At 43.7% G+C, this 144179-nt stretch overlaps 2 protein-coding genes across 2 annotated transcripts in view; both read left to right on the plus strand.

The window, feature by feature from the left end:
* Window positions 1–29243: 29243 nt before the first annotated feature.
* On the plus strand, window positions 29244–116898 carry LOC145343553 (ufm1-specific protease 2-like). The gene is made up of 12 exons (XM_080189800.1): window positions 29244–29330; window positions 48395–48473; window positions 53894–54077; window positions 63141–63204; window positions 71370–71527; window positions 81211–81403; window positions 87202–87345; window positions 87522–87686; window positions 89514–89635; window positions 99372–99445; window positions 113445–113569; window positions 116815–116898. Exons 1-12 carry the CDS (start codon window positions 29244–29246, stop codon window positions 116896–116898), a joined length of 1479 nt encoding a protein of 492 aa, XP_080045926.1.
* A 15013-nt stretch (window positions 116899–131911) lies between these two features.
* Window positions 131912–144179, plus strand: part of LOC145343554 (ufm1-specific protease 2-like) — a 65796-nt gene continuing 53528 nt past the window's right edge. Inside the window, exons 1-2 of the mRNA XM_080189801.1 lie at window positions 131912–131920; window positions 133826–133904. Coding sequence (XP_080045927.1) covers window positions 131912–131920; window positions 133826–133904 — 88 coding nt within the window. The remainder of the gene's footprint in view (window positions 131921–133825; window positions 133905–144179) is intronic.

A 144179-nucleotide genomic window follows, 5' to 3' on the forward strand; every position in this document is an offset into this window, starting at 1 on the left:
CACCAAAGACTGCTCCATAAGATAAAGGTGCACAGTGTTATGGGTAATGTATTAGCATGGATAGACGATTGGTTAACTAACAGAAAGCAAAGAGTGAGGGTAAATTGGTGTTTTTCTGGTTGGCAATCAGTGACTAGTGGTATGCCTCAGGGATCAGTGTTGGGACCGCAATTGTTTATGATTTACATCGGTGATTTGGAGTTGAGGACCAAGTGTAGTGTGTCAAAATTTGCAGATGACACTAAGATGGATGCAGAACATAGTGTGCAGAGGACACTGAAAGTCTGCAAAGGGATATAGATAGTCTAAGTGAGTGGGCAAGGATCTGGCAGATGGAGTATAATGTTGGTAAATGTGAGGTCATCCATTTTGGTAGGAATAACAGCAAAATGGACTATTATTTCAATGGTAAAAAAATTTGCAGCATGCTGCTATGCAAAGGGACCTGGATGTCCTTGTGCTGGAATCTCAAGGAGTTGGTTTGCAGCTGGTGAGGCCCCACCTGCAGTACTGTGTACAGTTTTGGTCTTCTTACTTGAGAAAGGATATTCTGGCACTGGAGGGGATGCCGGGAAATTCACTAGGTTGATTCTGGAGTTAAGAGGGTTGGCTTATGAGGAAAAACCAAGTAGACTGGGGCTATATTCATTGGAATTCAGAAGTGTGAGGAGAGATCTTATAGAAACATATAAGAACATAAGAACATAAGAAATAGGAGCAGGAGTAGGCCAACTAGCCCTTCGAGCCTGCCCCGCTATTCAATAAGATCATGGCTGATCTATCTTGGCTCAGCTCCACATTCCCGCCCTCTCCCCATAACCCTTAATCCCATCGCTTATCAAAAACCCATCAACCCGCGTCTTAAAAATATTTAGCGTGGTAGCCTCCACCACTTCAACGGGCAGAGAATTCCAGAGATTCACCACCCTTTGAGTGAAGAAGTTCCTCCTCAACTCCGTTCTAAACCGCCCCCCCTTTATCTTGAGGCTGTGCCCCCTAGTCCTACTATCCTTTCTGAGCAGGAAGAGTCTCTCCACCTCTATCCTATCCATCCCATTCATCATCTTATACGTCTCAATGAGATCTCCCCTCATTCTTCTAAACTCTAACGAGTACAAGCCTAATTTATTCAGCCTCTCCTCATAGCTCAACCCCCTCAACTCCGGCATCAGCCTAGTAAACCTCCTCTGCACTCCCTCCAAGGCCAAAATATCCTTGCGTAAGTACGGCGCCCAAAAACTACACACAGTACTCCAGCTGCGGCCTCACCAATGCCCTATACAGCCGCAGCAAGACCTCCCTACTTTTATATTCAATCCCCCTCGCTATGAAGGCCAGCATCCCATTCGCCTTCCTGACCACCTGCTGCACCTGCAAGCTGGGTTTTTGCGACTCATGCACAAGGACCCTGAGGTCCCTCTGCACCGTTGCCTGCTGCAGTTTTTCTCCACGTAAGTAATAATCCTTCCTACCAAAGTGGACCACCTCGCACTTGCCAACATTAAATTCCATTTGCCATTTCCTGGCCCATTCGCCCAGCCTATCTAGATCCTTCTGTAGACTCTCCCCACCCTCCGCACAATTTGCCTTTCCACCAATTTTGGTGTCATCAGCAAATTTCGACACCCTGCACTCGGTTCCCTCCTCCAGATCATCTATATAAATGGTAAATAGCTGAGGCCCCAGCACCGACCCCTGGGGCACTCCACTAGACACCATCCACCAATCCGAATAGCATCCATTGACCCCCACTCTCTGCCTCCTATTTGACAACCAGTCCTCTATCCACGCTAACACCCTACCCCCAACTCCATGCCCCCTTACCTTCTGCAATAACCTCTTGTGAGGTACCTTGTCAAATGTCTTCTGAAAATCCAGAAAGACCACATCCACCGGCTCTCCTCTATCCACCGCCCTAGACACATCCTCATAGAACTCCAGTAAATTTGTCAGACACAACTTCCCTTTAAGTAAACCGTGCTGCGTCTGCTCTATCAAGCAGTTCCCCTCAAGATGCCTCGCTATTTCCTCCTTGATGACAGATTCTAACATTTTACCTACAACAGACGTTAAACTAACAGGCCTATAATTCCCCGCCTTTTGCCTGCCACCCTTCTTAAACAACGGCGTAACATTAGCCGTTTTCCAATCTTCCGGCACTTCCCCGGAATCCAGCAACGTCTGGAAAATAACCACCAAGGCATCCACTATCACCTCCGCCATTTCTTTCAGGACCCCCGGATGCATTCCATCCGGTCCTGGGGACTTGTCCACAATCAGCCCCTCCAGTCTGTCGAGCACCACCTCTCTAGCAACAGTAATGTCATCGAGACCCTCCAGTCCTATCACCTTTCCATCTCTAACATCCGGCAAATTATTCACATCCTCCTCCGTGAAGACCGAAACAAAAAAGTTATTCAAGACCTCAGCCGTTTCCCCATCCCCTACCACTAAGTCCCCCTTCTCATCCTCTAAGGGACCAACGTTCACCCTAGCCAGCCTCTTCCTTTTTATATATTTATAAAAACTCTTGCGATCCTTTTTTATATTAAGCGCTAGCCCAGCTTCATAGTTTCTCCTACCCTTCTTTATCAACTTCTTTGTCAATCTTTGTTGACATTTAAACCTCTCCCAATCCTCTTCTCGCCCACTACTCTTAGCTACTCTAAACGCCTCCGCTTTTAATTTAACACTTTCCTTCACCTCCTTCGTTATCCACGGCTTATTACCTCTCCTCCTACGATCCTTTTTAACCATCGGAATAAATTTCCGCTGAGCACCAAGAAAGATCTCCTTAAAGATCCTCCACTGCTCCTCAGCAGACCTACCTTCCAACGTGCTCCCCCAGTCCACATTCGCCAATTCTTCTCTCATCCTACCGTACTCCCCTCTGTTCAAACAAAGGACGCGTGTCCGGGAACCCACTTTGTCCTCCTGGAAGCAGCGAAGTTGTTTCCACTGGCAGGTGAAAGTAGAACTAAGGGACATAACCTCAACATAAGGGGAAGCAGATTTAGGACTGAATTGAGGAGGAACTTCTTCACACAAAGGGTGGTGAATCTGCGGAATTCCCTGCCTAGTGAAACAGTTGCGGTGACTTCATTGAATGTTTTTAAGGCAAAGATAGATAAATTTTTGAACAGTAAATGAAATAAGGATTATTAAGGGTAAGTGGAGCTGAGTCCACAAAAAGATTAGCCATGATCTTATTGAATGGCAGAGCAGGCTGAAAGGACCAGATGGCCTACTCCTGCTCCTAGTTCTTACGTTCAGCCATAATTTAATCTTGACACCCTTCATCTCTCCAGGGATTCCTTGAAAAACAGCTTTACATTTTTCCAAAATTTCTTGTAAACTAATTTTCAACTCTGCCAACCACGCCCCAGTCCAATTTCAACTTCTGGAACCAGGAGTGCACAAATAACGCAGGGTAGTTGCCTTTACTACATGTAATGACAATTCTAAAAATTGGTCCCGCAATTGTAATTTCACCAATTAGTACATGACCCTTGAGGGGTACCACTTTCTCTGTACATGTTCACAGTTGGCAGACTTTAATGGCAGGGTTTTTAGCTTACCCCTGTACACTGATTTGGATATCAAGGACATCACCGCCCTCCTATCAACTTCCATTTTCATGGTTTTCCTTCCAGTTTTAGAAGAACCCAGAAACGATCGGTTTCACCCTATACTGACAGAATTTTCAACCTGAACTCTTGTTTCCCTGTACTTTCTGCTTATCCTGCAGAATTGGCTGACTCCCTATCTTCTCCTTGGTTGGCAACATAAACCTTTTGGTTTGTTCTTCTCTCTGGGCTTAGTTACACCCGGCAATTCCAGGGAATATGACCAACTCGCTTGCACTTGCGACATTGAAGCTCTCGTGTCCAGCAATTCAACTCCCTGTGGCCTGTCCTGCCACATCAGTGACATTCCGCAAGCAATGCTCAGCTTTGGAGGGCTTTCGTTACCTTGTGCACCCAGGCACTGACACCCATCTGCGCTGTTTCTCTGGCGGCTAACTCCATAGAAGTTGCAATCTCCAAAGAGGATTCGGTAAGACTTATCAACTGGTTCTTCAGGATGTACGAAACTTCTTAAAACATCTAAGGTCTTGCTCCCATGGTACTTAAGAAAACTGGTACAACCAGGTCATCGCTCATCTTGTGGCCATTAGATTGCTCTGTATATTGAAGCGCTCTGTATATAAGGTATCCAGCTCACTTTCTCATCACTGAAGGGCCTGTGAAACTAAATTGACCCACTATTTCATTTTGCTGCTGGCAGGAACATTTTTTGCCACAAGTCTAGGCCCAAAGACTTCTTCTGCTATTGTCTGCAGATTCCCCCCCGCAGCCTGAGTCCCTCAGACTCTGCCCCCCTAACAGCCTCTCTTTCAATGACCATGGTTAGTCCTCATTCCAATATCAAGTGCAGCCCAAGTCCCCTCAGTGACCGCTTCCCACTATGCTTACGGGCCAGCTCCCAGGCAAGTACTACCTTCCCCCTAAACAGACTGTTCACACAAAACAATGGTGGCTGAAACACGCCTATCTGTTCTTCACAGTGTTGCCGCATTTCAGTTCCTTCGAAGTGCTGTCCGATGATGCTCAATTTCCCTCCCTGTTCATCAGAATGAAAACACTAGCAGAATGTGCAGGCTGTCAAGTTGCCTCACTGTCAGTTGTTATAAATGTATTTATTAAAATATGGTGCAAGAAGATCCACAAAGTAGGTTTTGTAACTTAAACACCGGGGAATTATTTATTACAGGTTCTCACTGTCCCACAGTCAGATCCTAGACTATTATATTGGCTTCCACACTGGAAGGAGCTAACATGCCCTCAAGGGTCACATGACCTGCACTTTAAAGGACCAGTATGCACCCTAAACCCTAAATATATGTCACAATAATAGGAAACAATACCAAAGGGCACATCCAGGATTTGAACTCAGGTCCTCACACAAACTCCTTGATTGAAACACCCAAGGTCAGAATCATACTCCAAGATCAACAAACAAAATCAATGATAGTTTCATTGTCATCATTACTATCAGCTTTATATTCCATATTTTTTAATTAATTGAATTGAATTGTCATGATAAGATTTGAATCCATGTCCCTAGGGCATTAATTCAGTCCTCTGGATTACCTCTATATCACCATCTCCCCACAAAATTTTCAGCTCATTATATGTCTACCTCAGGATAATTTATCAGGACTATCTACCATTGTGGGATTCCAGCCAGCAACCCCAGAGCATTGCCCTCAGTTTGTGGATAACCTTATTTTGACATAAATCAAATGAACAAGTAAACTAAATTAAATGTGGACTACCAGTTCAGTAACCAATAGAATTAGGCCAAATTAGCCTACTGCACTTGGTCTTCTCAGTCAATCTCCCATGCAAGTCCTAACCAGGCCTGAGTCCACTTGGCTTCCAACATCAGATGATCAGGTGCTTTCAGGCAAATACACCTATTGGCAAATGAGTGAGAATTAGAAAATAGCAAAAAGAGCCAAATCTTCCAGGTCACCCATGTCTGCCATCTACCATAGTGGGATTTAAGCCTGCATTCCCTAGGTTTGTGGATTACCAGTTCCATGACCTATAACAGGTAGAACCCAAAGAAGATGGGGCTTCCTCTGAGCCAGAATTGAACCAGCAACATAAGGATACCAGTTTTAGTCATCTACAGTCCTCCTCTTTACCAGTATAGATTCAAAGGTAAGACCGATACTCTGCCACCAAACCCCAGACCTTATTATTGCCTGTCATTATTTGCTGCGTAATTGGATTGGGGCAGCTCTCTGATTGGTCAGAACTGACCCCATTATTGTCACCCCTCAAAGATGTCCACCTTAGTAACTCTGAATGGTTACCATAGTAACAAGAGTGCACCTCTTGCAGTTGCCGAGTTGGAACAGTGAGAACTGAAAGGCTCTTTGTGCAGAAGGCAGCCTCTGGACTGTGAATGGTAACAAAAGAACATGGTGAGTCTCAAAGCTCATAGAACAATACAGCAGGGCTAATGTGAAGATTCAGGCACAGAGGTAAAACGCTGATCATAAAAGTGCCTCGTCTATACAATGTGTCCTTATAATTTATCACTTTTAACCCAGGAGTGATTCAAAAATGGGTAATTTAAAGTCATCAAAACTGGAACCACACTTTTACTGAGCAGAAATGTTAAAAGTGCATGTCGATGAATTTTTCTTAGCAATGTAAAGTTACAAGCACCTGCAAGGAAATCAAGTTTTTATTGTTCTGTGAAATTATTTAAGGTTTTTCTGCACCCGGATGACTCAACTGTGGCTTTAAAGAGGCTGGCCAAGCGTGCGACCATGATTGCATGTGTTGTGTCCCAGACTGCCTGACAGAAACACCACAGGAAACTAGATAGTCAAAGACAGGTTGAGGGAAAAACCATTTAACACATTGTTTAATGATGTCTGTCCAGTTCAGGTTATGTAATTAGAGGAAGCATATTTAGAACAAAGGGACAGGAGTAAACCATTCTGCCCTTTAGTCAGCTCTCCAACACAATGAAATCAAATGACTTCAGTCTCTGTAGTCTGATGGGAAAGAGAGTTCCAGATTTCCTTTATGTAAAGAAGTGACAGTAGCTTTGAAGTGAAAATTCTAATTATAGTCTTAAAGGCATTGAGATCTATAGCAGAGAAAAGGCCCTTTGGCCCACCATGCACGATAAAAAACAACCATCTAACCATTCTAATCCCGTTTTCCCTTTGACTGCAATGCATAATGCCACAGCTGAAGCCTTAAGAGAGAAGCAGCAATAACCTTCAAACTCACCTTGCACATGATGCTACATAACCAGACCAGCATGTTACGAGTATTTTCCATGAAATTGGCAAAGTCCAAAGATGGGCAAAGAAATCAGTGTTTGTTAATGACATTTTTTTCAGGTTCTTCCTTGATTTGTAACAGTAATCTTGACAAAGCACCAGCAGTCGCATGTTGCTCCAATTGATGATGTTTAATATCATAGGTGTGCGCCAATAATATCAAAGACCATCTCTGCAATCTAATAGCTGCTAAAGAAGGAATACCATTATATGGCCCAAAGTCTGTTGTCAAGGATCTATGGTCTGTCAAAAGTGTAAAATGATGCCTATGAAGATAGTGATGAAGTCTTCTTACTTTAAATATAATTGACAAAACTTATTTTTCTAGCTGAGCATGATTTGTTTCCATGCTAGTAAATGTTCATGAAGCAAAAGCAATTGGTTGCTCTTTTCTCAGAGTATTATGTGCGAGACAACTGTGCCTATCCCGTAGGATGATGCACTGCAAGCAAGTTGTAACTTCAGTTTAGGGATGAAATGGACCAATAACAGTGACTTCCCTAAGGCTTCCTTTACCTCTTCGTGAGCTCTTTCATATTCTTCTGTCCAGCCATGCTTGTTTGACACATAGCAAAGAATGTAGTGGCTTCAATAGCTTTGTTAAATTTAGAATAAATCTAATAAATCTACTGTATTGGTGATCAATCTTAGAAACAATCCCATTTGCATCACATTTTGAAGATTTGATGCTTCGAAAATTGCTATCGTCTTTTTCTGTTTCTTACGAAAGCCATCTTAATCTATGATGTGACCCAAGTATATAATGGGTGTCTTGAAAAAGTTGTACTTATCCTTAATCATTCGGTGTTTGTTTTTGCAGATGTTCCAATGTAGTTTCCAAGTTCTTCAAGCACACTTGTTCACTTGTTCATTTGGACCTATGATGAGAAGATTATCTAGTTAACACTATACACCATTTAGCCACTCACAATTTGATCCATGGATTACTGGAATAGAGCAGGTGCAGATGTTATCCCAAAAGGCAGTCTTCAGCATTGAAACAAACTTTTGTTTGTCATGATGACTTTAGGGCACAGATCAGAAACTGAAGGTATATTATGAAGTCAGACTAGACCCCAACAATTTTCTGTCTTAGCATTAATGTGAAGATATGATGTTTCACTTTAGGCATGATTCTACTGACATTCTGGGAAGCTTTTATTAAAACAACCTTTATTAAACAATACAGTTTAGATATAACAATAAATGAGATTAACTTTTAACAATACTTAAATAAGACGAGACAAAAATTGTTCACTGCTAACCTATCCCTGTGAGTTCCAATTCAAGCAATATTCCACTTAAAGACTGAAACCCTTCTTAAAAATCATTTATTGCACAGGCTTACTAGTTTGTAGTAGGTGGCCAGCCCTGGAGCACTCAGACAACCTCCAGAGAGAGGGAGAGACAGAAAGACACATCTTGGTGGCGATTTTGCCAAAACTGGTGGACAGGCCCCCTCCCTCCGGCAGATCACCACCTTCCCCCAGTCCACCCCGATTGCTGGCCTCCCTCTAGTCCAGATCGATCGCCATGCAGAGTGGCAGCATGACCCTCCACCCCCACCAATTGCCCACCCACTATACACCCTGCCCCCTTGGCACTGCCCGATGCCCAATGGTCTGGGCATGGGCACATTGGCCCTTGGGCAGTGCCAGAGGGCATAGGCTAATTGCCCCCTTCATTCTGGCAGAGTCTCCCGCTAATTCCCCGAATGTGGGGAGCTATTCTAAACCCTGTCGGAATGAAGTATTCTTGGCGGGATGGGATATTCAATTGGGACTGGCAAGTTCCCGATAATCACATGCAAAACACATTAAAAAAAAATTAAAATCACTTATCTGACTTCCCGCTGGTTTCCAGCATGGTCTGGACTCCGACTGTTCTCTGGCTCCATGAGATGTGCATGTGTTCCCAGCGCATGCGCAAGTAGGCTGGTGATGCAATTCTCCTGACTGGATCCACCAGAAAAGTTGCAGATCGCAATGAGAAAATTGGGCCACTTGTTTCTTTCAGAACCAGGCAGGAAGTGCTTGTATTAAAATGATAGAGAAACTATATATCTTCCCTGCAACCTTAGCTCCTCCCATTAAGCACATGATTCTGTCTCTGTCATCAACCTATTCTAAACTCTACTCTGAAACCCAAGGGGAAAAACCAAGTAAACACAAATGTACTATCTCTGTTTAGACAAACACACCATGTGCTAAAATTAATTTTTGTCCTGCAGTCTCAGCATGGAGCTGAATGTTTTTTGCAGACAAATCGACTTCTTGCACCAAACTCTGCCTCTTACAAGAAACATGATATGAATATATTTCTTAAAGGTACAGAATCATCACACCTTAAATAAATGAACCAACAAAGATGAAAAAATGGCTTCAGTTTTCAAAAACCTATTGTTCATGCTATTAGTACTCTATGCGATATATATATTTATAGGTGACACCACAACACAGCATCAGAGACCCAAGGTTTGACTCCAGCCTTGGGTGAGTGTCTGTGTGGAACTTGTACGTTCTCCCCGTGCCCATGTGGAGTGCTCTGGTTTCCTCCCAAAGTCCAAAGATGTGCAGGTTAGGTGGAATGGCCATGCTAAATTGCCCTTTAGGGCAATAATGTGTGGGTTAGATTGATTGGTCATTTATTATTGCCACATGTATTAATATGCAGTGAAAAGTATTGTTTCTTGCGCACTGTACAGACAAAGCACACCATACAGAGAGAAGAACATAAGAACATAAGAAATAGGAGCAGGAGTAGGCCATCTAGCCCTTTGAGCCTGCCCCACCATTCAATAAGATCATGGCTGATCTGTTGTGGCTCAGTTCCACTTTCCCGCCTTTTCCCCATAACCCTTAATCCCCTTGCCTATCAAAAACCTATCTACCCGCATCTTAAATATATTTAGCGAGGCAGCCTCCACCACTTCAACGGGCAGAGAATTCCAGAGATTCACCACCCTTTGAGTGAAGAAGTTCCTCCCCAACTCCGTTCTAAACCGCCCCCCCTTTATCTTGAGGCTGTGCCCTCTAGTCCTACTGTCCTTTCTGAGTGGGAAGAGCCTCTCCACCTCTATCCTATCCATCCCATTCATCATCTTATATGTCTCAATGACATCTCCCCTCATTCTTCTAAACTCGAACAAGTACAAGCCTAGTTTATTCAGCCTCTCCTCATAGTTCAAACCCCTCAACTCCAGTATCAGCCTAGTAAACCTCCACTGCACTCCCTCCAAGGCCAAAATATCCTTGCGTAAGTGCGGCGACCAAAACTGCATACAGTACTCCAGCTGCGGCCTCACCAGTGCCCTGTACAGTTGCAGCAAGACCTCCCTACTTTTATATTCAATCCCCCTCACTATGAAGGCCAGCATCCCATTCGCTTTCCTGACCACCTGCTGCACCTGCAGGCTGGGTTTTTGCGACTCATGCACAAGGACCCCGAGGTCCCTCTGCACCGTTGCAGGCTGCAGTTTTTCGCCATGTAAGTAATAGTCCTTCCTACCATTATTCCTACCAAAGTGGACAACTTCACGCTTGCCAACATTAAATTCCATTTGCCAGTTCCTGGCCCATTCGCCCAGCCTATCTAGATAACATAAGAACATAAGAACATAAGAACATAAGAAATAGGAGCAGGAGTAGGCCATCTAGCCCTTCGAGCCTGCCCCGCCATTCAATAAGATCATGGCTGATCTGTTGTAGCTCAGTTCCACTTTCCCGCCCTCTCCCCATAACCCTTAATCCCCTCTCTTATCAAGAACCCATCAACCCGCTTCTTAAAAATATTTAGCGAGGCAGCCTCCACCACTTCAACGGGCAGAGAATTCCAGAGATTCACCACCCTTTGAGTGAAGAAGTTCCTCCTCAACTCCGTTCTAAACCGCCTCCCCTTTATCTTGAGGCTGTGCCCCCTAGTCCTACTGTCTTTTTTGAGCGGGAAGAGTCTCTCCACCTCCTTCTGCAGACTTTCCACACCCTCCGCACAATTTGCCGTTCCACCAATCCTGGTGTCATCAGCAAATTTCAACACCATACACTCGGTTCCCTCCTCCAGATCATCTATATAAATGGTAAATAGCTGAGGCCCCAGCACCGACCCCTGGGGCACTCCACTAGTCACCAACCGCCAATCCGAATAGCACCCATTGACACCCACTCTCTGCCTCCTATTTGACAGCCAATCCCCTATCCACGCTAACACCCTACCCCCAACTCCATGCCCCCTAACCTTCTGTAATAACCTCTTGTGCGGCACCTTATCAAACGCCTTCTGAAAATCAAGAAACACCACATCTACCGGCTCTCCTCTATCCACCGCCATAGACACATCCTCATAGAACTCCAACAAATTCATCAGACACGACTTCCCCTTAACGAATCTGTGCTGCGTCTGCTCTATCAAACAATTCTCCTCAAGATGCCTCGCTATTTTCTCCTTGATCACGGATTCTAGCATTTTACCTACAACAGACGTTAAACTAACCGGCCTATAATTCCCTCCCTTTTGCCTGCAACCCTTCTTAAACAATGGCGTAACATTAGTCGCTTTCCAATCTTCCGGCACTTCCCCGGAATCCAGCGAGGTTTGGAAAATAATCATCAAGGCATCCACTATCACCTCCGCCATTTCTTTCAGAGTCCTTGGATGCATTCCATCCGGTCCTGGGGACTTGTCCACATTCAGTCTCTCCAGTCTGTCGAGCACTGCCTCTCTAGAAACAATAATGTCATTCAGGCCCTCCACTCCTACAATCTTTCCATCACTAACACCCGGCAAACTATTCACATCCTCCTCCGTGAAGACCGGAACAAAAAAGTTATTCAAGGCCTCAGCCATTTCCCCATCCCCTACCACTAAGTCCCCCCTCTCATCCTCTAAGGGTCCAACGTTCACCCTAGTCAGCCTCTTCCTTTTTATATATTTATAAAAACTCTTACTATCCTTTTTTATATTTAGCGCTAGCCCAGTTTCATAGTTTATCCTACCCTTCTTTATCAACTTCTTCGTCATTCTTTGTTGATATTTAAACCTCTCTCAATCCTCTTCTCGCCCACTACTCTTAGCTACTCTAAACGCATCCGCTTTTAATTTAATACTCTCCTTTACCTCCTTCGTGATCCACGGCTGATTATCTCTCCTCCTACAATCCTTTTTAACCATCGGAATAAATTTCTGCTGAGCACCAAGAAAGATCTCCTTAAAGATCCTCCACTGTTCCTCAGCAGACCTACCTTCCAATGTGCTCCCCCAATCAACATTCGCCAATTCCTCTCTCATCCTATCGTACTCCCCTCTGTTCAAACAAAGGACACAGGTCCGGGAACCCACTTTCTCCTCCTCCATCTGCATCAGAAATTCCACCATACAATGATCACTCTTCCCAAGAGGATCCTTCACCACAAGGTCCCTAATTCTACCTGCCTCATTACATAACACCAGATCCAAGAAAGCTCGCTCCCTCGTCGGCTCCAACACACACTGTTCAAGGAAATTATCCTGGCAGCATTCCAAGAACTCTTCCTCAAGCCCACCACGTCCAACATGGGTCGACCAATCAATATGTAGATTGAAATCCCCCATAATTATCGCCGTTCCATTCCTGCACGCCGCATTTATTTGCGCGTTAATAGCCTGCCCCACCTCCAGATTATTATTTGGGGGCCTATAGACGACACCCACCAGCGTCTTCCTCCCTTTGCTGTTCCTAATCTCCACCCACAACGATTCCACTTTCTGCTCTTTGGCTCCTATATCATCCCTTACTATCACCCTGATGCTATCCTTCATCAGCAGGGCTACGCCCCTCCCTTTTTCCTCCCGCCTATCCTTCCTAAACACTTGATACCCCTGTACATTCAGCTCCCAGTCCCTGTCACCCTGCAGCCACGTCTCTGTAATGGCCACCAGATCATACCCATTTGTGCTGATCTGCGCCACCAGCTCATTCACTTTATTCCGAATGCTTCGTGCATTCAGATAAAGTGCCTTCATCCCAGCCTTCACCTGTACCCTATTTGCAGGAACGCCACCAACCTTACTCACGCCCCCTACTCCCTTTATTATTGGGACATCCTTGGCCTCTTCCTGTACCTGTACCCTCTCCTTTACTTTAGGCCCTGTAATTTCACCTACCCTCACACCCTCCCCCCCACTAATTAGTTTAAAGCCCTATCTACAGTCCTATCTACACAATTTGCCAGGACTCTGGTCCCAGCACGGTTCAGACCAACCCCATCCCACCTGAACAGGCCCCACCTACCCCAATACTGGTGCCAATGCCCCATAAATTCAAACCCATTCCTCCCACACCAATCCCTGAGCCACCCATTCACTTCCTTAATCTTATCAACCCTATGCCCGTCTGCACACGGTTCAGGCAGTAATCCAGAGATAACCACCTTGTCGGCTCTGCTTTTTAATTCCATTCCCAGCTTTTCATACTCCCTCCCCAGATCCTCAGTTCGCATTTTGCCTACGTCGTTGGCACCCACATGTACTACAACGACCGGATTCTCACCCTCCCACTCCAGGTTCCTCTGCAGCCCAGATGTAACATCCTGGACCCGAGCACCAGGCAGACAACACACCCTTCTGTGCTCTTTGTCATTGTGACAAAGGACAGTGTCAATACCCTTAACCACACTATCCCCAATTACCACTACATTCCTTTTTACCTTCTCTTTGTCTATGTCCTGTGTCTGCATCACTGTACCGTGTGCGGTTTGCTCACCAACCTCACTGCCCTCGTTCTCGTCCACACTGGAAGCAAGAACCTCTAACCTGTTATGCAGATTGCGAGGCTGAGGCATTTGGTCCCCATTCTCCTTCTTCCGGTCCCCACCCTCCTTCCTCCTCTCAGCAGCCCCCTCCTGTTCCTGACCCTGAGAGTTAGCCAGTCTAGGGGGTGTGGATGTCTCTTGCACCCCATTATCAATGGCACCCTCCCTCCCCCTGATGAGCCTCAGTGTCTGTAGCTCGGAGGCCAGCTCATCTACTTTGAGCTGTAGCTCCTCCAGCAACCTGCACTTACTGCAGACATGGTCACTGGGGAAGACCCTGGGGTCCACCAGCTCCCACATCATACAGAAACAGCACATCACATGCCCCTCCATTATTCCCTTTAGTACTACTGAACACCGTTTTCAACTCAAACTTACCTGGCCCTTTTCTGGCAAGCCCTTTGATCCTAAGCCCTAGCAGCTCACTCTGCTTCCCTCTCACTCCACTGCCCGCTGTCTACAGCAGGCCTCCTTTTAAACCTAGCGCGGTTTAAAAGACTGCTTACCCACAAATCCCTGCTATCCACTCCCTTTGAATTCTTAAAGCGGTAAACACAAAAAGCCCGCGAAAATGCTTTTAAATGAGTCTAACAGTTTTACAAGGTAAGTTCTTACTAAACACAAAAAAGCCCGCGAAAATGCTTTTAAATGCAATGTCTTCTATCATCAAGCCAATTTTTATCCAATTGGCTATCTCACCCTGCATCCTGTGAGATTTAACCTTATGCAACAACCCACCATATGATACCTTGTCAAAGACCTTTCTAAAGTCCGTGTAAACGTCAACTGCACTGCTCTTATCTACCTTCTTGGTTACCCCTTCAAAAACACAAATTCGTGAGACATGATTTTCCACTCACAAAGCCATGTTGACTGTCCCTAACCAGTCCCTGCATCACTAAATGCCTGTTGAGCCTGTCTCTCAGAATACGTTCTAACAATTTACCCACTACAGACATTAGGCTCACCGGTGTGTAGTTCCCAGGTTTTTCCCTGCAGCCCTTAAACAAAGGCACAATATTTGCCCCAATCTTCAGCCACATCACCTGTGGCTGTTGATGATTCAAATATCTCTGCTAGTAGACCCACACTTTTCTCCCTATCCTCCCACAACATCCTGGGTACACTTCATCAAGTCCAGGGGATTTATCTAACTTGATGTGCTTTTCGGCTTCCAGCACCTCCTTCTCTGTGATATGTACACTCCTCATGACATCACTATTTATTTCCCCAAGTTTCCTAACATCCATGCCTTTCTTAACAGTAAATACTGATGAAAAATATTAATTTAGGATCTCACCCATCTCTTGTGGCTCCATAAATAGATGACCTTGTTGATCTTTAACATGCCCTATTCTCTCCCTTGTTACTCTTTTGCCTTTTATGTATTTGTAGAAGCTATTTGGATTCTCTTTTGCCTTATCTGCCAAAACAATCTCACGTCCCCTTTTTGCCCTCCTGATTTCTCTATACGCTTCAAGGGATCCACCAGATCCCAGCTGCCTAAGCATCAAATTAACAAGCAGAACTGACAAGGTGGTTATCTCTGGATTACTATCTGAACCACATGCAGATGGGCACAGGGTAAATAGGATTAAGGAGATGAATGTGTGGCTCAGGGATTGGTGTGGGAGGAATGGGTTTGAATTTATGGGGCATTGGCATCAGTATTGGGGCAGATGGGACCTGTTCAGATGGGGTGGTCTTAGTCTGAACCGTGCTGGGACCAGAGTCCTGGCGAATCATATAACTAGGACTGTAGATAGGGCTTTAAACTAGTTGGTGGGGAGGGGTGGGGAGGGGGGGTGGGGGAGGGGGGCACAGGTGCAGGGGTGCAGGGGTGGGAGAAATTACAAAATCTAAAGTAAAGGAGGGGGTATGGGTGTGGGAAAATGTTGAGGATATCCCAGTAATAAAAGGAATAGGGGGCATGAGAGAGGTTAGTAGCATTCCTTCGAATAAGGTCCAGATAAAGGCTGGTATAAAGACACTTTACCTGAATGCACGAAGCATTTGGAACAAAGTGAATGAGCTGATGGCACAGATCAGCACAAATGGATATGATCTAGTGGCCATTATGGAAACGTGGTTGCAAGGTGACGGACTGGGAGCTGAGTGTCCAGGGGATCAAGTGTTTAGGAACGATAGACGAGAGGAAAAAGGGAGTGGGGTAGCTCTGTTAGTTAAGGATAATATCAGGGTGGTAGTGAGGGAAGATATAGACAAAACATGGAATCGTTGTGGGTGGAGATAAGGAATAGTAAGGGGAGGAAGGTGCTGGTGGGTGTGGTCTATAGGCCCCCAAATAATGACTTAGAGGTGGGGCGGGCTATAAACAAGCAAATAAATGATGTGTGCAGAAATGGAACGGTGATAATTATGGGGGATTTTAATCTGCATATTGATTGGATGACCCAAGTCGGATGCGGTGGGCTTGAGGGAGAGTTCTTGGAATGCTGTCGGGATACTTTCCTTGAACAGTATGTGACGGAACCTACGAGGGAACAAGCTATCTTAGATCTGGTGTTGTGTAACAAGGCAGGTTGAATTTCTGATGCAGATGGAGGATGAGAAAGTAGGGTCCCGAACCTGTGTCCTCTGTCTGAACAGAGGGGAGTATAATAGGATGAGAACAGAATTGTTGAATGTAGACTGGGGGCGCAGATTGGTTGGTAGGACGGCTGAGGAACAGTGGAGGATTTTTAAGGAGATCTTTTTCAGTACTCAGCAGAAATATATTCCGATGGTAAAGAAGGAGTGTAGGAGAAGGGATAACCAGCTGTGGTTATCTAAAGAAATAAAGGAGAGTATTAAATTAAAAGCTGATGCATTCAGAGTGGCTAAAAGCAATGGGCGATTAGAAGATTGGGAAAAATTTAAAAATCAACAAAGAATGACTAAGAAGGTGATAAAGAAAGGAAAGATAGGCTATGAAGCTAAACTAGCACTAAATATAAAAAAGGACAGTAAAAGTTTTTACAAATAAATAAAGAAGAGAAGGCTGGCTAGAGTGAATGTTGGGCCCTTAGCGGATGAGAGGGGGGATTTAGCGGTGGGCGATGAGAAAATGGCTGAGGCTTTAAATAAGTTTTTTACCTCGGTCTTCACGGAGGAGGACACAAATATTTTGCCAGATCTTAAAGATAGAAGGATGGTAGGAGTTGAGGGCCTGAATGTGATTACTATCACTAGAGAGGTAGTGCTTGATAGATTAATGGGACTGAAGGTGGACAAGTCCCCAGGACCGGATGGAATGCATCCCAGGCTTCTGAAAGAAATGGCAGAGGTGATAGTGGATGCCTCAGTAATTATTTACCAAAATTCGCTGGATTCCGGAGAAGTGCCAGAAGATTGGAAAATGCTAATGTTACGCCGCTGTTTAAAAAAGGTAGCAGACAAAAGGCAGGGAATTATAGGCCGATTAGTTTAACATCTGTAGTTGGAAAAGTGTGAGAATCTGTCATCAAAGAAGAAATAGCGAGGCACCTAGAAAAGAATAGTTTGATAGAGCAGACGCAGCATGGATTCGTTAAGGGGAAGTCGTGTTTGACGAATTTATTGGATTTCTGTGAGGATGTGACTAGTGCGGTAGACAGAGGGGAACCGGTGGATGTGGTGTTTTTAGATTTCCAAAAGGCGTTTGATAAGGTGCCTCACAAAAGGTTGCTACAGAAGGTTAGGGTGCATGGAGTTGGGGCTAAGGTGTTAGCGTGGATAGAGGATTGGTTGTCTAATAGGAAGCAGAGAGTTGGTATCAATGGGTGCTATTCTGATTGGCGGTTGGTGACTAGTGGAGTGCCGCAGGGATCGGTGTTGGGGCCTCAGCTATTTACCATTTATATAGATGATCTGGAGGAGGGGGCTGAGTGTAGGGTGACGAAATTTGCTGATGACACAAAGATGAGTGGAAAAGCAAATTGCATGGAGGGTGTGGAAAGTCTGCAGAGGGATCTGGATAGGCTAAGCGAGTGGGCGAGGACCTGGCAGATGGAGTACAATGTTAGCAAGTGTGAGGTTATCCACTTTGGCAGAAATAATAGTAGGAGGGATTCTTATTTAAAAGGCAAAAAGCTACAGCATGCTGCGGTGCAGAGGGACCTGGGGGTCCTTGTGCACGAGTCACAAAAACCCAGTCTGCAGGTGCAGCAGGTGATCAAGAAGGCGAATGGAATGTTGGCCTTTATAGCGAGGGGGATAGAATATAAAAGTAGGGAGGTCTTGCTGCAACTGTACAGGATACTGGTGAGGCCGCAGCTGGAGTACTGCGTGCAATTTTGGTCGCCGCACTTGCGCAAGAATATATTGGCCTTGGAGGGAGTGCAGAGGAGGTTCGCTAGGCTCATACCGGAGATGAGAGGGTTGGACTACGAAGAGAGACTAAATAGACTGGGTCTGTACTTGTTGGAGTTCAAAAGGCTGAGGGGGGATCTTATAGAGACGTACAAGATAATGAAGGGGATGTATAGGGTAGAGATAGAGAGATTCTTCCTGCTTAGGAAGGATAGCAGGACTAGAGGGCACAGCCTCAAGGGGGGAGCAGTTTAGATCAGAGTTGAGGAGGAACTTCTTCACTCAAAGGGTGGTGAATCTCTGGAATTCTCTGCCTGTTGAAGTGGTGGAGGCTACCTCGCTAAATATATTTAAGTCACGGGTAGATAGGTTTTTGATAGACAAGGGAATTAAGGGTTATGGGGAGAAAGCAGGAAAGTGGAACTGATCCACTTCAGATCAGCCATGATCTTATTGAATGGCGGAGCAGGCTCAAAGGGCTAGATGGCCTACTCCTGCTCCTATTTCTTATGTTCTTAACATGTCATGTTCTCCTTCTTCTTCTTGACCAAGGCCTCAATATCCCAAGTGATCCAGGTTCCCTACTTCTACCAGCCTTCTCCTTCACACTCAAAGGAATGTGCTTCCCCTGAACCCTACTTAACACACTTTGAAAGCCTCCCACTTACCAGCCATCCCTTTGCCTGCCAACAAACTTCCCCAATCATCTTTTGAAAGTTCCTGTCTAATACCATCAAAATTGGCCTTGCCCCAATTTAGAATTTTAACTTTTGGGCCAGACCAATCATTCTCCACAGCTATCTTAAAATGAATTAAATTATGGTCACTGGTCCCAAAGTGATCCCCCACTAACATGCCCTTCCTTATTTCCCAATAGGAGGTCAAGTTTGGCCCCATCTCTAGTTGGGCCATCCAGACTAAATGAGAAATTTCTCCTGAATACTCAACAAATTTCTCTCCATCCAAGTCCCTAACACAATGCCTGGGGGAAAGGTTTGAGGGTGAGATTCTTGGTCCAGTGTTAAGATCCCCAGCCTGGGTAGAAGATTCGGGGTGGGATCCTCAGTCTGGTGAGTGGTTTGAGGGTGTGATCCCCAGTCTGGGAGTGGAATCCTGGGTCTGGAGGGAGATTTGGTGTCAGGATCCCCAGCCTGGGCACTGGTTTGAGGGTGGGATCCTTGGTTGAGAGGAGATTTGAGGTTGAGATCCCCAGCCTAGGTGGACATTTTGGAATGGGATCCTGGCTCTGGAGAGCAGTTTGGGGTGGGTTCCCCAGTCTGGGGATAGGTTTGGTGGTGGGATCCTCAGTCCTCACCCTGGGGGAGGTCCGGGGGCCTGGGGATGGTAACTGAAGTCACGCGCAGCAATCGGAGGGTCTGGTTTGCCGGGGGTGAGGGAAGTTAGGGACGTGGTAGGATTGGAGACCATAAAACAGGTGGAGGGGTCGATTATTGGGTATTCCTCAGCCAAGGTACCAGCGGGGTGAATTTATGCGTGGGGAGGGGGCTATAATGGCGGCTGCAAAGAGCCGCTGCTTCCTGAGGGCAGCTCCTGCTGACCGTTAGCAGCGCTCAGCTTCCTGAGGGCAGCTGCTGCTACTGACCGTTAGCAGTGCTCAGCCTCGCGCTGCTTCTTGAGGACGGCTGCTGCTCACAGTTAGCAGCACTCAGCCTCGCGCTGCTTCCCGAGGGCAGCTGCTGCTGACAATTAGCAGCGCTCAGCCTCGCCCTGGCGTCTGAAGGCAGCTGCTGCTGACAGTTAGCAGCGCTCAGCCTCGCGCTGCATCCTGAAGGCAGCTCTTGCTGACCATTAACAGCGCTCAGCTTCCTGAGGGCAGCTGCTGCTGACAGTTCGCGGTGGTCAACCTCGCGCTGCTTCCTGAGGACAGCTCCTGCTGACCGTTAGCAGCGCTCAGCCTCGCGCTGCATCCTGAAGGCAGCAGCTGCTGAGAGACGGTGGCTGCTGCGGGAACGATACCGTCCCTGAGCGCCAGGATCCCAGCCACAGGTACAGTCATGGAGGACGGGAGGGGGACAATGTCAAGAGCAGAAGTTGTCTTTCAACTTGCCAACCTTTGCTGATGGCATCCTCCTCCCCCACCCACCCACCCACTAGATGAAAGGCATCTTGTAATGGTTTACTTGCCAGCTTTGGTCCTACAAAGCTCTGACAAAGGGTCATCTGGACTCCAAACGTCAGCTCTTTCCTCTCAAAGTTGCTGCCAGACCTGCAGAGATTATCCAGCATTTTCTCTTTTGGTTTCACTTGGCACTTTCCCGCCTATCATTGAAATTAAAATTTTGGCAGAGGCTGGGCAGCAGTGGATGTACCCGCTTGCTTTCTTCAATGCTCTCTCCGTCTCCAAGTAAGCCACAAGAGAGAGCATAAAATTCTTCCTGTTATGGGCTGGATGCAGCTATAAAGGGCTCCAGCTCCTGGATCTGTCACCTGCCCCCTTGGATGCAGCTCCTGGTTTTCCCGATGCGCAGAAAACAAGGCTGGCTTGAGCTGAAGGAAAAAAACTGAATGACAATAAGTTTTTCAGCTCCATTTTGAATCTGTCTCCTGAGAGCAGGTTGACCAAATGTCCACCTTTCATCTTCATTAAAGCTGAAAGGAGGGCAAAGGGTGGGGGTAGTGATTGAATTAGATATTATTTAAAGTTAAAGTTTATTTATTAGTCACAAGTAGGCTGACACTAATTAACACTGCAACGAAGTTGTTGTGAAAATCCCCTAGTCATCACACTCTGGCGCCTGTTCAGGTACATTGATGGAGAATTTAGCATGGCCAATGCACCTAACCAACTTGTCTTTTGGATTGTGGGAGGAAACTGGATCACCTGTTGGAAACCCCATGCAAACGCAGGAAGAATGTGCATTTGGTTACTGTCAGATATTTACCCCCGGCCAGACCAAACTCATCTATTTTCTTCAGTCAAACCTCTTTCTCTGATAGAAACAGAAATAGTGAAGATAGGAGCAGGAGGACATTTGGCTCTTTGAGCCTACCGTGCCATTCATTAATCATCCAACTCAATAGCCGAATCCTGCTTTTTCTCCATAACCTTTGATTCCATTTGCCCCAACTGCTATAAGCAGCCACCTCTTGAAAACACTTAATGTTTTGGCATCAACTACTTCCTGTGGTAATGAAGTCCACAGGCTCACCACTCTTTGGGTGAAGAAAAGTCTTCGCACCTCCTTCCTAAATCACCTACTCTGAATCCTCTGACTGTGACCCCTTGGTTCTGGATTCCCTTACCATCGGGAACATTTTCCCTGCATCTTTCCTGTCTAGCCCTGGTAGAATTTTATAAGTCTCTACGAGATCCCCTCATTTGTCTGAACTCCAGCGAAAACAATACCAACCTAGTCAATTTCTTCTCATACATCAGTCACGTCATCACCAGAATCAGCCTGGTAAACCTTCGCTGCACTCTCTTGAGAACAAGAACATCCTTTCTCAGAAAAAGAGACCAAAACTGCACACAATACTCTAGGTGTGGCCCCTCCAAGGCCCTGTATAGTTGCATCAACGCATCCCTGCTTCTGTACATAAGAACATAAGAAATAGGAGCAGGAGTAGGCCATCTAGCCCTTCGAGCCTGCCCCGCCATTCAATAAGATCATGGCTGATCTGAAGTGGCTCAGTTCCACTTTCCCGCTTTCTCCCCATAACCCTTAATCCCCTTGCCTACCAAAAACCTATCTACCCGCGTCTTAAATATATTTAGTGAGGTAGCCTCCACCACTTCAACGGGCAGAGAATTCTAGAGATTCACCACCCTTTGAGTGAAGAAGTTCCTCCTCAACTCTGTTCTAAACTGCTCCCCCCTTATCTTGAGGCTGTGCCCTCTAGTCCTGCTGTCCTATCTGAGCAGGAAGAACCTCTCCACCTCTACCCTATCCATCCCTTTCATCATCTTATACGTCTCAATAAGATCCCCCCTCATCCTTCTAAACTCTAACGAATACAAGCCCAGTCTATTCAGCCTCTCCTCATAGCTCAACCCCGTCAACTCTGGTGTCAGCCTAGTGAACCTCCTCTGCACTCCCTCCAAGGCCAAAATATCCTTGTGCAAGTGCGGCGACCAAAACTGCACACAGTACTCCAGCTGCGGCCTCAGCAGTGCCCTGTACAGTTGCAGCAAGACCTCCCTACTTTTATATTCAATCCCCCTCGCTATGAAGGCCAGCATCCCATTTGCCTTCCTGACCACCTGCTGCACCTGTAGGCTGGGTTTTTGCGACATGCACAAGGACCCCCAGGTCCCTCTGCACCGCCTTGTGCAAGTGCGGCGACCAAAACTGCACACAGTACTCCAGCTGCGGCCTCACCAATGCCCTGTGCAGTTGCAGCAAGACCTCCCTACTTTTATATTCAATCCCCCTTGCTATGAAGGCCAGCATCCCATTTGCCTTCCTGACCACCTGCTGCACCTGTAGGCTGGGTTTTTGCGACATGCACAAGGACCCCCAGGTCCCTCTGCACCGTAGCATGCTGCAGCTTTTCGCCCTGTAAGTAGTAGTCCTTCCTACCATTATTCCTACCAAAGTGGATAACCTCACACTTGCCAACATTGTATTCCATCTGCCAAGTCCTCGCCCACTCGCTCAGCCTATCCAGATCCCTCTGCAGACTTTCTACACCCGCCGCACAATTTGCTGTTCCACTCATTATTGTGTCATCAGCAAATTTCGACACCTTACACTTGGCTCCCTCCTCCAGATCATCTATATAAATGGTAAATAGCTGAGGCCCCAGCACCGATCCTTGGGGTACTCCACTAGTCACCAACCGCCAATCCGAATAGCACCCATTGACACCCACTCTCTGCCTCCTATTTGACAGCCAATCTCCTATCCACGCTAACACCTTACCCCCAACTCCATGCCCCCTAACCTTCTGTAACAACCTTTTGCGCGGCACCTTATCAAACGCCTTCTGAAAGTTGAGAAACACCACATCCACCGGTTCCCCTCTATCCATCGCACTAGACACATCCTCATAGAATTCCAATAAATTTGTCAGACACGACTTCCCCTTAATGAATCCGTGCTGCGTCTGCTCTATCAAACAATTCTTCTCAAGATGCCTCGCTATTTCCTCTTTGATTACGGATTCAAGCATTTTTCTTACAACAGACGTTAAACTAACCGGCCTATAATTCCCTGCCTTTTGCCTGCCTCCCTTTTTAAACAGCGGCGTAACATTAGCCATTTTCCAATCTCCCGGCACTTCCCCGGAATCCAGCGAGGTTTGGAAAATAATCACTAAGGCATCCACTATCACCTCCGCCATTTCCTTCAGAACCCTTGGATGCATTCCATCCGGTCCTGGGAACTTGTCCACAATCAGTCCCTCTAGTCTGTCGAGCACTGCCTCTCTAGTAACAATGATCACATTCAGGCCCTCCACTCCTACCATTTTTCCATCGTTAACACCCGGCAAACTATTTGCGTCCTCCTCCATGAAGACCGAAGCAAAAAAGTTATTCAAGGCCTCAGCCATTTCCTCATCCCCCACCACTAAATCCCCCCTCTCATCCTCTAAGGGTCCAACATTCACCCTAGCCAGCCTCCTCCTTTTTATATATTTATAAAAACTCTTACTATCCTTTTTTATATTTAGCGCTAGCCTAGATTCATAGTCTATCCTTCCTTTCTTTATCAACTTCTTTGTCATTCTTTGTTGATATTTAACCCTCTCCCAATCCTCTTCTTGCCCACTACTTTTAGCCACTTTAAACGTATCAGCTTTTAATTTAATACTCTCCTTTATCTCCTTCGTTATCCACGGCTGATTATCTCTTCTCCTACGATCCTTCCTTACCATCGGAATAAATTTCTGCTGAGCACCAAGAAAGATCTCCTTAAAGATCCTCCACTGTTCCTCAACAGACCTACCGACCAATCTGCGCCCCCAATCTACATTCGCCAATTCCTCTCTCATCCTATCATACTCCCCTCTGTTCAAACAAAGGACACAGGTCCGGGATCCTACTTTCTCATCCTCCATCTGCATCAGAAACTCCACCATACAATGATCACTCTTCCCAAGAGGATCCCTCACAACAAGGTCCTTAATTCTACCTGCCTCATTACATAACACCAGATCTAAGATAGCTCGCTCCCTCATCGGCTCCAACACACACTGTTCAAGGAAACTATCCCGGCAGCATTCCAAGAACTCTTCCTCAAGCCCACCGCGTCCAACATGGGTCGACCAATCAATATGTAGATTGAAATCCCCCATAATTATCACCGTTCCATTCCTGCACGCAACATTTATTTGCGCGTTTATAGCCCGCCCCACCTCCAGGTCATTATTTGGGGGCCTATAGACGACACCCACCAGCGTCTTCCTCCCCTTGCTGTTCCTAATCTCCACCCACAACGATTCCACGTTCTGCTCTTTGGCACCTATATCTTCCCTTACTACCACCCTGATACTATCCTTAATCAGCAGAGCTACCCCTCCCCCCTTTTTCCTCCTGTCTATCCTTCCTAAACACTTGATACCCCTGTACATTCAGCTCCCAGTCCCTGTCACCTTGCAACCACGTCTCTGTAATGGCCACCAGATCATATCCATTTGTGCTGATCTTCGCCACCAGCTCATTCACTTTGTTCCGAATGCTTCGTGCATTCAGATAAAGTGTCTTCATCCCATCCTTCACCTGGACCCTATTTGAAGGAACGCTTCCAACCTTACTCATGCCCCCTACTCCCTTTATTATTGGGACATCCTTGACCTCTTCCCGTACCTGTACCCTCTCCTTTACTTTAGACCCTGTAATTTCACCTACCCTCGCACCCTCCCCCCCCCAATTAGTTTAAAGCCCTATCTACAGTCCTATTTTTACGATTCGCCAGGACTCTGGTCCCAGCACGGTTCAGACCAACTCCATCCCACCTGAACAGGTCCCACCTGCCCCAATACTGGTGCCAATGCCCCATAAATTCAAAACCATTCCTCTCACACCAATCCCTGAGCCACCCATTCACCTCTTTAATCCTATCTACCCTGTGCCCATCTGCACGCGGTTCAGGTAGTAATCCAGAGATAACCACCTTGTCGGTTCTGCTTTTTAATTCCATTCCCATCTTTTCATACTCCCTCTCCAGACCCTCAGTTCGCATTTTGCCTATGTTGTTGGCACCGACATGCACCAGAAGGACCGGATTCTCACCCTCCCACTCCAGGTTCCTCTGCAGCCCAGATGCGACATCCTGGACCCGAGCACCAGGCAGACAACACACCCTTCTGTGCTCTTTATCACTGTGACAAAAGACAGTGTCTATACCCTTAACCACACTATCCCTAATTACCACTACATTCCTTTTTACCTTCTCTTTGTCTATGTCCTGTGTCTGCATCACTGTACCGTGTGCAGTTTGCTCATCAACCTCACAGCTCTCATTCTTGTCCACACTGGAAGCAAGAACCTCAAACCTGTTATGCGGATTGAAAGGCTGAGGCATTTAGGTCCCACCCTCCTTCCTTCTCTCCCCACCCTCCTTCCTCCGGTCCCCACCCTCCTTCCTCTTCTCCCCACCCTCCTTCCTCCCCTCAGCAGCCCCCTCTTGTTCCTGACCCTTAGAGTGAGCCAGTCCAGGGGGTGTGGATGTCTCTTGCACCCCATTATCAATGGCACCCTCCCTCCCCCTGATGAGCCTCAGTGTCTGAAACTGAGGGCAGCTCATTACTTTGAGCTGGAGCTCCTCCAGCAACCAGCGCTTACTGCAGACATGGTCACTGGGAAGGACCCTGGGGTCCACCAGCTCCCACATCATACAGAAACAGCACATCACATGCCCCTCCATTATTGCCCTTTAGTAATTACTAAACACAATTTACAAGTCAAACTTACCTGGCCCTTTTCTGGCAAGCCCTTTGATCCTAAGCCCTTGCAGCTCACTCAGCTTCCCTCTCACTCCGCTGCCCGCTCCGACGCTGCCCGCTGTCTACAGCAGGCCTCCTTTTAAACCTAGCGCAGTTTAAAAAAAATCCCTTCCCACAAATCCCCGCGACCCACTTCCTCTGTAGTTTTAAAGCTGTAAACGTTAATAAGGCCGCAAAAATGTTTTTAAAGGTAATCGCTTACCTTACTCAGTTCTCCTTCACTCCGCCCACTCCAGCGAACAATGAAGAATGTACCTCTCACAGTGAAGGCCAGTATGTCATTTGCCTTCTTCATCACCTACTGCACTTGCATGCTTACCTTCAGTAACTGGTGCACAAGAACACCCAGGTCCCAATGCACACTCCCCTCTCCCAATTTATAGCCATTCAGGTAATAATCTGGCTTCTTGTTTTTGCTTCCAAAGTTAATAACCTCACACTTACCCAAATTATACTGCATCTGCCACTGATTAACCCACTCATCCAAACTGTCCAGATCATTCTGAAGGATCTCTGCATCCTCGTCAAGTTCACCCTCCCACCCAACTTGGTATCACCTGCAAACTTTGAGATGTTACATTTTGTTCCCTCATCCAAATCATTAATATATATTGTGAAAAGCTGGGGTCCCAGCACTGATCCCTGTGGCACCTCACTAGTTACTGCCTGAAACTATGTCTCAAACCAGCTGGTGGCTCTGACACCCATCATTATGAAGTGTTTCGAAAGGTTAGTCATGGCATGAATCAATTCCAGCCTACCGAACTACCTGGATCCACTACAGTTTGTCTACTGCCGCAACAGGTCCACAGGAGATGCCATTTCACTGGCCCTGCACTCAACCCTGGAATACCTAGATAACAAGGACACCTATGTTAGATTCCTACTTATTGACTACCACTCAGCCTTCAACACTATTATTCCCACGAAACTCATCTCCAAACTCTGTGGCCTGGGCCTCGGCACCTTCCTCTGCGACTCGATCCTGAACTTCCTAACTCACAGACCATAGTCAATAAGGATAGGCAACAATACCTCCTCCACAATAATCCCCAACGCCGGTGCCCCACAAGGCTATGTTCTTAGCCTCCTACTATACTCCTTGTATACCTATGGCTGTGTGGCTAAATTCCCCTCCAATTCGATTTTCAAGTTTGTGGGTCGGATCTCAAACAATGATGACATAGCGTACAGGAATGAGATAGAGAATCAGGTGAACTGGTGCAGCAACAATAATTCTCCATCAATGTCAACAAAATGAAGGAGATTGTCATCAACCTCAGGAAGCGTAAAGGAGAACGTGCCTCTGTCTACATCAAAGGGGATGAAGTAGAAAGGGTCGAGAGCTTCAAGTTTTTAGGTGTCCAGAATACCAACAATCTGTCCTGGTCCCCCCATGCTGACACTATAGTTAAGAAAGCCCACCAATGCCTCTACTTTCTCAGAAGACTAAGGAATTTTGGCATGTCAGCTATGACTCTCACCAACTTATATAGATGCACGATAGAAAGCATGCTTTCTGGTTGTATCACAGCTTGGTATGGTTCCTGTTCTGCCCAAGACTGCAAGAAACTACAAAGCTCATGAATGAAACCAAATCCATCACACAAACCAGCCTCCCATCCATTGACTCTATCTACACTTCCTGCTGCCTCGGCAAAGTAGTCAGCATAATTAAAGACCCCATGCACCCCGGACATTCTCTCTTCCACATTCTTCCTTTGGGAAAAAGATACAAAAGTCTGAGGTCATGTACCAACTGACTCAAGAACAGCTTCCTCCCTGCTGCTGTCAGACTTTTGAATGGACTTACCTTGCATTAAGTTGATCTTTCTCTTGCTATGACTGAACACTACATTCTGCATTCTCTCATTTCCTTCTCTATGAACAGTATGTTTTGTATAGCATGCAAAAAACAATACTTTTTACTGTATGTTAATACATGTGACAATAATAATTCAAATCAAAATCAAATTAAAAACCATATTGCTGAGGTAGAAGTCGAGATGGGTTGAAGAAATCTTGATTAGTACAACTCACAAACATTAAACTATGTCTGGTATATATTAATGAATGAGGGAAAATAAAAGGAGTGAAGCAAGGATAGTGCATTCTTTCTATTTGGGCTCCTTATTGCTGGCACCAGAGAAGCCAGAAAAAGCTGTGGTCATTAACGTTGTTGTGTGCAATCCAATTGTATGAGGAATGGTCTATCTGTAACATCATTCCATCATCTGCTTACATCCCAAGAATAGAATAAAATGTTGGTGTCACTGGCAAGTTGAGTATTTGTCGCCCTTCCCTGTTGCTACAGGGAACAATTATCTACAATTATCCTAGAGTCACAAAACCTAGGACAAGGCTATTTAGTCCATTGCCAGCTCTTTGAAAGAGCCAACCAAGTAGTCTGACTGTCTCTGTTCTTCCCTATTGCCCTGCAACGTCCTCCTCATCAACTTATTCTCCTTTTCAACTATTTATCCAATTTCTATTTGAAAGTTACTACCGAAACTGTTTCCACCGCCCTATCAGACAGTGCCTTCAGGATCATAACAACTTGCTACATAAAAAAAATCCTCTTCACCTCTCACCTCTTTTGCCAGTTATTAAACCTATGTCGCTCTGGTTACCAACCTGCCAAACAATGGAAATGGTTCATCTCATTTAATCTATCAAAATCCCTTGTGACTTTGAATACCTCAATTAAATCCCTCCTTAACCTTCTCTGCAATCCCCGCTTTCTCCAGTCTCTCCACTAACATTTCCACTTCAATCCAATCCAATATCTAATGCCACTTTGAAAATTAATCTTAGGGCAGCACAGTGGCACAGTGCTATTTCCACCTCAGGTGACTGTGTGGAGTTTGCACATTCTGCCCGTGTCTGCATGAGATTCCTCCAGATGCTCTGGTTTCCTCCAAAAGTTCAAAGATGTGTGGGTTAGGTTGATTGGCCATGCTAAATTGCCCCTTAGTGTCAGGAAGATTAGAGCGTAAGTGTATAGGGTTATGGGGATAGGGTCAGGGTAGGATTGAAGTCGGTGCATGCTCAGTGGGCCAAATGGCCTCCTTTTGCATTGAAGAGATTCTATTTTGATGGTATCAGACAGGAACTTTCAAAAGTTAATTGGGGAATACCGTTGGCAGGCAAACAGATGTCTGGCAAGTGGGAAGCTTTCAAAAGTGTGTTCACCAGGGTTTAAGGTAAGCACATTCCTCTTAGTGTGAAGGGCAAGGCTGGCAGAAGTAGAGAACCCTGGATCACTCGGGCTATTGAGGCCCTGGTCAAGAAGAAGAAAGGACGCGCATGACATGCATAGGCAGCTGGGATCAAATGCATCCCTTGAAGAGTATAGAGGGTGTAGGAGTAGAGTTAAGAGAGAAATCCGGATGGCAAAAAGCAGACGTGAGATTGCTTTGGCAGATAAAGCAAAGGAGAATCCAAGGAGCTTTTACAAATTCATAAACGGCAAAAGAGTAACTAGGGAAAGAGTAGGGCATCTTAAGGATCAATAAGGTCATTTATGTGCGGGTCCAAAACAGGTGGGTAAGATCCTGAATGAACATTTCTCATCAGTATTTACTGTTGAGAAAAACATGGATGTTAGGGAACTGGGAAAATAAATAGTAATGTCTTAAGGAGTGTGCATATAACAGAGAAGGAGGTGCTAGAAGTCTTAAAGCGCACCAAGCTAGATAAATCCCTGGGACCTGATGAAATGTATCCCAGGACGTTGTGCAAGGCTAGGAAAGAAATTGCAAATCCGCTAGCAGAGATATTTGAATCATTGGCAGTCACAGGTGAGGTGCCTGAAGATCGGAGAGTGGCAAACATTGTACCTTTGTTTAAAAAGGGCTGCAGGGAAAAGCCCAGAAACTACAGGCTGGTGAGCCTCACATCTATAGTGGGTCAGGTGTTAGAAGGTATTCTGAGAGAAAGGATCTACAGGCATTTAGAGAGGCAAGGACTGATTAGGGACAGTCAGCATGACTTTGTGAGTTGGAAATCATGTCTCACAAATTTGAATGTTTTGAAGAGGTAGCCAAAAAAGTAGATGAGTTCAGTGCAGCTAATGTTGTCTACATGGACTTTAGCAAGACCTTTGACAAGGTATCACATGGAATGTTGTTGCATAAGGTTAAATTTCTCAGGATCCAGGGTGAGGTAGCCAGATGGATACAAAATTGGCTTGATGACAGAAGACAGAGAATGGTGTAGAGAGTTATTTTTCAAACTGGAGACCTGTGACCAGTGGTGTACCTCGGGGATCAATACTGGGTCCACTATCATTTGTCATTTATATTAATAATTTGGTTGAGAATTTAGGAGGCATGTTTAGTAAGTTTGTAGGTGACACCAAGATTGTTGGCATAGTGGAGAGTGAATAAGGTTATCTAGGATTGCAACAGGGGTTCAACAGTATCTTGATCAATTGAATCAGTGGGCTGATGAATAGCAGATGGAGTTTAATTTAGATAAATGCATTTTGATAGATTGAACCAGAGCAAGACTTACTAATGGTAGGGCATTGGGGAGAGTTATAGAACAAAGAGATCTTGGGATCATAGCTCCTTGAAAGTGGAGTCACAGATAGATAGAGTGGTGAAGAGGGCATTCAGCATGCTTGGTTTCATTGGTCAGAACATTGAATACAAGAGGTGGGATGGCTAGTTGAAATTGTAAAATACATTGGTAAGGCCACACTTGGAATACTGTGTACAGTTCTGGTCATCCTATTATAGAAAGGATATTATTAAACTAGAGAGAATGCAGAAAAGATTTACAAGGATGCTCATGGGACCTGATGGTTCGAGTTATAAGGAGAGGCTAGATAGACTGGGACATTTTCCCTGGAGCGCACGAGGCTTAGGGATGATCTTATAGAGGTTGATAAAATAATGAGGGGCATAGATCAGCAAGATAGTCAGTATCTTTTCCCAAAGGTAGTGGAGTCTAAAATCAGAGGGCATAGGTTTAAGATGAGAGGGGAGAGATACAAAAGGATCCAGAGAGATAAATCTTTCACAGAGGAAGATAAGTATCTGGAATAAGTTGCCAGAGGTAGTAGTAGAGGCAGGTACAATTTTGTCTTTTAAGAATCGTTTAGACAGTTACATGGGTAAGATAGCTAATGAGGGATATTGGCCAAACGCGGACAACTAGGACTAACTTAGTGGTTTAAAAAAGGGGTGGAATGGACAAGTTGGGCCAAAGGGCCTGTTTCCATGCTGTAAACCTCTATGACTATGACTCTTGAGAAGGTGGTGGTAAGTACACTTCTTTACTGCTACAATCCATGCTGAAGTATATCGAGGGTGCTTTAGCGAGTTTGAGGTTTTGACTCACACTCCTTACAGAACAATGGTACCATTCCAGGATGGTGTGTAAGAGAGATGCCAGTCAAGCAGTTGGCTTTGTGCTGGATGCGATTGAGCTTTTTGAGTGTTGTTGGAGTCTCACTTATCCAGTTAAATGTATAGTATTCCATCACACTCCAATTTGTACCTTGTAGATGGTGGACAGGTTTCAGGGAGTTTGCAGGGGAGTTATTCACCAGCCAATTCTGACTCTCTGATATGCATACGTCACCATACTTATATGGCTGGTCCAATTCAGTTTCTGGTCAAAAGTACTCCTCAGGAACTTGATGGTGAGGAATTCAGCAATGGTAAAGTAATTGAATGTCAGTGGGAGATGGTTAGTTTCTCTCTTGTTGGCGGTTGTCATTCCCTGGCACTTGTGTGGCACGAATGTTACTTGCCTATTATCAACACAACTCTGAATGATCTCCAGGCCTGCTGCATATGGACATGAACTACCTTAGAATCTGAGGAGCTGTAAATGGTACTGAACATTTTGCAATGACCAGCAAACTCCACTTCTGACCTTATGGTGGAAGGAAGGTCATTGATGAAGCAGCTGAAGATGGTTGGGCCTAGGATACTACCCTAAGGAACTCCTACAGCAATGTCCTAGGGCTGGGATGAGTGACTTCCAACAACCACAACCATCCTCTTTCACTTCCAACCCACTGAAGAGTTTTCCTTGCTTTCCATTTTCTTCAGTTTTGGTAGGGCTCCACGATGCTGAACTCGGCTAAGTGCTGCCTTGATGTCAAAGGCAGTCACTGTCATCTGTTGAATTCAGCTCTTTCATCCATGATTAGACCAAGTCTGTAATGTGGTCTGAAGCCAACTGGCCCTGGGACAACAGAAACTGAGCATCAGTGAGCAGGTTATTGGTGAGTAAGTGCCAATTGATAGCATTTTAACACATGCCATCACTTTGCTGATGATTAAGAGTGGGCAGATGGGCAGTAATTGGCGGGATTAGATTTGTCCTGCATTTTGTGGGCAGGACATATCTGGCAATTTTCCACATTATAGGGTATATATCAATATTGTAGTTGTACTGGAATAGTTAAGCTAGATGCAAGGCTAGTACTGGAGTACAGATTTTCAGCTTTACGGCTACGATATTGCCAAGGCTAATAGCCTTTGCTACATCCAATGCGTTCAGCTATTTCTAGATATGAATTGCACTGAATCATATCGGCTGAATATTGGCGTCTGTAAAGCAGGGGAAAGCATGAGCAGCCTAAGCTGGACTGTTCACTGGACAGTTCTGGCTGTAGATGATTGTAAAACTTGTCTTCTGTGCTGATGTGCTTAACTCTCTGATCATTGGGGATGAAGAGATACTTGTCTCAGCAAAGACAGGTACAATTATAGCAAAACTCTCATTTATTTTTGCACCCAATCCCCTTGCGATCCAATTGCTTACTGTATCTGAATGCTGACTTTCTTGTATGTATACACACAAGTCACTTTGAATATCAACACTTACAACTTGCACAACTTTAAAAAAGATGTTCTGCAATTCTACTCTTATGATCAAAGTTCATAATCTCATCCATCTCCACAGTTTACTCTATCTGCCAATTTGCTGTTCATTCACTTAACCTGTCTATCTTTCTCTGTGGCCTTTTAATGTCCTCCAGCTTTGCAACTTCAGCAAATTTTTTTAACTTCAACAAACTTTATAACTTCGATGGGATGCACAGTGGCACAATGCTTAGCATTGCTGCCTCACAGCATCAGGGACGCAGTTTGGGTGACTGTCTGTGTGAGGTCTGCATGTTCTCCCCGTGTCTGTGTGGGTTTCTTCCAGATTCTCCGGTTTCCTCCCACAGTCCCAAAGACATGCTGATCAGGTGCATTGGCCATGCTAAATTCTCTGTCAGTGTACCTGAGCATGTGTCAGAATGTGGCGACTAGGGGATTTTTACGGTGACTTCATTGCAGTGTTAATTTGTGACACTAATAAAATAAATTTTAAGAATTTAAACGTAGATATATTACTCTTTGTCTCTGTCTCATACTGTAAATATGGACTGTAAATAACAGGCCTCAGAACTAATCCTTGTAGCACTCTGCTAGACACAGCCTGTCGACTTGAAAATAGCCCACTTTCCCTACTCTCTGCTTTCCATCAGTTAACTGGTCCTCTGTCCATGTTTTTTACACATCAGCCCCAATTCTATAAACCCGTAACTCTTCTGAAATAATCTCTCCACGACTGACATTCTGTTACCAAATCCCTGACCTCATTATTACCTCTCTTGTTTTTGCTGCAAAATTACTTAGTCAGAGTCTCTGATTGGCCAGAACTGATCCCATTATTGTCATCTCTCACAAAGATGTCCACCTTAGTAACTGTGAATGGTTACCATAGTGACAAAGGATGCACTTCTTGCAGTTGCCAAGTTGAAGCAGTAAGAACTGAAAAGCTTTTTGTTCAGAAGGCGGCTTCTGGATCGTGAACGGTAACAAAAAAAATGGTGAGTCTCAAAACGTATAGAGCAATACAGCAGGGATAATGTAAAGATTCAGGCAGAGGTAGAACGCCGATCATAGAAGTGTCTTGTCTATACAATGTGCCCTTATAATTTATCACTTTTAATCCTAGAGTGATTCAAAGCTAGGCAATGAAAGCTGTCAAAACTGGTGTCACATTTTACTTTGTAAAAGTGTTAAAAGTACCCGATTGTCAATTTGTACTTGAATGGCAAAATTACAGGCATCCCAAAGAGGAAAAAAGTTTTTATTATCCTCTGGAATTATTTAAGATCTTTCTGCATAGAAATTAAAACTGTGCATTTAATAGTGTGTTACTAAAATCTCATGTGTTGTACCCCAGACCGCCTGTGAGCAATGCCACAGGAAGCTAAGCTGGTCTGTGGTAAGAATGAGAGACTATACAAGATGATAGTCTTAACCTTCCAGTTTACAGAGTGTCAGAGATGAGATATTAATTGAGAGGTAGATGCATGTCAGGACCATGCAAAAACCTCATGTACAGAAAAACACAAAATTTACTCAAGAAGTTTAAACTTCCAATAGACTGATTTCATGATACCCAAGACTCTCCCCAAATCTCTTGAACCCTGGGCTCAGATTGGAGACCTGGGCCAGATTTGCAGGACTTATTACCGACACACTTACCCAGGAAAATGTTGCACAGTTTAATATCTGGTCTAACTCAGTGATTAGCTGGAGTCAGTCAACTCAACACACAACTGACACCACCCGCCCCAATCAATGTCCTGACAATCCTGACCATCAAACTAACCATCCAACCAAGTCCCTGACCAGATTTGATGACCCTCACTGAACCAGACCCAATTACCTTCCCCACCCAACTCACCACCACCACCACCACCTCGCTCTGCGCACCCCCCCCCCCGCCCCCTCACCCCTGCTACCCCCTTTCTCCAGGATAGCAGGACACATATATTAAGCATCTAAGAGGTTAAACTGCATAGCAAAACAGAATAAATCATCTCCATTCAGGTGAGTTGCATGGAAAAGAGTTCCACCATGTGAGGTTTGTTAACCCACCCAGGGACATTGCCAAAATTTAATGCTGTTAGATGACTTGTTATGGTGAAGTTTCCTTTGTTTAAAACAATGGAATCCTGTGGTTTTATTCTCCAGGTGGATAACGGAAATTCCGAATGTGTCTACTTTGAACACGAAAGTTGAATAAAAAGTTACTGATCCCCTAACTAAATCTTAACACACAAAGAAATTTCTGTTATCCAGCACTCTAGCAACCAGAGTTCTGTGGTTGGGCCTGTTGGGTCTGTTTTTTGAGTTTGGATGTCAAACTCACCAGTAACAGTTATCAGGAGTCTGTCCTTGCTCTGAGTCAATTGTTAAGGAAGTATTACTAATGATTAGAACAAGACAACATGGTTTTGCGAAAGAGGAATTCTGTCTGGCAAATTTAGTGGAGTTTTTTGATGATGCAACAAGTGATATAGGTAAAAGGAAATCAATAAATGTGGTATACCTGGGTTTCTATAAAGCTTTCAAAAAGGTCCCAAACAAAAGGTTAATAGACACAATGCGCAAGGAGTTCGATATTAGCATGGATAGAGGATTGGTTAACACATAGGAAGCTGAGAGTGGGCATAAATAGTGCAGTACTCCAAGGGTCAGTGCTGGGGTCTCAGCTATTTACAATCAATATTAATAATTTAGATGAAGAGACAGAATAATTGATGCCAGTTTGCTAATGAAATAGAACTAGGTGGAAAAAGATAAGTTGTCAAGAGGACACAGAGATATGCTGCAAAGAGATGTAAAGGTTAAGTGACAACTGGAGTATAATGTAGGAAAGTGTGAAGTAATTCACACTGAAAGATAAGAGTCACAATTATAGATAAGAACTGAGTACTATTTTTAAAAAGTGAGAAACTTGTAAGTGTTGATGTTCAAGGAAACTTTAAGTATTAATGTCACAAGTCGGCTTACATTAACACTACAATGAAGTTACTGTGAAAATGCCCTAGTTGCCACATTCTGATGCCTCTTTGGATACACTGAGGGAGAATTTAGCGTGACCAATACACCTAAGCAGCACGTCTTTCAAATTGTGGGAAGAAACCATAGTACTTGGAGGAAATCTATGCAGACAAGGGGAGAATGTGCAGAGTCCACGCAGTCAGTGACCCAAGCTGGGAATCAAACATGGGTCCCTGAAGCTGTGAGGCAGCAGCTTTAGTCACTGTGCCACCCTAACACTTGGGTGTGTTTGTACAAAGAACTCAAAAAGCTAGCATACAAGTACAGCAAGAAATTAGCAAGGCAAATTGCATGTTGATTTTTATTATAACAGAATTGGAGTATAGGAATAAGTCTTGCTACAGTGGTACAGCACTTTATTAAAATGACATTTGGAGTATGAGCAGTTTTGGTCTCCACATTTAAGAAATGATGCACTTGCACTGGAGGTGGCGGTACAACAAATGTTTACTGAATTAATTCCTGGGATGAGGGGGTTGTCCTATGATGAGGCACTGAGTAAATTGGATCTATTTTCTCTGGAGTTTAAAAGAATGAGTGTAGATCTCATTGAAATGTACAAGGCTGCGAGGGAATTTGATAGGGTGCATGCTGACAGATTATTTTCACTGCTGGGAATCTAAAACACAGAGGCATAGGTTAAGAGGCCTAACATTTAGGACTGAGATGAGGGGAAACAACTTCGCTGAAAGGGTTGTGAATTTTTGGAACTCTCTACCACAGTCTGGTGGACGCTCCGTTATTGCATATGCTTAAGGCTGGGCTAGACAGATATTTGGTCTCTTAGGGAGTCAAGGTTTATGGGGAATGGCCAGAGAAGTAACGTTGAAACCCAAGATCAACCATGATGCTATTGAATGGTAGAGGAGGTTTGATAGGCCAGGTGATCTGCTCCTACTCCTATTTCTTGTATTCTTGCTCTGTATTCAGCCTTCCACTGCAATACCATTTCCCATTGTTTCCATTTGTTCGATTTGCACAATGTCACACCTCTCCTGGAGCCTTTGATGGTATCAGACAAGAACTTCCAAAAGTTAATTGGGAGAGTCTGTTGGCAGGCAAAAGGGCAAAAGGACACTTGGTAAGTGGGAGGCTTTCAAAGTTGTGTTAACCAGGGTGCAGGATAAGCACATTCCTCTTAGAGTGAAGGGCAAGGCTGGTAGAAGTAGGGACCCCTGGATGACTCAGGATATTAAGGCCCTGGTCAAGAAGAAGAAGGAGACACATGATATGCAAAGGCAGCTGGGATCAAGTGGATCCCTTGAAGAAGATAGAGGGTATAGAAGTAGAGTTAAGACAGAAATAAGGAGGGCAAAAAGGGACATGAGATTGCTTTGGCAGATAACACAAAGGGGAATCCAAAGAAATTCTACAAATATATAAAGGGCAAAAGAGTAACTAAAGTGAGGGTAGGGCCTCTTAAGGATCAATGAAATCATCTATGTGTGGATCCACAAGAGATGGATGAGATCCTAAATTAAGATTTCTCATTGTTTTACAGTTGAGAATGGCATGGATATTAGGGAACTTGGGGAAATAAATAGTGATGTCTTGAGGAGTTGTAAGTCCACGTCTGGCATGTGGGAGTCTTTTAAGGAGCAGTTGATAAGGCTGCATGACAGGTATGTGCCTGTAAAAAGGAAGGATGGGAAAGGTAAGATTTGAGAGCCGTGAATAACCAGGGAAATTGCGGATCTGATTAAAAAGAAAAGAGAGGCATATGTTAGGTCCAGGCAACTGAAGACAGATGGAGCTCTGGAGGAATTCAGGGACAGTAGGAAAGAACTCAAATGGGGAGTTAGAAGAAAGTGCTTGGAAGTCTTAAAGTGCATCAAGGTAGATAAATCCCCAGGGCCCGATGAAGTGTATACCAGGACGGTGTGGGAGACTAGGGAGGAAATTGCAGATCTCCTAGCGGAGATATTGTAATAATCGACAGCCATAGGTGAGGTGTGTGAAGATTGGAGGGTGACAAATATTGTGCCTTTGTTTAAAAAGGGCAGCAGCGAAAAGCCTGGGAACTACAGACTATTGAGCCTCACATCTGTAGTGGAAAGTTTGTTAGAAGGTATTCTGAGAGGCAGGATCTACAGGCACTTAGAGAGGCAAGAACTGATTAGGGACCATCAGCGTGGCTTTGTGAGTGGAAAATCATGTCTCATAAATTTGATTAAGCTTTCTGAAAGGGTAACCAAGTACATAGATGAGGGCAGCGCAGCTGATGTTGTCTACATGGACTTGAGCAAGGCCTTTGACAAGGTACTGCATGGTACGTTATTGCATAAAATTAAATTTCACGGGATCTAGGGTGAAGTAGCCAAATGGATACAAAATTGGCTTGAGGAAAGGATTGCGGAGACGATCCTGGTTAGGAGTGAAAGTAATAGGGTAATTGTTATGGGGGACTTTAACTTTACTAATATTGATTGGAATTGCTATAGCTCTAGCTCGTTAGAGGGGGCAGTTTTTGTACAAAGCGTGCAGGAAGGTTTTTTGACTCAGTATGTTGATAGGCCAACTAGAGGTGAGGCTATATTGGATTTGGTGCTGGGAAATGAGCCAGACCGGGTGCTGGACTTGGAAGTTGGTGTGCATTTTGGTGATAGTGACCACAATTCGGTTACGTTCACCTTAGTGATGGAAAGGGATAGGCATGAACCTCGGGTCAGTAGTTTTAGCTGGGGGAAGGGTAATTATGAGGCTATTAGGAGAGAATTAGGAAGCATAGGTTGGACTAGGAGACTACAGGGACTGGGAACATCCGAAATGTGGAGTTTTTTCAAGGAGCAGCTACTGCGAGTCCTTGATATGTATGTCCCTGTCAGGCAAGGAGGAATTGGTAGAGCTAGGGAACCGTGGTGCACTAAAAAAGTTGATTCGTTGGTTAAAAAGAAAAAGGAGGCTTATGTTCGGATGAGACTTGAGGGCTCAGGTAGTGCACTAGAAAGCTTTAGATTGGCTAGGAGGGAGTTGAAGAGTGAATTAAGAAGGGCTAAAAGAAGACATGAGAAGACTTTGGCTGATAGGATTAAGGAGAATCCTAAGGCGTTCTATAGGTATGTTAAGAACAGAAGGTTGGTTAGGGCAAGATTAGGGCCAGTTACAGACAGCAGAGGGAAGTTGTGTGTGGAACCGGAAGAGATTGGTGAGGCATTGAACCAATATTTCTCTTCGGTGTTCACGCAGGGGGACATGAATGTAGCTGAGGAGAACACTGGGTTGCAGGGGTGTAAACTAGACAGTATTGCAGTTGATAAGGGGGATGTGCTGGATATTCTTGAGGGTTTGAAAATAGATAAGTCCCCTGGTCCGGACGGGATTTACCCTAGGATTCTCTGGGAGGCAAGAGAGGTGATTGCAGAGCCTCTGGCTCTGATCTTCAGGTCATCGTTGGTCTCAGGTATAGTACCAGAAGATTGGAGGATAGCAAATGTTGTCCTGTTGTTTAAGAAGGGGAACAGAGACTTCCCCGGGAATTATAGACCGGTGAGTCTTACTTCTGTTGTGGGCAAGGTTTTAGAAAAAATTATTAGGGATAGGATTTATAGTTATTTGGAGAGTAATGAATTGATTGGAGATAGTCAGCATGGTTTTGTAGCGGATAGGTTGTGCCTTACTAACCTTATTGAGTTTTTTGAGAAAGTAACCAAAGAGGTGGATGGGGGAAAGGCAGTTGACGTGGTATATATGGATTTTAGTAAGGTGTTTGATAAGGTTCACCATGGTAGGCTTCTGCAGAAAATGCGGATGTATGGGATTGAGGGTAATCTAGGAAATTGGATCAGGAATTGGCTAGCAGATAGGAGACAGAGGGTGGTGGTTGATGGTAAATATTCGTCATGGAGTTCAGTTACGAGTGGTGTGCCTCAGGGATCTGTTTTGGGGCCACTGCTGTTTGTAATTTTTATTAATGATCTGGATGAGGGTATAGTTGGGTGGATTAGTAAATTTGCTGATGACACCAAAGTCGGAGGTGTGGTAGATTGTGAGGAAGGGTGTCGTAGTTTGCAGGGTGACTTAGACAGGTTGCAGAGCTGGGCCGAGAGGTGGCGGATGGAGTTTAATGCGGAGAAGTGTGAGGTAATTCACTTTGGTAGGAATAACAGATGTGTCGAGTATAGGGCTAACGGGAGGACTCTGAATAGTGTGGATGAACAGAGGGATCTAGGTGTATGTGTACATAGATCCCTGAAAGTAGGGAATCAAGTAGATAAGGTTGTTAAGAAGGCATACGGTGTCTTGGCGTTTATTGGGAGGGGGATTGAATTTAGGAGTCGCAGCGTCATGATGCAACTGTACACAACTCTGGTGCGGCCGCACTTGGAGTATTGTGTGCAGTTCTGGTCCCCATATTATAGGAAGGATGTGGAGGCTTTGGAGAGGGTGCAGAGAAGGTTTACCAGGATGTTCCCTGGTATGGAGGGGAGGTCCTACGAGGAGAGACTGAGGGATTTGGGGTTGTTTTCGCTAGAAAGAAGGTGGCTAAGGGGGGGATCTTATTGAAACATATAAGATGATTAGAGGTTTAGATAGGGTGGATAGTGATAGCCTTTTTCCTCGGATGGAGAAAGCTAGCACGAGGGGGCATGGCTTTAAATTAAGGGGGGGTAGTTATAGGACGGATGTCAGGGGTAGGTTCTTTACCCAGAGGGTGGTGAGGGATTGGAATGCCCTGCCTGCTGCAGTTGTAAATGCGCCTAGTTTGGGGGCATTTAAGAGATCCATGGGTAGGTTTATGGATGATAAGGGATTGGTTTAGGTTAGAGGGTCATTGCTTTTTAACTGGTCGGCGCAACATCGTGGGCCGAAGGGCCTGTTCTGCGCTGTAATGTTCTATGTTCTATGATAACAGAAGACAATAGGTGGTTGTAGAGGGTGGTTGATGACAGCAAGTGGTTGTAGAGAGTTGTTTTTCAAACTGGAGGCCTGTGACCAGTCGTATGCACAGTAAGAAGTCTCACAACACCAGGTTAAAGGTTCCTTCCACACACCTGACGAAGGAACACTGTTTCCGAAAGTTTGTGTGATTCCTATCAAATAAACTGGTTGGGTTCTAACCTGGTGTTGTGAAACTTCTTACTGTGTTTACCCCAGTCCAACGCCAGCATCTCTACATCATGACCAGTAGTGTGCCTCAGGGATTGGTGTTGAATCCACTGTTATTCATCATTTATATTAATGATTTGGATGAGAGTTTAGGAGGCATAGCTAATAAGTTTGCAGATAACACCAAGATTGGTGACATAGTAGACAGTGAAGAAGGTCATCTCGGATTGCAATGGGTTCTTGATTAATTGAGCCAATGGGCTGATGAATGGCAGATCGAGTTTAATTTAGTCAAATGCAAGATGATGCACTTTGGTAGATTGAACCAGGACAGGACTTACTCAGTTAATGGTACAGTACTGGGGAGAGTTATAGAATAAAGAGATCTAGGGGAACATGTTCATAGCTCATTGAAAATGGAGTCAAAGGTGGACATAGTGGTGACGAGGGCATTCGGCATGCTTGGTTTCATTAGTCAGAACATTGAATACAGGAATTGGGACATCTTGTTGAAGTTGTGCAAGACATTGGTAAAGCCACACAGAGAATACTGTGTACAGTTCTGGCCACCCTATTATAGAAAGGATATTACTAAACTAGGAAGAGTACAGAAAAGATTTATCAGGATGCTACCAAGTCTTGATGGTTTGAGGAGTAGCTGTATAAACTGGGACTTCTGCCTATGGAGCGTAGAAGGCTTAAGGGTGAACTTATAGAGGTTGATAAAATAATGAGGAGCATAGATCAGCTAGATAGTCAATATCTTTTCCCAAAGGTAGGGTGGTCTAAAACTTGAGGGCATAGGTTTAAGGTGAGAAGGGAGAGATACAAAAGGGCCCAGAGGGGCAGTTTTTTCGCACAGAGGATGGTGAGTGTCTGGAACAAGCTGCCAGATGCAGTAGTAGAGGTGGGTACAATTTGTCTTTTAAAATGCGTTTAGACAGTTACATGAGTAAGATGGCTGTTGAGGGATATGGGCCAAGTGTGGGCAGTTGGGACTAGCTTAGTTGTTAAAAAAAGTGCAGCATGAACAAGTTGTGCCAAAGGGCCTGTTTCCATGCTGTAAACCTCAGTGACTCTATGACTCAATGCCCATACATTCAAAGAACAGTACAGGAAACAGGCCCTTCGGCCCTCCAAGCCTGTGCCGCGCATTGGTCCAACTAGATCATTTGTTTTTATCCCTCCATTCCCAGGCTGCTCATGTGACTATCCAGGTAATTCTTAAATGACGCCAGTGTGTCCGCCCCCACCACCCTACTTGGCAGCGCATTCCAGGCCCCCACCACCCTTGCGTAAAAAACATCCCTCTAATATCCCTCGTGATCATCACCTGCGACCTGAAAGAAAGCTTCCCACTATTCACCCTATCTATACCCTTCATAATTTTGTACACCTCTATTAGGTCTCCCCTCATTCTCCGTCCTTCCAGGGAGAACAACCCCAGTCTACCCAATCTCTCCTCATAGCTAAGACCCTCCATACCAGGCCACATCCTGGTAAACCTTCTCTGCACTCTCTCTAAAGCCTCCACGTTCTTCTGGTAGTGCAGCAACCAGAATTGGACACAGTACTCCAAATGTGGCCTAACGAGCGTTCTGTACAGCTGCAACATCAGACTCCAGCTTTTATACTCTATACCCCGTCCTATAAAGGCAAGCATACTATATGCCTTCTTCACCACCTTCTCCATCTGAGCTGCCACCTTCAAGGATTTGTGGACTTGCACATCTAGGTCCCTCTGTGTTTCTATACTCTTGATGGCCCTGCCATTTATTGTATAGCTCCCCCTACATTAGTTCTTCCAAAATGCATCACCTCGCATTTATCTGGATTAAATTCCATCTGCCATTTCTCTACCCAATTTTCCAGCTTATTTATATCCTGCTGTATTATTCAACAATGTTCATAGCTATCTGCAAGTCCAGCCATCTTCGTGTCATCCGCAAACTTGCTGATAACACCAGTTACACCTTCTTCCAGATCATTTATATATATCACAAACAGCAGAGGTCCCAGTACCAGGCCCTGCGAACACCACTGGTCACAGACCTCCAGCCGGAAAAAGACCCTTTGACTGCTACCCTCTGTCTCCTGTGGCCAAGCCAGTTCTCTATCCATCTAGCCACCTCTCCTTGTATCCCATGAGCCTTAACCTTCTTAACAACCTGCCATGAATGACTCTGTCAAACGCCTTACTGAAATCCAAATAGACAACATCCATGGCCCTTCCTTCATCAACCGTTTTTGTCACCTCCTCAAAAAACTCTACCAAATTTGTAAGGCATGACCTCCCTCTTACAAAGTCATGCTGTCTGTCACTAATGAGATTGTTCCGTTCTAAATGTGCATACATCCTATCTCTAAGAATCCTCTCCAACAACTTCCCTACCACAGACATCAAGCTCACCGGCCTATAATTACCTGGGTTATCCCTGCTACCCTTCTTAAATAACGGTACAACGTTCGCTATCCTCCAATCCTCAGGGACCTCACCTATGTCCAGTGAAGAGACAAAGATTTCTGTCAGAGGCCCAGCAATTTCATCTCTTGTCTCCCTGAGCAGTCTAGGATAGATGCCATCAGGCCCTTGGGATTTGTCAGTTTTAATGTTCCCTAAAAAACCTAACACTTCCTCCCTTGTAATGGAGATTCTCTCTAACGGGTCAACACCTCCCTCTGTGACACTCCCAGTCAACACGTCCCTCTCCTCTGTGAATACTGATGCAAAGTATTCATTTAGGATCTCCCCTATTCCCTTGGTTTCTAAGCATAATTCCCCTCCTTTGTCTTTGAGAGGTCCAATTTTTTCCCTGACAACTCTCTTGTTCCTAACATATGAATAAAATGCCTTGGGATTCTCCTTAATCCTGTCTGCCAAGAACATTTTGTGAAATCTTTTTGCCCTTCTAACTCCCCATTTGAGTTCTTTCCTACTGTCCCTGAATTCCTTCAGAGCTCCATCTGTCTTCAGTTGCCTGGACCTAACATATGCCTCTCTTTTCTTTTTAATCAGATCCGCAATTTCCCTGGTTATTCACGGCTCTCAAATCTTACCTTTCCCATCCTTCCTTTTTACAGGCACATACCTGTCATGCAGCCTTATCAACTGTTCCTTAAAAGACTCCCACATGCCAGACGTGGACTTACCCTTGAACAGCCTCTCCCAATCAACGGCCACCAATTCCTGCCTAATCCGGCTATAGTTAGCCTTCCCCCAATTTAGCACCCTACCCATAGGACAACACCCATCTTCGTCCATTACTACCCTAAAGTTAACAGAATTGTGGTCACTATTTGCCACATGTTCCCCTACTGAAACTTTGACGACCTGACCAGGCTCATTTCCCAGAATTAGGTCCAGTATAGCCCCCTCTCCAGTTGGGCTGTCTACATATTGTTCCAAAGAACCTTCCCGTATGCATTTTACAAATTCCTCCCCACTCAAACCACCAGCCCTAAGCACTTTCCAGTCTATACCAGGGAAATTAAAGTCTCCCAATACAACAACCCTATTTTTTCTGCACCTATCCAGAATCTCCTTACATATCCGTTCCTCCACTTCCCGTGGGCTGTTGAGTGGCCTGTAGTACACCCCCAGCATAGTGATTGCACCCTTCCTGTTTCTGAGCCTCACCCACAGTGACTCATTACATGACCCCTCTAAATTGTCCACCCTCTGCACTGCTGTAATATGCTCCCTAACTAATATCACTACTCCCCCACCTCTTTTAGCCCCTCCTCCGTCTCACCTAAAACACTTATACCCTGGAATATTCAGCTGCCAGTCCTGTCCTTCTTTTAACCAAGTCTCCGGCACTGCAACCACATCCAAATTCCGCCTGAGTACTAAGGCCCTAAGTTCATCTGTCTTACCCGTTACGCTCCTCGCATTGAAGCAGAGGCACTCCTGACCTCCAGGCCCACTCAGGTTATCCTCCTCCAGAATGCTCTTCTTCTTAGCTAGGCTTGCCCTGGCCCCCAACTCAACTCCAGCCTCAGTGCTTATTGACCTACTGTTTTGATCCCCACCCCCCTGCCACACTAGTTTAAACCCTGCCGAAACACTCTAGCAAAACTCCCAGTCAGGATATTTGTGCCCTTCCAGTTAAGGTGTAACCCATCCTTTCTGTACAGGTGCCATCCTCTCTTGAAGACTTCCCAATGATCTATGAATTTGAAACCCTCCCTCTTGCACCAGTCCTTTAGCCATGCGTTCAATTGTAGAATCTCCCTGTTCCTCGCGTCACTAGCACTAGGCACCGGGAGCAGTTCAGAGATTCACGAAGGAGAGGGACTTGTTGTCTGGTAGTGTCTTGGAGGGAGTTGTAGACCCGTTGGAGGAAATATCCATTACGAGGAGGAAGTGTTAGGGTTTTTAGGTAGTATTAAAACTGATAAATCTCCAGGGCCTGATGGCATTTATCCTAGGCTGCTTAGGGAGACAAGAGATGAAATTGCTGGGCCTCTGACGCAAATCTTTGTCTCTTCTTTGGACACAGATGAGGTTCCAGAGGACTGGACATTAGCGACCATGGTACCATTGTTTAAAAAGGGTAGTAGGGATAACCCGGGTAATTATAGGTCGGTGAGTTTGACGTCAGTGGTAAGGAAGTTGTTGGAGAGGATTCTTAGAGATAGGATGTATACGCATTTAGATCATGGCAATCTGATTAGTGATAGGCAACATGGCTTTGTAAAGGGGAGGTCGTGCTTTACGAATCTGGTAGAACCTTTACAGGAGGTGGCAAAAATGGTTGACGAGGGACGAGCCGTGGATGTCATCAATATGGATTTCAGTAAGGCATTTGACAAAGTCCCTCATGGTAGGTTGGTGAAAAAGGTTGAGGCTCATGGGATACAAGGACAGGTGGCTAGATGGATTGAGAACTGGCTTGGTAACAGGAGACAGAGGGTAGTAGTGGAAGGGTCTTTTTCTAGCTGGAGGTCTGTGACTAGTGGTGTGCCGCAGGGCTCAGTACTGGGACCTTTGCTATTTGTAATATATATAAATGACTTGGAAGAGGGAGTAACTGGTATGATCAGCAAGTTTGCAGATGACACGAAGATGGCTGGACTTGCTGATAGTGATGAGCAGTGTCAGGCGATACAGCAGGATATAGATAGGCTGGTATATTGGGCAGAGAAATAGCAGATGGAATTTAATCCAGATAAATGCAAGGTGATGCATTTTGGAAGTAATAATGTAGGGGGAGCTATATGATAAATGGTAGGACTATTAAGAGTATAGAAACGCAGAGGGACCTAGGTGTGCATGTACACAAGTCCTTGAAGATGGCAGTACAGGTGGAGAAGGTGGCGAAGAAGCCTTATGGTGTGCTTGCCTTTATAGGAAGGGGTATAGAGTATAAAAGCTGGTGTCTAATGTTACAGTTGTATAGAACATTGGTTAGACCGCATTTGGAGTACTGTGTCCAGTTCTGGTCGCCGTACTACTGGAAGGACGTGGAGACCCTGGAGACAGTGCAGAGGAGGTTTGCCAGAATGCTGCCTGGTATGGAAGGTCTTAGCTATGAAGAGAAATTGGGCAAATTGGGGTTGTTCTCCTTAGAAAGACGGAGAATGAGGGGAGAGCTAATAGAGGTGCATAAGATTATGAAGGGTATAGATAGTGTGAACAGTGGTAAGCTTTTCCCAGGTTAGATACAAAAATTACAAGGGGCCACGGGCTTAGGGTGAGAGGGGCGAGGTATGATTCATATGTTAGAGGGAGGTTTTTCACACAGAGGATTGTGGGGGCCTGGAATGCACCGCCAAGTAGGGTGGTGGAGGTCGGCACGCTAGAGTTGTTTAAGGCTTACCTAGATAGGCACATGAGCAGACTAGAGATGGAGGGATATAAAACGGAGTTGAGGAGGAACTTCTTCACTCAAAGGGTGGTGAATCTCTGGAATTCTCTGCCTGTTGAAGTGGTGGGGGCTACCTCGCTAAATATATTTAAGACACAGGTAGATAGGTTTTTGACAGACAAGGGAATTAAGGGTTATGGGGAGAAAGCGGGAAAATGGAACTGAGCCACCTCAGATCAGCCATGATCTTATTGAATGGCAGGGCAGGCTCGAAGGGCTAGATGGCCGACTCCTGCTCCTATTTCTTACGTTTTTATGTTCTTATGTTCTTAAAAGATTGTTCTAAATAAGATCAAGAGCCTCAGGACGTTCCTGGGAATCAATAGATTCCTATGGACCGTCCAACATATTTTATGGCTCACCTGTCTTACGTTTGAGCTTCTGGGGATTCCGTGGATGTCTGTATAAGTTGTGTATTTTGATTGATGTCTCTTTTTTTTACGTTCCACAGGTGATTCGGTCCGCCTTGTTGTCCAACAAGGGGCATACTCGCGGTGGGTCGTGCGAGGGCTGCTCTTGGATGTTGCTTCGAGAGTTGCCTAGTGCTTCACGTCGTTAGTGTACGCTTAAACTGGACCAGCTGATGGGCAACATGACAGCTCAGTGACTATTACTGTTTGCTGTGCAGATACATGGATTTGGGCCGGTGTCTGTGGGAGTTTGCACATTCTCCCCGTGCTTGCGTGGGTTTTCTCCGGGTGCTCCGGTTTCCTCCCACACCCCAAAAACGTGCTTTTAGGCTGATTGGTGTTAACAAATTGTCCCTAAATTAGGCGTCCCTCAATCTGGCTATAATTCTCTAAACTTGCACACCTTTATTGTGGAATCCAATAGGCGTAGACAAAGGTCATAGGTAGAAGAGGGCACTCACAGTGTTAAAATGGCGGCGTGGGCTTGTTGGGCCGAAGGGCCTGTTTCCTGTGCTGTGTTGTTCTTTGTTCTCTGTTCTTTGTATTGCTACCCTAGAGGCCTTGCTTTTTAGCCTAGCACCCATCTCCCTGAATTGCTCTTTCTACCTACGTCATTTTCACCAATGTGTACAGTGATATCTGTTTGATTACCATCCCTTTTTAATATGCTTCCTACCCTTTCGGAGACATCCAGTATCCCGGCACCAGGGAGGCAGACTACCATCCTGGAGTCTCGTATGCACCCGCAGAACTGCCTGTCCGTGCCTCTAACCATCATGTCCCCCACCATATTGCTCTCCTATTCCCCTTCTTGCCCTTCCGGGCTACAGAGCCTGTCTCTGTGCAGGCGATCTGGTCCTCATGGCCTATCCCTGGAGGGCCATCTCCCTCCACAGAATCCAAAACAATATACGTATTTTGAAGGGGGACAACCACAGGGAATCCCTCCACTGACTGCTCACTCCCTTCCCCTCTCCCATCTGTCACCCAGCCCTTACTATTATGGGAGACTGCCACTGGGGTACTTTCTGGTACACCACCCTTCTGACTTTTACCGTTCCTAACCATGACCCACGTGTCTTCCTTCCGAGACCCCAGTGTGATTACCTGCCTATAACTTCTATGTATTAATTTCTTATTTTCCCTGACTAAACTGAGGTCATTGAGCCGCAGCTCCAGCTCCCTTACATGGTCTTTCAGGAGTTGCATTTCCACGCACCTGGCACATCTCAGAGCGTAGTGATTAATGGATACCTCCAATTCCTGGAACACGCTGGATTACAGATTTTCCTGTATGTTAGTTAGACAGATGAATAATTGCTTCATTTCAATCAATTTATTTCAGCTTCCACTTGTTCCCAATGAGTTGTTGTTTCGAATAAAGGGGGGAGTTCTGTTGGAAGGAGTCCTCAATGAAACAAATGGTGAGTAAGCTGCTTATTCGGTTACTCCTTAATCTTTGAATTAATCTGTTGTACATTTTAAATTGGAATTTTTCTATCATTAAATAATTGATATTTTTAACACCTCTTGAACAATAAGATTTATCTTTGTTATCTTTAACTCAGATTATTTGATGTTCAGGCTAGCTATTGTTCAAAGTTTGTAGTTCACATATTGTGTATTTAAAGAAAGGTCATGTTTTGTGAAATGCAATTTGCCACATGTGCCCTTTCCCACTGAAGGACATTCCAGCACTTACACTGCCCAATAGTAATTAAATGAAGGTTTTCCTCCTATTATTTCCAAACAGTTTTCTTAAACACGTCAAATTGTGCAGTTGTCTTGATTGTTTGATTGACAAGGTTCAGAATGCTAGTAGTGAGGTTGGGAATTAAAAATAAGGCGTTGCTCATCTAAGACAGACAAGGAGAGTTTCATTTTCTGTGGTCATAGTCTTTGGAACTCTCTTCCTCAAAATGCAGTGCAAGTTCTGCCTTTGAATAAATTTAAGGCAAAGCTGAATGGATTATTATAGAATGATACAATCACATAGTGCCCTTTGTCCCATTGAGTCTAAACCAACATGTGAAAAACACCCGACTTCCCACCTAATCCCATTTACCAGCACCTAGCTTTGAATGTGATGCCATGCCAAGTGCTCAGTCAGGTACTTTTTAAAGGATGTGAAGCAATTCACTTCTATCACCCTCTTAGGCAATGCATTCCAAACCATCACCACCCTCTGGGTAAAAAAGTTTTTCTTCACATTCCCCCTAAACCTCCTGCCTCTCACCTTGAGCTTGTGTCTCTTCATGGCTGACCTTTCAACTAAGGGAGACAGCTGCACCTTATCACTTCACTATGAGCTGCACCTCATAATCTTGTACATATCAATCAGGTCATCCCTCAGTCTTCTCTGCTCCAACAAAAACAACTGAAGCCTATCCAACTTCTCTTCATAAACTAAATGTTCCATCCCAGGCAGCATCCTGGTGAATCTCCTCAGTACCCCTCCAGTGCAATCACATCATTCCTATAATGTGGCAACCAGAGCACCTAGCTGTGGCCTCACCAAAGTTCTACACAACTCCAACATGACTTCCTTGGTTTTGTAATCTATGCTTTGCTTGATAAAGGCAAGTGTCCCACATGCTTTTTTCATCAACCTACTAACATCTTCTTGATAAGGAAGAGAGTGAAAGATTAAGTTCAGGTTTATTTACTAGTGTCACAAGTAGACATACTAACACTGCAAAGAAGTTACTGTGTAAATCCCCTAGCTGCCACATTCTGGCGCCTGTTTGGGTTCACTGAGGGAGAATTTAGCATGGCCAATGCATCTAACCAGCACGTCTTTCAGATTGTAGGAGGAAACCTAAGCACCCGGAGGAAACCCACACAGACACAAGGAAAACACGCAGACTCCGCACAGACAGTGGTCCAAGCTGGGAAGCAAACCCAGGTCCCTGGCAGTATAAGGCAGCAATGCTAACCAAAATTTTAAAGTTTATTAGTCACAAGTAGACTTACATTAACATTGCAATGAAGTCTCTGTGAAAATCCCCTACTGTGCCATTACCTGACACAGGCAGCAATGTGTAGTTAAAGTTACAATCTTATCCCCCATAATCTTACTGAATGGCAGAATAGGCTCCAGAGGCTGAATGGCCTACTCCTATGCTTCATTCATGTATTTGTATGTGACAAAAAGTCAAGGGCAAGAAATATCCAAATACCCATATGATCCACGAAGCTCATCTCTCTAGTGCATCTTGAACTCCTTTTGCAGAAAATGCTGGAACACACAACACACCAATTAGAATCTCTGGAGAGGGCAGTGCATATTATGGGTAGAGACCCTTCTTCAGAACTCTATTAACACCTATGACCTTGACAATTGAGGGCTTCACTATTGCAAGTGGAACAATAAATGAGGTCTGTAAGATATCACCTTGATATCCAAAGTAGATTTGGACTGTTGCATCAATGATCAACTCTCTTTATTTCAGAAATTAATTACAATAAACAAACAGGCAGTATATCTGCAAGAAAACAGCTAATTAGGAATATTCAGCCCTTCAGTTCTTAGCTTGAGTCCAGGTACTTAAAGCTGCTCTGGAGGGTGAAACTAGAACTAGGGGGCATATCCTCAAAATAAGGGGAAGTAGGTTTAGGACTGAGTTGAGGAGGAACTTCTTCACGCAAAAGATTGTGAATCTAGAATTCCCTGCCCAGTGAAACAGTTGAGGCTACCTCATTGAATGTTTTTAAGGCAAGGATAGATACATTTTTGAACAGTAAAGGAATTAAAAATTATGGTGAGCTGACAGGTGAATGGAGCTGAGTCCACAAAAAGATCAGCCATGATCTTATTGAATGGCAGAGCAGGCTCAAGGGACCAGATGGCCTACTCCTGCTCCTAGTTCTTAAGTTTTTATGTTCTTATGTTTCTCTACCAAACCTCATCCTTATAAATCTCATAAATTAGTGCTTTTCATTAAATCATTCTTGCCTAATTTGGGCAAAACTGCAGGTCAGCACAATAAAAAAAAACCCTAACTACTCACAGTCAACTTGGTAAAGGCAGACAGTTTTTCGAGTAAAACCGCAAAGTCTGGAGAGAGAACAAAAGCAATAGTTAGCAAACCAGTTTACACAAGAAGATAATGTTAGAAACAAATTATCTAGTTAATGGTTAATTGCATCACAAGCTGACAGCAATGAGAGAGAATGGTCCATATTCATGGGGAAGGTGCAGAGGAACCAGGCAATGCGGGCAAACACAGTAAGGCAATACGGAGGACCTGCCAAATTTAAAGTTGGCAGGAGCTAAACAGAGGCCATAATCATCTGAAGGGTGCTGAGGTCTTCCTGGAAGGCCCAATGGAAGTGTCCTGGCCTACAGTGAACACTAGAGAAAAATACTTCAAGTTCCTACTTCCATTTCGTTGTTGGTTTGAAAACATAAAGAGAAAATAGGAGCTGCAGTGGGCCATCACAAAATTGTTGGAGCTTGTAAGAGATGAAATATAATAATTGTGGGGGACTTTAATCTTCATACTGACTGGAGCAATCAAATTGGCAAGCATGGCTAGAAAATGAGTTCATAGAATGTAATTGTGACAGTTTCTTGGAGCAGTGTGTATTGAAACTGACCACTTAAGCTATTTAGATCTAATATTGTGTACTGCAGCAGGGTTAATTAGTAATACCATAGTAAAGAATCCAGCCAGAAATGGTGACCATAATATCATTCAATCCCATGCTAAGTTTGCAAATGACATATTCTGATTGCATACAGGAATCTTAAACTTAAACATAGCCAATTACATAGGAATGAGGGGAGGAACTGGCTAAAGTAAATCAGGTAAATAGACTAGAAGGTATGGAAATAAACAAACAGTGGGAGATACTGAAAGAAACAATTCAAATGTTCAATAAAAAATACATTTCAATAGAGAACGTAAGAGTCAGTAAAAAGACTCATCAGTGGCTCGCTCAGGAAGTATTAGGTTAAGAGAAGAGAATTACAATGTTGCAAAAAACACTAGCAAGTCTGAGTATTGGAAATATTTTAGAAACCAGCAAAGGGCCACCAAAAGATGTTAACATGTGAAAATATATGAGTAAACTAGCTAGAAATATGGGTATATGAAAAGGAAAAGAGTAGCTAAATTACATGTCGGTCCCTTACAAGCAGGCATAGGAGAAGTTATCATGAGCTGAGGAAATGGCAGAGGCATTGAAGAAATATTATTCATCAGTCATCACTGTTAAAGGTGCAAGTTGAGTACCAGAAATAGATGATAATCGGTGTGATTTTCCACTGTCATAATGCAAGATTGGAAGGCAGTAGGTGATATATGAAAGGAGGGCTTTGCGTATGTAACAAGCAGAATAGATATGATTGAAATAGTGAACATAGTGTATTTGGATTTTCAGAAAGTGTTTGATAAAATCCCACATGAGGTTAGTGTGCAAAATTAAAGTACATGGGATTGAGGATATATGTTAGTTTGGATTGAGAATTGTTTGAAAGAATGAAAACAGAGTAAGAATAAATGGGTCTTTTATCAAAGTTACTGATGGGTACTAATGGGTCCCACAGTGATCAATGCTTCGGCCCAAGCTACTCGAGAAACATAAATGATTTGGATAAGGGAACCAAATGTAATATTCCCATATTTACTGATGACATGAAACTTGGTGGGAATGTGAGTGATGAGGAAGATGTTAAGAGACTTCAAGGTGATTTAGACAAGTTAAGTGAGTAGCCAAACTCATGGCAGATTCAGTGTTATGTGGATAAGTGTGAACTTATCCACTTCGATAGGAGAACCGAATGCTGCCATCTCCTAATTTGAAGAAGAAATATCTCTGTGTATCATTTTGTCCTTAATAAATCTACCAGACTACATTCCGATCCCAATTGCTAGAGATTATATAAAAAATACAGAAATGCATATTTTTAGCACAGGTTCTTTGTTCCTTTTGGTTTACGTCTGAACTATTTTTAAATGAATATATCCTTCCTGATAGCCTGCAGTATTTTGAAGCTAAGAAACACCAATATATTGAAATATTTGTCACAGATTTTGCCTGAGACATCAATATGGATCACTTTTTGAATGTTCTTTAACTCTGTAATGGTATAAATATTTGTCAAGTTCACAACTATAGATTAAAAACAGGGATTCTGTGATTCCTGTGGCGGGCGTGACAAGAGAATTTTGGCCTATGTGTTTGAATGTTGTTAGAGAGCTTTTGTGATGCTTGCTTGCAACAACATGGCATCCAATGTCACATCCTTGATAAAAGATTTGGAATGGAAATCACCACAGAAAAGGAAGGAGAAAAATAGACTGACCGCATCTATAAAATATGGAACGCACTGTTGGGAATTGACAAAAGCAAGTATCTCATGCCCTCCTGAAATTACACAGCTCAAGGTAGCTACCAACATGTACTACAAAGGCTATTTGTTTCCAAGATAGTGTATCAACAATCTTTCTTCCCAAGGACAATCCTACGATGAAACATATTGCCAAAGAAAATAGTCATAGCCCCATCATTGGAAATCTTCAAGACCTATTTTGAGGGTTATTTCCATTTAAAAGTTTTAATTAACAGGACTACCATTTAAGCAGGTTGTGCCTGGTCGTGCAACAGATGTAACTGTTGGAGTACGGATATTGGTGTGTGATTCTGGCATAACTAAAGCAGGAGCTGAAGCATTTAGTTTAGTGCAAATATTTTTAAAATATCTAATTCATCACTGACATAACAATGTAACAACGATAGTTATTGTTCACAGCAGTATAAAGGAAGACTTAAGCTGTAAGTATTGAAGTTGACACCAACAGCATTTATAACATTTTTCCTTTTTTTTCATTGAATTCAGAAGAAGGAATTAAAGCAGGCTTTAAGGAAGCCATTAATAAGCTGATTTCTAAGGTAAATTCACGGACTTTCATCCTAAATGGTCTCGGTAGCTCACTGTACATGTGGCCCAAAACCCATGCCAGCACACACTCTTCAAAACTTCAAGAGGACACTCAGTGCAGCAACATCTTAAAATATGTTGCGTAAGTAGCAGAATGAAATCTGTTAACTATCTCAGTATTTCATTAGCGCTTGTTTTTAATATCAGAACAGGTTACTAGGATTTCGATAAAATTTACAGTGTGGTTAATACATTTTCATATGTGTACTTCAATTGAACGTCTAGGTCAGAATTCTCTGGACTCAAACATCCTGCTATTGTTGCCACTGAGAACAAAGAATTTGGCATTCAGCCAAATCTCCGTTCATAATAGCGGGACTGGGGAATCCCAGTGGGGGGTGAGGTCAGAGAATTCCGGCCCTACTCTTTCAGTACTGATTTTGTCCTTTTAAATTTATGTTGTGTCTGAAGAAACTTTGAGTTAAATAACATTTTAAATGATTTAATGGTAAAACCATGTGCAGGTGGTGGTATATATATTTACAGGTGGTGCAAGATATACAGATCATTTGAGCTGATGCATTATAAGTGTCACACAAAGAAGATATCATACAACATGATATTTATTGACTTCTGATTTTTTTCTGGCATGTTGGGGACCCTATATTCAATAAATTTGGCGACTCACTAAATCACAAACTAGTGTAGAAAGTGAAGCAGGTTGCTGGACATTTCTTTTTAATGCTTCCTCACCTTGGCCATTAAGGTCCTCTTAAAACAAACAAAAATATATTTATTTAGACAGTAAACTGCTCTTTGTACTGAAAATAATCTGTGTTATGTGAAATTATTTCATGACACCTTTTCCTCCCAGGATTAAAGTAAATCACAATTAGAAATCCAATCCCATTGATATTTGAAAAATGCTGCTGTTGTAAAATTCATGCTTTTGCTAATGTCTGCAAGGAGACTTCTTTTTGTTAACCTTCATTCATTTCATGCAGTAGGATATTATGATTTAATTAAGCTGGTTGTATGGTGTCACCAAAGTTCAATAAATAATTAATTAAATAGAATTATACTGAACAATAAAAGGCTTTCTATCAGTTTAAAATAGAATTGCCATCTGGCTATTTACTTTTAATAGAATCATAGTGTGCAGAAGAAGCCATTTGGCCCATTAGGTTTGCACCAACACATTAGAAACGCCTGAACTCCCATCTAATTCTATCTACCAGCACTTCCCCTTAGCCCTGAATGTTATGATGTGCTAACTGCTCATCTAGATACTTTTGAATCCACCTCTACCACCTTTCCAAGCAGCGTATTGCAGGTTGTCATCACCCTCTGGGTAAAAAAGATATTTGAGTTGCAAAGTCTGTTCAAAATCTATCCCCTTTAGCATGGTGGTAGTGCCACACACCAGGATGGAGGTTTCCTCAATGTGAACATTGAACTTCATATCCACAAGGACTGTGAGGTGGTCACTCTTATTGATACTGTCATGGACAAATGCATCTGTGTGTCACAGGCAGGTTGGTGAGGATGAAGTCAAGTATGTTTTTCCCTCTTGTTGGTTCCCTCACCATCTTCCACCATCCCAGTCCAGAAGCGATGCCCTTTTGGACCTGGCCAACTTGATCTAGTGAGTCTACCAAGCCACTCTTGACGATGGACATTGAAGTTCCCCACCCAGAGCACATTCTGCACCCCTTGCCACTCAGTTCTTCCTCCAAGTGGTGTTCAACATGGAGGAGTGCTGATTTATCAGCTGAAGGGAGGCTGTACATAGTAATCAGCAGGAGGTTTCCTTTCCCAGGTACCATGATACTTCATGGGGTACAGAGCCAATGTTGAGGATTCTCAGGGTAACTCCCTCCAGACTGTGTACCGCTGTGCCATCACCTCTGCTGGATCTGTCCTGCCAGTGAGGCAGGTCATACCCAGGAATGGTGATGGTGGTGTCAGGGACATTATCTTTAAGATATAGTTCTGTGAGTATGACTAAGTCAGGCTGTTGTTTGACCAGTCTGTGAGACAGCTCCCCACATTTTGGCCTCCAAAAGTTCATAAGGAGCACTCTACAGGGTTGACAGTGCTAGGTTTGCCATTGTTGTTTCTGTTGCCTAGGTCGATGCTGGGTGGTCCTTCCAGTTTCATTTTGTTTTCTTTGTAGCAGTTGAATGTACCTGAGTGGCTTGCTGGGCCATTTCAGAGGGCACTTAAGAGACAACCACATAACTATGGGTCTGGGCAGGTTTATTTCCCTAAAAGACATGAGTGAACCAAATGGATTTTTATAATTGACAGTGGTTTCATGGTCATCATTAAATCTTAGTTCTGGATTTGCCATGTTGGGATTTGAACCCATGTCCCCAGGGATTACCCTTGGATTACTAGCCTGGCGACAATACTACCCATAGTCACTTGGAGGCACTGTCAGGACCCAGGGTTTAAAGATGGCAGCTAACCATCCTGCAAGAACCAGTGTCAATGAAGACTTCGCCTGTCCAGGGACCTCGTGGTTCACTTATACAACCTTTTGCAGGGATTGGTGCCACAGAGACTTGGAGGGTATCCACTGGGTGTGGCTTTGAAGGTCACAGCCACCTTCAACTTTTTTAATAACTGGCTCCACTGGTGAACTTTGTGGAATCTCAAGTCTCTGTACATAAGTGCATCAAGAGGGTGATGGACGCATCCTCCACAAGTGCAGGTAGCCATTGTCTGCACTCACAAAACTCTGATCCCCATGGCATCAAGGAATGCAATTCATCAACTGCAAAGGTTTCCATTCTCTCAATATTCAGCTGGTCAGTGACCAGATGAAGCACATCCTTCAATGTGTGCTGGATTCCTAGGAAATGTGCATCATTCATATATCCTGAGCCACTCTCAGATCCTAGCCCTGTTTGAGATTTTGAGTAACTGCAGGGTTGGCTCCTTGGGGATAAGGGCTAGCACCTAAGGATGTAGTTAATGTAGCTGATGATGCTACAATGAGGTTCATGCTGCTACTCACACTTTGGAACAGAACATAAGGATGTTAAAGTTGTGGTTCTAGTTCCCAGAATGGTCTGGTGGAGCCCAGTAGCACAGTGCATAGAGGTTGTCAGGCATTGTGGTCTTCTGCTCTGCCCTTCACAACCTGGCACTTCAAGGCAGGGAGGCAGGGAGGAATTGTCTGAGGAGGAGATGAGGGAGCAGCACATTTTCTCGACCAAGGTGGTCAAGAAAGAGGAGTTCTTGAAGGGTGAGGAGATCGGCCATGAGGCAGTGGTGATGGTGAGACGAAGCAGACGAGCTTGGGACCTGTTCATAGCCACGTGATTTATGAATAATAATGATTCAGACCTTAACTGAGCTTATCCCTTCATCCTCATGTCCCACCTATGAGCATGGCTTTTCCATCTGACTGCTGGCAACACATACCTTCACTGATAAGGTTCTTGTTATGGTGAGGAAGCAATTGTCTAAGGTCCCTACATTGCAGGAAGATGATGGCAATTTGCAGTAGGAACAATGTATTGAAGCTTAAAGAGCTGTTGAGAATTTCTGATTCATGTCTGTCTGGTAGCAGCTCACCTAATCTCAGTGACTTGGTTCATATCAGGGCAATGTCACATGGGGACTTTCACCTCTCCTGAACCTGGCTCTTCCTTGGTGATCTGAGCCCTTGAGGTTCAGCGTCACCAGAGGCTGAGGCTGATATTTTATTGGATCAAAGGGGCGAGACAGCATTTGATAATGACTGGGTTGAGGGAAGGTAGGCATGTACATTGTAGGAAACATCCTCATTCTTTAAAGTTAAAGTTTATTTATTAGTGTCACAAGTAGGTTTACATTCACACTGCAATGAAGTTACTGTTAAAATCCCCTAGTCGCCACACTGCAGTGCCTGTTTGGGTACACTGGGAGAATTTAGCATGGCCAGTGCACCTAATCAGCATGTCTTCTTCAGACTATGGGTGGAAACCAGAGCACTGGAGGAAACCCTTGGAGATACAGGGAGAATGTGCAGACTCCACACAGACAGTGACCCAAACCAGGAATTGAATCCAGGTTTCAGGCGCTGTGAGGCAGCAGTGCTAACCACTGTAGCACCTTGCTTACCCAGAAACTGGAATGTGTTCAGTCACTGTTTGGGATGCCACCAATGTACAGGCAACCTTAATGAAGGAAGCACTGAACTGATCACTCAGCCTTTTTGTAGAAGGGGAATCCTGTTTTCTGGCCAGCACTGCAGGAAGACCTCTCATCAGAATAAGCAGCCATAGAAAGGGTGCAGTGAGAGTTTATTTACATAGGTGGATGCTATCTACAAGTGCCTAACACCAGGGCTACTCTTGTGCAACTAGACCTGCTTAACCTTTCCAACCTTGCTGTTACATCTTTCTGTGTTCCCAACATCCACAGTGGAGGTGGAGGCAGCCTGCTGTTTGCTACACCCTGTTGTCTGTGTTGAACTTAGCAGACGTTCTCTGGAGGACTGAGACTAGGACACTGCAGCCTGCTTTCAGGGTCCTGCTGTGTGGCAGTGTCACCCTCCTTGGCCTGTGAATCTGGAGCTGAGTGACCACAGGAAGAGGTGAGTCAGATGGGCTGAACACTCCCAAGATCGTTTGTGAACCAGTTGTTCTTCACCCCTTTCAGTGACTGAGGGCCCATAACTCCTCCTTGGGATGGAAGGGCAACTGGAATGAGGTCAAGAAGCCCTGCCATCCTCTTGCATTGGCAATTGTGAGTGTCCACAACTACCATTTCAGGACACAAGTCTTACACTAAGGTTTCCGATGGTAGCCGTCAGCCTTACTGTGTTGATTTGGTTGCTACTGAGTGTCAATGCTATCTCCTTGGACAGAAGGGAAGAGGACTTTTCCAATCTGCCGAATGTAGCTGACATCTTTTCCTGATGTTACCAGCTTTACTTTTGGAACTCCAGCAACTGAGGCATGACCAGATCCAAAGACATACCCTCCAACCAGGCCTTAGCAGATTCCTAGCCTCCAGCAATCCTGAAGTGCCAACACCCTGCCCTCTGCCTGATGTGGATCAGAGAAAATGAGGTGCTCCCAGATTGTGGCCACTATGGGCACTCCAGTGCTAAGTTCCACCAAGATGTGTGTCTCTACACTGGGGGAGGGTGTGGGTAAAAGATGTGACTGTTCTTTGGTGTGAATTGGGAAATCATCCTCATTGGTGTTGGAGCTCTTGAGGACCTTGCTGGGGGAATTCTCTGGGCTGATGCCCTGATGTGCCTACAAGACAAAGGAGATTTTGTTCGTTCCAGGTAGGTCCCCTCGCAAAGAGGAAACAGAACTCATGTCAGTTTGGTGTGATGGATGATGACGTTCTGGATCCTCACGGTTTATTGGCCCCATCTTACCCTCAGCAAAGGAGGAGTCCACCCAGCCAGAGGGCTCTTTCCTCAAATTCAGAGAGAACTTTCAATTCAGGCATTTCTCCACCTATTATATGCCAAATTGTACTGCATGAAAACAGACAGAGAGGGTATAAGCAGGATGTGGCCAGAACAGATGCTGAAATGTCTGGCATGTGTGGATGGTAATGAGGAGATGAAATGCATGGGAGATGAAGATAGTTGTGGGTGAATTAGTGCTGGCATCCCTTGAAGTGTCAGTGGGTGAATTCCTTGGGAGTATGAGAGCTGAGAATGAGGGGACTGTGACTTACCCTGGCAGAACGGAGGAGACCATTCATCTTCTCTGGCACCAGATGCCTGCCCTCCTTTGTGGGGCATTGGTGCTGACCTCCACTGTCACCACCCTCCATGTTGGGTTTGTATCTTTGCTTGCTGGTTTCCTCCCTGTGCATGGGTAAAGGATGTCACAACTATCTCCATTGCATTGACCAGTCTGAGGAGAGAAATCTCTGAAAATCTAGGGCACACTTCTTTGCAGCCATCCTCTACCTTGGGCCATGAAAAAGTGACTGGGTATTGCTAGGTGGCTGTTAAATGTTTATTTCTATTGAGATGTTAGTGTACCTTTAAGGGATTTTAAAAAAAAATCATGCTCTCTGCAGCTCACTATCTTAGCTGATGTCATTGTTGCCGGCTTGACTGGAGATTTCCTTTTATTGCTGGTTAAATGGGGGTTTATTTATTTTTATTGGGATGCTTATAACTCTGCATTGTTTAAAAAAAAAACTGGTTGGCAGATCGGGTGATTGGAGCTTTTTCATTTTCAGTTTGGAGCTGCAGCTTTTAGTTTTAGAAGGGACTGCAAAGGCACAGTGGTTAGCACTGCTGCCCAAAAGTGCCAGGGATCCAGGTTCGATTCCCAGTTTAGGTCATCATCTGTGTGGAGTTTTCATGTTCTCCCTGTGGTCTGCATAGGTTTCCTCCAGGTGCTCCAGTTTCTTACCACAGTCTAAAAGATATGCTGGTTAGGTGCATTAACCCAAACAGGCACCGGACTGTGGCAACCAGGGGAATTTCACATAAGAACATAAGAACATAAGAAATAGGAGCAGGAGTAGGCCATCCAGCCCTTCGAGCCTGCCCCGCCATTCAATAAGATCATGGCTGATCTGTCGCTGCTCAGTTCCACATTCCCGCCCTCTCCCCATAACCCTTAATCCCCTCTCCTATCAAAAACCCATCAACCCGCGTCTTAAAAATATTTAGCGAGGCAGCCTCCACCACTTCAACGGGCAGAGAATTCCAGAGATTCACCACCCTTTGAGTGAAGAAGTTCCTCCTCAATTCCGTTCTAAACCGCCCCCCTTTTATCTTGAGGCTGTGCCCCCTAGTCCTATTGTCTTTTTTGAGCGGGAAGAGTCTTTCCACCTCTATCCTATCCATCCCATTCATCATCTTATACGTCTCAATGAGATCTCCTCTCATTCTTCTAAACTCTAACGAGTACAAGCCCAGTTTATTCAGCCTCTCCTCATAGCTCAACCCCCTCAACTCCGGTATCAGCCTAGTAAACCTCCTCTGCACTCCCTCCAAGGCCAAAATATCTTTGCGCAGGTGCGGCACCCAAAAATGCACACAGTACTCCAGTTGCGGCCTCACCAATGCCCTATACAGCTGCAGCAAGACCTCCCTACTTTTATATTCAATCCCCTTCGCTATGAAGGCCAGCATCCCATTCGCCTTCCTGACCACCTGCTGCACCTGCAAGCTGGGTTTTTGCGACTCATGCACAAGGACCCCGAGGTCCCTCTGCACCGTCGCCTGCTGCAGTTTTTCGCCTCGTAAGTAATAGTCCTTCCTACCATTTTTCCTACCAAAGTGGACCACCTCACACTTGCCAACATTAAATTCCATTAAATTCAACATTAAATTCACAGTAACTTTATTGCAATATTAAAGTAAGCCTTACTTGTGAATGATAAAAAAAATCTGATAAAAGTCTCTTTGTCCCTAGATTTTTGGAAATTCTGCTGGTTAGCTGAAGGCAAGGCCTTGCCTTTCTGAAGGGGGGAATCTGCTATTGGTGACTGCCTTATTCCCTGGTGTTTTGGGAAGCTGTTCTGACTCCAAACTGTTCTGAGTCTATCCAGAGAACTGCAGACTTTATCCAAAGGACTCAAGTCCAGTATCACACAAGAATTAGTCTTTGCTGTGTTAAACATCATAGAATCCCTACTGTGCAGAAGGAGGCCATTCAGCCCATTGAGTCTGCACCAACCACAATCCCATCCAGGGCCTATCCCTATAACCCCATGCGTTTACCCTAGCTAGTCCCCCTGACATTAACGGGAAATTTAGCATGGCCAATCCACCTAACCTCCACAGCTTTGGACTGTGGGAGGAAACCTGAGCACCTGGAGGAAACTCAAGCAGGCACAGAGAATGTGAAAACTTCACACAGACAGTGACCCAAGCCAGGAATCAAACGAGGTCCCTGGCACTGTGAGGCAGCAGTACTTGCCATTGTGCTGCCCCTAACTACTGTGCCACTGTGCCGCCCCTGTGAAAACTGTGAAAAAGGTTTTTGTCTATAGGATTGGTTTGATTGGAACACATTAGATATATTTCTTATGGGTTATACATTATAGTGGTTGTTTTGTTTCTTGTCTGTAATTGATAAGAGTTCTTGCTAATGTTCTGACATATGTTACTGCATTCTTAAAAAAATAGTTTGATAAAAGCTCTCTAGAGGGTCATTTGAATCATACCTGAAATGAGACATTTGATGCTTATCCTAGTCAAATTCAAAATGCAAAACTTATGATCCTTAAAACACTTTCTGACCTGAACCATAACACTGTTCCTCACAAAATGGTACAAAAACCCACCAGCACTGTGGCAGACTTAATAGCACTCTTCCTGCCCGCTATTGCACTCTGCCAATTTTTGGGAAATTCCCACCCAAGGAGTAAAATTAAACTGGAGCTAGGTTCTTTTGTTGTTGGAGTTGGGGGTGACGCAGCAAAGCAGTATCTTTGTTCTGTTTGCTGGTATGCCCGAGTAGTACATATCTGATAAATCTTCCCACATTCTTCCAACTTATTCAGTTATATTCCAACAATCTGTAGAAATCTTGTGAATTCAGTCTCTTCATACTGTGCTAGACCATAAAGACTGCTCAATGGTATAGAGAAAATTGAATCTAATCAATGCCCATTTAACCTACATGCAATCCGACTGTCATGGATGTGTATGCTTCTCTCATCCACCAAGCAATGTTCTTGGAATGGATGAGAATGAGGGAAATCTGCAATTTTTCTTTTACACAGTGGCACAGTGGTTAGCACTGCTGCCTCACAATGCCAGGGACCCAGGTTCGATTCTGGCTTGGGTGACTGTGTGGAGTTTGCACATTCTCCCTATGTCTGCCTGGATTTCCTCCAAGGGCTGTGGTTTCCTCCCACAGTCCAAAGATGTGCAGGTTTGGTGCATTGGCCATTCATGCTAAATTTCCCTATAGTGTCTAAAGATGTGTAGATTAGGGAGATTAGCCAAGGTAAATGTGTGAGATTACGGGATAGGGCAGACGGTTGGCCTGGGTGGGATGCCTTTTTGGAGAGTTGGTGCAGACTCGATGGGCCTGATGGTCTCTTTCTGTACTGTTGGGATTCTATGGTTCTGTGGTATGGAAATGAAAACAATTCCTACAGTTTCCGTATCTAGTTTCTTTAACCCATCTGTGCCAACACTGCTACAGCAGGACATGGGCAGTAAACTTCTATTTGTGTGCTGTCTAATCACAATGTACAATTTTCATTTCAGGGTTGAGGTCAGTCAGTTTCTTAAAGATGCTTCCAAAACGAAATCAATAAACATTGCACCTCTGGTAGGCATTCAGAATCTCTTTATAAGGTTTCATTTTAAGGATTTCTTAAATTTGCAAGTTTATGCAAAGGCAATATCTGTGATAAGAACATAAGAAATAGGAGCAGGAGTAGGCCAACTAGCCCTTCGAGCCTGCCCTGCCATTCAATAAGATCATGGCTGATCTGAAGTGGATCAGTTCCACTTTCCCGCTTTCTCCCCATAACCCTTAATTCCCTTGTCTGTCAAAAACCTATCTACCCGTGACTTAAATATATTTAGCAAGGTAGCCTCCACCACTTCAACGGGCAGAGAATTCCAGAGATTCACCACCCTTTGAGTGAAGAAGTTCCTCCTCAACTCTGTTCTAAACTGCGCCCCCCCTTATCTTGAGGCTGTGCCCTCTAGTCCTGCTGTCCTTTCTGAGCGGAAAGAATCTCTCTACCTCTACCCTATCCATCCCTTGCATTATCTTATACGTCTCTATAAGGTCCCCCTCATCCTTCTAAACTCCAACGAGTACAGACCCAGTCTATTTAATCTCTCTTCATAGTCTGACCCCCTCATCTCCGGTATCAGCCTAGTGAACCTCCTCTGCACTCCCTCCAAGGCCAAAATATCTTTGCGCAAGTGCGGCGACCAAAACTGCACACAGTACTCCAACTGTGGCCTCACCAGTGCCCTGTACAGTTGCAGCAAGACCTCCCTGATTTTATATTCTATCCCCCTCGCTATAAAGGCCAGCATCCCATTCACCTTCTTGATCACCTGCTGCACCTGCAGTCTGGGTTTTTGCGACTCATGCACAAGGACCCCCAGGTCCCTCTGCACCGTAGGGCAGCTTTTCGCCCTTTAAATAGTAATCCCTCCTACTATTATTTCTGCCAAAGTGGATAACCTCACATTTGCTAACATTGTATTCCGTCTGCCAGGTCCTCGCCCACTCGCTCAGCCTATCCAGATCCCTCTGCAGACTTTCCACACCCTCCACACAATTTGCTTTTCCACTCATCTTTGTGTCATCAGCAAATTTCGTCACCCTACACTCAGCCCCCTCCTCCAGATCATCTATATAAATGGTAAATAGCTGAGGCCCCAACATCGATCCCTGCAGCACTCCACTAGTCACCAACCGCCAATCAGAATAGCACCCATTGATACCAATTCTCTGCCTCCTATTAGACAACCAATCCTCTATCCACGCTAACACCTTACCCCCAACTCCATGCCCCCTAACCTTCTGAAGCAATCTTTTGTGCGGCACCTTATCAATCGCCGTTTGAAAATCAAGAAACACCACATCCACCAGTTCCCCTCTGTCTACCACACTAGTCACACCCTCATAGAAATCCAATAAATTCGTCAAACACGACTTCCCCTTAACAAATCCGTGCTTGTTTTATCCGTGATGTTTTAAGGTAGCCAGATAAAGTATTCTAGTATTAAGATACAGTAGGATCAATCTTTGTTTCCCTCTCTCGTGTCTCCTCTCCCAGGTTCCCATTGCCTGCCACTCTGGTTTAAATCTTCCCCCACTGTACTGGTGAACACCATTGTGAGGATCTTGGACCTAGTCATGAGGGGATGCAACCTGTCCAGCTTTTACAAATCCCATCTTCCCCAGAATCAGTCCCAATGCCTTAGGAATCAATATCTCTCCATCCTACACCATTGCTCCAGCCACGTACCAATCAATCTTGTCTATTCTTCTAACCCTGATTTTGTTAGCATATGGCATGGGGAGTAATCTTGAGATTACGATCTTTGGCTCATTCTTCTGTTAAGATCCACATTAAACAGAACCCGTAAGGTCATAGAGCCAAAAAGAAAATTATCAGAGCATGCAGGGAAAATGAAAGAAGTAAAATAACATTTTAAATTAATTCGTGCTAAATTTAAAAAAAGAGGCTGTGATTTTCATTCCTAGCAGTATTTTAAAGTAGGCATGTTATTTAGATAATTTGATGTCCAAAAGAGAAAACAAGATTTAACTATTTTCTATGGCAAGTATATATTTTCTTAGATACCCAATACTCTAGTTGAGGTCCCATCATGGCCCTAAACAGCTGCAGTAAGTCATGCTTACTCCTGAACTCAAGTTTGTTGCAACTGAAGTCAAAATATCATTTTCTTCCTAACTGCTTGCTGTTCTTGCTTACTTGCTTTCAGTGACTAATGTATAAGGATACCCAGGAGTCTTGGTGCATCAACTTTCCCAATCTATCACTATTAAATAATATTCTGCCATCTGTTCTCCATCCAAAATGGATAACTTGCCATTTATCCATGTTACACTGCATTTGCCACGTATTTGTCCACTCATTCAACTTACCTAAATCACCTTGTAGCCTTTTAACATCCTCCTCACCACACACGTTACCACCAAGTTTTCTATCATCAGCAACCTTGGAAATATTACATTTGGTTCTCTCATCCAAATCATTGATGTGTATCAATGGCTGAAGCACTGATCCATGTGAGATCCCTCTAGTCATTGCCTGTCACTCTGAAAAAGACCCTTTTTTTCCTACTCTGTTTGCTGTCTGCTTTTCAATTCTCCACCCATGTCAATAAATTAGCCCCAGCCCTATGCACTTTGATTTTGCACACTAAACTCTTATATGGAACTTTATCAAAAGCTTTCTGAAAATCTAAATACATCACATCCACTATTTCATTCTTATCTATTTTAATAGTTACATCCTCAAATATGATTTCTTCTTCATAAATGCTGACCTTGTCTAATTCTGTTGATATTTTCTAAGTGTCCTGTTATTGCATCTTTTACAATAGACTCTGGCATTTTCCTTATGATGTTAGGCTAACTGATCTGTAATTGCCTGCTTTCTCTCTCCTTTTTGAAATAGTAGGGTTATATTTGCCAACCTCTAATCTACTAGGACTGTTCCAGACTCTACAGAATTTTGTAAGATGATAACCAACACCTCCACTATTTCCATGGCTACCTCCTTTAGTACTCTGGGGATTTATTAGTTTCTCTAGCAATATTTTTTCTAGAAATACTAATTTCCTTCAATTTCTCCTTAGATCCTTTATTCCTTAGCATTTCTGGAAAGTTATTTGTGTCTTTTTCTGTGAAGGCAAAACTAAAATAGTTGTTTAATTGCTCTGCCATTCCTTGTTCTCGATTATAAATTCCCCTGTTTCGGGATGTAAGGATCCTACATTTGTTTTCAACAATCTTCTTCTTTTTATATACATAGAGGAACTTTTACAGTCCACTTTTATGTTAGTTGCAAGTTTATTCTCATTCTATTTTCTCCTCTTAATCAATCCCTTGATCTTCCTGTGCTAAAATCTGCACTTCTCCCAATCCTCAGGCCAAATTAGCAGTAATACAGCAGCCGTGGAATTCCTGGAGTGTGAACAAGATATTTACCTTAGACCAGTATTTTGAGGAACCAACTAGGGAACAGGCTATGCTAGATTTGGTAAAGTGCAATAAGAAAATCTTATTGTGTAGGGTCCTTTAGTAAAGAGTGACCATAACATGGCAGAATTCTTCATTAGGATGGAAATCCAATCCAAACCTAGGGTCCTAAATCTAAACAAACAAAACAACTAAGGTACAAAGGGTGATTTGGCTACAGTACTGTAGATTGGGAAACTTGGATAATAGTTAAGAAAAAATACAAGCATTGCAACAGTTACACATTCCTTTCTGGAACAAAAATACAATAGAAATTAAGGATAGTATGCAATCCAAAGTGGAATCATATTAGTTGCTAGAAAAAGTAGTAATTGGGTATAGTTTAGAATTCAATAGTTACTCTCAGGATCCGTTCTGTGGAAGCAGAGGTGCTCCTGCTACCCTTCCTCCTTAGAGTTCTGCTTTTGTCTCTGGAGAGCCAGATGCCTCCTTTGACATCTCTCTTCTAGATGCATTAGAAGAATCCAAGACACAAAATGCTGGAAAATCTCAGCAGATCTGACAGCATCTATAGAGAGAATTATGCCAATGTTTCAAGTCTGGATGACCTTTTGATAGAGGATCAGCCATGATCACATTGAATGATGAAGTCAGTTCAAGGGACTGCATGACCCACTCCTGCTTCTACTTTATACGTTTCTATATGTTGAAAGGTTGTCAGGATCTTCCTTACTTAGAATCTTGGGGCATGGAACCAGGCCCTTTGGCTCAGCTTGCTGTCCTTTTTTTTAACCACTAAGCTAGTCCCAATTTCCCACATCAGCTATGACTCTCACCAACTTTTACAGATGCACCATAGAAAGTATTCTTTCTGGTTGTATCACAGCTTGGTATGACTCCTGCTCTGCCCCCTACAAACCCACACAAGAACTACAAAAGGTCGTGAATGTAGCCCCAATCCATCATGCAAACTAGCCTCCCATCCATTGACTTTGTCTACACTTCCTGCTGCCTCAACAAAGCAGCCAGCATAATTAAGAACCCCACGCACGCCTGACATTCTCTCTTCCATCTTCTTTCTTCAGGAAAAAGATACAAAAGTCTGAGGTCACGTACCAACCAACTCAAGAACATCTTCTTCTCTGCTGCTATCAGACTTTTGAATGGACTTACCTTGCATTAAGTTAATCTTTCTCTACACCTTAGTTCTAATTATAACACCATATTCTACATTCTCTATGAACAATACGTTTTGTCCATATAGTGTGCAAGAAACAATAATTTTCACTGTTTACTAATACATGTGACAATAATAAATCAAATCAAGATCAAACATTTGGCTCATATTCCTTTTGTACCCACCCTACCTTTGTAAGCGTCTAAACACTTTTTAAAAGCCAAAGTTGTACCAGCCTCTGCTACTACCTCTGGCCGCTTGGTCCAGATACTCACCAACCTCTGTGAAAATACTGCCCCTCTGGACCCTTTTGTATTTCTCCCCCTCACCTCAAACTATGCCCTCTAGTTTTAAACTCGCCTACTTTTGGGAAAAGATGTTGACTATCGAGCAGATCTATGCCCCTCATTATTTTATAGACCTCTATTAGATTACCTCTAAGCCACTTATGCTCCAGGGGAGAAAAGTCCCAGCCTCTCCTTATAACTCAAATCATCAAGACCTGGTAGTATCCTAGTAAATCTTTTCTGCATTCTTTCTAGTTTAATAATATCCTTAATATAATAGGGTGACCAGAACGGTACAGAGTATTCCAAGTGTGGCCTTACCAATGTCTTGTACAACATCAACAAGACGTCTCAACTCCTATATTCAGTGTTCTGACCAATGAAACCAAACGTGCCGAATGTCTTCTTCACCACTCTGTCCAATTGCAACTCCACTTTCAAGGAGAAATTAACCTGTATCCATAGATCTCTTTGTTTTATGACTTTCCCCGACACCCTACCATTAACTGAGTATGTCCTGCCCTGGTTCGATCTACCAAATGCATCACCTCGCATTTATCTGAATTAAACTCCATCTGCCTTTCATTGGTCCATTGGTCCAATTGATCAAGATCCCATTGTAATCCTTGATAACCTTCTTCACTGTCCACTATGCCACCAATCTTGGTGTCATCTGCAAACTTACTAACCATGCCTCCTAAATTCTCATCCAAATCATTAATATAAATGACAAATAACAGCGGATCCAGCACCAAAGCCTGAGGCACACCACTGGTTACAGGCCTCCAGTTTGAAAAACGACTCTCTACAATCACCCTCTGTCTTCTGTCATTGAGCCAATTTTGTATCCATTTAGCTACCTCGCTCTGGATACCGTGAGCTTTAGCCTAATGCAACAACCTACCTTGTCAAAAGACATGCTAAAGTCCATGTAGACAACATCATCTGCATTGCCCTCATCTACCTCCTTGGTTACCCCTTCAAAAAACTCAAATTCATGAGACGTGATTTTCCACTCTCAAAGCCATGCTGACTGTCCCTAATCAGTCCTTGCCTCTCTAAATATCCCTCAGAATATCTTCTAATAACTTACCTAAAACAGATGTTAGGCTCACAGGCCTGTAGTTCCCAGGCTTCTCCATGCAGCATTTCTTAAACAAAGGCACAATATTTGCCACCCTTCAATCTTCAGACACCTCACCAGTGGATGATTCAAATATCTCAGCTAGGGGACACGCAGTTTCCTCCCTAGCCTCCCACAAAATCCTGGGATACACTTTATCAGATCTCAGGGATTTATCTCCTTTGATACACTTTAAGACTTCCAGCACCTTCTTCTCTACAATGTGAACATTCCTCAAGATATCATGATTTATTTCCCCAAGTTTCTTTCTCAGCAATAAACTCCGATGAGAAATATTCATTTAGGATCTCACCCATCTCTTGTGGATCTTGCACATAGATGACCTTGCTGATCCTTAAGAGGCCCTACTGTTTCCCTAGTTACTCTTTTGCTCTTTATGTGTTCTGTAGAATATCTTTGGATTCTCCTTTGCCTTATCTGCCAAAGCAATCTTGTATCTCTTGTTGCCTCCTGATTTCTCTCTTAGCTCTACTCCAACACCCTCTATATTTTTCAAGGGATCCACTTGATCCCAACTGCCTATGCATGTTATATGCCCCTTCTTCTTCTCGGCCAGGGCCTCAACATCCTGAGTCACCCAGCCTTGCCCTTCACTCTAAAAGGAATGTGTTCACCAAAATATCTTGGTCAACACTCTTTTGAAAGCCTCCCACTTACCATCTGTCCCTTTGCCTGCCAACAGACTCCCCCAATCAATTTTTGAAAGTTCCTGTCTACTACATCAAAATTGGCCTTGCTCCACATACTGAATGAGAAATTCCTCCTGAATACACTCAATAAATTTCTCTCTCTCCATCCAAGCCTCTGATACTATGGCTGTCCCAGTAAATGTTGAGAAAGCTAAATGCCTCTCCTGTTACTACCCTATTTTTCTTGGAGCTATGTGTAATCTACTTATTTGCTCCTCAATTTGCCACTATTTGGCATCCTGTAGTACAATCGTATCAAAGTGATTTCCCCCTCAGTTTTACCCAAAACTCAGTAGGTGAACCCTCAGAAATATCCTCTGTCAGTACTGCCGTGATGTTTTCCCTAATTAAAAGTGCAATTCCCCCTTCTGTCTTACCTCCTGTTCTATCTTTCCTATAGCATCTATACCCTGAAACATTAAGCTGCCAGTCCTGTCCCTCCTTTGGTCATGTTTCAGTAATTGTTATAATATCCCAGTCCCAAGTACCCATCCATGCCGAGTTCATCTGCCTTGTCCATTAGGCCTTTTGCATTGAAATAAATGCAGTTTAATCTGGACTTCCCTTGGTGAAGAATTGGAAAAATTGTTTTGGATTGCAGATTAATAATGATAAATCTGATTTATGAATTATTATTTTCCTACTTCTCTCCTTCCCTATTCATAAAGTCAATCCTCCTCACTTTCCTGGAGTTCCCAATGATTCTATTTCCCCTCTTGACTGCCATTTTATTTTGAGAATGTTCTACTCCTCCTACTCTCCCTCCTGCCAGTTCACGGAGCAAATCCTGGTGATTTGCCTCTCATCATTGCTCCTGATGCTACTATTCCAGGCAATATATCCCCTGTGCTGTGGATGAGAGTTCCCACTTTACGCAACATTCTCAGTAGAAAACAATCGCGATAACAATGTGGGTCTAACCCAAAACCAGCAGACCTCAGTAAACCACCCCACCAGGTGGGAAGTAATTGAATTAAATTACTTGGTTTCAGAATTTCCCGAAAATTGTGTTCATGCTTTTCATGAATTTTACAACTTGTTCTGGAAACCTAGCTTGATTGTCATATTTTGATTTCTCTTTTCCTTCTTTATCAGTTGTTTTATAATGGCACCCCACAGGGGACAGCCAGCAACATTACAAAGAATCATTAGAGCAACATGTGACTTCCAGTGGAGAGGGATTCAGATTTGAAAGAAAGGACAAATAAATTTCAGAAAAATGTGGCTTTTCAGTATTTGCTCATATTAAAATGAATATTGTTTCCTCAGGACTCAATGGTAAAACTCTAATATATTTTTTCATACCTAATATGTGAAGTTGGTGCCTTGAATTCTGGTGGGAAGTGTGCTGCCTGCCATATTGGTAAAGGAGATGAGGTGTGAGCAGACCAGCAACATTCTATTCCTGGGCCTTGTGTTTTATTACTCTGTAAACTGTCCAGACCTAATAACCTTTAACAATTGTAATAATTCTAGAATTACATGTTTTTAACTTTCAGAAAGTAATAAACCTGCAGATTGTGTTTGAGGTGACAAGTCCCAATTCCAGTGAACCAGGACTAATTATCCAGCACAATGACATGTCACGAGTCCACTTCAAGCTGACTCTCCCTATCGATGTGGTAGTATTTGCAAATCCCAATGAACCATGGGGAAAGTATGTATTCTCCTAAATATTGAATGATTTCTAAATTAATTTAGTACATTAAAAGTGCAGCCATGTAGTCCATGTTCAGTTTAACATAGTGCCCCATGGTATCTTAAGCTAACTATTTGCTAACTCAAGTTGTTTGGTATTTTTATGAGACATTTGCTGGAAAGTCTGTATCTTCTCTACCTCCATTTTCCCCAACCTCGTTTTCTCTGAAGATTTTATATCCTTGACCATTTAATCACCCACATTTAAGCCAAATTATTGCCACTGTATCATATCTCCACATGGCTATTTGCACTAATGACACACAAACCTTATCCATCACACTTGGCATTTATACAGGTTTTGTAGAATCACGGAATTATAGAATGTTTATGGTACAGAAAGAGGCCACCTGGTCCATCATGTCTGCAATGGCCAAGAAACATGCCACCCAGCCTAATCCCACTTTCCAGCATTCAGGCTGTAGCCCTGCAAGTTATGGGACTTCAGATGCATATCCAGCCACTTTAAATGAGTTGAAGATTTCTGCCTCTCCTACTCTTTCATGCAGCGAGTTCCAGACCCCTACAACCTCTCTGCTAAAGTAATTAGGCCCTTCCCATCCACTGTATGTAGTCCCCTCAGAATTGTGTACATCTCAATCAAATCTCTCCTCAGCTTTCATTCTTCCAAGGAGAAAAAAATACAGCTTATCCAATTGTTCCTCATAGTTGCAATTTTCCGGTCCTGACAAACAATCTCGTAAATTTCCTCTATACACTGCAATGTAATGAGGTGACCAGACTATACACCGTACTCAAGTTGTGCCTAACTAATGTTTTATGCAGTTCCAACATTATCTCCATGCTCTTACATTCCATGCCTCAGCTAATAAACAAAGTGATTCTATATGCTTTCTTAACCACCTTTTCGACTCATCCTGCTACCTTCAATGGTCTGAGGATATTTACTCCAAGCTCCCTTACTTCCTCTGTACCCCCACAATATCCTCCCATTTAATGTGAATTAATTTGCCTTGTTTGACATTCCCAAAGGCAGCACCTCACATTTCTGTGCGTTGAATTCCATTTGCTACTTTCCTGCTTACTTGACCAGTCCACTGATATCTTCCTGCCTACTTGACCACTCCATTGATATTTTCCTGCAGTCTGCAGCGATCCTCATCGATATCAATCACATAGCAGATTTTTGTGTTGTCCACAAACATCTTGATCATTCCTCTCATATTTACATTCAAATGATCAGTAGATATCACAAAAAGCAGAGGACCTAGTACTGAACCCTTTGGAACCTCACGGGAAACAACCTTTCAGAGTCAAGAACACCCATCAGCAATTACTCTTTGTTTCCTGCCACTGAGCTAATTTCATATCCAGCTTGCTGAACCTATGGGTTTTTCTAACCAGGCCTTCAGAACCTGTTAAAATCCATACAGACTATATTGACTACACTACCTTCATCAATCTTCCTTGCTACTCCCTCAAAACATTCAATTAAATTTGTCAACACAACTTTCCCATAGCAAATCTATGCTGACTGTCCTTGATTAATCCATGCCTTTCTAAGGGTCAGTTTTCCTCTTCCTCAGAATTGATTCCAAAAATTTTCTGCTACGAGGGTCAGACTGACTGGCTTGTTATTTTTTTCAGTCTATCCTTTGCTCCTTTTTTCAAACAAACATAAAATGTTAGTAGACCTCCAATCCTCTGACACCACATGTGTATCCAGCAAGCACTGGAAAATAATGGCCAGGCCTTCCACTATTTCCTCTCTGATTCTTTTATCTATATCATCCCCACAATGCAGAGAGAGGCCCATCGAGTCTGCACCAACCCTCCAAAAAAAATCAACCCCATCCAGGCCCTTCCCTCTGCCCTATCCCTATAACCCTTCATATTTACTATGACTAATCCATCTACCCTACTCACCCTTGGACAAGTAAGGGACAGTTTAGCATGGCCAATCTACCTAACCTGCGCACCTTTGGACTGTGGGAGAAAACCAATGCACCCAGACGAAATCCACGCAGACACTGGAAGAACGCCACACAGACAGTCACCCAAGGCCGGAATAAAACCCGGGCCTCTGCTGCTATGAGGCAGCAGTGCTCGTCACTGTGCTGCCCAGAATTGCAATAGCCTGTGGTGTATTTCATCCAGCCCTCATGATTTATCCACATTCAAGAATGCTAATCTGATAAATATTTCCTCTCTCCTTATGTTCATCACATTCAATACTTCTCAATCTGAAAGACACGCTGGTTAGGTGCATTGGCCATGCTAAATTCTCTCTCAGTGTACCTGAACAGGTGTTGGGATGTGGTGACTAGGCAATTTTCACCGTACCTTCATTGCAGTGTTAATGTAAGCCTACTTGTGACTAATAAATACATTTTTCCTTCTCTTCATGAACACAGTTGAGATTTTGATGCAAATGCTCTGTCCTGCACTGGTGGAGAGCATAAACTCCATGGTGCAGGACTTGCACTCCGTGGCGCTGGACATGCATTCCATGGCACAGGATATGAACTCCCATGGTGCAGGCACTTGTGGGCGTCCATGAGTTCCAAAGACAGAGGACAGCGGTGCTCCTTGACCTCACACCAGCTGTCTCTGTATCCCAAGAAGGAAGCCACGGGCCCTTAAGCACCCATAGGGAGGAAGAGAAGATGGTGCATACCCTGGCATCATTTACCCAAGAGAATCAAGGGGTGTCCAGCCCACTTGGTTACTGTCTTTCTGTGACTGAATGAACTCTCATGCTGAAAGCCGAGGAGAGTGGCATTGCCAACAACAGCACCCCAAATGCAGGCCGTGGTGCTCCAGGTTCATCCATCAGAGGACAAGGTCATCACAGACAACAGAGCATGGTGGAGACCTGGCTGCCTCTTCCTGTGGTGTGGACCTTGGGGATGCACCAAGACATAGCAGCAGGATTAGAAATGTTCAGCAAGTCTCGTTGCACAGCGTAGGCACAGGTTTTAGGCACTTATAGATATTGACCACTTATAAAAGTAAACACTCACCTCTGTAAATAAACTCTCACTTATTGCACTGTCTCATGGCTCCCTGTCTCATGAGATATCTTCCTGCAATGTCACTGAGGCAACAGTATTCATGTTCTGCAGAAAGACTAAACGCTTAGTCCAGAGCCTCCTCCATCTGCTCTCTGCAAGATTGCCAGCACATTGGCACCCCCTCACAGTGTCAGAACACATTAGTCATGCTTGTTTCTCCTTGGTCACGAGAATGTTCCCCATGATGTCCTGGGCCACCATCACTCAACCCACTCATTGTCAATGTGCGCTCTCTGCACATGTAACCCAGAGGCAAGACCCTAATGTAAAGTGTGCATCTGCCTCTGGTGATACAGAACCTCAGGGGCACACATAACTACAGAAGAGCTTACATCATTGAAACCTTCAGTGTGACATAGCCCTAATGTAACACTGATACTGAAAACAAGCGAGCTAAATTCAAGCAGACAAGAGTCAGATGTTCACAGTAGCTCTTGGAGGAACAATGAGCTGGCCCCACTGCAAGTCATCCTCATCCTCCTGCAATGCCAGGACTGAAGGTAACCACTCCCGCCCCATGATACAAGCCTCATCAGTGAGGCTGTACACTGTCAGAAGTCAGACGAGAGAGCACTGCACATGGAAGGGATTTCAGGATTATGGGATGATATAATTGGCCTGAAACATCACCATTCATGAATCTGGCAGCCAAGAGTGTGTCCTGAACTCTCCTGCCTCTGCTACTGTCATTGTTCTCCAGGCCCTCCTTTGCCTTATCCACCTCAATGTCCTCTTCATCAGAGGAAACATGCCACTCCTCCATTTCTTCATCAGGTAGCTCCTCACCCTGTTGAAGCACTAGGTTGCAAAGGGCACAGCAGATTGTAACAATATCTCTGTGGACTATACTGCAGGGCTATACCATATCAATCCAGCCACTGGAAGCTTATCTTCAGCATTCCTATGGTCTGCTCCACCTGAATGTAAATAGCAGCATGTGCCTCTGTATCTGGTCTCAGCTGCACTCTGTGGCCTCCCTGCAGGTGTCATCAGCCACATTCTCAGGGGTATCCTTTGTCTCCAAAGTGCTAACCCTATAGCCACTGAGGTGCCTCAAAAACCATCAGGAATCTGAGACCTGCTGAGGATGTGTATATTACACATATTACACCCGCACCCACCCCCCCGCCACACCTGGAAACCTAGCAGGCACTTTGACGATATGCTTTGTGTGGTTGCAGACTGGCTGAATATTTAAGCAGTAGAAGACCTTGTGATTGATAAACTGAATTCTTTGATGCCATGAGGATTGGAGAGCCAGATGAGGACAGTTAATGGCACCCTGCACTTGTTGGAAGCCTGCTATCTGGGTGAAACCTGTAACTCTAGCACTATTCCTCGTCAAAATAGATGTAGTTCTGAGCCCTTGTGAAGAGTGCATCTATCACCTCCTTGATGCATCTATGAACAGAAGCTTGAAAGATGGAGCAAAGGTCACTCATGGAGCCCTGAAAGAAGCCAATAAAAGTTGGGGGTGGCTTTCAAAATCACAGGCAGCAGATGCCCTCCAAGTCAATGCAGCGCCAACCCCTGAAGAGGGTTGCATAAGTGAGCCACCATGTCCTTGGAACGGTGAAGTCTTTGCCAACACAGGTTGTTGTTCATCTCTAGGAAGGTCTGTAGACCCTAGGCCTCTAAATGACTGCTTTTTGCAATCCATCTTATGACAGTGGAGCAGGTCCCCTCCCTGCTTATGATTTTGCTCCTGTCTTGGGGCAACCAGACACTTCCGTTGATATCTTCTCTCCTCTTAATGCGCCAGCAGAACGACAGCAAGTCCCATAAACTCCAACTCTTTCTCAAGCTAATCTTAATAGTGGAACCACATTAGCTGTTCTCCAGCCCTCTGGCATCTCTCCTGTGATGTGGAGATGCTGGCATTGGACTGGGGTAAACACAGTAAGAAGTCTCACAAAACCAGGGTAAAGTATTTGGTAGCAAAAGCTACTAACTTTCGAAGTGTTGCTCCTTCATCAGGTGAATGAAATTTCAGTTCACAAACAGGGCGTATAAAGAGGCAAACTCAATTTACAAAATAATGATTGGAATGCGAGTCTTTACAGGTAACGAAATCTTAAAGGTATAGACAATATGTGTGGAGATTGGGTTAAAGAAATGTGTATTGTCTCCAGCCAGGACAGTTAGTGAGATTTTGCAAGCCCAGGCAAGTTGTGGGGGCTATAGATAGTGTGACATGAACCCAAGATCCCGGGTGAGGCTGTCCTCATGCGTGCGGAACTTGGATATCAGTGTCTGCTCAGTGACTGTTGTGCTGTCATGTGTTGTGAAGGCCGCCTTGGAGAATGCTTACCTGAAGATCAAAGGCCAAATGCCCACGACCGCTGAAGTGTTCCCCAACAGGAAGAGAACATTCTTGCCTGGTGATTGTCAAGTGGTGTTCATTCATCTGTTGTCTCCCCAATGTACCATGCCTCGGGACATCCTTTCCTGCAGTGTATCAGGTATACAATGTTGGTCGAGTTGCAAGTATATGTACCATGTACCTGGTGGATGGTGTTCTCATGTGAGATGATGGCATCAGTGTCAATGATCTGGCATGTCTTGCAGAGGTTGCTGTGGCAGGGTTGTGTAGTGTTGTGGTCACTGTTCTCCTGAAGGCTGGGTAGTTTGCAGCGGACAATACTCTATTTGAGGTTATGCGGTTGTTTGAAGGCAAGTGGGGGTGTGGAGATGGCCTTGGCAAGATGACATGTTGAAGGCTCCGGAGAAGACATTGTAGCTTCTCCACTCCGGGGAAGTACTGGATGACGAAGGGTACTCTGTCCGTCGTGTCCCCTGTTTGTCTTCTGAGGAGGTCGGTGCAGTTTTTTGCTGTGGCACGTCAGAACTGTTGATCAAAGAGTCGAGCGCCATATCCTGTTCTTATAAGGGAATCTTTCAGTGTCTGGAGGTATCTGTTATGATCCTCCTCATTTGAGCAAATCCTGTGTATTTGGAGGGCTTGTCCATAGGGGATGGTTTCTTTAGCGTGTTTAGGGTAGAAGCTGGAGAAATGGAGCATCATGAGGTTATCTGTGGGCTTGCAGTACAGTGAAGTGCTGAGGTGACCATCCTTGATCAAGATGTGTGTGTCCAAGAATGCAACCGATTCCGGAGAGTAGTCCATGGTGTGTCTGATGGTGGGATGGAACTTGTTGATGTCATCATATGTCGATTCAGTGATTGTTCACCATGAGTCCAAAGGATCGGTTGAACGTCCTGTGAAGTGAAGACATCTTGTTCAAACCTGTGCACGAAGATGTCGGCATATTGAGGTGCGAATTTGGTCCCCATGGCTGTTCCATGTGTCTGGCTGAAGAACTGGTTATTGAAGGTGAAGACATTGTGGTCCAGAATGAAGCGGATGAGTTATAAAATTGAACCTGGAGATTGGCAGTTGTCAGCGTTGAGTATTGAGGCATTTGCAACAATGCCTTTGTCGTGGGGGCTGCTGGTGTAGAGTGCCGAGACATCCATTGTGACGAGGAGTGTCCCTGGTTCAACTGTGTTGGTTGTGCTGAGTTTCTGTAGGAAGTCTGCAATGTCACACAAAAGCTGGGGGTTCTTTGTACGATAAGTTTCAGGATGCCCTCGACATAGCTGGAGAGGTTCTCACACAGGGTCCCACTGCCCAATACGATGGGATGGCCGGATTGTTTGCCTTGTGTATCGTCAGGAGGCAGTAGAGATCTCCAACGCGGGGAGTATGTGGGATGAGGGCATGGAGGGTGCTCTGTAAGTCCAGATCAAAAGTCTTGATCAGTCTGAGTTGACGGGTGTGGTCTTTGGTCGGATCTGTGGGTAACCGTCTGTAGTGTTCCTCGTTGTTCAGTTGTCAGTACACTTCTTTGCAGTAATCCATTCTGTTCAGTATGACAATGGCCCAGTCATCATGATGGCCTCAACTGAGATCTTGGGTTCATGTCACACTATCTGTAACCCCCACAACTTGCCTGGGCTTGGAAAATCTCACTAACTGTCCTGGCTGGAGACAATACACATCGCTTTAACCTGTGCTTAACCCTCTCTCCACTGACCTTGTCTGTATCTGTAAGACTTGATTAACTGTAAAGACTCGCATTCCAACCATTATCTTGTAAATTGAGTTTATGTCTTTATACGCCCTGTTTGAACTGAAATCCCACTCACCTGATGAACAAGCGACACTTCGAAAACTAGAGCTTTTGCTACCAAGTAAAACTGTTGGACTTTAACCTGGTGTTGTGAGATGTCTTACCTCTCTTGTGGCTAGAGAGGAATTAAAAATTTGGATCAGAATCCCTGCAATCTCTTCCCTTGCCTCCCACAGTAGCCTGGGACACAGTTCATCTGGACCTGGAGATTAGTCCACTCTTAAGGCTGCCAACACCTCCAATACCTTATCACTCTCATTTTCAATTCGCTCAGGAATCCCGCAGGCTCTGTCTCTTCCTGAGTTCCATGCCTTCATCTTCATTCTCTTGGGTGAAGACAGGTATGAAGTATTTGTTCAACACTCAAGGTCCTCTGGCTCCAGCCATGGATTGTTCCCTTGGTCCATAATGGGCCCTATTCTTTCCCTGGTCATCCTCTTCCCATTGATATACTGATATTATCTTGGGATTTTCTTTAGTTTTACCAGCCAGAGCTTTCTCATATCTCTTCTTTGCTCTCCTAATTGTTTTCTTAAGCTCTACCCTGCACTTCCTACACTCCATTAATGCCTCCACTGATTTGCTCCACTTGTACCTGCTAAAAGCCTCTTTTTTACTTCTCATCATAACTCTGATATCTCTGGTCATCAATAGTTCTCTGGACTTTTTACTCCTTCCTATCACCCTAGAGGGAACATGTTGGGCCTGCACCCTACTCATTTCCTTTTTGAACATCCCTCACTGCTCTTCTGTAGATTTCCCCACAAGTAGCTGATCCCAGTCTACCTTGGCCAAGTCCTGCCTTATTTTGCTAAAATCCACACTCCCCAAATCCAAAACTTTTTTGTTCATTTCTTTGTCCATAACAAGTTTAAATTGTACCATGTTGTGGTTGTAATCACTAAAATGCACCTCCACCACCATCTCAACCACCAGTCCAGTTTCATTCTACAAAGTTAGGTCCAGCACTGTGCCTTCCATGTTGGACCCTCTACATATTGACAAAATGTTCTGTACACATTTCAAGAAATCCACTCCATCCAAGCCCTTAACATTGACTATCCCAATTAATGTTGAAAAAGTTGAAATCAGCTAATATAGTTACAATGTGATTATCATTTATACACACCTCTGTGAATTGTGCACATATTTGCTTCTCAATTTCCTGCTGACTATCTGGGGGTCTATAATAAACACTTAGCAATGTGATTGCCTTTTTTTATTCCTAGGCTGTACCCACAAAGCTTCATTCAGTGCCCCCTCCAAGATGGCATCGCTCCTTTCTATAGTTATTGACTCCTTAAGTAATAATGCAATGCTTCTTCCTTTTTTACCCATTCCCCTATCTTGCCTGAAGTTTCTATATCCCAGAATGTTGAGCTGCCAATCCAACCCCTCCCTCAACCATATCTCTGTGATGGCTACTATATCACAATTCTGCATGTCAATCCTTGCCCTTAACTCATCCATTTTACTTGGTATTAAAGTAGAGGCCATCCAGCCTTGCCTTACTCCCTTGAAACTTAATACATCTGTGCTTCCTCTGACGTGATTGTTTTACTGTAGTATTCTGTGTCACGATGGCCCATAACTTGCTGGTTCCCCAACATAGGATTTGGGGATTATAGTATATAATATGGGGGGCATGGGGGTGAGGAAGATATGAAGGCATGGAGCCATGAGACTAAGAAAGATTCAGCATATGAAGAATATAGGAATGCAGGATGAGGGTGAGGGAGTGGGGCTGATGGTTTGGTGTCTTAAACTTATCTATAAAACTATGCTGATGTTCTTGTGAATGGAAGCATGCCATTTAACCTGCCCGTCTTGACATCTGTTTTCTCTGTCTTGGGTCAGCTGAAAGAGGCCCAACTCCAACTTGTGATCATTTCCTGTCACTGTTCGGCAGGAGGTAGGATTATGATATGAGGAAATGGCTCTATTTGCAACTGATGAAAATCCATTTTGAAAATCCAGCTCTGTAATCAGGAATACTTAGTACCCAGTCCCGCCCCTTTTTGAATCTACTTTACAAATGGATTCCAGTAAGATGCTTTTAAAAATTGAAAAAGAAAACATAGAAAAGCTAGAAATCTGAAATGAAAAGGGGAGATAATAAGAAGCTCCATCAAGGTATTTACTGTAGCTCTTAAATCAAAATTCCAGTTTCAATGACATTCTGGCACCTGATATTTATCAGTGGACTAGAATTGTGAAATTTGAATAGGATTGAATTTGAAAGTAAAATGAGGAAAATATACCATGAATTCCATGTTTATTGAATGGAAAAGTGTTTAATTTAAATTATTCTGCAATTATTTGGTGAGAATAGCATTAGCTGGTAGGGAAGCTAAATTACTCTACACGATTTTGTATCTGAGTTAAAGTGAGTTTCTTTTCATTTTATGCTATGTATCAAATGATGCTGTTTAGAATATGCTTTTAATTGTAACTTAAAATGATGTTTTTGACAGGCTACAGGATTTGTTTGTGGAAGCAGTTACTGAACAGCTATCTGCAATGGACAAATGCATTCAGCGATATACAACTGGAAAAACTGTTCCGATGCCGCAAGCATACCACTTCGAATTGCCAGAGAAAACTACTCTCACTACAGTAATATACCCTGCTGGAATCAGTGATGAAAATCTGGAACCTCAACGAAAAGTATGGTTGGAGCCCAGGTCACTTTTTCATTCATACAACTTGTCCATGAATAACTAAATGTTTAAAGTAGCAATTATTTTGTCAATTTTAGACTGATGGTGATTTTTTTTTAAATGGCACAACCTGTCATTTCACCATTTCCAAAATTCTTGGTTATTACTAAAAAAAATGATTTAGCATAATGATCTCTCCCAAAATAAATGCCAGGGGACCAAGGTAACGAATAGTAACATAATATGTGTGCCCCCAATATTCTATCAAATTCTTGAAAGCCCTGAGAATTCATGTTTCTGTGTTACCATAAATCACCTTCCCAGTTACTACCACCCATCTTTCCCTCTCATACACTTCACATACCATGGATTGGTCATCTGTTTAAGAAACAGTTCACAAGACATTTTAAAGAAGATCCACTTCACCTACAATACTTCCATTAGATTTCAATTCCCCAGTAGCCAGCTTCAGTTTTTCTGTCCTGTCAATGTCTATGAGTAATTGTCCTGTTTAGAGAGTTGATATAGAGTCAGAGAGGTTTATAGCATGGAATCAGGCCTTTGGTCCAACTTGCCCATGTCGCCCATTTTTTTAACCCTTAAGCTATTCCCAATTACCCACGTTGGTCCACATCCCTCTATACCCATCTTACCATATAACTGTCTAAATGCTTTTTAAAAGACAAAATTGTTTCCACCTCTACCACTACCTCTGGCAGCTTGTTCCAGATACTCACGACCCTCTGTGTGAAAAAATTGTCCCTTTGGACCCTTATGTATCTCTCTCCTCTCATCTTAAACCTATGCCCTCTAGTTTTAGACTCCCTTACCTTTGGGAAAGGACAGTGACCATCTAGCTGATCTATGCTTCTCATTATTTAATAGACCCTTATAAGATCACCCCGAAGCCTCCTGTACTCCAGAGAAAAAATTCCCAGTCCATCCAGCTTCTCCCTATAACTCAAACCATTAAATCCCAGTCACATCCTAGTAAATCTTTTCTGCACTCTCTCTAGTTTAATAATATCCTCTTTATAATAGGGTGACCAGAACTGGACACAGTATTCCAAGTGCAGCTTTAGCAATGTCTTGTACAACTTCAACAAGACGTCCCAACTCCTGTATTCAATGTTCTGACCAATGAAACCAAGCATGCCAAATGCCTTCTTCACTACTCTGTCCACCTATGACTCCACTTTCGAGGAGCTATGAACCTGTACCCCTAGATCTTTTTATTCTATAACTCTCCCCAGTGCCCTACCATTAACTGATTGAGTCCTGCCCTGGTTCAATCTACCAAAATGCATCACCTTGCATTTATCTAAATTAAGCTCCATCAGCCATTCATCAGCCCACTGGCCCAATTGATTAAGATCTTGTTGCAATCCTAGATAATCTTCTTCACTGTCCACGATGCCACCAATCTTGGTGTTATCTGCAAAGTTACTAACCATGCCCCCTATATTCTTATCCAAATCATTAATCTAAATGACAAATAACAGTGGGCTCAGCACTGATCCCTGAGGCACACTGCTGGTCACAGACCTCCAGTTTGAAAAACAACCCTCTACAACCACCAACTCTGTCTTCTGTCATCAAGCTAATTTTGTATCCATTTGGCTACCTCACCCTGGATACTGTAAAAATTAACCCTATGCAGCAACCTATCATGTGGTACCTTGTCAAAGACTGTGCTAAAGTCCATGTAGACAATATCGTGTACTGCTGTCATTTACCTTCTTGGTTACCCCTTCAAAAAACTCAATCAAATTTGTGAGACATGATTTTCCATTCACAAAGGCATGCTGGCTGTCTCTAATCAGTCTTTGCGTCTCCAGATGCCTTAAGATTCTGTCTCTCAAAATATCTCCTAACAACTTACCCACTTCAGATGTGAAGCTCACTTGCCGTCGTTCCCTGCAGCCCTTCTGGAATAAAGGCATAACATTTGCCACCCGCCAATCTTCAGGCACCTCACCTGTGACTATCGATGATTCAAATATCTCTTTTAAGGGACCCACAATTTCCTCTCTAGCCTCTCACAATGTCCAGGGATACACTTCATCAGGTCCTGGGGATTTATCTATCTTAATGCACTTTAAGACTTCCAGCATCTCCTTCTCTGTTATATGACCACTCCTCAAGACATCACTATTTATTTCCCCAAGTTCCCTAACATCCATGCTTTTCTCAACAGTGAATATTGATGAGAAATATTCATTTAGGATCTCACCCATCTCTTGTAGATGACCTAGTTGATCCTTAAGAGGCTCTACTCTCTCCCTAGTTAATCTTTTGCCCTTTATGTATTTGTAGAAGCTCTTTGGATACTCCTTTGCCTTACCTGCCAAAACAATATCATGTTCCCCTTTTTGCCTTCCTGATTTCTCTCTTAACCCTACTCCAAGACCCTTTATACTCTCCAAGGAATCCAATTGATCTATTTGATCTCAGCTGTCTATGCATGTCATGTGTCTTTTTCTTCTTCTTGACCAGAGCTTCAATATCCCAAGTCATCCAGGTTTCCCTACTTCTATCAGCCTTGCCCTTCACTCTAAGATGAATGTGCTTACCCCAAACCCTGGTCAACATGCTTTTGAAAGCTTTCCACTTATCAGACGTCCCTTTGCCTTCTCACAGACTCCCCCAATTAACTGTTGCAAGTTCCTGCCAGTTACCACCAAAATTGGCCTTGCCCCAATTTAGAATTATAACTTTTTGGGCCAAACCTATCATTCTCCATAGCTGTCTTAAAACTAATGGAATTATGGTCCCAAGTGATCCCTCACTAACACTTACATATTTGCTCCTTACAGGCGGGGAGGAGGTAGATGTTCTGAGGGAAGATATATTAGCAATTTTGAAAAACCTGAGGGTGGATAAGTCTCCTGGGCCAAATGGGATACATCCTAGGATACTTTGGGAGGCAAGAGATGAGGTTGCGGAGCCTTTAGCTTTGATCTTTGGGTCCTCACTGTCCACAGGGATAGTGCCAGAGGACCAGAGAGTGGCAAATGTTGTTCCTCTTTTCAAAAAAGGAAATAGGAATGACCCTGGTAATTATAGGCCAGTTAGTCTTACTTCGGTGGTTGGTAAGTTAATGGAAAGGGTCCTGAGAGATAGGATTTATGACCATTTGGAAAGATTCAGTTTAATCTGGAATAGTCAGCACTGTTTTGTGAGGGGTGAGTCCTGCCTCAAAAATTTGAATTCTTTGAGGAGTGCGTGGACAAAGGTAGAGCAGTTGATGTCGTATACATGGATTTCAGTAAGGCATTTGATAAGGTTCCTCACGGTAGGCTCATGAAGAAGATAAGGAGATGTGGGATAGAAGGAAATTTGGCCAATTGGATAAGTAACTGGCTATATCATAGAAGACAGAGGGTGGTGGTGGACTGGAGGCCAGTTACCAGCGGTGTAGCACAGGGGTCAGTGCTGGGTCCTCTGCTTTTTGTGATTTTTATCAATGACTTGGAAGAAGGAGCTGAAGGGTGGATTAGTAAATTTGCTGACAACACCAAGATTGGTCGAGTAGTGAATGAGGTGGAGGGCTCTTGCAGGCTGCAAAGAGACATTGATAGGATGCAGACCTGGGCTGAAAAGTGGCAAATGGAGTTTAACCTTGATAAGTGTGAGGTGATTCATTTTGGTAGGACAAACTTGAATGCAGATTACAGGGTCAACGGCAGAGTTCTGAGGAATGTGGAGGAACAGAGAGATCTTGGGGTTCATATCCACAGATCTCTGAAGGTTGCCACTCAAGTGGATAGAGCCATGAAGAAGGCTTATAGTGTGTTAAAGTCTATTAACAGGGGGTTTGAATTTAAGAGCCGTGGGGTTATGCAGCAACTATACTGGATGTTGGTGAGCCCACATTTTGGAATATTGTGTTCAGTTCTGGTCACCTCATTATAAGAAGGATGTGGAAGCATTGGAGAGAGTGCAGAGGAGATTTACCAGGATGCTGCCTGGTTTGGAGGGTAGGTCTTATGAGGAAAGGTTGAGGGAGTTGGGGCTTTTCTCTTTGGAGCGGAGGAGGATGAAAGGCGACTTAATAGAATTTTATAAGATCATGAGAGGGATTGATAGAGTGGATGTGCAGAGACAATTTCCTTGGGTGGATGTAGCTGTTACTAGGGGGCATAACTATAAGGTTCTTGGTGGGAGATATAGGAGGGATGTCCAAGGTAGGTTCTTCACTCAGAGAGTGGTTGGGGTGTGGAATAGACTGCCTGCTGTGATAGTGGAGTCAGACAATTAAGGAACTTTCAAGCAGTTATTGGATAGGCACATGGAGCACACCAGACTTATAGGGAGGGGATAGCTTGATCTTCGGATTGGACATAGCTCGGAACAACATTGAGGGCCAAAGGGCCTGTATTGAGCTGCTGTAATGACCTATGTTCTATGTAATTATTGAAAAGTATTGTTTCTTGCACACTATATAGACAAAACATATTGTTCATAGAGAAGGAAACGAGGGAGTACAGAATGTAGTGTTACAGTAGGGTGTAGAGAAAGATCGACCTAATGCAAGGTAAGTCCATTCAAAAGTTTGATCGCAGCAGGGAAATAGCTGTACTTGAGTCAGTTGGTACGCAACCTCAGACTTTTGTATCATTTTCCTGAAGGAAGAAGGTGGAATAGAGAATGTCCAGGGTGCATGGGGTCCATAATCATGCTGGCTGCTTTGCCAAGGCACCGGGAAGTGTAGACAGAGTCAATGGATGGGTTGTAGCTATGACCAAACTAAGGAGATCCACAATGCTGTTGATAATGGACCAGTTTACTTATTGAATTTCCCAAAACATGTAAGGTAAGATTATAGCAGCAAGTTTCATAAACTTGGTCCTTGAGTTTAGAAGCTCACACAAAAATTATGGGGGTGATGTTATCGGCTTGTCACACCAGTTGACCAGCATGGCTAGTTGGTAAAATCAAGCGAGGGGTGGAAAATCGGGCTCACGCCAGGTTTCTAGCTTCTTGTGATGTTACCAGCACCAATTTGCCACGAGTAGTGCCAAGAGAGAGGGGCCTGAAAGGAGAGGTGGGCCTGAAAGGAGTGGGACCTGAAAAGGGTGGGGCCTGAAGGGGTGGAGACTGAAGGGGTGGGCACATGGGGTAGTTTCGTAGAGAGGTTACTCTGCATGGGAGGGTGGGAATTGGCCATGATGGTGATCAACTGGGGTGGTGGGATCGGGGGTAGGACCGCTGTACACAGTGCACTGGGAGATCAGAGCACCTGCACAATGACTCGAGCTGAGCCGCCAGCTTCCCAGCATGAATTGGCTCCACCCACTCCACCTATTGACAAGAATCACATTTTACTTCTTTTTCTTTTCTAAGTGCCGTACATTTGCGTCTGGAGTTTTCCTAAAAAATGGATGCAGTTCGCTCCCATTTTCATGCTCCATTGTGTGCTTTCTTACCCGTAGACTGATTTGCCACAATTTAAATGAATCAAGCAGTTAGCTTCTATGAAGGTAAAAATAAAGAAAATTAATTATTAGTACCCACTAGCCTCAGAAGTTTAAATACAATGGGGATGAACTTACCAAAAAAAATTCTCAGTCCAGAACAGACAGGTTAACAGGAGAGTTTTGGATCCATTTTTTCAGCAAGGCCACAAGTCAAATCTTATGCACTCTGAGCAAAATAAAACCCTAAATCTTATGAATTTTTGACTGAGGCTTTGGCTGGAACTATTGGTAGATAATATTTGTAAGATTATTTTTAGTAAATGATGATTTAAAGATCTTATGAAGTCATCAGATTAAAAGTTATGCTTTTTTTTGATGTGCCCAGGAGCTGCATGCTGAACATGGTCTTGGTAATAAACCCTTCTTTCGCCGCCCCATGGCCTATTGTTTTCCATGTGATGAGAAGGAATCTAATCGTTTGAAAAATGTACATAAGTATATTCCTGCTCCTGACCTTGATGAGTTTAAGGTACAAATCTCAATTTACAATACTAAAGATGTTTAAGTAAATCAAAATAACCAAATTAATAGAATTATTTGTCGTTATAATTCTTTTAAATTTTGTATAAGAAACTAATTCTATTTTCAGTCAATTATATGCACTTTTGATCTTACAATAATTACATTTGATTTACTTTGGAGCAGGTTGCCCTAGTGCATGGATTCTATGTGTTTTATCACTGCTTGCAGCATGATGAAGATGACAGTGATTGGGGTGCTCCATACCGTTGTTTGCAAGTCGTAATCTCCTGGTTCAACTTTCAGGGGTACATTAACAAACCTGCACCTTTCCTTGCAGGTGTAAAGAATGTATGCTAATCCTTTTACATTAATTCTAATATTGTTTAAATGTCACCTGACCATGTAAATGATTGAAAAACACCATTTTCAATTTTTAATTGTTTTGTTTAGTTATCATTTAACATAGCACAGCATTTTGTGAAAAATGTGAATTAAATCGCTTGTTTTGCTGGATATTTTAATATAATTTGATCAAGAGGTGGAGAAAGAGCCTGCCAGGTTTTCAGCCATGACCCCACCCCTCGAATTACGTTAACTACCCTAACACAGCATTTGCAGTGTTCAAATTGTTAGCATCTTGTAAGTCTCCATTTTGTTATAAATGGAGTCAGAACATTGTGGGAGTGAAGAGACAAACTGCAACTCATGTGTGCAAAAGAGTTGGAAGGCAAATTTGGATTGAGAGTTTTAGAATGCTGGGGCAGTTAAGAAACTAGGATACAGGATGACAGAGGGAGAAGGGAATGGAACTAGTGGTCAGGCAGAGGGTGACAAGTGACTGGAGGTTGAGGTAAGGGCGTTCAGGGGAGAAAGGAAATATGAACATAGAACCCTACAGTGCAGAAACAGGCCCTTCGGCCCATCGAGTCTGCACCAACCGCAATCCCACCCAGGCCCTACCCGCCCCCATATCCCAACACATTTACCCACCAATCCCTCTAACCTACACAACCCAGGACACTAATCAACCTAACCCGCACATCTTTGAACTGTGGGAGGAAACCACGCAGACACGAGGAGAATGCAAACTCCACACAGACAGTGACCCGAGCTGGGAACTGAACCCAGGTCCCTGGAGCTGTGAAGCAGCAGTGCTAACCACTGTGCTACCATGCCGCCCATATGGCTTGGAATGGGTAGGGCTGGGGGGCAGGGGAGAATGCAGTTCAGTTAATTGTTTAGGAGATTAAAAACGGGACCCAGGGAAAATAGAGAATCTTGAGATACGCAGGTCAGGTACATAGAAAATAGGTAAATGGATTTCTTGGGGGATGGAAAGAAAAAGAGGCAAAAATCAGGAGGTTGGGCAGCTGGGGGGAAGTACAGGATAGGGTGGGGTGAGTGTGGACCACCATCTTCTGCAGAGTCAGAAGTAACAGCAGCAATGCGGAAAGTATAGGAGTGGAGCTGTGAGACCAGCTACCGGTGAAGAGTTGAACAAAACCTGGGACTTCATTGTGAGTAAAAAGTGAAAGATTATTTTCATTTTTGGGCAAATGGGAACACTGAGGTGGAGACTGAGAGTTCTTTGTGTTTTCAGGGAACATCACAAGCTCCAATACATGGAGAGTCAAATATGCCCAGCAGTGCTGGAGTTGGGAGGAGCATTTCTCATCCAATGCTCACAGAAGGGGAAGCAATAGAAACGCTTCCTGTCAATTTTTCAGCAGCCTCTAGTAAATTCACTGTGCAACCAGAAAAGTTTGTGCTTATCCCACCCTTGGATGAGAAAACTGCAAAAGCAGATTGATTGCCTGCCCATGTTACTCGTGCACCAACCTAAAAATTGCACAGGCAATGCACTATTCTGGTCAAGTGTAGTTTTAGTTCCTCCAATGAGCACCTTCATTAACGACTGGCAACCAATCCATGCTTGTGCCCTGACTGAAATATCACGCCACTGCGCAATAATGTCGGGATGCACGTGCAATGTCAGTGTAAAATTCTGCTACAGATATCTGCTTTGAATGCATCAACATTCTAGTTTATAAATAATTTCCTACGGAATGAATTAAGTTCAAAGCAAGAGTGTGTGATGCATGTTTTCTGCTAATTTTTATTCTGCCACTTCCAAGAATTGTTACTTTGTAAGCTGTTTTCCTTTCGCATTTTCAGGAGTTGATGTCAATTAAAACAGCATTCGTCCGTGTTGTGCTGGATAAAGAATGGCTTGATGTTGAAGCAATGGTGGCATTATTAAATTCTTACAATATTTCATCTACCGTCATTGATGACCAGTAAGAAAAACATAAAAGCAATATGATCATTATAAATTAAGCTTTGGTCTGTCTTTCACTGTAAGCCAGAGTGTGAATGGCTAGAACAGTTGAAAATTGTTTGGTACATTTATGTGTTATAAACGTATATATTTATTGTAAATTAGAGAGAAAAGATTTGTGTGAACTTTAAGTGCCCCTTCATTTTAGTTTGTTTTTTTACAAAACCAAGAAAGTATCAGCACAAAAAAAGACTCATTTAAAATTTGTGTCTGTGCCAAGTCTTCACCTTGAGCTGTCTTCTTTAATCCAATTTCATGTCTTATTTCATATTGCTGATTATATTTTCACTTTGTGAGTGCTTGCCTATTTAGTGTCTTTGATTGTAACACCATTTGAAGTGAAGCATTTCTAATCCTCTACATGAAAATATTCTCCAAACCTCCCTTTTGTTCTTAAAGAGATATTCATCCATTCCTACCACCACTTTCCTACCAATTTGCTAACTTCTGGAAAGTATAGAGTTATATCTCTATAGTCTACCCCCTCAAAACCTTTCAGACTTTTAAAAACCTCACATTAGATTCAACTCCCAAAGCTTTTTGTTTTCCTCTGTCATTGGGATGTGGGTAACTGACAGCTATTGCAGTACCAGCTATGCCACCAGGGAGTGAAGGCCACTCCCAACATTGCAGAAGGCCCATGAGAAACAGCAAGAGCCTTAAGTCTCAGATCTTGTTGGGTCCAATCCAGCAAGCCCTGGCAAGAATGCACGGGGGATTAATGTTGGACAGGGTGGGGATGAAAGGATAGACATGAGGCCCTGAAAAGAGGCAACACCACCCTCCCCCACTTTATCACTGGCCAGCAACCCACAGGTACAAATTTACCAGGTTTTGCATGCAATGCAAGCTTCTACCATTGCCTGTTAAATCGGAGCAGAAGTCAGGACTTAAGTTATCATTAATTGTCTAATTAAGGTTTTCCATTAACCCAAGGATGGCAAAACCACCCAACACCTCCTTGACCACTCACAAAATTGCAGTGGGGCAGAAGAACCCATGGCAAGAACCATCGCAATGGCACACTGCCTTAGCATAGCAAGGGCTCAACCTACCTTATGAAGGAACAGCAATAAATGTCCAAGTCAGGATGGTGATTGGAAGGGAATTTGATAGTATTGGTGTTCTCATATGCCCATTACCCTTGCCCTTCAAGCAATGGTTTGGGAGGTTTTGCCATAAAAGCATTGGCATGTTACTACATTGAATCCTAGAGAGAGTACACACAGCTACCACTGTAACCTGATACTGGAAGAAGTGGATGTTCAATTCAATGGGTGGATGCCAATCAAAGGATTAGTTTGTTATGGATTGGATCGCCTTTTATTGAGTAGGATTTACAGCCATACCTATCCATGCCATGGCATAATAGCTTGCAAATCAGACAAAGTTTATCAATGTAGTAGCCAATGAGCACAATAGGAGCAGACATTAAAAGGATGCAGACAAACTTATAAAATGGGCAAGCAGGATGAAACATGGCAAATAAAATTAAACACAAGAAATATGAAGTCTTGCATCTTGGAAGGCAGAATGGAGAAAGGCAATATAAACTAGTGTGTTGCTGATTAGAGTTTAGCTGGATTATTTTGTCTATTCTGGACACCACTGTTTAGCAACACTTTCCAGTCCGACAAGAGGGTACAGATAAGAATTACTAGAATTATACTGGGAGCAAAAACCTTCAGGTATGTGGCAGAGACTAAGGAAGCTGGGAATAAAAACAAAAAATGCTGAAAATGCTCGGCCTATCTCACAGCAGCTGTGGAATATTTCAGCTCTGTGACCTTTCAACCATGGACTTCCACTGGATTGGTATTCAATAAAGTACTGTAATGGTTTGCCATTGCGTTCTGCAGTAAGGCTGACCAGAGAAAGGCTAAGATTCCATCAGCCTCTTTAACTGCCTTTTGAACTTGTCCACTAAAATCTGAGTGGATGCACCGTAGAATTGTTTGTCTCATTGAAGTATGCTGTTTTACTAAGGTTGGGAACCACTGGGGTTAAAGACGAGCATGTTGTACTGTTTCCCATCCTGCTCCTTTCACTTTGTTATACATCTTTAATTTAAACACTTTCCAAGCATTCCAGTTTAAAGAGACAAACAAGGATAGTAACGCAATTATTTCTTTATTTAACACTTTTAGTACCAACTCGAATGTAAACAGTTGCAACTCATTACTGAATTCTTTACTGAATTTTAACTCCAATTGAACATCAACTTTCAACTGAGCTTTAACTCTTAAACTGCACTTTAACTCTAACTGAACTTCAATTTTAACTATTTAACTGAAAGTAGATACTCCTGAGTTAGGACAACCTTGGCCAAGAAATATCCTCACTGTAGAATCAATCTTCTTCTCTGTGAAGCATTCTTCAGGGTACAAGCTTTGTTGTGATGGTAATTGTCTTCCAGTTATCGTTGCCAAAGAAAGAATTCATGTTTCTTATTCACAATTCTCCACTTGCTTCCAGAAGATTCTCTGTCATCCAGCCAACTGAATAACCAGAAATCGATCAATGATTCGAACATCCAGAGACGCTTAGTTAATTTTACATGCCCCATGCATAGCAGCCATAAAAATTGGAGCCATGGTGTCTCAGTTAATGTTAACTTCCCTGATCTGACCAACAAAGAAGCTACAGATCACAGCTCCCAGACCAGAACCTCTTTACAACCTGCATCTGGTTTTAGTCTATAAGTCAACCAAAATTCCCAGTATGCTTCATCTCAGCCAGAATAGCCATTTTAAAGTCACTAACTATTGCCATTATTGTTGTTAAATCATTGTTGTAGCCATTTTTCTCTGTCCACAACTTACTCAAAGCCTATTATATTTTTAACTTCCCCAATGGTAGTGTCCCTACTTCTGGTCCAGCAGCAACAAGTTCTTCAGGACTTGATGATCATCTCACTCCCCCACAACTTGATCGCTGGCCCCTCAAATATGCCCAGGCCTAACCCTGATCCACCCCTCCTGGCCTGCTTTGATCTCCATTCCACCCCCCCCCTTAACCGGCAGTCCAACACCTCAACCCCCACAGTGTTGACTGCCATCCCATTGGCCAGCCCTGGTCTCTGGTCTCCCTCCCTCCCCCACTGATCCCGACTGCAGAGTGGCAGCAAGGCCCTGCAATGATTGCCCCTCAGATGCTCTGCTCCCTTAGCACTGCCCCATGCCTGATGGGTAGTGCCAAGGTGCCCGCTGGGCATTGGTAATTTGCCCCTTGGGCAGTGCCACAGGACCCAGGCTGGCACTGTCAAAGTACCAATGCCCAGGGGCACCCCCACTGCCTTGACCCTCCTTTACTCCAGCAATTCAATTGCCCCTCCTTTACTCCAGCAGGGTCAGTGACATCCTGCTTTCCAGAGTAGCACTCTAATTAAAGACCAGCTCTCTCACAGAAATCCTGCAATTTACAACTGCGCACATCTCGCTGAAGCCTTGATTTTATACCCAATATTGCTTGCTCACTTCCTGCATATTTTATCCCACTATCCTCACTGTCTGTTATTTTTGGGGCGATTCTCCCATCCCACTGAACTGATTTTTTAGTGCAGCGGGCTGAGAGATTCAAAAGTGCCCGATTCGCGCAATCCGTGCTAGACGTCCAGTCCTGAGCGCATGTCCCAGTGCCGGATTTACAGCGCTGTCAGTTCCGCTTCAGAAATCGGGACAGTGCTGCATGAATTATGGAGATCCTAATTTAAATACAATTTAAATGTCATTAGCAGACCGGGGACTGAAATCTCTGGGGCCACTAGTCTCTCCCCGCCATTAGGATTGGTTCACTCCAATGGGGATTACAATAGTTTCCCACTAAAGGGGGGGCTGGTGGTCTGACCCTGATGGAATCCATCCCAGAGTACTAAAAGAGATGGTGGGAGAAATAGCAAATCACTAGTGGTAATTTACCAAAATTCGCTGGACTCTGGAGTGGTTCTCACAGATTGGAAAACGCCAAATGTGACACCCACTGTTTAAAAAAGGAAATAGACAAAAGGCAGGTAACTATAGGCCGGTTAGCTTAATTTCTGCAGTAGGGAAAATGCTTGAATCTATCATCAAGGAAGAAATAGTGAGACATCTGGATATAAGGTTGTTTTCGTTAGAAAGAAGGCGGCTACGAGGGGACCTTATTGAAACATATAAGATGATTAGAGGCTTAGATAGGGTGGACAGTGATAGCCTTTTTCCTCGGATGGAGAAAGCTAGCACGAGGGGGTATAGCTTTAAATTAAGGGGTGGTAGTTATAGGACGGATGTCAGGGGTAGGTTCTTTACCCGGAGGGTGGTGAGGGATTGGAATGCCCTGCCTGCTGCAGTTGTAAATGCGCCTAGTTTGGGGGCGTTTAAGAGATCCGTGGATAGGTTTATGGATGGCAAGGGTTTGGTTTAGGTTAGAGAGTCATTGTTTTTTAACTGGTCGGCGCAACATCGTGGGCCGAAGGGCCTGTTCTGCGCTGTAATGTTCTATGTTCTATGTTCTAAACTGTCCCTTTGGTAAGACACAGCATGAGTTCATGAAGGGCAGGTCATGTTTGACTAATTTGGTGGAATCCTTTGAGAACATTACATGTGCAGTGGGCAATGGGGAACCTGTGGATGTGGTGTATCTGAATTTTCAAAAGGCATTTGGTAAGGTGCTGCACAAAGACTGCTGCATAAAACAAAGGTGCACGGTGTTACAGGTTAAGGTATTAGCATAGACAGAGGATTAGTTAACTAACAGAAAGCAAAAGTGGGGGTAAATGGGTGTTCTTCTGGTTGGCGATCAGTGACTGGCGGTGTACTTCAGGGATCAGTGTTGGGACCACGATTGTTTACGATTTACATAGATGATTTGGAATTGGGGACCAAGTGTAGTGTGTCAATATTCGCAGATGGCACTAAGATGGGTGGCAGAGCAAAGTGTGCAGAGGACGCTGAAAGCCTGCAAAGGGATATAGATAGTCTAAGTGAGTGGGCAATGGTCTGGCAGATGGAATACAATGTTAGTAAATGTGAGGTCATCCAATTTGGTAAGAATAACAGCAAAATGGACTATTATTTAAATGGTAAAAAATTGCCATGCAAAGGGACCTGGATATCCTTGTGCAAGAATCACAAGGAGTTGGTTTGCAGGTGCAACAGGTAATTAAGAAGGCAAATGGAATTTTTTGTCCTTCATTGCTAGAGGGATGAAGTTTAAAAACAGTGAGGTTATGTTGCAGCTGTATAGGGTGCTAGTGAGGTCACACCTGGAGTACTATGAACAGTTTTGGTCTCCTTACTTGAGAAAGGATATATTGGCATTGAAGGGGGTACAGAAGAGATTCATTAGGTTGATTCCAGAGTTGAGAGGGTTGGCTTATGAGGAGAGGCTGAGTAGACTGGGAATATACTTATTAGAATTCAGAAGAATGAGAAGAACATTATCAAAGCATATAAGATTATGAAGGGAATAGACAAGTTGGAAACAGGGAAATTGTTTTCACTGGCAGATGAAACTAGAACTTGGAGGCCTCAAAATAAGCAGGAGCAGATTTAGGACTCAGTTGAGGATGAATCTGTGGAACTCCCTGCCCAGTGAAACAGTTGAGGCTACCTCATTGAATGTTTTTAAGGCAAGGATAGATACATTTTTGAACAGTGAAGAAATTAAGGGTTATGGTGAGTGGATGGTAAGTGGAGCTGAGTCCACGAAAAGATCAGCCATAATCTTATTGAATGGCACAGCAGACTCGAGGGGCCAGATAGCCTACTCCAGCTCTTCGTTCTAATGTTCTTATGTTACGCCCTTAACACATGAATAACAAAAATGCTTGCCTGAGACTCCTATTTATCGACTACAGCTCAGCCTTCAACACAATTGTTCCTATGAAACTGATCTCCAGACTCCATGACCTGGTGCCTGATTCCTCCCTTAGCAATTGGATCCTGAACTTCCTAGCCCACAGACTGCAATCCGTAAGGATAAGCAACTACACCTCCTCCACGATCATCCTGAACATCAATGCCCCATAAGGCTATGTCTTCAGCCACTTACTCTACTCCTATGAGCGTGTGGCCAATTTCCTCTCCAACTCAATTTTCAAGTTTGCTGATGACACCACAGTAGTTGTTCAGATCTCAAACACTGACGAGACGGAGTACAGGAAAGGGATTATGGTGAACTGGTGCGACAAGAATAATCTCTCCCTCAATATCAACAAAACGAAAGAGATAGTATCAATTTCAGGAAGCATAGTGGAGGACATGCCCCTGTCTATATCAAGGGGGACGAAATAGAAAGGGTCGAGAGCTTCAAATTTTTAGGTGTCCAGATCATCAACAACCTGTCCTGGTCCCTCCATGCTGACACGATAATTAAAACCCAATAAAACCTCTATTTTCTCAGAAGACAAAGGAAATTTGGCGTGTCAGCTGTGACTCTCAGCAACTTTTACAGGTGCACCATAGAAACCATTCTTTCTGGTTGTATCACTGCTTACAACCAGAGCTCCTGCTCTGCCCAAGACTGCAAGCAACTCCAAAAGGTCGTGAATGTAGCCCAATCCATCATGCAAACCAGCCTCCCATTCATTGTCTAAACTTCCCGCTGCCTTGGAAAAGCCACTAGGATAACTAAGGATCCCACTTACCCCAGACGTACTCTCTTCCACCTTCTTCCATCAGGAAAAAGATACAAAAATCTGAGGTCACGTCCCAACTGACTCAGGAACAGCTTCTTCCCTACTGCCATCAGACATTTGAATAGACCTGCCTTGCATTAAGTTGATCTTTTGCTACACCCTAGCTATGACTGTAAAACTATATTCTGCACTTTCTCTTTCCTTCTCTGTGTACAGTATGATTTGTGCAAGTTACAGTACTTTTCACTGTATACTAATACATATGACAATAAATTAAATCAAAGAATAGCTTCTTCCCTGCTACCATTTGTCTTTTGAATGATCCTATCACATATTAAGCTAATCTTTTTCTTCATCCTATCGGTAACTGCAACGCTATATTCTACACCCTGTCCTTTCCATCTCCCTTACGTACTCTACAGAGGGTATGTTTTGTCTGCATAGCTCACGAGAAACAGTACTTTTCACTGTATCCCAATATATGTGACAACAACAAATTAATTCAACTCAATTCAATGAATGGGTATAGCATTAAGCCCTACTCAAAAAGTGCGACCCAGTCCACAAAAAGCAACCCTTTGATTGGCACTCCATCCACTGGCTTGAGGGAGGATCAAAGAGTTTAAATGATTTTCAAATTGAATAAGTCCTCAACCTGTGCCATATCTGCCTATCAGCATTTTACAGTGGTGGGTAGCATGCTCTGCAAGTTTCATTAAGTTATTTAAATAGGATCCGCCAGCCCAATTAGGAGCCTGATTTAAATTGATGGTCAGGTTTTCCAGCGCTCATAAAGCATGAAGTAAAAGGGGGAGTTGGAGCTGCTGGTTCAAGTAGGCTCTCCTAATTTCCTTTTTAAGCTCCTTCCTACAACTCGTATACTCCTCTAGATCCTTAACATCTCCTAGCTCTCTGAACCTTCTGTACGCCTTTCTTTTCTTTCTGACTAGGTTCATTACAACCTTCGTGCACCACGGTTCCCGTAACCTACCAAAACCTCCCTGTCTCATCGGAACGTTGTCGTGCAGAGCTCCAGACAAACGTTCCTTGAAAATCCGTCACCTTCCTCCGGTACTTTTCCCCAAGAACACCTCCTTCCAATGTACTCATCTAATTTCCTGCCTGATAGTTTCATATTTCCCCTTACTCCAGATAAAGACTTTCCTAGCCTGCCTGATCCTGTCTCTTTCCAATGCTATCGTGAAGGAGATAGAATTATGATCGCTATCCCCAAGATGCTGTCCCACCGAGAGATCCGACACCTGTCCAGGTTCATTAGCCAGTACCAGATCAAGTACAGCCTCTCCCCTCATAGGCTTATCCACATTCTGTGTCAGGAAACCCTCCTGAACACATCTAACAAATTCCTCCCTATCCAAACCCCTTACCCTAGGGATATTCCAGTCGATGTTTAGGAACTTAAAGTCTCCCATCACGACAACTCTGTTATTACTACATCTCTCCAGGATCTGTTTCCCTATCTGCTCCTCAACAACCCTGTTATTATTGGGCGGCCTGTAGAAAACACCCAGCAAAGTTACTGACCCCTGGCTCTTCCTAACTTCCACCCACAGAGACTCTGTTGACAATCCCTCCATGGCGTCCAACTTCTCTACAGCCATGACACTATCCCTGATCGACATGCCACTCCGCCACCTCTTTTGCCTCCCTCCCTGTCCTTCCTGAGACATCTGAATCCCAGCACCTGAAGTACCCAGTCCTGTCCCTGAGACATCCAAGTCTCTGTAATGGCCACCACATCCCATTCCCAAGCAGCAATCCATGCTCTAAGCTCATCCACTTTATTCACTACACTCCTGGCGTTAAAATAGACACACCTCAGACCTTCAGTCTGGGTGCTCCCCTTCTCCATCACCCATCTATCCTCCCTCTTACACTGTCTACAATCTTTCTCTACTTGTGAGCTAACCTCCTCGCTCTCAGTCACCTCACCTCGATTCCCTCCCCCAACCTTTCTAGTTTAATGTCCCCCCAGTAGCCTTAGCCAACCTTCCCGCCAAGATATTGGTCCCCCTGGGATTCAAGTGCCACCCATCTTTATTGTACAGGTCACACCTGCCCCTAAAGAGGTCCCAGTGATCCAAGAACCTGAATCCTTGCTCCCTGCTCCAGTCCCTCAGCCACGCATTCATCCTCTACCTCATTCCATTCCTGCTCTCACTCTCCCGCGGCACAGGCACAATCCCGAGATTACTACCTTTGCGTTCCTTCTTCTCAACTGTCTACCTAACTCCCTATATTCTCTTTTCGTGACCCCTTCCCTCTTCTTACCTATGTCAGCGGTACCTATACGTACCATGACCTCCGGCTCCTCTCCCTCCCCCTTCAGGATTTCTGGGACACATCCAGAGACATCCTGGATCCCGGCACCAGGGACGCAAACCACCTTCCGAGACTCCCGACTGCGTCCGCCCCCCTCACTATAGAGACCCCTATTAACACTGCCTTCCTCCTCTTTTCCTTACCTTTTTGAACTATTGGATCGGTCTCAGCTTCAGAGAGACAGCCACTGCTGCTTCCCCCAGGTGGGCTGCCCCCCCCACAAGTACTCAGACAGGATTACTTATTATGAAGGGGCACATCCACCGGGGTGCTCTCTATCACCAGAGCTCTCCCCTTCCTGACTGTTACCCACTTGCCTTCCTCCTGTGGCCCCGGTGTGACCACCTGCTGGTAGCTCCTGTCAATCACCTCCTCATTTTCCCTAACCAGACGAAGATGCTCAAGCTGCGGTTCCAGTTCCTTAACACGGTCCTTTAGGAACCGCAGCTCAACACACCCAGCACAGATATGGATGTCTGGGAGGCCAGCAGCCTCCAGGACCTCCCACATCCTACATTGGGAACAATGTATGAAGAACAGAAGAGCCTTCAGCCTCTCCTTTGCTGAACCTGGCCTCTCTACCTGACTATTGATGACTAGCTCCCCAAAGTATGATCTCTCAATAGGTGTTCTCTCCCAGCTCTCAGGCTTGCAACTGTAACTTCCTCCCAATTACCACTTTCTCCCCTGAAAATAACAATTATAGAAAGCAAATTAAATACTTTAATTCTTACAGGACGAAACCAGCGGACCTTAGTGCTCATTTTGAAGAGCAAGGAACTCCAGTTGTGATTTTTAAGTCGGTGATTTGTGAGTTGATCATTTCATTATTTCTTTTCAAAATAATTATTTAAAAATACATTTTTCAAAGCTTTTTGTCTTGCATTCATCGCAAGAATACCAAAGTCAAAGGAAACAACAACTTTATATTGTGTGAGACAAGAGCGTTGATTGAGCAAAAGATGAAGTTAGCTGTTTCACACTGCTGCTATGCATTAATTAGCAACATGAGTAGTAATTGCCACTAACTGAATATTGCCATCAAGCCAAAGAGATGTTCTGCCTATTACATAATAGTAATGTGGTATATGAATTTCAGTGCCAGTATGCTGCTCGGTATTCAGCCAGTATGTCCCCAAGACGGGTGGATTATAGCAAATAACATGTTTGCAATGGGCAAAGTACAGACTATATACAACTAGCTCATACTTGCAAAACTCAAAGCACAGTGTCCAATCTTAGATCTGATTCCACAATTGGACAACAATTGCTAAATAATCCTCAATGTGCTAAAAAAGTTATGCTGACAAGCAATCTAAGAATGTTATTCTGACTCATATTGTGGTATATTTATGTGTATTGGAAGCTATATATAAGAACATAAGAAATAGGAGCATGTGTAGGCCACCTAGCCCCTCGAGCCTGCCCCACCATTCAATAAGATCATGGCTGATCTTGTAGTGGTTCAGGTCCACTCATCCACCTGCTCCCCATAACCCTTAAATCCCTTATTGATCAGAAATCTATCTACCTGTGACTTAAACATACTCAATGAGGTAGCCTCCACCGCTTCAATGGGCAGAGAATTCCAGAGATTCACTACCCTCTGACAGAAATATAAGAAATATAAGAAATAGGAGCAGGAGTAGGCCATCTAGCCCTTCAAGCCTGCCCCGCCATTCAATAAGATCATGGCTGATCTGTCGCTGCTCAGTTCCACTTTCCCGCCCTCTCCCCATAGCCCTTAATCCCCTCTCTTATCAAAAACCCATCAACCCGCGTCTCAAAAATATTTAGCGAGGCAGCCTCCACCACTTCAACGGGCAGAGAATTCCAGAGATTCACCACCCTTTGAGTGAAGAAGTTCCTCCTCAACTCCGTTCTAAACCGCCCCCCCTTTATCTTGAGGCTGTGCCCCCTAGTCCTACTGTCTTTTTTGAGCAGGAAGAGTCTCTCCACCTCTATCCTATCCATCCCATTCATCATCTTATACGTCTCAATGAGATCTCCCCTCATTCTTCTAAACTCTAACGAGTACAAGCCCAGTTTATTCAGCCTCTCCTCATAGCTCAACCCCCTCAACTCCAGTATCAGCCTAGTAAACCTCCTCTGCACTCCCTCCAAGGCCAAAATATCTTTGCGCAGGTGCGGCGCCCAAAACTGCACACAGTACTCCAGCTGCAGCCTCACCAATGCCCTATACAGCTGCAGCAAGACCTCCCTACTTTTATATTCAATCCCCCTCGCTATGAAGGCCAGCATCCCATTCGCCTTCCTGACCACCTGCTGCACCTGCAAGCTGGGTTTTTGCGACTCATGCACAAGGAACCCGAGGTCTCTCTGCACCGTCGCCTGCTGCAGTTTTTCGCCACGTAAGTAATAGTCCTTCCTACCATTCTTCCTACCAAAGTGGACCACTTCACACTTGCCAACATTAAATTCCATTTGCCATTTCCTGGCCCATTCGCCCAGCCTATCTAGATCCTTCTGCAGACTCTCCACACCCTCCGCACAATTTGCCGTTCCCCCAATCTTGGTGTCATCAGCAAATTTCGACACCCTACACTCGGTTCCCTCCTCCAGATCATCTATATAAATGGTAAAAAGCTGAGGCCCCAGCACCGACCCCTGGGGCACTCCACTAGTCACCATCCGTCAGTCCGAATAGCACCCGTTGACCCCCACTCTCTGCCTCCTATTTGACAACCAATCCTCTATCCACGCTAACACCCTACCCCCAACTCCATGTCCCTCGACCTTCTGCAATAACCTCTTGTGAGGTACTTTGTCAAACGCCTTCTGAAAATCTAGAAAGACCACATCCACCGGCTCTCCTCTATCCACTGCCCTAGACACATCCTCATAGAACTCCAGTAAATTTGTCAGACACGACTTCCCTTTCATGAAACCGTGCTGCGTCTGCTCTATCAAGCAATTCCCTTCAAGATGCCTCGCAATTTCCTCCTTAATGACAGATTCTAACATTTTACCTACCACAGACGTTAAACTAACCGGCCTATAATTCCCCGCCTTTTGCCTGGCACCCTTCTTAAACAACGGCGTAACATTAGCCGTTTTCCAATCATCCGGCACTTCCCCGGAATCCAGCGACGTCTGGAAAATAACCACCAAGGCATCCACTATCACCTCCGCCATTTCTTTCAGAACCCTCGGATGCATTCCATCCAGTCCTGGGGACTTGTCCACAATCAGCCCCTCCAGTCTGTCGAGCACCGCCTCTCTAGTAACAGTAATGTCATTAAGACCCTCCAGTCCTACCACCTTTCCATCGCTAACACCCAGCAAATTATTCACGTCCTCCTCCGTGAAGACAGAAACAAAAAAGTTATTCAATACCTTAGCCATATCCCCATCCCCTACCACTAGGTCCCCTTTCTCATCCTCTAAAGGACCAACATTCACCCTAGCCAGCCTCTTCCTTTTTATATATTTATAAAAACTCTTGCTATCCTTTTTTATATTAAGCGCTAGCCCAGCTTCATAGTTTCTCCTACCCTTCTTTATCAACTTCTTTGTCAATCTTTGTTGACATTTAAACCTCTCCCAATCCTCTTCTCGCCCACTACTCTTAGCTACTCTAAATTCCTCCACTTTTAGTTTAACACTTTCCTTCAGAGAGAAGAAGTTCCTGCTCAATTCTGTTCTAAACTGACTCCCCCTTATTTTGAGGCTTGAGCCCTCTAGCTCTTGTTTCCTTTCTAAGTAGAAAGAATCTCTCTGCCTCCACCCTATCTAGCCCCTTCATTATCTTATATATCTCTATAAGATCACCCCTCAGTCTTCTAAACTTCAACGAGTACAGGCCTAATCTACTCAATCTCTCTTCATAAGCTAACCCCCTCATCTCCAACATCAACCTGGTGAACCTTCTCTGCACCCCCTCTAAGGCCAATATATCCTTTCGCAAATAAGGGGACCAAAATTGCACATAGTACTCCAGTTGTGGCTTCACCATTACCCTGTACAATTGCAGCAAGACCTCCCTGCTTTTATATTCCATTCCCCTTGTGATAAAGGCCAACATTCCACTTGCCTTCTTGATCACTTGCTGCACCTAGAAACTGACTTCTTGCGATTCATGCACAAGGACCCCCAGGCCCCTCTGCACAGTAGCATGTTGTAATTTATCACCATTTAAATAATAGTCCATTTTACTATTATTCCTTCCAAAGTGGATAACCTCACATTTGCTAACGTCATACTCCATTTGCCAGATCCTCGCACACTCACTCAGCCTATCCAAATCTGTTTGCAGACTTTCCACGTCCTCCATGCAATTCGCTTTCCCACTCATCTTTGTGTCATCAGCAAACTTTGTTAGCCTACACTCAGTCCCCTCCTCCAGATCATCTATGTATATGGTAAAGAGTTGAGGCCCCAGCACCAAACCCTGCGGCATGCCACTAGTCACCAACTGCCAACCAGAAAAGCACTAATTTATTCCAACTCTCTGCTTCCTGTTAGATAGCCAACTTTATCCCCAACTCCATGTACCTTAATTTTCTGCAGCAATCTTTTGTGAGGCACCTTATCGATCGCCTTCTGGAAATCTAAAAACACCACATCCACCAGTTCCCCTCTGTCTACTGCACTCGTTACATCTTCATAAAAATCCAGTAAGTTCATCAAACACAACTTTCCCTTCATGAATCCATGCTACGTCTGCTTGATCGAACCACTCTTTTCCGGGTGTCCTGCAATTCATTAATGATGGATTCCAGCATTTTCCCAACTACGGACGTTAAGCTAACCAGCCTGTAGTTACCCGTCTTTTGTCTACTTCCTTTTTTAAACAATGGCGTCACATTAGCTGTTTTCCAATCAGCTGGCACTTCCCCAGAGTCCAGCGAATTTTGATAAATTATTACTAACGCATCTGCTATTACTTCTGCCATTTCGTTCAGTACCCTGGGATGCATTCCATCTGGGCCTGGGGACTTCTCAACCTTTAGTCCCATTAGCCTACCAAGCACTATGTCTTTAGTAATAGTAATCGTTTTAAGGAACTCACCCCCTACAGTCCCACGACCGTCAATTTTCGGTAAGCTATTTGTGTCCTCTACCGTGAAGACCGACACAAAAAACTTGTGTAAGACCTCGGCCATTTCCTCATTTCCCACCATTAAATCCCCCCTCTCAACTTCTAAGGGTCCAACATTCACTTTAGCCACTCTTTTCCTTTCTATATATTTGTAAAAACTTTTACTATCAATTTTTATGTTTTGCGCTAGTTTAGTTTCATAATCTATCTTTCCTTTCTTTATCGCTTTCTTAGTTGTTCTTTGTTGTTTTTTAAAGCTTTCCCAATCTTCTAACTCTCCAGTAGTTTTGGCCACTCTGTACGCATTACTGAGCCACAAGCGAATTGGCGCAGGGTCAATAAGATTAAGAAGCTGAATGCGTGGTTCAAAGATTGGTGTGGGAGGAATGGGTTTGAATTCATGGGGCATTGGCACCAGTATTGGGGAAGATGGGACTTGTTCAGATGGGATGGTCTCCGTCTGAATCGATTTTTAATACTCTCCTTTATTTCTTTAGTTATCCAAGGCTGGTTATCCCTTTTCTTACACGCTTTCTTTATCACTGGAATATATTTTTGCTGAGTACTGAGAAAAATCTCCTTAAAAATCCTCCACTGTTCCTCAGCTGTTCTACCAACTAGTCTGCGCTCCCAGTCTACGTTAGCCAATTCCGCCCTCATCCTATCATACTCCCCTCTGTTCAAGCAGAGGGCATTGGTTTGGGACCCTACTTTCTCACCCTCCATCTGTATTAGAAATTCATATTGTGATCACTCATCCCAAGAGGACCTCTCACAAGAAGATCTTTAATTCTACCTGTCTCATTACACAGGACCAGATCCAAGATAACTCGCTCCCTTGTAGGTTCTGTAACATACTGTTCGAGGAAACTATCCTGACAGCATTCTAAGAACTCTTCCTCAAGTCCACCGCGTTCGACTTGAGTCAACCAATCAATATGCAGGTTAAAATCCCCCATGATTATCGCCGTTCCATTTTTGCACGCATCCATTATTTGCTTATTTATAGCCCTCCCCACCTCAAAGTTATTATTTGGGGGCCTATAGACCACACCCACCAGTGACTTTCTCCCCTTACTGTTCCTTATCTCCACCCACAATGATTCCACATTTTGCTCCTTAGCGCCTATATCATCTCTCACTACTGCCCTGATGTTATCTTTAATTAATAGAGCCACCCCGCCTCCTTTTCCTTCCTGTCTATCCTTCCAAAATGTCTGATACCCTTGGATATTCAGTTCCCAGTCCCGGTCACCCTGCAACCACATTTCTGTAATGGCCAGGAGATCATACCCATTTGTACTGATTTGTGCCATCAACTCATTCACTTTGTTTCGAATGCTACATGCATTCAGGTAAAGTGTCATTATGTTAGCCTTCATCCGGACCCGATTTGTTGAAACGCTACTAACCTCTCCTGAGTCCTCGACTCCTTTAACTTGTTGAATGTCCTCATCATTAACCTGCACTCGTACCCTCTCCTTTACCTTTGATTTTGTAATTCTCCATACTGCTGAACTCACCCCCCACTATTTAGTTTAAAGCCCTCTCTACAGCCCTAGTTATACGATTCGCCAGGACTCTGGTCCCAGCACGATTCAGACGGAGACCATCCCATCTGAATAAGTCCCATCTTCCCCAATACTGGTGCCAATGCCCCATGAATTCAAACCCATTCCTCCCACACCAATCTTTGAACCACGCATTCAGTTTCTTAATCTTATTGACCCTGCGCCAATTCGCTTGTGGCTCAGTAATCCAGAGATTACCACCTTGTTGGTTCTGCTTTTTAATTTGGCTCCTAGCTTTTCATACTCCCTCTGCAGAATCTTTGTTCCTGTTCTACCTATGTCGTTGGCACCTACGTGGACCACGACAACTGGATTCTTACCCTCCCGCTCCAAGTTCCTCTGAAGCCCAGATGAGATATCCTGGACCCGAGCACCAGGCAGGCAACACAACCTTCGGGATTCTCAATCCTGGTCACAAAGAACAGTGTCAATGCCCCTAACTACACTATCCCCAAGTACCACTACATTTCTTTCTATTTCCTCCACGGTGCTGTGGACAGTTTGCTCGTCCTCCTTGCAGTCCCCGTTCTCGTCCACACTGGGAGCAAGAATCTCAAACCTGTTATACAGATTCAGGGACGGAGGCTCTTGGAACTCTACCTCCTGGATCCCACTTCCTGCCTTCTTCTCACTTCCTGACTTCTTCCTCCTACTGCCTGCCTCACTCGCAGCCATACCTTCCTGTTCCTGACCCCTGGCTGAATTAGTTAGTCTAAGGGGTGTGACTGTCTCCTGAAACACACTGTCCAGGTAATTCTCCCCCTCCCTGATATGTCGCAGTGTCCGAAGCTCAGAATCCAGCCCATCAACTTTGAGCCGGAGTTCCTCAAGCAACCAGCATTTACTGCAGACATGCTCACTGGGAATCACTTTGGGGTCCACCAGCTCCTACATCATGCAGGAACAGCATATCACGTGATCCTCCATCCCAATTACCTAGGTTAAGTTAGTACAAACTAAGAATTAATCCTACTTTGCCTCGCTTGATTCCGCCTAAGCCCGATAAGCCTAAGCCCTTTAGCTCTCTGCTCCCTGCTCACTCCGCTGCCCGCTACCGACGCTGCCCACTATATAGTGCAGCCTGCTTTTTATACCTCGCGTGCTAGAAAAAAATGTTCCCAGCTTCCCATATATATTAAAACACAGTAAGAATAGGTACATATGTTGCACATTTTTTATTTATTTACAGGATGTGGCATCACTGGCTAGCCAAGCACTTACTGCCCATCCTAATTGTCAATGAATTGAGGCCATTTAAGATTCAATCATACTGTTGTGGCTCTGGAGTCACGTATAGGGCAGACCAGGTAAGAATGGCAGATTTCCTTCCCTAAAGGATATTGGTGAACCAGATGGGTTTTTACAATGATCAACCACGTTTTCATGGTCATCATTAAGACTTTTAAGATTTTTATTGAACACATATTTCACTATCTGCCTTGGTAGGATTCGAACCATGGTCCCCAGAGCATTATCCTGGGTCTCTGAATTACTAATCAATGACAATACCACAATACCACTGCCTCTGCTAAATGAAATAAATGATAGCCATTCACTTGTTCATTCTACAGTCAATACCTTGACCAGTCAGGGTCAAACTGCGTGGTTCAAACTTCAAACAATGATTGGATAACTGTCAGTCACCATCAACTGGTTTATTCTTCATGGCCAAATCCCTGTCGGAGTTTGATAATTCTATCAATTTTTAGGGTTTGTTATTAGTTTGTAGCATTGATGGATTTTATTCTTGAACTATAGTGTTATTCAGCTCTAAACGTAAATTACTTTCCAAGGACTTAGTTTAGTGTTACAAGCCAAAGGGCAGGAGCCGACTCAAATTCTCTTCAAGAAACTTTTGTTTGTTTAACTTTTTAAATACCAAACTCAAACTTACAACAGTTGTAATATTCTTATACTTCAGCATTAACTCTTAACTAAAACTCCAACTCTTTAACTGAACTTTAACTCTTTAACTGAAATGAATACCACCTGGTTCAGAATGAAGTAGCCAAGTCCATTCCTGATGTTGATTCATCCATTGTGCCACAGTGCCAGAGAAGACAATGGTAGTACTGCTGCCTCACAGTGTCAGGGACAAAGAGTTGTCTGGACTCAAAATGTCAGCTCTTTTCTCTCGTTATAGATGCTGCCAGATCTGCTGAGATTTTCCAGCATTTTCTCTTTTGGTTTCAGATTACAGCATCCACAGTAATTTGCTTTTAACTTGGGTTCAATTCCTCCTTGGGTGACTGTGTGAGTTTGCATGATCTCCCCATGTCTGCATGGGTTTCCTCTGTGTGCTCAAGTTTCCTTACTCATTCCAAAGATGTGCAAGTTAGGTGAATTGGCCATGCTAAATTGCTCCTTAGTGTCCCAGATGTGTAGGTTAGGGGATTAGTGGGGTAAATGTACATGTAAATGTTTCTACAAATAAGGTCCAGGTAAAGGCTGGTATAAAGACACTTTACCTGAATGCACGAAGCATTCGGAACAAAGTGAATGAGCTGATGGCCCAAATCAGCACTAATGGATATGACCTAGTGGCCATTACGGAAACGTGGTTGCAAGGTGACAGGGACTGGGTGCTGAATGTCCAGGGGTATCAGGTGTTTAGGAAGGATAGACGGGAGGAAAAAGAGGGTGGGGTAGCTCTGTTAATTAAGGATAATATCAGGGCGGTAGTAAGGGAAGATATAGGCTCCAAAGAGCAAAACATGGAATCGTGTGGGTGCAGATAAGGAATAGCAAGGGGAGGAACACACTGGTGAGTGTGGCCTATAGGCCCCCAAATAATAACTTTGAGGTGGGGTGGGCTATAAACAAGCAAATAATTGATGCATGCAGAAACGGAATGGCGATAATTATGGGGGATTTTAATCTGCATATTGATTAGTTGACCCAAATCGGACGCGGTGGGCTTGAGGAAGAGTTCTTGGAATGCTGTCGGGATAGTTTCCTTGAACAGTATGTGACGGAACCTACGAGGGAGCGAGCTATCTTAGATCTGGTGTTGTGTAACGAGGCAGGTAGAATTAGGGATCTTCTTGTGAGGTATCTTCTTGGTATGAGTGATCATAGTATGGTTGAATTTCTGATGCAGATGGAGGATGAGAAAGTAGGGTCCCGAACCTGTGTCCTCTGTTTGAACAGAGGGGAGTATAATAGGATGAGAGCGGAATTGTCGAATGTAGACTGGGGACGCAGATTGGTTGGTAGGACGGCTGAGGAACAGTGGAGGATTTTTAAGGAGATCTTTTTCGGTACTCAGCAGAAATATATTCCGATGGTAAAGAAGGACCGTAGGAGAAGGGATAACCAGCCGTGGTTATCTAAGGAAATAAAGGAGAGTATTAAATTAGAAGCTGATGCATTCAAAGTGGCTAAAAGTAGTGGGCGACTAGAAGATTGGGGAAGATTTAAAAATCAACAAAGAATGACTAAGAAGGTATTAAAGAAAGGAAAGAGAGAGTATGAAGCTAAACTAGCACTAAACATAAAAAATGACAGTAAAAGTTTTTACAAGTATATAAAGAAGAGAAGGCTGGCTAGAGTGAATGTTGGACCCTTGGAGGATGAGAGGGGGAATTTAGCGGTGGGCGATGAGGAAATGGCTGAGGCTTTAAATAAGTTTTTTGCCTCGGTCTTCACGGCGGAGGACACGAATAGTTTGCCGGATATTAAAGATAGAAGGATGGTAGGAGTTGAGGGCCTGAATGCGATTACTATCACTGGAGAGGTAATGCTTGATCGACTAATGGGACTGAAGGTGGACAAGTCTCCAGGACCAGATGGAATGCATCCCAGGCTTCTGAAAGAAATGGCAGAGGTGATAGTGGATGCCTTAGTAATTATTAATCAAAATTCGCTGGACTCTGGGGAAGTGCCAGAAGATCGGAAAATGGCTAATGTTACGCTGTTGTTTAAGAAAGGTAGCAGACAAAAGGCAGGGAATTATAGGTCGGTTAGTTTAACGTCTGTAGTTGGAAAAATACTAGAATCCATCATCAAAGAAATAGCGAGGCACCCAGAAAAGAATAGCTTGATCGAGCAGACGCAGCACAGATTCGTTAAGGGGAAGTTGTGTTTGATGAATTTATTGGATTTCTATGAGGATGTGACTAGTGCGGTAGACAGAGGGGAACCGGTGGATGTGGTGTTTTTAGATTTCCAAAAGGCGTTTGATAAGGTGCCTCACAAAAGGTTGCTACAAAAGGTTAAGGTGCACGGAGTTGGGGGTAAGGTGTTAGCGTAGATAGAGGATTGGCTCTCTAATAGGAAGCAGAGAGTTGGTATCAATGGGTGCTATTCTGGTTGGCGGTTGGTGACTAGTGGAGTGCCGCAGGGATCGGTGCTGGGGCCTCAACTGTTTACCATTTATATAGATGATCTGGAGGAGGGGGCTGAGTGTAGGGTGACGAAATTTGCTGATGACACAAAGATGAGTGGAAAAGCAAATTGCGTGGAGGGTGTGGAAAGTCTGCAGAGAGATCTGGATAGGCTGAGCGAGTGGGCGAGGACCTGGCAGATGGAATATAATGTTAGCAAGTGTGAGGTTATCCACTTTGGCAGAAATAATAGTAGGAGGGATTATTATTTAAAAGGCGAAAAGCTGCAGCATACTGCGGTGCAGAGGGACCTGGGGGTCCTTGTGCACGAGTCGCAAAAACCCAGTCTGCAGGTGCAGCAGGTGAACAAGAAGGCAAATGGAATGTTGGCCTTTATAGCGAGAGGGATAGAATATAAAAGTTGGGAGGTCTTGCTGCAACTGTACAGGGTACTGGTGAGGCTGCAGCTGGAGTACTGTGTGCCGTTTTGGTCGCCACACTTGCGCAAGGATATATTGGCCTTGGAGGGAGTGCAGAGGAGGTTCACTAGGCTGATACCAGAGATGAGGGGGTTGGCCTATGAAGAGAGACTAAATAGACTGGGTCTGTACTTGTTGGAGTTTAGAAGGATGAGGGGGGATCTTATAGAGACGTACAAGATAATGAAGGGGCTGGATAGGGTAGAGGTAGAGAGATTCTTCCCGCTTAGAAAGGATAGCAGGACTAGAGGACACAGCCTCAAGATAAGACGGGGGGAGCAGTTTAGATCAGAGTTGAGGAGGAACTTCTTCACTCAAAGGGTGGTGAATCTCTGGAATTCTCTGCCCGTTGAAGTGGTGGAGGCTACCTCGCTAAATATATTTAAGTCACGGGTAGATAGGTTTCTGATAGACAAGGGAATTTAGGGTTATGGGGAGAAAGCAGGAAAGTGGAACTGATCCACTTCAGATCAGCCATGATCTTATTGAATGGCGGGGCAGGCTCGAAGGGCTACATGGCCTACTCCTGCTCCTATTTCTTATGTTCTTAAATGTGTGAGGTTAAGGGAATAGAGTGGGGGTGCTCCTGGGTATGATGCTCTGTCGGAGGGTCAATGCAGACTCGACAGGCTGAATGACCTCCTTCTGCGCTGTAAGGATTCTATGACTACCGAAAGAGGTACACATTTTTGTGGGATGGCATGGTGGCACAGTGGTTAGCACTGCTAGCCTCTTAGTACATAGATCACTGTGCGGAATTTGTACATTCTACCCGTGTCTGCGTGGGTTTCCTCCAGCTGCTCCGATTTCCTCCCACACTCCAAAGATGTGCGGGTTAGTTTGATTAGCCATGCTAAATCACCCCTTAAAGTCATATGGTTAGCAGGATAAATTAGCGGGGTTATGGGGATAGGGCCTCGGTGGGATTGTGGTTGGTGCAGACTCGATGGGCTGAATGGTCTCAATCTGCATTGTAGGAATTCTATGCATCTAAGATGTTCTTTCAGGGCACATTTGTGATGATTGGTCTTTGAGTTCTCATTAAAGACAAAGTACTGAAATTTATGTCTTTACCCTCAACTGTCCCAATCTTCCAGAAAGTACCCTAGCAATCAGCCAATGGGGTAAGTGGAAACTGATCCCATTGTTTGATCAGGCCAAAGGAGTTACCCACAAAAAACTCCATAATACTTAGCTCAAATGGAGCTATGCCTTAACACAAAAATGGGTATGGCTCCACCATGCCTAACTTAGTCCAAACAACTATCTTTATTTGGGACAAGACAGAAAATGTCAGATCATAGCTCACAGGCCATGACACAACTTGCACCAGCTTTATCAACTGCATTTATTTTTGCTTATAACTTGACCAGAAATTATAACATGCTTGAATCCCATTGTCACAATTGCTCTTACAGCCAATATTGCTGTTATTGCTGCTGAAATAATTGTCATAGTCAACTGTCCGACCACAAAAGTTTAAATTAAATGGATTAGTTTGAATTTCTGTTAGTGAGACAATGGGCAGTCAAGACAGTTGGGGTGCTTTTTGGCCTTTGTGAGAAATACACATTTAATTGTTTTACAATTTAATTTGCATTAGAGCTGTATTCAACAGGTCTCCTTCAAAAAATGGCTAAAATTAGTTTGTTCTTGGAATGACACCTTACGTTTAAACAAACCATGCATTGCTTTAGCTGAACAAAATGAGAATGCAGCCTTTATGTTTACTAAAGGATATGACATTGTTTATACATTGTTAATATGTACTTAAAGGATGTTGGTATTCACAATTAAACATAAACCTAGGGGCCTAATGAGATAAGAGATAGAGCTGTGTCTCAGTTTCCGACCCATCAAACAGGGTTGCAAAGGTGGGTGACAAAAGATGATTCACATCCTTAGCCAATGGAGGAGGTGAATTTAGACTATTTCCAAATAAAGGAGAAGGAATAATGAGAAATGGGAATAAAAGTTAAAAAATAAAAATCATAATTTTTGTTGACACAGTTTTACCATGGCTGTAGCGTTGCTGAGTTCCTACACACTGACAACATGGACTTGTAACAAAACAGTACTTTATCCACTAGCTGAGCAGCCACTCCATGTGTGTGCCCTGCCCATGCCCTGGGGAGAATTCCTGCATTCCTGTCATGTGACTCTTTTTGTAGCCATGTCATCACCTGTTTCTTCAATCTACAACTTTAAAGACAGAGAAGAGAAAGACATCACCTGCACTGGCAGTGTTCAGTCATTCCTAGGAACTTGGGGGATAAGGAATTTTCATGTTGTCTTCACAGCTTTGTGTGAAGCATTATGTCAAATTTTGCTTAATAGATTCTACTTCATTCATAAGCACTGGTTATTTGTACATTCTTAAGTCAAGTACAACTGAGGAGCCTAGAGTTAGAAATTAAGAACTTGGACTTTAGAGGTTTTAATTTGAAGCCTTAATATCTTTCATCTCTACCAATCACAGAGCACTTGCCAATTAATTACCACCCTTTCTTTACAGTATAAAGTTGTTGTTTCCCTTGGCATTGATATTCTAGTTTTTGTCCCGATGAGTGCAGGAGCAGAAGATTTGACAATATGAGTCTTTCAGCAATACTTTAATTCTTCTTCCTTAACTTTTAAATATTTTTAGAACTCTGCATAAAACTGTGGATTATAAACTATAATTTAAGAGAGCTCTTATATTATGTGTTATACATGCTGAATGTATTTCCAATGGCTCTTTACATAAAATTAAGTGGCAGTTACTGTAGAGGAACAATCATTCAACAATTTTACAGGGTGATGTTCAGCTACCTCAAAAATAGGAACAAAAAATGTTATTTAGCAGTTCTCAATGTAAAGAAGAATTGTATTGGACTCAAAATGTTAACTCTGGCTCCAGATACTACCAGACCTGTTAAAGTTTAACATCATAGAATCATAGAATTTCTACAGGGCAGAAGGAGGCCATTTAGCCAATCGACTTTGCACCAACTCTCCAAAAGAAGATCTTACCCAGGACCAATACTATTGCCTTAACCTCACACATCTACCATGGCTAATCTACCTAAACTACACATCTTTGGACATTAAGAGGCAATTTAGCATGGCCAATCCACCTAACCTGCATATCTTTGGACTATGGGTGGAAAATTGTGATTGTGGGTGGAGCACCCAGAGGCAACCCACACAGACACTTGGAGAAGGTGCAAACTCCACACAATCCCTCTTCACACTGTGAGGCAACAGTGCTGTACCACCATGCCAACCAACACTTCCTTTGAAATTCATCATGATGTGATTAAATTGATGTGTTGATTCCTTAACTAATGATGTTTTTACTTTTCTTTTTGCTTCTACTGCTGAATAAATCAGTTGCAGAACCTAAAGCATATATATTGCTGGGGATGGCAGTGAATGAGGACCTGAAGGCCAAAAAGGTCCTTCTCTTAGACACAACGTACACAGGAGCTGATGACTTGGTCTATATAATTGACAAGGTATGTGTAGGAAAAGGAGAAGCAAATTTTTTAAAATTGTATTTGAATCTAAAGGTTTTTTCCCACTGAAATTAAATTAAACATTTTGAAAATCATTGGCAAGGCTAGTATTTATTGCCCATCTATCATTGCCCTTGAGAAGGGGATGGAGAGACATCTTCTTGAACTGAGATTTACTGTAGTGGTTTGGTACAACTTGCCAGGCCATTTCAGAGAGCAGTAAGGATCAAACACATTGTTATGTCTCACAGCAAAGGTAGGAATTGTCTTGAGGAGTGTACATATTATAGAGAAAGAGGTGCTGGAAGTCTTAAAGCGCATCTGATGAAGTGTATCCCAGGACATTGTAGGGAGGAAATTGCAGATCTCCTAGCCGAGATATTTGAATCATCGATAATCCTGAGTGAGGTGCCTGAAGATTGGAAAGTGGCAAATGTTGTGCCTTTGTTTAAAAAGGGCTATAGGAAAAAACCTGGGAACTACAGGCCAGTGAGCCACATATCTGTGGTGGATAAGTTGTTGGAAGGTATTTTGAGAGACAGGATCTAACAGGCATTTAGAGAGCAAGGACTGATTAGGGACAGTCAGCATGGCTTTATGAATGGAAAATAATGTCTCACAAATTTGATTGAGTTTTTTGAAGGGGTAACCAAGAAGGTAGATGAGGGCAGTGCAGTTGATGTTGTCTACATGGACTTTAACAAGGTATTGTTTGGTAGTTTGTTGCATAAGATTAAATCTCATGGGATCTAGGATGAGGTATCTAAATGGATACAAAATTGGCTTCATGCCAGAAACCAGAGAATGGTTGTAGAGGGTTGTTTTTCAAACTGGAGGCGTGTGACCATCGGTGTGTCTCAGGAATCAGTGCTGGGGTCACTGTTATTTGTCATTTATATTAATGATTTGGATAAGAATATAGGAGACATGGTTAGTAAGTTTGCAAATGATACCAAGATTGGTGGCATAGTGGACAGTGACGACAGTGAAGGAAGTTACCTCCAATTGCTGGAACAAGTACACCAAGTGTACCCAGGTGTGGTGTGAATGAAGGAGATAGCCAGGAGTTATTTTTGGTAGCTGAATGTACACTCCCAGATTAAGGAGAAGGCAGGATCTTGTAAATCCAGTGCATTAGTAAAGAAGGCCATTTTTCCCCTTCACCCATGGGAATGTTCCCAATCTCTGTGGCAGCGGATCCATATCAATTTTGCACGTCCAGTGGAAGGACAAATGTTATTGGTGGTAGTAGATGCCCACTCCAAGAGGATGAAGGTGCAATCATGAAGTCAATGTCCACAGAGGTTACGATAAATCAACTTGATGAACTATTCGCCACATTTGGGAATCAAGAACAAGATGTGAATGACAATGGGTCCCAGTTGTGGCAAAGGAATTCAGAGAGTACCTTAACTATCAAGGAGTCAAACAGGTGAGGTTGGCTCTATACCACCTGGCAGAGAGGTTCATCCAAACATTGAAGGAGGTGTTGGAAGCTTCCCAAAGTGAGGATTCACTAGGGAGCCGAGTAAACAGGTTCCTCAGTATGTACTGTAACACATCACACACGACAACCCAGTGTTCGCTGGCATTGTTATTGTCTTGCTGCCGGCTGAGGACGATGCTTGACCTGCTGAGGCCAGAAGAGACCAGAGTGGTAGTGGAGAGAAATCAGGAAAGACAGATGGCCAGAACGGTGGGAAATTCCAAGTCAGGAAATTTCCAGGAGACAAAGACCGTGCTGATCAGGAACTACACATCAAGAGAGAAATGGGTCCCAGCGACGGTTGTGGTCCAAACAGGTCCATTATCGTATACAGTGCAGGCCAGGGATGAGTTGGTCTGGAGTAGGCATGCAGATCAGCTGGTCATCACACCACAACAACGGAGGGAAATTCTTCAAGATTCCAAGTCATTCCGGTTGGAGCCAGGAGAACCGACCAAGCCAAGTGTCCTTGAGGCAGCGGTAGTCTTACCCAGGGAGGAGACAGTGGCAACATTTATGGAAAACAGAAACCAATCTAAAGGAGGAGCTGTCATTGAACAACAAGAGCTTCTGGAAATTTGGAAAATGATTCCTGAGAAGGTTCCTGAAAGAGGGATCAACTAGGAACCATCATCCCCAGAGAGACTGATTATGTCAATGTAACACCAGTTAGATGTCTTATTTAAAGGGGGATGGTTGTTGTCCATATTTTTATGTTTTTCCATGTTCTCTTGTATATAATTCTGCTTTTGTATGCACGTTGGGTTCAATAGTCACATAATTTTTAAAATATGTACATATATTATTATGGGAGTTTTGAAATATGAGGGGAGGCAGTTATGTATATAGTTGGAGAATATGCCCTTTTAAGGTAGCAGGTCAAAAGACAAGTGTGGCAGTCGGTCTTGGACTCACTGTGTTACTATTGAGACACTCAATAAACAGCTCTTTGTTTGAATTATATCGACCTACCTCATGGTATTTTTATAGTCCATAATCAGACCCAAACATAATAACGACCAGTACCATTTAGAAGGTCAAGGATAGCAGCTGTATGCAACACCGTCACCTGGAATTTTGCCCCCCCAAATACTCACCATCCTGACTTGTAACTCTATCATCATTACTTCACTATGGCAAAATCCTGAAGCTCCCTCTCTACAGCACTGTGAGTGTATCTACACCACAAGTACTGTAGCAGTTGAAGGTGGAAGCTCACCACCGCCACCTCAAGGGCTGTTCAGCATTGGCAATAAATGCTGGCCTAACCAGCGAAGGCCACAACCCTTGAATGCATTAAAAATGTATTTTTTCTTAGCTGTGCACTTGTTTAAATGTTCTTCATCTCAAACAAAAGATATTGAGAGGTATAGATCGGGTGGATTCTCAGAGGTTTTTTCCCAGGGCTGGAATGGTTGCTATAAGAAGACACAGGTTTAAGGTGCTGGCGAGTAGGTACAGAGGAGATGTCAAGAGTAAGTTTTTCACTCAGAGGGTGGTGGGTGAGTGGAATCGGCTGCCGTCGGTGATGGTGGAGGCAAATTCGATAGGGTCTTTTAAGAGACTTCTGGATGAGTACATGGGACTTGATAGAATTAAGGGTTATAGGTAAGCCTAGTAGGTAGGGATATCATCGGCGCAACTTGTGGGCCAAAGGGCCTGTTTGTGCTGTAGTTTTTCTATGTTCTATGTTCTAAATATGAATAAAATGATTCTGCTACCGCAATTCTACGTAATCATTTTATCTTGTGTATTTAAGGCTGTCAAGTGGAAAGGAGAAGAATTCTGGGAAGAAATGGACGATTACGGTTTATGCCTACCTCAGCGACCAGGGGGCATATAAAGCTACCATGACCCAAGTTCTTATGCTTTATAGAACTGTGGCTAGAAAAAACATAGAATTTTCAGATGCACAGGACTCTAACAATCTTTGTGTACTTCAAACAAGTGCTTGAATATTGAGTACACGTTCTTCACATACTACAATAAAAACAACAGCTAAATATATCTTCATTACATTATTGCTTCATATTCAGGATAACTGAACTAGGAACATAAGAACATAAGAAATAGGAGCAGGAGTAGGCCATCTAGCCCTTCGAGCCTGCCCCGCCATTCAATAAGATCATGGCTGATCTGTTGTAGCTCAGTTCCACTTTCCCGCCCTCTCCCCATAACCCTTAATCCCCTCTCTTATCAAGAACCCATCAACCCGCTTCTTAAAAATATTTAGCGAGGCAGCCTCCACCACTTCAACGGGCAGAGAATTCCAGAGATTCACCACCCTTTGAGTGAAGAAGTTCCTCCTCAACTCCGTTCTAAACCGCCTCCCCTTTATCTTGAGGCTGTGCCCCCTAGTCCTACTGTCTTTTTTGAGCGGGAAGAGTCTCTCCACCTCTATCCTATCCATCCCATTCATCATCTTATACGTCTCAATGAGATCTCCCCTCATTCTTCTAAACTCTAACGAGTACAAGCCTAGTTTATTCAGCCTCTCCTCATAGCTCAATCCCCTCAACTCCGGTATCAGCCTAGTAAACCTCCTCTGCACTCCCTCCAGGGCCAAAATATCCTTGCGCAGGTGCGGCGCCCAAAACTGCACACAGTACTCCAGCTGCGGCCTCACCAATGCCCTATACAGCTGCAGCAAGACCTCCCTACTTTTATATTCAATCCCCCTCGCTATGAAGGCCAGCATCCCATTTGCCTTCCTGACCACCTGCTGCACCTGCAAGCTGGGTTTTTGTGACTCATGCACAAGGACCCCGAGGTCCCTCTGCACCGTCGCCAGCTGCAGTTTTTCGCCACGTAAGTAATAGTCCTTCCTACCATTCTTCCTACCAAAGTGGACCACCTCACACTTGCCAACATTAAATTCCATTTGCCATTTCCTGGCCCATTCGCCCAGCCTATCTAGATCCTTCTGCAGACTCTCCACACCCTCCGCACAATTTGCCTTTCCCCCAATCTTGGTGTCATCAGCAAATTTCGACACCCTGCACTCGGTTCCCTCCTCCAGATCATCTATATAAATGGTAAATAGCTGAGGCCCCAGCACCGACCCCTGGGGCACCCCACTAGTCACCAACCGCCAATCCGAATAGCACCCATTGACCCCCACTCTCTGCCTCCTATTTGACAACCAATCCTCTATCCACGCTAACACCCTACCCCCAACTCCATGTCCCCTGACCTTCTGCAATAACCTCTTGTGAGGGACCTTGTCAAACGCCTTCTGAAAATCCAGAAAGACCACATCCACCGGCTCTCCTCTATCCACTGCCCTAGACACATCCTCATAGAACTCCAGTAAATTTGTCAGACACGACTTCCCTTTAATGAAACCGTGTTGCGTCCGCCCTATCAAGCAATTCCCTTCAAGATGCCTCGCAATTTCCTCCTTAATGACGGATTCTAACATTTTACCTACCACAGACGTTAAACTAACCGGCCTATAATTCCCCGCCTTTTGCCTGGCACCCTTCTTAAACAACGGCGTAACATTAGCCGTTTTCCAATCTTCCGGCACTTCCCCGGAATCCAGCGACGTCTGGAAAATAACCACCAAGGCATCCACTATCACCTCCGCCATTTCTTTCAGAACCCTCGGATGCATTCCATCCGGTCCTGGGGACTTGTCCACAATCAGCCCCTCCAGTCTGTCGAGCACCACCTCTCTAGTAACAGTAATGTCATTAAGACCCTCCATTCCTACCACCTTTCCATCGCTAACACCCGGCAAATTATTCACGTCCTCCTCCGTGAAGACAGAAACAAAAAAGTTATTCAAGACCTTAGCCATATCCCCATCCCCTACCACTAGCTCCCCTTTCTCATCCTCTAAAGGACCAACGTTCACCCTAGCCAGCCTCTTCCTTTTTATATATTTATAAAAACTCTTGCTATCCTTTTTTATATTAAGTGCTAGCCCAGCCTCATAGCTTCTCCTACCCTCCTTTATCAACTTCTTTGTCAATCTTTGTTGACATTTAAACCTTTCCCAATCCTCTTCTCGCCCACTACTCTTAGCTACTCTAAATTCCTCCGCTTTTAATTTAACACTTTCCTTCACCTCCTTCGTTATCCACGGCTTATTACCTCTCTTCCTACTGTCCTTTTTAACCATCGGAATAAATTTCTGCTGAGCACCAAGAAAGATCTCCTTAAAGATCCTCCACTGCTCCTCAGCAGACCTACCTTCCAACGCACTCCCCCAGTCCACATTCGCCAATTCTTCTCTCATCCTACCATACTCCCCTCTATTCAAACAAAGGACGCGTGTCCGGGAACCCACTTTCTCCTCCTCCATCTGCACCAGAAACTCCACCATACAATGATCACTCTCTCCAAGAGGATCCTTCACCGCAAGGTCCCTAATTCTACCCGCCTCATTACATAGCACCAGATCCAAGATAGCTCGCTCCCTCGTCGGCTCCAACACACACTGTTCAAGGAAATTATCCCGGCAGCATTCCAAGAACTCCTCCTCGAGCCCACCTCGTCCAACATGGGTCGACCAATCAATATGCAGGTTGAAATCTCCCATAACTACTGCCGTCCCATTCCTGCACGCCGCACTTATTTGCGTGTTAACAGCCCGCCCCACCTCCAGATCATTATTCGGGGGCCTATAGACGACACCCACCAGCGTCTTCCTCCCTTTGCTGTTCCTAATCTCCACCCACAACGATTCCACGTTCTGCTCTTTGGCTCCGATATCATCCCTTGCTACCACCTTGATACTATCCTTAATCAGCAGAGCTACGCCACCCCCTCTTTCCTCCTGCCTATCCTTCCTAAACACTTGATAGCCCTGTACATTCATCTCCCAGTCCCTGTCACCTTGCAGCCACGTCTCTGTAATGGCCACCAGATCGTATCCATTTGTGTCGATCTGCGCCACCAGCTCATCCACTTTATTCCGAATGCTTCGTGCATTCAGATAAAGCGCTTTCATCCCAGCCTTCACCTGGACCCTATTTGCCGTAACACACTGGAAAGCTGATTGTTTTTCACTGAATACATATTCACTTGATAATTACTGGAAGTGTTTATCAATCTATCTTATAATATCTATCAATAACCTTAAATCCATGAAATCAAAGAAACTGCAGAAATTTAAGAAACCTTACTAACATTAAAGGTGGCTGCAGGAATTCATGTTGATACCTACAGCAGACTTCAATAATACAAACTTACACAAGTGTACCAATGAGATGATAATTATCGAGATACTCAGCAAACTATATAGATTAGTTTGCTTACCTGACCTTCTGGGAGTTGGGGTAATGGTTATAGAGTCAAAGAGTCATACAGTACAGGTCATAGACTCATTGAAGACGCCCTTTGGCCCATCGAATTTGCACCAATGAAACTACACTAAATCTACACAAATCCCAGTTTCCAACACAGCCCATACCCTTGAATGTTATGACATTTCAAGTGCTCATTATAGGTTGTGAAATTTCTTGCCTCTACTATCCTGTATCTATCTACTCCAGTAGTAATGAAGAAGTCTCATTTTAAATCATTCCATCATCTGTTCACATCCCATTGAAAGCTTTTTTTAAAACTTTGGCATCACTAGTAAGTTGTGCATTTGATGCCCAACCCAGTTTCCCCTGAGAACGGTGGTGAGCCATTTTCTTGGAAAGCAATCTATGTGGAATAGGTACATACACAGGTGCATTAGGGAGTGTTAGGTTTTTGAACCAGCAACTGTAAAGGAAGTGAATTACTCACCACAGATTCCTGCTCTGGCAGGCACAACATTTATACGGCTAATCTAATTCAGTTTCTAGTCAAAGGAAACCTTCAGGAAGTTAATGACATGGGACTCAGACATGATCATGCCTTTGAATATCAGTGGCAGATGGTTAGATTCCCTCTTGTTGGAGATGGGCATTGCCTGACACATGTGGAGTGTGAATATTACTTGCCATTTGTTAGTTTTTTTTTCATGGGATGTGAGCATCATTGGCTGGACCAGCATTTAGTGCCCATCACTGAGGACATTTAAGAGTCAACCATATTGCAGTGTTTCTGGACTCACATATAGGCTAGACCAGATAAATGTGACATTAGAGAAACAGATGGGTTTTTATAACAATTGACAATGGCATTGACAATAGCATCATTAAATCTTTATTCCAAATTTCTACTGAATTCAAAATCCAAAATTGGCCATAGTGGGATTCAAACCTGAGTCTCTGGTGCATTACCCTAATTTTCTGGATTACTAGTCCAGTGACAATACCATTATACCACTATCTCCCCAATGCCATTTATTCGGGCAAGTCTGAATGTTGTACAGAACATAAGAACATAAGAAATAGGAGCAGGAGTAGGCCATCTAGCCCTTCGAGCCTGCCCCGCCATTCAGTAAGATCATGGCTAATCTGAAGTGGCTCAGTTCCACTTTCCCACTTTCTCCCATAACCCTTAATTCCCTTGCCTACCAAAAACCTATCTTCCCATGTCTTAAATATATTTAGCGAGGTAGCCTCCACCACTTCAACGGGCAGAGAATTCCAGAGATTCACCACCCTTTGAGTGAAGAAGTTCCTCCTCAACTCCGTACAGGTCTTGCTGCATGCAGGTAGGAAATAATTCAATATCTGAAGAGTTGCAAATGCTACGGAACATTGTACAATTATCAATGAACATTCCTAGTTCTGACCTTATATGTAGAGAAGTTGAATGATGACATAGCTGAAGATGGTTGGGCCTAGGACGCTACCTGAGAAACTGTTGCAGCGTTGTTCTGGGGCTATGAATGACCTCCAACCCGATAACCATCTTCCTTTATGCTAGATATGTTTCCAACCAGTGGAAGCTTTTCCCCCTGATTTCCATTGTCTTCACATTTCTTAGAACTCTTTGACACTGAATTTGGTCAAGTGCAGCCTTGGTGTAAAGAATGCATACTCTCACTCACCACTTGAATTCAACTCTTGCCCATGTTTGGGCCAAGACAGTACTGAGGTCTGAAGCCAAGTGGATCAAAGTGAGCATCAAAAAGTAAGTTTTTGGTGAACAGGTGCAACTTGATAATACTGCCACGATGCCTGCCATCACTTTGCTGATGATTAAGAGTAGACTGATGGGGCAGTAACTGACTGGATTAGATTTGTCCTGAATTTTGTGAATAGGACACACCTGGCAGTTTTTCATGTTGTCAGATATATGTCAGGATTGTATCCATACTGGAACAGCTTAGCTAGCAGTGATGCAAACTCTAGGATGCAAACCTTCAAGACTACAGTTGGAATATTGTCAGGGCCCTTAGCTTTTGATGTATTCAGTGCCTTCAGCCATTTCTTCACACCACATGTACTGAATGTATTGGTTGAAGACTGACACTAGTAATAATGAGGAAGGCAGGAAGAGACAGAGATGGATCATCAATAGGATACATTTGATTACTAATGCTTTACACATCTTTTGCACTGATGTGCTGGGTTTCCACATTGTAGAGGATGGGCATGTTTCTGACATCCTTTCAGCGGTAAGTTTTAAGTGTGCACAGTGTTCATAACGAGCTGTGGAAAGACTAGACTTTGGATCTGGTCTATTGGTTGTGGGATTACTTTTCCCAGTCTATCACATAATGCCTCAGCTATTTAACATGCATGCAGTCCCGCATTGTAACTTCATAAGGTTGCTACCTTATATTTGGTTGTGCAATACTGGTCCTCATATACTCTCTTGCATTCATCATTGAGCTAGGGGTGATCCTTCAACTTGTTGACAATGGTACAATGAAAGATATGCTGGGCTATGAGGTTACAGATTCTGGCTGAATAGAATACTGCTATTGCTGATGGCCACAGCACCTCTTAGATGTCCATTTTTGAACTGCTAGATCTGTTTTGAATCTATCCCATTTCGCAAGGTGCTAACATAAGAGCATGAAAAATAGAAGTAGTAGAAGATCAAATAGCCTGTCAATATGGTCATGCTCATCTTACACTTCAAAACCACTTTCCTGCCCACTCCCCATGTCCCTTATTTGCTAAGAAACAAAAACTTTGTCCATCTCAGCCTTATTTATACTCAATGATGGGACAGCCACAACCCTACATGGTAGAGAATGCAACAGATTTATAACCCTTTGAATGAAGTTTCTCCTCACTTCAATCTTAAATGATCAATACATTATTGTGAAACTGTGTTGCTTTGATCTAGATTCCACAGCCATTGCAAGCAATACTTCAATCTTGAAATGAAATAAAATTTTTATTCCAATGAGATCACATAAGAACCTAACATAAGAACATAAGAACATAAGAAATAGGAGCAGGAGTAAGCCAACTAGCCCTTCGAGCCTGCCCCGCCATTCAATAAGATCATGGCTGATCTGTCGTGGCTCAGTTCCACATTCCCGCCCTCTCCCCATAACCCTTAATCCCCTCTCTTATCAAAAACCCATCAACCCGCGTCTTAAAAATATTTAGCGAGGTAGCCTCCACCACTTCAACGGGCAGAGAATTCCAGAGATTTACCACCCTTTGAGTGAAGAAGTTCCTCCTCAACTCCGTTCTAAACCGCCCCCCCTTTATCTTGAGGCTGTGCCCCTAGTCCTACTATCCTTTCTGAGCGGGAAGAGTCTCTCCACCTCTATCCTATCCATCCCAATCATCATCTTTTACGTCTCAATGAGATCTCCCCTCATTCTTCTAAACTCTAACGAGTACAAGCCTAATTTATTCAGCCTCTCCTCATAGCTCAACCCCCTCAACTCCGGCATCAGCCTAGTAAACCTCCTCTGCACTCCCTCCAAGGCCAAAATATCACCTCCCATTCTTAACTCCAGAGAGCACAGGTCCAGTTTACATAGCTTCTCATCACAGGAAAACCCTGATGACAAATCTAGCAAATTGTTGCTGCCTCTGATGCAGGGACAGAAGATCTGTGCTCTCTTACTGGTCATAATCAGTATATTTTGTATATAAATAAGGCTGACTTTTATTTTCCTGTGTATTCTGATTACATAATTCAGTAGCAGGTTTTTGAGAGTTTAAAATAAAGGTGGTTACTGATTCTCACTCCAAATTATCAGAATGTCGGACATTTGGTCACAGATACACACACACACACACACACACACACACATACACACACACAAACATTGGATATAGATTTTTTTTAAAGTGCACTTCTACTGATTATACTTAATTCAGTCTCTGGTTTCAAATTTCTAGTTTCCACGTATCAGGCCAATGGTTTCCAAAAGGGATTCAGTGATTTAAAGATTAAATGAGGGTCTTGTAAAGTGAAAGTTCCACTTAGAGTTATACGGTTTCTTGTCATTGAATATCTAGGAGGTTGGTTCTCAGGTAATCTTTGAAATTGGACCAGATTAGGAACTTTGATTGTTTGTTTAGTTGCAGCTAGTTTGTTCTCAACATGACAGATGACTGATGGTTCTAAGCTGCTGAGTTCTGGGGTAGTAATGGTGCAAGCCCCTAAAATCAGTTACAATTGCATGGACACGGGTTTAACACTTCTGAGTCCCAACCAGTCTGGTTTGGATTGGGGATGCTATTATGATATGATGGGAAGTTGATAGCGACCTTTCTGCTCCAATCCTTCCTTTTGTCCAATACAAAGCATGGAGCTTAAACGGTGAACTGAAATGAACTTTACAAGTGGCTGTGAAGCACCCTTCCCTATGGCCATTTTGAACTAGACATTCGCCAGAGACTTGATACTGCCTGCACTCCAAATGCCAGAAGTTACATACTTCGTGAAAGCCTTAACAATTTGTTTGTCCAATTTTGAAAAGTGTTAGCTAGAAATTTATAGTATAGCATGCCCGTACTGGGCATGATGCCTTGCCTAAGTATAAAGACCATAATTGCCCAAAGTATTCCAGTACACCAAAGCCTGCTTTATTTATAGTACAATTCCTTTATTCTTTGTACTCTCAATTCCCTTGCAATAAAGGCCAACATATTTGCTTTTTTAATTGCTTGCTGTACCTGAATGTTGACCTTCTGCAAGCACCCAAGTCTCTTTGAATATCAACATGTACATGTTTCACACTTTTTTGTTACTGTTTTACTGGATGTAATGTCACAGGCTAGGGCAGCGTTTATTTACCATTCCTAATTATTCTTGAGAAGGCGATAGTAAGCTGTCTTCTTGAACTGCTGCAGTCCATGTGCTTTAGGTACATCCACAGTACTGTTCAGAAGTTTCAGAACTTTAACCCACCCACTGTAAAGAAGCAGGGTGTAATTGTCAGGATGGTGTGTGGCTTGAAGGTCATGGTGTTTCAATGCATTTTCTGCCTTTGTCCTTTTAGATGGTGGAAGTCACAGGTTTCAAACGTTCTGTTGAAGAAGCTCTAGTGAATTTCTGCAGTGCATTTTGTGGATGGCACAGACACTGCTGCCACAAAGCGCTTGTGGTGAAGGGAGTGAAGATTCAAATTGTTGGGTGCTTTGCTGATCAAGTAGCCTGCTTGTCCTGGCCGGCATGAGGATTCTTGAGTGTTGTTAGAACAATACTAATCCAGGCAATTTCATCACAATTCTACATTGTGCCTTGGAAGAACATAAGAATGTAGGTGCAGGCGTAGGCTTATCTAGCTTGTTCCACCATTCAGACAGATCATGGCCGATCATCTACTTATTGCCCCATTTTTTCCTCACTATTCTCATATCCCCTGATATCATCCAGAAAACTTTCAATTTCTGTCTTGAACATGCTGAGCGTTTGAGCTTCTACAGACCTCTGGTATACAGTATTCCAACGATTCACCAACCTCTGAATGATGAAATTCCTCATCTCAGTCATAAGTGGCCTGCCCCTTATTCTAAGACAATGTCCCCTGATTCTATACTCACCAGCCAGAGGATACAATCTATCTACATCTACTTTGTCACACTGGTAAGAACTCTATGGGCAGGACTTTATAGCCTCGCTCATCCCAAAACCATAAAATCACAACCAAGGTCAACGGACCTTCCCATCGTCCACCCTTCACCCCCTCCGATTCCTATGGTGGGCAGAATGGTAAAATTCTGGGCAATAAATCTCAATAGATAACCTCGTTCTTCAAAGCTCTAGAGATTATGGGCAGAATGTCCTCAATCTCTCCTCATTAGACAATCTTGCCATTCCAGGGATTAATCAACTGGACCTCCTTTGCACTATCTCTGCAATGACCTCAACGAGACACATGAAGTTGGCCTCTTGGAGTACGAGCTCCCTGATTGAGGTAATGATTGCCTGCCCAATCAGAGAGTCTCACTTGAGTGTCAGGGTTGCTGGCACTCCAGGTTTTGGCTTTGTACCTGAAGCACTCTTAGGAGTGGAGATAAGTTTGGAAATAAAGGGAATGTGGTTGACTCAACTGCCTTCCAAGGACAACTAGGGATGGGCAATAAATGCTTGCTAGCCAGGAATGCCCATGTCTCACAAATGAATAACAAAAAAAGTCTGGTGAAGGGACACCTACCTCTCAGGAGTAATTTCAGTATCAAAGTAAATTCATATTTCCTTAGAAAAAGGTCAAAACTATATACAATGCTCCAGACGCGGTCTCACCAAGGCGCCATATAATGGTAGCAAGACATATTTACTCCTGTATTCAAATCCCCTTGTCTACCTCTTTAAAAAAGGAGGTAGGCAAAAGGCAGGCAACTACAGGCTGGTTAGCTTAACATCCGTAGTTGGAAAAATGCTGGAATCTATCATTAAGGAAGAAATAGCAGGACACCCGGAAAAGAATGGTTCAATCAAGCAGATATAGCATGGATTCATGAAGGGAAAGTCATGTTTGAGAATTTACTGGAATTTTATGAAGATATAACAAGAGCAGTTGACAGAGGGGAACCAGTGGATGTGGTATATTTAGATTTCCAGAAGGCATTCGATAAGGTGCCTCCCAGAAGGTTGCTGCACAAGATAAAGATACACAGAGTTGGGGGTAAAGTGTTAGCATGGATTGTGGATTGGCTATCTAACAGAAAGCAGAGTCAGAATAAATGGGTGCTTTTCCGGTTGGCAACCAGTGACTAGTGTCATGCCGCAGGGATCGGTGCTGAGGCCTCAACTGTTTACCATATACACAGATGATCTGGAGGAGGGGACCAAGGTGAACAAAGTTTGCAGATGACACAAAGATGAGTGGGAAAGCAAATTGCATGGAGGACACAGAAAGCCTGCAGGGAGATTTGGATAGGCTAAGTGAGTGGGCAAGGATCTGGCAGATGGAGTATAACATTGGTAAGCGTGAAGTTATCCACTTTGGAAGGAATAATAGTATAATGGACTATTGTTTAAACGGTGAAAAATTACAACATGCTACTGTGCAGAGGGACCTGGGAGTCCTTGTGCATGAATCACAAAAACTCAGTTTGCAGGTGCAGCTGGTGATCAAGAAGGCAAATGGAATGTTGGCCTTTATTGCAAGAGGGACGGATTATAAAAGGAGGGAGGTCTTGCTGCAATTGTACAAGGTACTGGTGAGGCTGCACCGAGAGTACTGTGTACAATTTTGGTCCCCTTATTTAAGAAAGGATATATTAGCTTTGGAGGGAGTGCAGAGAGGGTTCACCAGGTTGATTCCAGAGATGAGGAGATTCCTAGCTTATGAGGAGAGATTGAGTAGACTGGGTCTATATTCATTGGAGTTTAGAAGGTTGAGAGGAGATCTTATAGAGACATATAAAATAATGAAGGGGCTAGACAGGGTAGAAGCAGCGAGGTTATTTCCACTTAGAATGGAAACAAGAACTAGGGGGCACAGCCTCAAAATACAGGGGAGTCAATTTAGAACAGAGTTGAGGAGGAACTTCTTCTCCCAGAGGGTAGCGAATCTTTGGAATTCTCTGCCCATTGAAGCAATAACGGCTACCTCGTTAAATGTGTTTAAGGCACAGATAGATTTTTGACCAATAAGGGAATTAAGGGTTATGGGGAGCAGGCGGGTAAGTGGTACAGAAGCATTATCAGATTAGCCATGATCTTACTGAATGGCAGAGCAGGCTTGAGGGGCTAGATGGCCTACTCCTGCTCCTATTTCTTATGTTCTTATGTTCTTATAAAGGACAATTTCCTCATTGCTTGCTGCAGCTGCATGTTAGCTTTTCATGACTCATGAACAAGGATATTCTTTAGACATCAACACTTCACAAACTTGCACCCACCATTCAGGAAATACACTGCCTTTGTTTTTTTTCCACAAAAGTTGTTAACTTCACATTTATTCATGTTATATTCCTTCTCTCGTGTTATTACCCATTCAGTGAACCTGTCCAAATCCCTTTAAGTCTTTTGCAACCTCCTCACAATTCACATTCCCACCTGTTTTGTGTCATCAGCAAACTTGGAATTACTAGCCTTAATCCCCACATCCAAATATTTTATATAGATTGTCAACAGTTATAATCCTATCACTGATCCTTGCGGTACCCCACTAGTAACAGCCAACTATCCTGAGAATGTCCCCTTTATCTCTACTCTGTTTTCTATCTGTTAACCAATTCTCAGTCCATACTAGTATATTTCCCCCAATCCTCTGTACTCTAATTTGTTTACTAATCAGTGTGGGACCTTGCAGGCTTTCGATGAGTTACTCACCACAAAATTCCAAACTTCTGACATACTCTTGTAGTATGTCAAGAGTTTGGTTTCTGGTCAATCGTAACCCCCAGGATGTTGATGGTGGGGGAATTCAGCAACGGTAATGTAAAAAAAAATTCTGCTTTTCTGTTTTGATGATGCCAAACCTCATACTTCTCCACAGTATATTCGATCTGCCAACTCACTGCCCTCTTACTTAACTGGTTTATAGCTCTTCACATTCTCTTTGTGGCCTCCTAGCTTTATATCATCAACAAACTTGGATATATTATGCTCTGTCTCGTCATCTGTGTAATATAGATTGTAAATAGCTAAGGCCCCAACACTGATCTTTGCAATACTCCACTCATCACAGCCTCTCAACTAGAAAATGGTCCACTTAATCCTACTTGTTGCTCCTGTCTGTTAACTGATCCTCTTCTAACCATGTTGAAATTTCACCCCCAACTCTATGAGCTCTCGTTTTATGTATTAATTTCTGCAGCACCAATATTCCACCAACAATGCCTCACCCTATTTTTGCCTGTCTTTATTTGCCCCATAATTAGATTGGTTTCTGATTGGTCAGAACTGACCCCATTATTGTCATCCCTCACAAAGATGCCCAACTTGGTAACTGTGAATGGTTACCTTGGTAACTGAGGATGTGATTCTTAAACCTGGCCAATTGGAGCAGAGAGAATCAAAAGGTTTTTGTGCAGAAGGCGGCCTCTGGATCGTGAACAGTAACAAAACAACATGGTGAGTCTCAAAACTCATAGAGCAATACAGCAGGGATAATGTGAAGATTAAAGCCAAGAAATCGAACACTGATCATGGAAGTGGATAGTTTACAAATGTATCCTTGAACGGTGGAACAGTGGTCAGCACTGCTGTCACACAGCACCAGGGATCTGGGTTCGATTCCCAGCTTGGGTCACTGTTTGTGAGAAGTCTGCACATTCTCCCTGCATCTGCAAGGGTTTCTTCCAGGTGCTCCAGTTTCCTCCCACAATCCAAAAGACGAGCTGGTTAGATGCATCGGCCATGCTAAATTCTCCCTCTGTGTACCCAAACAAGCACCAGAGGGTGGTGATTCGGGGATTTTTACACAGTAACCTCATTGCAGTGTCGATGCAAACCGACTTATGACTCTAATAAATTAACTTTAAAACTTTCTTTTAGCCCTGGACATGATACAAAAATGGGCAATAAAAGTTGTCAAAACCGGAGTTACATTTTGCTATGTAAGCAATTTAGAAGTGCACATTTGTCAAATTTGCTTTGGAATGGCAAACTTACACACATGCCAAGCAGCAGTAAAGTTTTTATTGCTCTCAGGAATTATTTAAGGTATAAGGATGGCTCAATTGTGTCTTTAAATAAATAGGTCAAGTGTATGACCAAAATGACACATGTTGTATCCAGATTGCTTGTGAGCAACACCACAGGAGATCAGATAGTTGAGGAACCATAGAGACAATGGCCTAAATCTTCCAATCACCGGATTGTTGGGGTTGGGGTAGAGAATGTAGGAAATGCGCATCAGAATCCTGTGGAAGGCGTGATGCACTGTTAAGGGCAGAACTTGCCCAGTTAGTTGAAACTTCCAATGGGTTGATTTCATGTTGCCCCAGTCTCTCAATGAATGTTTCCTATCCAGCGCTCAGGGCAGACTCACAATAGAGTTTTTTTGCCTTTATTCTTTGATGGGACATGGGAATCTTTGGCAGGGCTCGCGTTTGTTGGCCATCCATAAATGCCTTAAACTGAACATAGGAGCAAAAGTCAGTCATTCTACCCTCAAGTTAGCTCTTCTACTCAATTCTATCGTGACTGGACTGTGTGTTAACTCCATCTGCATGCTTGAATTTGTAACCCATATTATTTATTCCTTATTAAAAAAAAGTATCTTGGTCTTAACATGTTGAAATAAGCTCAGTCTCCACAGCTTAATGGGGAATAGAGCTCCAGATTCCACTACCCTTTGTGTGAAGGAGTAACATCAGCCTTGAAGTGACTAATTCTAATTTTAAGGTTATGTCCCATTGTCCAGAGGCAATAATTTCTCACTATATAGCCTATTAAATTTCATAATCATCTGAGACATATCAATCAGCTCAATCCTTATTCTTTACTTAAGGAGATATAAGTCAGGTCTATGCAATGTGCCATTATGATTTAACTCTTTTAAAACTGAAGATGATACAAAGATGGGAAATTAAGGTTTACAAGCCTGAAGCCCATTGCAAATTCTAACCACACCACAGGCAGATGTATTGGCACCAATCTTAGATTTAGTGTGATGGGTTATGACAGTATGTATGTTTCTAGGTTGTGTTACTGGTTACTCCTATGAGTGGATCTCATGTCCATTACAGTTTTTCTGCCAACATTTATAAAAAATACAAGGCCCAGAATACAAAAAAACCAAATAGTGTAGCTGCTGGAAATCTGAAATCTCTTGTTTTTTTCTCTATGAATGGTATGCTTTGTCTGTATAGCACACAAGAAACAATACTTTTCACTGTATGCTAATACATGTGACAAAAACAAATCAAATCAAAGACTTTCAAGAAGGTTGCTCTGACGTCTGTGATGGTTACCTCAGATACAGGCTCATCCGCGGCTTCTGGGATGGAGGGCACGGTCTCGCTGACTTCTTGCTTAAAGCGGGCATAGAGTGCGTTGAGCTCATCAGGGAGGGGTACATTGGCACTGGCAATTTTACGTGCCTTCATCTTGTAGCCTGTTATATCTTGCAGGTCTTGCCATAGTTGGTGTGACTCCATGTGGCTAGCCTGGGATTCTAATGTCTTTTGGCATCTTTGATGAATCTTTATAGATCGTATCTGGATTTATCAGAGGCTTCCAGGGTGGAAGGCCTGCTCTTGCTCAAAACAGGCATGGAGTGCATTGAGTTCACCAGAGAGGGCAGCATTGGTTTGGCACTTCCTGTTCCATTCCACTTGTCTTTATCCATATCGCTATACTGTTCTGAAGCCTCAACATTTCTCTTTGCGTTTCTAAATCTCTCTTTCCCAAACCCTTGCCAAAACCCATCCTCCACATGTTAATTTAAAGCTCTATCTATAATGCCACTCAAATGTTTGAGAATACTGGTCCCAAACCAGTTCAAGTGGAGCTCATTCCAGTTGAATAGTTCACATTTGTCCAAGTATTAATGTCAGCATCCATTGAATTGAAATGCATTTATCCCACACCACTCTTTGAGCCACACGTTTAATTCTCTAATTGCCTGACCCTATGCCAATTGGCATATGGATCAGGTAACAATCCAGAGATGTTTACCTTTGATGTTCAGTGTTTTAATTTGAACCCTTGACTCCTCAATCCAGCTACAAGGAGATGTCCTTAACCTTGGCAGTGGACAAGCCACACAACCTTTGAAGTTCCCAATAAAGACTGCACAGAACAGTACCTAGCTCTCTGACTGTACTGTCTCCTATCACTAACACATTTCTCTTGTCTCCCCACCCTCCATTTTATTATGGCCAGTTTGTTCATCCACCTTTCTGCATTTCTCATCCACATGAGTAGCAAACACCTTGTACCCGTTAGACCAAGTTAGGAGCTGAAGCTCTTCCATCATTTCCCACACCTGCCTGACTCGCAGTCACACTCTTGTGCCCCTGACCATTGACCAACTCTAAAGTTCTGCCTAACCTGAGCCTGTCTTTTGGAACAAAGTGTCCAGGTAACTCTCCTCTTCCTTAATGCCCACAATGTCCGCAACTCAGACTCCAGCTCACCAATCAGGAGCTGAAGTTGCCCAAGCCACAGACACTTACTGCAGATATGGTTGTCTGGGGTTGCAATGCAATCCACAGATGCCCATATTCTGCAGTCTTGGCATGCCTCCGCCAGTAAGTTTATGAAGTTTATAAGTAATAAGTTTACTTCATTAGTCAATTAGTTGATAATTTACACAGGTAAAAAAATAGAAAATTGAAGTCAACTAGCTTGGAGACAAAGGAAGAAAACTTACCAACAACTGAAGGCTTAAAGCAAGAAGGAAATGGAGTAACTCTCCATTCATCTGAACCAAATTTCCAACGACACATTCTGTCTACATCTCACGCTGGCATAGATTCTTCTCTATACCTCTGATTCTATTTACTCCACATTATATCAAGAGCTGAAGGCACTGATGCTGCAAATAGAACTGAAGGTATGCTCCAGATCTACCTGACCTCCAGCCAAGCTGGTTCATTCCAGCCACAATGCCTGCATCTACTTGACAATGTGGAAAAAGCTGGACAAGTCCAATCTGGCTACTTACTGCCCCTTTCGGTCAAGAGCAAAGGAATATAAGGTCACCTACTCACTGATGCACCATTCCACCAGTGCCACTCAATTCCTGCTTTATTAAAACCTTCATCCAAACATGAACAGAAGAACTGAACACTAAAAAGAAACATTTTGGAAAGGGTCACTGGCAAAATTGAGATCAATGAAAATCAGAGAAGAATTCTTTACTGGTTGGAGTCATACCTAGCACAAAGAAAGATGGTGTGGTGGTTGAAGGTTAATAGTCTCAGGACATCATTGCAGGGGTTCCTGAGGGTAGTGTCCAAGGAACAACCATCGTCAGCTGCTTATCAATGACCTTCCCTCCATCATGAGAAGAGAGAATATTTGCTGAAGATTGAACAATATTTAGCTCTATTCACAACTTCCCAAATACTGCAGATGTCTCTTTACACAACATTATGCAAATTCTGTGAAAAGCAAACCCAACCATCTCCCGCTGACATTCAAAATGGCATTACATTCACTGAATCCTCCATTGTCAATATGTTGAGGGCTACCATTTACCAGAGACTGAACTGGACCAGTCATACAAATACTATGGTTACACGAGGAGGTCAGGAGCTCACTTTTTTAGTCTCCAAAACCTGTTCACCATCAACAAGGCTCAAGTTAGGAATGTGAATGCAATACTGCCCACTTGCCTGAATAAGAATCTCCACTTCATCCAGGACTTCATCGTTTGATCGTCACCCCATCAACCAACTTAAATATCCACCATCTTCAACATCAATGCACAATTGCAGAAGTGTGTATTACAACCAAACTACATTCCTGTAACTCCCCAGTGTTCTATGATCTGTAAATTTAATACATTATTTAGACAGCTGAATAATTAGTTTATTTTGATTAATTTATTTCAGCTGCCACTTGATACCGAAATTTTGTTGTTTCGAGTAAAAGGAGGATTTGAACTGGAAGGATTCCTCAAGAAAACTGATGGTGAGTAAATTACTTATTGGATATAACTTAATATTTAAATTAATCTGTTTCAAATTTTCAATAGGGATTTTTGTACCATTGAATAATTAGAATTTTTGATGCCTCTTAAGCACTAAGATTTTGCATGCTAAAATTATGTAATAGAGGTTTGTTATATTTAACTCAGACTATTCGATGTTCTGGGGAAATCTCATCAGGCTGGCTATTACTCAGAATTTTGGCTCACATACTGTATTTTGAACCAAAAAATCCATACAATACAGTAGGCTATTCGGCCCATCAAGTTTGTACTGACCACAATCCCACCCAAGCCCTACTCCCATAGCCTCAGACATTTACCTTGCTGATCCCCATAACAAAAAATCAAGGAGAAGAAATATCCAAATCTCCATTTGAACCACTAAGCTCATTTCTCTAGTGCATCTTGAACTCCTTTAACAGAAAATGCTGGGAACACACACACCAATCAGCATCTGTGGAGACGACAGTTCATAATATGGGTGGAGACCCTTCTTCAGAACTCTTGTAACACCTATGACCTTGACTGGTGAGACTTTGCTGCTGTAAGTGAAATGATAAGTAAGGTCTGTAAGATATCACCTTAATCTAGAACATAGAACATAGAACACTACAGCACAAACAGGCCCTTCAGCCCACGAGTTGCGCCGATCACATCAACACCTACCAATCTATAGACCTATCTATAACCCCCAATCCCATTAAACCCCATATACTCACCCAGAAGTCTTTTAAAAGACCCCAGCGAGTTCGCCTCCACCACCACTGACGGCAGCCGATTCCATTCACTCACCGCCCTCTGAGTGAAAAACTTACCCCTAACATCACTTCTGTACTTTCCTCCCCGCACCTTAAATCTGTGTCCTCTCGTAGCGACCATTTCAACCTGGGGAATAGCCTCTGAGAATCCACCCTATCTATTCCTCTCAACATTTTATAAACTTCTATCAGGTCGCCTCTCAACCTTCGTCTCTCCAGGGAAAAGAGTCCCAGCTCCCTCAACCTAACTTCATAAGGCATGCCTCCCAGTCCAGGCAACATCCTTGTAAATCTCCTCTGTACCCTTTCAATAGCTTCTACGTCTTTCCTATAGTGAGGCGACCAGAACTGCGCACAGTACTCCAAATGAGGCCTGACAAGGGTCTTATAAAGTTGCAGCATTACCTCCCGATTCCTAAACTCAATCCCTCGATTAATGAAGGCCAGTACACCATACGCCTTCTTGACCACATCCTCCACCTGCGAGGCCGATTTAAGAGTCCTGTGGACCCGGACCCCAAGATCCTTCTGCTCTTCAACACTACTAAGACTCCTGCCCTTGATAGTGTACTCGTTCGTCCCGTTGGTTCTGCCAAAATGGACGACTACACATTTATCCGCGTTGAAGTCCATCTGCCACTTCTCCGCCCAGTCCTGCATCCTATCTATGTCCTGCTGCAACTTTTGACATCCTTCCAGACCATCCACAACACCACCGACCTTCGTGTCATCAGCGAACTTACTTACCCATCCCTCCACTTCCTCATCTAGGTCATTTATGAAAATGACAAACAGCAAGGATCCTAGAACAGATCCCTGGGGCACTCCACTGGTGACTGACCTCCATGCCGAAAAAGACCCATCCACAACCACTCTCTGCCTTCTGCAGGCAAGCCAGTTCTGGATCCACAAGGCCAAAGCCCCTTGGATCCCATGCCCTCTCACCTTCTCAAGAAGTCTTGCATGGGGGACCTTATCAAACGCCTTGCTGAAGTCCATGTACACCACGTCCACTGCACTTCCTTCGTCAATGTGTTCAGTCACATTATCGAAGAACTCAACTAGGCTCGTAAGGCACGACCTGCCCTTGACAAATCCATGCTGACTATTTCTGATCATGTCAAACCTCTCCAAATGCTCGTAAATCTTGTCCCTCAGAAGCCTCTCCATCAGCTTACCAACCACTGAGGTCAGACTCACCGGTCGGTAATTTCCCGGGCTTTCTCTGTTCCCTTTCTTGAAAATAGGAACTACATCCGCAATCTTCCAATCTTCCGGAACCTCTCCCGTCTCCATTGATGACGCAAAAATCATCGCCAGGGGCTCTGCAATCACTTCCCTCGCCTCTCACAGTATCCTGGGGTACATCCCATCTGGTCCCGGCGACTTATCTATCTTGATAGCATTCAAAAGTTCTAACACATCCTCCTCCTTAATATCCACATACTCAATCTTTTCCATCTGCTGCAAATCCATAGCAAAATCTCCCAGATCAGTTTCCACCGTGAATACTGAGGCAAAGTACTCATTAAGCACCTCTGCCGTTTCTTCTGGTTCCACACAGACCTTTCCCCCTTCACCTTTTATAGGTCCTATCCCTTCTCTTCTCATCCTTTTACCTTTCACACATTTATAGAAGGCCTTGGGATTCTCCTTAATCTTACCTGCCAAGGTCTTCTCATGACCCCTTCTGGCTCTCCTAATTTCCCTTTCTCTCGAGTAATTATTGGATTCAGACCCTTGCATCAATAGTCACCTCTCTATTCCAGATATTAATTACAATAAGCAGGCAGAGAGTGCATACATCTATGTGTCTGCATGAAAACAATTAATTGGGAATACTCAGTCCTTCGATTCTTAGCTTCATTCCAAGTACTTCAAGATGCAACATTTCTCTGTCAAATCTCATCCTTATAAACTTCACATAAACTATTTTTTTTTCTCATTTCATTATTCGCTTAATTAGGGGAAATGTACAAATGCATGACTATACTGACCCCTGACCATTCAGCATCTATATCAAAGCCAGACAAATCAAGCAAAACCAAACAGCTCAAAGTCAAGCAATAATTGTAATGTCCTAACTATGTTTGGTGCTGTGGGTTTTAATAGAAAGCAAAGACTTGGTTTGCATACATAGATTCAAAGTAACATAGAATAGGTTTTGCTGAAAGAGATGTTCTCTGCACTGCAAGAATATAAAACTGAAAGTAAAACAGCAGCCTGAGCAAATACCCTAACGACATCACCATGAAATTATATGATCAGCTCTTAAAGTAAACTGCGGCCCTTTTAATTATATATCAATAATCATCAAGCCAGTTTACACAAGGTGTAAAAACAGGTAAATTATGGTTAATTACATCACAAGCTGCGAATCAAGGGAGGCACTGATGATTTATAGAAGAGCTCAGGAGATTGTGGCAGCATGGTAGAAACCCAGCAAAGACAACAGAGAGGGCCTCCCAAATTTAAAGTGAATAAGAATTAGAGGCCAGTGAGGCTAAACTTCCCTGTATTGCCGTTGCCCTTCCACTGTCATAGGTGCTATCGATAGAGGTTTTATGAATTGCTGCAGTGCATCCTATAGATGCCACTGTGCATCAGTAGTGGAGGGAGTAAATGTGTAAAGTGGTGAATGTGGCACCAATCAAGCAGGCTGCATTTTCCTGAATGGTATTAAGCATGTTGGAACTGCACTTGTCCAGGCAAGTGTCACACGACTGACTTGCCATGTAGATAGTGAACAAGGTTTTTGGAATCAGACGAATTACTCCTTGCAAAATTGCCAACCTCTGAGCTGCTCTTGTAGCTACAATATTTATAAGGCTGTTCCAGTTCAGTTTCTGGTTGATGGTAATCTCCAGGATGTTGATAACAGGAGGGAGATTCAGTGATGGTAATTCAATTGAATATTAAGAGCAGATTGTTAGGTTCTCTCTTGCTGGATGTAGTCATTGTCTGGAGCTTCTGTGGCCTGAATGTTTCTTGTCACATATCAGTCCAAGCTTGAATGTTGTGGTTTTGCTGCATGTCGGCACAGGCTGCTTCGGTATCTGAGGAATTGTGAATTATTTTGAACATTCCCATTTCTGAGCTTGGGATGGATGGAAGTTCATTAATGTAGGAGTTAAAGATGGTTGGTCCTAGGACAAACCTTGAGGAACTTCTGCGGTGAATCATGGGATTGAGATGATTTACCTCCAAAACCACAACCTTTGTGCTAGCAATGCATGCAACTAGTGGAGTATTTTGCCTCTAAGTTACATCAATTTTAAGTTTGCTCAGTGGTAGTCACTCTCACTTAACGTCTAGAATTCAGTTCTTTTGTCCATGTTTGAATCAATTCTGTATTGAGATCTACGCCGGAATTCTTTCACTTCACCCACCCCGGAATCGGAGCAGGCAAGGGGTGGTCAACGGAAATGTCCATCGACCTCAGGCAGGAATTTCCGGTCTCACTTAAGCAAGGACATAAATTCCTGCCCCTGAGTTGATTGGCCATGGTGGAAAGCAAAGTGAGCAGGTTAGTATCGCTTGACATAAATGTTAGTGATATCTTCCATCACTTTACTGATGATCAACTTTAACTTTGCTCAGTGGTAGTCACTCTCACTTAATGTCTAGAATTCAGTTCTTTTGTCCATGTTTGAATCAATTCTGTATTGAGATGTACACCGGAATTCTTCAACCTCACCCACCATGGAATCGGAGCAGGCAAGGGGTGATGGCAAGATTATTGGCTAATTGAAGTTGCTCTGCTCTATTTAAACATATCTTACAAAATGGCAAGGCTGTTAAAATCACATACTGTTTCCTACGCTTTATACAAAGAGGCATAAAGTATTAAAAGCGGAGGCGTTTAGAGTAGTTAAGAGTAGTGGGCGAGAAGAGGATTGGGAGAGGTTTAAATGTCAACAAAGATTGACAAAGAAGTTGATAAAGAAGGGTAGGAGAAACTATGAAGCTGGGCTAGCGCTTAATATAAAAAAGGATAGCAAGAGTTTTTATAAGTATATAAAAAGGAAGAGGCTGGCTAGGGTGAACGTTGGTCCCTTAGAGGATGAGAAGGGGGACTTAGTGGTAGGGGATGGGGAAATGGCTGGAGTCTTGAATAACTTTTTTGTTTCTGTCTTCACGGAGGAGGACGTGAATAATTTGCTGGATGTTAGAGATGGAAAGGTGGTAGGACTGGAGGGTCTCGATGACATTACTGTTACTAGAGAGGCGGTGCTCGACAGACTGGAGGGGCTGATTGTGGACAAGTCCCCAGGACCGGATGGAATGCATCCGAGGGTCCTGAAAGAAATGGCGGAGGTGATAGTGGATGCCTTGGTGGTTATTTTCCAGACGTCGCTGGATTCCGGGGAAGTGCCGGAAGATTGGAAAACGGCTAATGTTACGCCGTTGTTTAAGAAGGATGCCAGGTTAGTTTAACGTCTGTTGTAGGCAAAATGTTAGAATCCGTCATCAAGGAGGAAATAGCGAGGCATCTTGAGGGGAACTGCTTGATAGAGCAGACGCAGCACGGTTTCGTTAAAGGGAAGTCATGTCTGACAAATTTACTGGCGTTCTATGAGGATGTGTCTAGGGCGGTGGATAGAGGAGAGCCAGTGGATGTGGTCTTTCTGAATTTTCAGAAGGCGTTTGACAAGGTACCTCACAAGAGGTTATTGCAGAAGGTAAGGGGGCATGGAGTTGGGGGTAGGGTGTTAGCGTGGATAGAGGACTGGTTGTCAAATAGGAGGCAGAGAGTGGGTGTCAATGGGTGCTATTCGGATTGGCGGATGGTGACGAGTGGAGTGCCCCAGGGTTCGGTGCTGGGGCCTCAGCTATTTACCATTTATATAGATGATCTGGAGGAGGGAACCGAGTGTAGGGTGTCGAAATTTGCTGATGACACCAAAATTGGTGGAAAGGCAAATTGTGCGGAGGGTGGGGAGAGTCTACAGAAGGATCTAGATAGGCTGGGCGAATGGGCCAGGAAATGGCAAATGGAATTTAATGTTGGCAAGTGTGAGGTGGTCCACTTTGGTAGGAATAATGGTAGGAAGGATTATTACTTACGTGGCGAAAAACTGCAGCAGGCGACGGTGCAGAGGGACCTCGGGGTCCTTGTGCATGAGTCGCAAAAACCCAGCTTGCAGGTGCAGCAGGTGGTCAGGAAGGCGAATGGGATGCTGGCCTTCATAGCGAGGGGGATTGAATATAAAAGTAGGAAGGTCTTGCTGCGGCTGTATAGGGCATTGGTGAGGCCGCAGCTGGAGTACTGTGTGCAGTTTTGGGCGCCGTACTTACGCAAGGATATTTTGGCCTTGGAGGGAGTGCAGAGGAGGTTTACTAGGCTGATGCCGGAGTTGAGGGGGTTGAGCTATGAGGAGAGGCTGAATAAATTAGGCTTGTACTCGTTAGAGTTTAGAAGAATGAGGGGAGATCTCATTGAGACGTATAAGATGATGAATGGGATGGATAGGATAGAGGTGGAGAGACTCTTCCCGCTCAGAAAGGATAGTAGGACTAGGGGGCACAGCCTCAAGATAAATGGGGGACAGTTTAGAACGGAGTTGAGGAGGAACTTCTTCACTCAAAGGGTGGTGAATCTCTGGAATTCTCTGCCCGTTGAAGTGGTGGAGGCTACCTCGCTAAATATTTTTTAAGACGCGGGTTGATGGGTTTTTGATAAGAGAGGGGATTAAGCGTTATGGGGAGAGGGCGGGAATGTGGAGCTGAGCCAAGACAGATCAGCCATGATCTTATGGAATGGCGGGGCAGGCTCGAAGGGCTAGTTGGCCTACTCCTGCTCCTATTTCTTATGTTCTTATGTTCTTATTGGAGCATTGAAGTTGTGTTCAACCTTTGCAAAACATTGTGTATGCTGAAGCCAGACAACAGTATCCAGTTCTGGGAGTCACACTTTAGGGAAGATGCAAAAACAATGGTGAAGAGATTCACTTATTGATATCAGCGATGAAGGACTTCAGTTATGTCAGCAGACGAGAGAACCTGGGATTGTTCTCTTTAAAACAGAAAAGGCTGTCACTTTCAGACCTGAGAAGTGCCTGGTCTACTTCAAATTACCCTGAACAGCCATTATCTTAAAAATTTGAACAATGGTTTAAGCAAAACATTTCACACAGTTACTATGCAATGATTATGCAAGTGGTATTCTCCACTACTATGCAATGTTATGTATGAATTTCAGTGCCAGTGAGATGCCAGGCATGTAGGCCCTACATCCCAAGAATTGACTTTTTGAATCAAACAGCTTGTTCCTTTGGTTGTTTATAATAGGCCAAGTACAGAGCATACTCAACCAGCCTGCACTTACAAAACCCTAAAGTAAACATCTAACACAATTGGGCAACAATGGGCTCTAAGCCTCTCTTGCCTCCAAAAGATAGAAATCCCAACAGTAGGCATTGTCAGAGAGTAGGTGGGATCACGAGCAATGCAAAGGGCCAGGAGATAACAGTGAGATTCATGATCAATGCCCAGCTGACCACAAGTTTCCAAAGCCTTTTTTGGTGCAATCAGCTCCGCGCCGGAAATTGGAAATATTGGAATTCCTCACTGTAAATGCTGTTCCTTTGTCTGAAACCAACACTTCCAACAACCCATGGGTGGCAAACTTAACTTTTCCACTATCGCAAAAGAAGTCATGGACTTCATTTCATAAAAATCCAGCCATTTTGAGTGTGTATCCACCACAAATAGGAACATTAGACCCATATATGGCCCAATAAAATCGACATGAAGTCTCAACCATGGCCTCCTAGCCATTCTCAAGGGTTCAACGGGGCTGTGGATAGTGACTTTTGTTGCACCTGGCAATGGTTGCACTGCCTAACTATGCTCCCTTTGTTTGCATCTATCCCAGGCCTCCAAATGTAGGTACAAACCAGTATTTTCAACTTGGAAAACCCTGGGTAGGCACTATATAATTCTTTAAATAACAACTTCCTGCTGGGCATGGGGATAACCACCCTCACTCCCTTCAAAAGGAAGCCATCTTCACAGCTCAATTCATCCTTGTTTGAAAGAGATTTAGCTATTTAGACAATCTATCATAATGCTAGCCACGAAGAATCATATATTTTACTTTGGGTAATATTGGATCTCTTTGAGTCCAGTATTTAATCTGCTCCACAAACACAGATAATGTATCAAGAAAATTCAACGCTAAGATTGTTTCTTGTGGCTCTATTAGGGGCAGCATACTTTTCAGCAATGGGAGATGGCTCAAGGTGTCTGCATGTAATATGGTCCCTTGTCGGCGTTGGAAGGTATATTCAAAGGCAGCCAAAATAAATTCCAAAGCTGTATTCTTGCAAACGCTATCGGAGGGATTGCCTTATCTTCTCTAAACAGTCCTCGTAAAGGGTTATGATCAGAGATTATAGTAAAATGCTGTCCATAAACATACTGATGAAATATTTTATCTTGAAGATGATGGCTAAACTCACTTTCTCAATCTATGAGTATGCCTTCACTGCACCAGTTAGCATCTTTGAAGCATAGCCAATAGGCCTTTCTGACCTGTCATTCATTTTCTGTGACAGAAGAGTTTCAATTCCATAAGAAGATGCATCACAAGTGAGTATGAATTCTTTGGAAAGATCAAAGTGGACTAAAAGGCAGTTTGACTGCAGACCTTGCTTCACTTGCCTGAAGGCTTCTTTTTGCTGCATCTTCAGTTGTTTTTAATAATGGATGTAGAGGTGCCAGACAAATTTGAAATGATTAATATAATCTTCAGGGCTTATGGTTCTTTAATGGCCCTAACATCATCTTCCATTAGATGCAATCCTTCTGCATCCACTCTACAGCCTAATTAAGTCATCTCTTTCACCTGAAAAGTACACTTCTCTCCCTTTGGTGTTACTCAAGCTTTCTGGAACCTTTTTGAAACCTCTCCCAGATTAGTTAGGTGCTGCTGTTCTGTGGCTTGCATGAGTAACACATCATCCAAGTAAATGTAATTAGGCAAATCTTGCAATTGGCTCTCAATTGTGCATTGAAAAATTGCACAGGCAGACAAGATTCCAAATGGCAATCTAGTGTTCTAGTATAGGCTCTTTTGTGTGTATATAGTGATGAATTTCCTGGAAGCATCATCCAATTCTAGCAGCTGGTATGCATGACTCATGTTTAACTTGGCTTATGTTAGACCCTCAGCCAAATTTGCGTACAAGTCATCCATTTTAGATACAGGGTAGCTGTCTTAATTTCGCTGCCCGGTTTACTGTTACTTTGTAGTCTCCAGATATTTGTACGGTCTTATCTAGATTGACTGCTGGCACAATGGGAGCTGCACACTCTGCAAATTGCATGGGCTCTATGATGCCCAAATCTTCTAATCATCTAAGTCTGTCTCCATCTTTTCATGCAACAATTAAGGTACAGGTCTCACTTTATAGAACTTTGGGTTGGCTTCTGAATCCACATGAATTTTGACTTTCAAGACTCGGATTTTGCCCAATTCATATTGAAATACCTCCATGTACCTTCTGAGGACTTCATGAAAGACCCCTTCATTAATTTTAAAAAATTCTAACCAATTCAGTTTAATTTCCTGAAGCCAATCTTGAACCAATTAGCTTAATTCTTGTGCCACAATTACAATTAAGGGCAGTTGGGCAAATTGCTTTCTGCAACTTACAGGGGTTGTTGTTGTTCTCAAGAAACGTATAGTTTTAAGTTAAAGTTTATTTATTAATGTCGCAAGTAGGCTTCCATTAACACTGCAGTGAAGTTACTATGAAAATCCATTAGCCTCAACCAAGTACGTAGCCAGCTTGACTGCAGTGTTTTTTAATCTCAAGGTTGGACCGCTCCCTGTAGGTATCAATAAGTTTGTGCTCCCACTGCTGTGGCAGAGGCTGCTGTGTTCACCTACATTTTGAGTGTAAGACCACTGACCATCAGAATTATTGTCATAGAGACTACTCTGTCCATGTTAATATTATTCAACTCATATACATTTGGTCCTCATTCACTCTCCATGTTGTGCACTCGAGCCAGAATCTTGACCCTGCCGGCATAGGGCCTTCTCTGCTTGACTCTACATTTGTTTCTTACATGCTCCTTTCTGCTTCTTTGAACCTACACTTCTCCTGAGTTTTAGGAGGAGTGGGGGGTGGGGATGGTTCCCCTACATCAATTGCACTCTTCACAAATCTTGGTTTGTTGACCAAATCTCTGATACCTCTGCACTCTCTCAGGTTCTGCACCCTCATCTTTGGCACTGCTATCACTAGCAGCTTCTCTCCAAACTTGATGGACCTTCCCCATTTGCTCATCTTGATTCTCCATTGCAGCCTTTTCTGGCAAGGCCATTTCTAGCACCTTCTTTAGGGTTATTTCTGCCTCTGCCAACAGTTTTTTTTCTGTATGGCAATATTATTTACCCCACAGACTAAACTGTCTCTCAACATACCATCAAGGGCAGACCCAAATTCACAATGTTCAACTATTTGCTCAATCTTGCTACAAAAGCGG

This window comes from Carcharhinus amblyrhynchos, chromosome 5, assembly GCF_965287045.1.
Source record: "Carcharhinus amblyrhynchos chromosome 5, sCarAmb.v2.hapA, whole genome shotgun sequence".
Taxonomy (NCBI): domain Eukaryota; kingdom Metazoa; phylum Chordata; class Chondrichthyes; order Carcharhiniformes; family Carcharhinidae; genus Carcharhinus; species Carcharhinus amblyrhynchos.

What these genes read in the sequence shown, in the direction of transcription:
- LOC145343553 (XM_080189800.1), top strand. Translation starts at nt 29,244, where the DNA reads ATGGCAAAAAGCAGACGTGAGATTGCTTTGGCAGATAAAGCAAAGGAG. An exon ending in CTGACCTTGATGAGTTTAAG is followed by an intron (nt 87,346 to 87,521) that starts GTACAAATCTCA and finishes ACTTTGGAGCAG; the next exon opens with GTTGCCCTAGTGCATGGATT. An exon ending in TCCTTGCAGGTGTAAAGAAT is followed by an intron (nt 87,687 to 89,513) that starts GTATGCTAATCC and finishes TCGCATTTTCAG; the next exon opens with GAGTTGATGTCAATTAAAAC.